The sequence below is a fragment of the Prionailurus viverrinus genome, chromosome E1, assembly GCF_022837055.1.
Source record: "Prionailurus viverrinus isolate Anna chromosome E1, UM_Priviv_1.0, whole genome shotgun sequence".
Taxonomy (NCBI): domain Eukaryota; kingdom Metazoa; phylum Chordata; class Mammalia; order Carnivora; family Felidae; genus Prionailurus; species Prionailurus viverrinus.
In genome coordinates this window covers 10762345-10903973 of record NC_062574.1, presented here as the reverse complement: position 1 = coordinate 10903973, position 141629 = coordinate 10762345, and the positions used below count along the sequence as shown (strand labels likewise).

The window sequence follows — 141629 nt, the reverse complement described above, 5'->3', positions numbered from 1 at the left end:
GTCATTAGCCAAGGGACGCTGGGACCACAGCTCTGGAAGCTAAGAGCGGCCATGTGTGGATTCTCCCCTGGAGGCTCTAGAAGGAGCCAGCCTACCCTTGCCTTGACGTTAGCCCAGCGAGACTGGTTTTGGACTTCTGGCCTCCAAAACTATACAGAATAACTGTGTGTTGTTAAAGCCACTAGAGCTTGTGATAACTTGGTACAGAAGCCGTAGGAGACAAATACACCCATCACCCTCGGGGCTTATCCAGCAGGGACGAGAGACAGAAATGGCAGCTTGAGGGGCACCTGGGTGGTTCAGTCAATTAAGCATCCGACTTTGGCTCAGGTCATGGGCTCAGGTCATGATCTCATGGTTCATGAGTTCGAGCCCCACGTCGGGCTCTGTGCTGACAGCTGGAGCCTGGAGCCTGCTTCGGATTCTGTGCCTCCCTCTCTCTCGGCCCCTCCCTGCTTACGCTCTCTCTCTCTTTCAAAAAGAAATAAAAAATTTTTAAATAGTTAAAAAAAAAAAGAGAAAGAAATGGCAGCTTGCGACCTAGAGAGGAAGACAGAGAAATTGATCACGACCCCCCCCCCCGCCCCGTTCCAGGTCTAGATCTGGGTCAGGGGGTCGGGGAAGTGCAGTTTCAGTGAAAGTCGGAGTCCTGTAATTATAGACTGGACTATACCATTAACACCCCAAGGAGGGAGGATGGGGACCTTCTTATTTTCAGATATTGACTGAGACATCTGAAGGGTCTCCCTGAGTTTTCATCCTGGGCAGGGAGGGTAACCACTTGTCAGGAAAAGTTCAACAAGACAGTGGAGAGAAAGGCTCACGCTGTTTTCTGGGGCTCGTTCCCTTAAGAACTGTTCCTTGAGCCTCTACTCTGTGCCGAGCTCCACGTAAGGTTTTGTGCATTTTCTCCCATGAGATGGAGAAAAAAAAAGTCAAAACAAAACAGATCTCTGCCTTCAGACATAGACATCCGGCACAAGGGGTGCCACAGACCTGCCTTCCCATAAAGCCGTTGAAAACCAGTAAACAGAACCGAAAAAATACTGAACGCTTCTGGAAATGGTCCAAAGGGTGAACAGAAAATGAAAAGCCGTGCAAGAACATTTAGGAAGATTTGGTAAGATAGGTGAGGGTCTGTGGTATTGGAACCAAGAACACTCCCTCCCTCCACCCTCCTTCCGGCTCAATGAGGTGCAGACTCGATTCTGGACCACTTCAGCCAACAGCACAGGCTCCCCCTCCCCCAGACCAAGAGAACCGAGACCCCCTTCCCCCACCAACAACACAGGCACCCTCTCTCCCCAGACCAACAGCACAGGGGTCTCCTTCCCCCAGACCAACAACACAAGACCCCTCCCTGTGGTGACAAGCCGGTGGAAGCCGGCTGCAAGGGTGGTGAAAGAATTCACCCAAGGTAGAGGTGCCTGGGTGGCTCAGTAAGTTAAGCGTCCGACTTCAGCTCACATCACAATCTCCCGGTGCATGAGTTCGAGCCCCGCGTCGGGCTCTGTGCTGACAGCTCGGAGCCTGGAGCCTGCTTCAGGTTCTGTGTCTCCTCCTCTCTCTGCCCCTTCCCTGCTCATGCTCTGTCTCTGTCACTCGATAATAAATAGACAGTAAAAAAAAAAAAATAAAAAAACAAAAAGAATTCACCCAAGGTAGAACAAAGGAGATGGGTGGTTTATTGAATACACCGCAAGAGAGCAGCAGGCAGTGAATACGCTGCAAGAGGGCAGGACAGTGAAGGAGAGACTGGATGCGCACCAAAAGGTTACGATGACAAAGAAAAAGGTTAACCCCAAAAGGGGTGACGATTATATTGTGAGAGCAGGACGTCAAGGTGGGGAACAGCTCCAGGAAAGTGATGATGTCTGGCCAAGGAAATTCAGAGGGGTCACCCTGAAAGAAAAGGTCGAGAATGAAGTCTTGCAATTGGGAAGGAGAGGTCCTGAGCGTTTGGGGAGGAAAGTAGGGAGTTTTTCTAAGATAATATAATCGAATGCTTGAATGGGAGAGAATGGGGACCGGGTATGGGCCAGATTCATGGGTCTCTAGGCCTCAGGGTGTGTACCCCCTGAGTCTCATTGGAACAGTGCTTAGATCTCCAATGGCTCACAGCTGGACTTGGCGGGAGGTCTCCTCATGTGGGGCAGGAGGAGTCTTGATTCTGGAAAGATGGCTTCTGGGGGAGCCGTGAAGGGTTACCACTGTTGGAGTGGTGGGGAGAACTTGATAGGACCCAGTTCAGACAGGTTCACATGGCTTTTTGTTCTGCGAAAGAGCCTTGAGGTATACCCAATCCCCGGATGTAAGTTTGGGATGTTGTTTCCTGAGAAAGAGGGGCCAGATTTTGGACTGTACTGGTTTGGGTGGTCATTAATGGTGGAGATAGTTTGCCCTCGGGGTATAACATAATGTGTGAGAGGGGCGCCTGGGTGGCTCAGTCGGTTAAGCGTCCGACTTCAGCTCAGGTCACGATCTCGCGGTCCGTGGGTTCGAGCCCCGCGTCGGGTTCTGGGCTGATGGCTCAGAGCCTGGAGCCTGCTTCCGATTCTGTGTCTCCCTCTCTCTCTGCCCCTCCCCCATTCATGCTCTGTCTCTCTCGGTCTCAAAAATAAAAAAATAAAAGGTTAAAAAAAAATTTAAAAATAAATAAATAAAAATAATATAATGTGTGAGAGAGTGGCTTTCAGGGCCTAATATAAGATTTGTGTGGAGGAAAGATCTCCCATAAAGAACCTCGAAGGTCCTGAGATGGGTTGTGGGATTTTGGGGTGATACATGACCTTAATCTTGGCTAAAAAAAACAAACAAACCAATTTTGTTTCTATCTGAGACAAATCAGACACTGGAAAGGAAATGTGGACCCTAATGGTCCCTGCATCCCTGTTCACTCCCTCACGGATGGGCATGGCATTTTGTGGAGAAACAGAAGTCAGGTCCTGAGGCTCATAATTAGTGCCAGACGGGTTTGGGATGTAAGAGAGGGGGCCTTGGGAGGGTGCAGGCAGGGTAGTGGCAATGGCAGGGGCCCCTAAGGCACTAATAGGATCCAGGGGAGCCTCTGGACCTTCAGGGGGAGGGGAAAAATGACCAGGTGGAATAAAAGAGGGGTAATCTAGAATGTCCACGGGGTTAGAAGGGCCACGAGACCCAGAAAGTCACCTTCTACAGTTTTTCTGGGGGCCGGGATTGGGGACAAATCTTGCACATCTGAGACTTCTGACCATTTGGAGGAGTTCTGGCAAAAGAGGTCAAGCGGGCAAACAGTATTCTAAGAAAGAGCTCTGTGAGGGGCCTTACCTCTTGATCTGGGCCAGTTTTCCCCGAGGCCAGGAAACATTACATAAAGAGAGGAGACATCTTCTCCTCAGGCCTTGAGGTCAAATTCCTTCCAGTTTGTTTTTTTTTTTTAATTTTTTTTTTCAACGTTTATTTATTTTTGGGGGGACAGAGAGAGACAGAGCAGGAACGGGGGAGGGGCAGAGAGAGAGGGAGACACAGAATCGGAAACAGGCTCCAGGCTCCGAGCCATCAGCACAGAGCCCGACGCGGGGCTCGAACTCACGGACCGCGAGATCGTGACCTGGCTGAAGTCGGACGCTAAACCGACTGCGCCACCCAGGCGCCCCAAATTCCTTCCAGTTTTTAAGAACACAGCCCAAGGGGGAGTCCGAAGGAATAGAAAGGGTTTGTCCCATGGTGGAAAAGGCCGGTCACCAATTCCCAAAGGGGCCTCCCACCTAGGAGAGGGTCACGGCAAACAGCCATAGCAGTCCCTACGGGGTCACTGTGGGTGCCAGCTTTCCATTGCGCCCAAGCCTGTTGCCTAAAAGTGTCCCCTACACCCTTCCCACTCAAACCAACAACACACCGCCCCTCTTCCCCCAGACCAGTAACACAGGGCCCCTCTCGCCCTAGCTCCTACTAAGAGGGCCTTCTTTACTAAGAGGGCCTTCTTCCTGGGAGGCGCAGGAGGTCAGCATTTCTCGAGTTGCTCCAGCCACCTAAGTGCATGACCACAGTTGAGAGGTGGCCGCCCCCTTCTGCCCAGCCTCCGTGCCCGGAACAGAGCCAGTGCTTTGAGCACAGTGTACTGGGAACCCTGGGGCCCTCTTACTCTGGCCTGGACTCACGAGGTGGTGATGGCACACCAGGAGGGGCAAGCGGAAGGGACCTCGGGCTGATCCCTCCCTAGCTCCTCACCAGGGCTCAGCTCCTAAAGCAGGAGTGTTATTCAGAGAGAAGCTTGCCTGGTCCCCACCCCCGCCTCCAGAACCCTGGCTCAGAGGTTTGCCTGGGGCTAGAAACTGGCCATAAAACAGCTCCTACTCTCTTCCCGAAGGAACTGACCTCATTTATAGCAGAGAGCGAAGAAGTTCAGACCTAAAGGTGTTCTCAAGGATAGTGGAGGTTCTGGGGCACCCGGGTGGCTCAGTCGTTTAAGCGTCCGACTTCGGCTTAGGTCATGATCTCACAGTGTGTGAGTTTGAGCCCCGCATTGGGGCAGCTCAGAGCCTGGAGCCTGTTTTGGATTCTGTCTCCTTCTCTCTCTCTCTGCCCTCCCTCCCTTGCTCACACGTTCTCTCTCAAAAATAAATATTTAAAAAAAATTTTTAAATTATGAACTATACAGTATTCCTTCAAAGGAGACAGAGTTGATGGGATTCTTACTGTTCTAGGATTCTTTCATAGAACAATGTATGCCCCAGGGTATTGTTGAAAACAATAGAAAAATCAGTTGGAAATTAGGGCAGTTTAACAGCTGGGTGTGGTCAGGAATGTGAGACCTGCCCAAACCACTGTCATCCTAGGGTGGCTAGGAGCATTCCCTGCATTCCCTGTGCCTCCCTGAAAAGAATATCAGAGCCTTAACCCTGTGAGGAGGAAAGAGACTTCACCAAAATTGTCCTGTCACTGAGCAAATAAGAAAATAACAACAATGATGAAACAAAACAAAAAACCAAGAAAGCATGACCATACACAGGGAAAAAAAAAAAAACAAACAGGCAACACAAACTGCCTGTGAGAGAGACCAGATGTTAGATTGACCAGAAAGACTTTAAAGTAGTCCTTTTAAACATGTTTACGGAACTCAAGGAAACCATGATCAAGGAAGTGAAAGAAAGGCATGATGTCACGTCTCATCAAATAGAATAATCGCAAAGAGACTGAAATGGTGAAAAGAACCAAAGGGAAGTGACAGAGGTGGAAAGTACAATAACTAAAACGAAAACTTCACTAGAAGGTCCTATTTTTTTTTTCTTCTCAAATTTTTATTTAAATTCTAGTTAGTTAACATACAGTGTGATACTGCTTTCAGGGGTAGAATGCAGTGATTCATCACTTAGCACAACACCCAGCGCTCATCCCAACAAGTGCCTCCCTTAAGACCCACCCCCCATTGAGCCCCTTCCCCCACCCACCTCCCTCCACCAACCCTCAGTTTGTTCTCTATTGTTAAGAGTCTCTTATGGTTTATTTCCCCGTCTTTTCCCTCCCTCCCCTATGTTCATCTGCTTTGTTTCTTAAGTTCCACACATGAGTGAAATCATACGATGTTTGTCTTTCTCTGACTTATTTCACTTCGCATAATACATTCTAGTTCCATCCACAACGTTGCAAATGGCAAGATTTCATTCTTTTTGATGGCTGGGTAATATTCCAGTGCGTGTGTGCGTGTGTGTGTGTGTGTGTGTGTGTGTTATATACACACACATAACATCTTCTTTATCCATTTATCACTCAATGGACATTTGGGCTCTTTCCATACTTTGCCTATTGTTGATAGGCTGCCATAAACATTGGGGGTACATGTACTCCTTAGAATTTGTATTTTTGTATCCTTTGGGTAAATACCCAGTAGTGCAATTTGCTGGATTTTAGGGTAGTCCTCTTTTTAACTTTTTGAAGAACCTCCATACTGTTTTTTTTTTTTTCCAAAGTGACTGCACGAGTTTGCATTCCCACCAACAGTTCAAGAGGGTTCTCCTTTCTCCGCACCCTTGCCAAAAAAATTCGCGTTCAAAGAAACAAGGGCAGAAATCTTCCCAAATATATTGAAAAACAGTAACCTATACATCCAGGAAGCTCAACAAACTCCAAGCAAAATACATACAAATAAAACCACAAATAGACATTATATGGCACAAATGCTAAAAGTCAGAGGCCGGGGAGAAAATCTTGAAAGCAACAAGAAAAATCCAAGTTCTTACTCACAAGAGAACCGAACAGATATTAGCACCTAACTTCTCCGCAAAAACCAGAGTACAAAAGGCAGTGAGATAACATCCTAGAAGCAGGCAAAGAAACAGCTGTCGACCAAGAATCCTGTCTCTAGCAAAGCTATCTTTTCAAAAATGAGGGTGAAATAAAGATCTTCCCAGGAAACAGAGGGGAGAGAACGTGTTGTTGGCAGACCCACTCTAGAAGAAATACTAAAGGAAGAGAGGTCAACGTGGCAGAGAAGTAGGGGGGCCCAAAGTTCCCTCATCTCTCAAACACAGCAGTATTGAGGCCAGAAGATTTGGAATTCCAGGAATCCGGGCTACAGAGTGACAGAGGCATCTCCAGGGGCCCCCGGGGACAGCTTGGCGGGCCATGGGTGCGTGATTGCAAATTGGGAGAGATAAAATGGGGGGCATAGGGAGGGAGGGGAGGGATCCCCTTCTGTGGAGAGACAAAAGGAAGAGAAAGAGAGGCTGTGGAATTGCGGGATTGTATTTGGCCACGAGAAAAACCTCTGTGGACCCCAGACAGGGAAATGGAAAAAACGGAAGGAGATCCTGTTTCTAACTTGCAAACAGCCTTGGGAGTGATGATCCGGGATTGCAGGACTTCCTCCGGACTGGGGCCTGCCACCCTGTGCATGCTCCTGGTGGGGAAGGGAGCCAGCCCCAGGCTCTGGAGGGAGCTCAGAGGTGCAGTCGGAGAGAGCAGTCCCCTCCCTTGAGTGCCGTGGGAAGAAGGTATACAGCCACTCCAAGGACAAAAGAACCCACAGGCACCTGCCAGCCAGAGGCCCTTTGTCAGCTGGGCACAGTGGCACTACTCGGGAACTGGGGCACAGAGCTGGATCCTTTAAGACATCAGAGGTCAACGTGGTGGAGAGCGAGCGCCCGGGGGCTCAGGAGACTGTGGAGCAGGACAAACGGCCTGAGCAGAGTGGTCTGGGACATCCGCTTGGGGGGAGGAGAAACTGGGGTGTCACCATTTTTCTTTTCATCACCAACATGGTGGGGCTCCAAGGAACTGGACGGTGGGCTCATGGTAGAGGCGGGACCCACTTACACCAAACCCCGCCCCTCGGTGCCCGGTAACTTCCTATCTATCGGAGTGAAATTGACACTGACCAGACCAGACAGCCCCTCCACCAGCTTCCAGACCAGCACAGCCACCTGTTCCAAGTCACCGTCGGATATTGTCCAGCAACTTTGCATTTCCTGATTTGATTCTTGGTCAATTCTTATTATATATTTTTTTTTCCTTTTTTTTTTTTCTATATTTCTTTTCTTTCTCTTATTTCTTCCCTTCTCTATGCTGGTTGTTGGTTTGTTTAAGCAGATATTTTTAATCTATTTTTTGACACCCTTTCGGTATCTCCTTCTTCTTTATTTCCTCCTCTCTCTCTGGATTAAACCGTATAGTTTCTCTGACTCTCAGCCTAGTCAGTTTTTTTTTTTTCTTTTCTTTTTCCCTGCCCCTATTATTTCTCTCTTTTTTTTTTTTTAAATTTTTTTTTCAACGTTTATTTATTTTTGGGACAGAGAGAGACAGAGCATGAACGGGGGAGGGGCAGAGAGAGAGGGAGACACAGAATCGGAAACAGGCTCCAGGCTCTGAGCCATCAGCCCAGAGCCCGACGCGGGGCTCGAACTCACGGACCGCGAGATCGTGACCTGGCTGAAGTCGGACGCTTAACCGACTGCGCCACCCAGGCGCCCCTATTATTTCTCTTTGTATGGGATGAGGCTTCTTCCACCCCCACCACCCTCTTTGAACTTTTTTCCAGGGTTACTTCAACGAACAAATCAAAGCACACCTGGTGGAAGGTTCAAGCCACCACTACGAGTAGGGAGATAAAGCAGCCAGAGTCACGACAGAGAGCACGCAACATACTCCAAAAACACCTCCTGAAGGGCCAGACCCTAGACAGCATAGGACCCTTTTTAATAGAGTCATGCTTGCAGGCGCAGGACACCTAACTAACTATAAAAACATGTAAAGGATAGAAAACTAGCCCAAATGATGAAACAGAAGGGTTCTCAAGAGAAATTCCAGGAAGAGATGACAGCTAGAGAATTGCTGGAAATAGCTATAAACAGTATATCTGATCAGGAATTCAGAATAATAGTCATAAGATTAATAGCTGGGCTTGAAGAAAAGCACAGAAGACAGGAAAGAACCTATTGCTGCAGAGATCAAGGAACTAAGAAACAGTCCCGATGAATTAAGAAATGTTGTAAATGAGGTGCAAAATAAGCTAGATGCGGTGACAGCAAGGATGGGGGAAGCAGAGGGGAGAATCGCTGAAATAGAAAATAAAATTATGGAAAATAATGAAGCCCAGAAAAAGAGAGATAAGAAAATACTAGACCATGAGGGGAGAATTAGAGAACTAAGTGGTTCAATGAAACATAATTATATCTATATCATAGGAGGTCCAGAAGAAGAAGAAAGACAGAAAGGGGCAGAAGGTTTACTTGAACAAATTACAGCCGAGAACTTCCCTAATCCGGGGAGGGAGGAAGACATCCAAATCCAGGAGGCACAGAGAACTCCCTTCAGAAGCAATAAGACTAGGTCTTCACCATGGCCTATCATAGTGATACGGGCAAAATACAAAGAAAGAATTCTGAAGGCAGCTAGGGACAAATGGACCTTAACCTACAAAGGTCACATAAGGGTAGTTGCAGACCTGTCCCCTGAACGTTGGCAGGCCAGGAGGGAGTGGCGGGAAATATTCAATGTGCTGAAGAGGAAAAATATGCAGCCAAGAATCCTTTATCCAGCAAGGCTGTCATCGAGAATAGGAGAGGTAAAGTCTTTCCCAGACAAACAAAAACTGAAGGGGTTCATGATCTGAACCAGGCTGAACCAGCCCTGCAGGAGATCCGAAGGGGGACTCTACAAAGGCCCACAGACATCACCGCAAACATGAAACCTACAGATAACACGATGACACTAAATCCGTATGTTTCAATAATCACTCTGACGGTAAATGGACTAAATGCTCCAATCAAAAGATATAGGGTATCAGAATGAATTAAAAAAAAAGAAATCAAGACCCATCTATATGCTGTCTATAAGATACTCATTTTAGACCTGAGGACACCTTCAGATTGAAAGTGAGGGGATGGAGAACTATCTATCATGCTACTGGAAGTCAAAAGAAAAGCTGGAGTAGCCATACTTATATCAGACAACCTAGATTTTAAACTAAAGACTGTAACAAGAGATGAAGAAGGGCATTATACCATAATTAGGGATCTACCCATCACGAAGAGCTAACAATTGTAAAAATTTATGCCCCCAACTGGAGAGCACCCAAATATATAAATTAATTAATTACAAACATAAGCAATCTTATTGATAATAATACAGTAATTATAGGCGACTTTAATACTCCACTTACAACAACGGACAGATCGTCTAGGCGGAAAGTCAACAAATAATGGCCTTGAATGATACATCGGACCAGATGGACTTGACAGATATATTTGGAACTTTTCATTCAAAAGCAGCAGAATACACATTCTTCTCAAGTGCACATGGAACATTCTCCACAATAGATCACATACTGGGTCACAAAACAGCCCTCAATAAATAAAAGAAGATCATACCATGCTTATTTTCAGATTGCAACGCTATGAAACTTGAAATCAACCACAAGAAAAAATTTGGAAAGCCTCCAAATGCATGGAGGTTAAAGAACATCCTACTAAAGAAGGAATGGGTCAATCAGGTAATTAAAGAAAAAAATGTAAAAGTATATGGAAGCAAATGAAAATGGAAACACGACAGTCCAAACCCTTTGGGATGCAACAAAGGGAGTCCTAAGAGGAAAATGCATTGCAATCCAGGCCTAGCTCAAAAAAACAAGAAAAATCCCAAATACAAAACCTAACCTCACCCTAAAGGAACTAGAAGCAGAGCAGCAAAGAAACCCCAAAGCCAGCAGAAGAAGAGAAATAATAAAGATTAGGGCAGAAATAAATAATGTATGATCCAAAAACAAATAAACAAACAAACAGTAGAACAGATGAATGAATGAATCTAAGAGCTGGTTTTTTGAAAAAATAAACAAAATCGATAAACCCATCGCCAGACTTCTCAAAAAGAGAGAGGACCAAAATAGATAAAATCATGAAGGAAAGAGGAGAGATCAGAACCAACACCACAGAAATACAAACAGTTATTACAGAATACTATGGAAAATTATATGCCAACAAACTGGACAACCTGAAAAAAAAAAATGGACAAATTCCTAGACACCCACACACTATCAAAACTCAAACAGGAAGAGATAGAAAATTTGAACAGACCCATAACTAGCAAAGAAATTGAACCGGCTATCAAAAATCTCCCAACAAATAAGAGTCCTGGGCCAGGTGTCTTCCCAGGGAAATTATACCAGACATTTTTTTTCTTAATTTTTTTTTAACGTTTATTTATTTTTGAGACAGAGAGAGACGGAGCATGAACGGGGGAGGGGCAGAGAGAGAGGGAGACACAGAATCGGAAGCAGGCTCCAGGCTCTGAGCCATCAGCCCAGAGCCTGACGCGGGGCTCGAACTCACGGACCGCGAGATCGTGACCTGAGCTGAAGTCGGACGCTTAACCGACTGAGCCACCCAGGCGCCCCTATACCAGACATTTAAAGCAGAGTTAATGCCTATTCTTCTCAACCTGTTCCAAAAAGTAGAAATGGAAGGAAAGCTTCCAGACTCAATCTATAAAACCAGCATTACCTTGATTCCCAAATCAGACAGAGACCCCACTAAGAAGGAGGCTTACAGGCCAATATCCCTGATGAACACGTATGCAGAAATTCTCAGCAAGATACTAGCAAATCGAATTTAACAGTATATTAAAAGAATTATTCACCATGATCAAGTGGGATTCATTCCTGGGCTGCAGGGCTGGTTCAATATTCACAAATCAATCAGTGTGATACATCACTTAATAGAAAAAAGGGTAAGAACCATACGATCCTGTCAATAGATGCAGAAAAAAGCATTTGACAAAATACAGCATCATTTCTTAACAAAAACCCTTAAGAAAGTCAGGATAGAAGACACATACCTTAGCATCATAAAAGCCATGTATGAGAGGCCCACAGCTAACGTCATCCTCAACGTGGAAGAAACTGAGAGCTGCCCCCTGAGATCAGGAACACGAGAGGGATGTCCACTCTCACCACTGTTGTTTAACATAGTGTCAGAAGTCCTAGCTTCCGCAAGCAGACAACAAAATGACATAGAAGGCATCTAAATTGGCAAAGAAGTAGTCAAACTTTCACTTTTTGCACAAGACATGATGCTCTACATGGAAAATCTGAAAGACTCCACCCAGAAGCCACTAGAGCTGATACATGAATTCAGCAAAGTTGCAGGGTATAAAACCAATGTACAGAAATCGGTTGCATTTCTATGCACCAATAATGAAACAACAGAAAGAGAAATCCAGAAACTGATCCCAAGTACAAATGCACCAAGAATCATAAACTACCTATGAATAAACCTAACCAAAGATGTAAAAGATTTGTAGGCTGAAAACTATAGAAAACTTACGAAAAAAAATGGAATAAGACACAAAGAACTGGAAAGACGTTCCATGCTCATGGACGGGAAGAACAAATATTGGTAAAATGTTGGTGCTACCCAAAGCCATATACCCATTCGATGCAATCCCAATCAAAATTGCACCAGCATTCTTCTCAGAGCTAGAACAAACAATCCTAAAATTTGTGTGGAACCACAAAAGACCCCAAATAGCCAAAGTAATGTTGAAAAAAAACAAAAAAAACCTAAAGTGATAGACATCACAATCCTGGACTTTAGCCGGTACTATAAAGCTGTAATCATCAAGACAGTATGGTATTGGCTCAAAAACAGACACATAGGCCAATGATATAGAATAGATAACCCAGAACTGGACCCACAAATGTATGGCGAAAGCAGGAAAGAGTATCCAATGGAAAAAAAAAAAGTGTCTTTAACAAATGGTGCTGGGAGAACTGGACAGCAACAAGCCGAAGAGTAAAACCGGACCACTTTCTTACAGCATACACAAAAATAAACTCAAGATGGATGAGAGACCTAAAAGTGAGACAGGAAACCATCAAAACCCTAGAGGAGAAAACAGGCAACAACCTCTCTGACCCTGGCCACAGCAACTTCTCCTTACTTGACATGTCTCCAGAGGCAAGGGAGGCAAAAGCAAAAATGAACTCCTGGGACCTCATCAAGATAAAAAGCTTCTGCACAGCAAAGGAAACAATCAGCAAAACTAAAAGGCAACTGATGGAATGGGAGAAGATATTTGCAAATGACCTATCAGATAACGGGTTAGTATCCGAAATCTATAAAGAACTTACCGAAATCAATACCCTAAAAACAAACAATCCAGTGAAACAAATGGACAGAAGACATGAATAGATACTTTTCCAAAGAAGACATCCAAATGGCCAACAGACACATAAAAAGATGCTCAGCACTGTTCATCATCAGGGAAATACAAATCAAAACCACAATGAGTGGCTGTCAGAGTGGCTAAAATCAACAACTCAGGAAGCAACAGATGTTGGCGAGGATGTGGAGGAACGGGAACCCTCTTGCACTGTTGGTGGGAATGCAAAATTGTACAGCCACTCTGGAAAACAGTGTGGAGGTTCCTGTTTCATAGGGACATGTGCTGATTCATAGGGACACATGTACCCCAATGTTTATAGCAGCACTATCAACAATAGCCAATTACAGAAAGAGCCCAAATGTCCTCCAACTGATGAATGGGTATAGAAGATATGGTTTAGGGGCGCCTGGGTGGCTCAGTCGGTTAAGCGTCCGACTTCAGCCAGGTCACGATCTCGCGGTCCGTGAGTTCGAGCCCCGCGTCGGGCTCTGGAGCCTGGAGCCTGTTTCCGATTCTGTGTCTCCCTCTCTCTCTGCCCCTCCCCCGTTCATGCTCTGTCTCTCTCTGTCCCAAAAATAAAAAAATAAAAATAAAATAAAATAAAACATTGGAATGAGCACTGGGTGTTGTATGTAAGCAATGAATCATGGGAATCTACTCCTGAAGCCAAGAGCATGCTGGGTACACTGTATGTTAGCTAACTTGACAATAAATTGTACTAAAAGAAAGAAAGAAAGAAAGAAAAATATTAAAGGAAGCTCTTCAGGCTGAAAGCAAGTGACTCCAAATGATAATCTGAGCCCACAAAACAAACAAAAAGGCAACTATGTAATTAGCAAAGAAAATAGAAGTGGATTTCTCCTACTTCTAACTGATTTATAAAGCAATTTTAAAAAGTAATGTGCATACAATGTATAGTTGGGGCTGTAACACGTAAAAATGTAATATGTGCAATATATTTGTCAATGACAGCACAAAGGAAGTTGGTAGGAGCAAAACTGTGTTGGGCTAAGGAAATAACTATAGACGGTAAGGTGATAATTATAACAATGTATTATTGGGTTTGTAACAGTAATGGATGTAATATAACAACATACACAGTAATACCGCAAGAAGGGGGGAGAATAGAGCCATATAGGAGTATCATTTCTATATATATTACTGGAATTAAGCTAATATAAATCAGAAGCTTATTCAGATGAGTTAAGTTGTATGTGGTAATCCTAGAGTCACTGCTAAAATACTAAAAAAAAAAGGGGGGGGGAATAATTAAAGGAATTACAATTCCACATTAGAAAATGTTCTCTTGGGGCGCCTGGGTGGCTCAGTCGGTTGAGCGTCCGACTTCGGCTCAGGTCATGATCTCGCGGTCCGTGGGTTCGAGCCCCGCGTCTGGCTCTGTGCCGACAGCTCAGAGCCTGGAGCCTGTTTCGGATTCTGTGTCTCCCTCTTTCTCTGACCCTCCCCTGTTCATGCTCTCTCTCTCTCTTCTCAAAAATAAATAAACGTTAAAAAAAATTAAAAACAAAAAAAGAAAATATTCTCTTAATGCAAAAGAAAGCCATAAAGGAGGAATACAGGAACAAAAAAGGCATGAAATATAGAAAACAACAAGTTACATGGCAGACATAAATCCAATTATGTCAGTAATAACATTAAATATAAATGGATTAAATAAGGCGGAGATTGTCATACGGGATTAAGAAACAAGATCAAACTGCATGCTGTCTATGCGGCGCCTGGGTGACTCCGTCGGTTGAGCGTCCGACTTCAGCTCAGGTCATGATCTCACAGTTTGTGAGTTCGAGCTCCGAGCTGTCAGCACAGAGCCCGACGCGGGGCTCAAACTCACGGACCGCGAGATCATGACCTGAGCCGAAGTCGGCTGCTTAACCGACTGAGCCACCCAGGCACTCCAAGAGGGACGTTTTTTAAAAAAAGAAGCTCTATGCCCAATGTGGGGCTTGAACTCATGACCCCAAGATCAAGACTCACATACTCTACTGACTAAGCCAGCCAGGCTCTCCAAAGAGGGACATTTTCATAATGATAAAAGGATCTATCCATTAGGAATGTATAACAATTTGAAACAATAGTTACCAAGTAGCACATCACCAAAATACATGAAAGAAAACTGACCAAAATGAAGGGGAATATAGAAAATGAAAAAAATATTTGGAGACTTCAATAACCCATTTTCAAAAAGAATGAAACAATTAGACCACAAGTCAACTAAGAAATAGAAGACTTGGGGCGCCTGGGTGGCTCAGTCGGTTGAGCGACCGACTTCGGCTCAGGTCATGATCTCACAGTCTGGGAGTTCGAGCCCCGCGTCGGGCTTTGTGCTGACAGCTCAGAGCCAGGAGCCTGCTTCAGATTCTGTGTCTCCCTCTCTCTTTCTTCCTCCCCCACTCATGCTCTGTCTCTATCTCAGAAATAAATAAACACTAAAAAAAGAAAAAAAATTAAAAAAAAAAAGAAATAGAAGACTTGAATAAAACTATAAACTAACAAAATTTAACAGACATCTGTGGAACCCTCCACCAACATCAGCAGAATACACATTCTACTTAAGTGCACATAGAAATTTTTCCAGGATAAACCACATGCTAGGCCATAAAATAAACCATAACAAGCTTAAAAGGATAAAAACAATATAAAGTGGAATTTTAGAAAATGTTTTTAGGGGCGCCTGGGTGGCTCAGTGGGTTGAGCGTCCGACTTCGGCTCAGGTCAATCATGACAGGACACAAACAGGACGAATCACAGTTTGTGGGTTTGAGCCCCGCATCGGGCTCTGTGCTGACAGCTCGGAACCTGGAGCCTGTTTCGGATTCTGTGTCTCCCTCTCTCTGACCCTCCCTCATTCATGCTCTGTCTCTCTCTGTTTCTCAAAAATAAATAAATGTAAATCAAAAAATTTTAAGAAAATGTTTTCAATGCTTCTTTCTTTTTGAGAGAGAAAGAGACAGAGTGCAAACAGGGGAGGGGGCAGAGAGAGAGACACAGAACCTGAAGTAGGCTCCAGGCTCTGAGCTGTCAGCACAGAACCCAACGTGGGAGTCGAACTCACGAACCGGGAGATCATGACCTGAGCCAAAGTCGGACGTTCAACTGAATGAGCCACCCAGGTGCCCCACAAAGTGGAATTAAATAAGAACTCAATAGCAGAAAATATTAGAAAAGTCACAAATATGAGGAAAGTTAACAACACATCCTAAATAATCAATGGGTCATAGAAGAAGTCAAGAGAGAAATCATAAAATACTTTGAGGTGAATGAAATGAAGAAATGTGATACCAAAATTTACACTAAAAATAGTGCTTAAAGGAAAACTTAGAGCTACAAATGCTTATAGTAGGAAAGAAAGATATGGAGCACCTGGGTGGCTCAGTTGGTTAGGCGTCCAACTCTTAATTTCTGTTCGGGTCATGATCTCATGGTTCATGGCTTTGAGCCCTGCATTAGGTTCCGCACTGACAAGTGCTGAGCCTGCTTGGGATTCTCTCTCCCCCTCCCCCTCTCTCTACCCGTCCTCTGCTTGCACTCTCTCTCTCAAAAATAAATGGGTGAACTTTAAAAAAAGAAACAGAAAGAGGGGCGCTTGGGTGGCTCCGTTGGTTTAGCATGCGACTTTGGCTCAGGTCATGATTGTAAGGTTCATGGGTTTGAGTCCCACATCGGGCTCTGTGCTGACAGCTCAGAGCCGGGGGCCTGCTTTGGATTCTGTGTCTCCCTCTCTCTCTGCCCCTCCCTCGCTGGCGCTCTGTCTCTCTCTCAAAAATAAATAAGCAAGTTTTTAAAAAACATTAAAAAATAACACAATTTTTAAAAAAGAGAAAGAAAGCTCTCAAATCAATAACTAGCCTTCCACCTAAGACACTGGAAAAAGAGGTCAGGGCACCTGGGTGCCTCATTTGGTTAAGCATCTGACTCTTAATTTTGGCTCAGGTCATGATTCTATGGTTCATAAGATCAAGCCTTGCTTTGGGCTCTGGGCTGACAGCATGGAGCCTGCTTGGGATTCTCTCTCCCTCTGTCTATGCCCCTCCCCCATTCACATGAGCACACTCTCTCAAAAATAAAATAAATAAAATAAATAAAAAACAAAAAGACACTGGAGGGGTACCTGGGTGACTCAGTTTGTTGAGTGTCTGATTTTTGGCTCAGGTCATAACCTTGGGGTTTGTGGGTTCGAGCCCCATATCAGGCTCTGTGCTGACAGCTCAGAGCCTGGAGCCTGCTTCAAATTCTGTCTGTCTCTCTCTCTCTCTCTCTCTCTCTCTCTCTCTCTGCCCCTCCCCTGATTGCACTCTGTCTCTCTCTCACCCACACAAAAAATAAATGAATAAAAATAGAATAAAATAAATAATAAAAGACCCTGGAAAAAGAAGAGCAAACTAAACTTAAAACATCAGTAGAAGCAAGCAAATAATAAAGATTGGAAAAGAAATTAAAGAAGTAGGAAACAGAAAAAATAAAGAAAATAATTGAAACAAAAAGCTAGTTATTTAAAAATATCAACAAAATTGACAAACATTTAGCTAGGTCAAACCAAGAAAAAAGAAAAGACTCAAATTACCAGAATCAGAAATGAAGAATGGGGGGGGGGGGGGGGAGGGGGGGTTATTACTACTTACTGTACAGAAATAAAAAGGAATATGAAGGAATATATGAACAATTGTCCACCACCAAGTTAGATAACTTAGATGAAATGGAACAATTCCTGGAAAGGCATGAACTACCCAACTGAATCAATGGAAAATAGACAATCTGAGAGATCCATAATAAATGAAGTGTTTCGAGTAGTAGTAAGTAAAGAAAAAAACTATCCACAAAGAAATGTCCAGGCTTAGATGGCTTCATCGCTGAACTCTATCAAATATTTAAGGAAGAATTAATACCAATTCTTCACAAACTCTTCCAAAAAATAGAAGAGGGAGCAACACAACACTCCTATGAGGTCAGTATTAACCTGATACCAAAACCAAAGCCACCAAAGAAAACTACAGACCAATATCTCTTATGAATATGGATGCAAATCCTGAACAAAATACTAGCACACCAAATCCAAAAATACACTACAAGAGTGATATGCCATGACCAAGTGGGATTAGCACAGGAATGCAAGGCTGGCTCAACACCCAGAATCAATTAATGTAGTACACCATACAAATAGAACAAAAAACAAAATCACAGGTCATTTCAATAGACTTAGAAAAAAAAAATTGACAAAATCCAACACTCCTTTTGATAAGAACACGTAACAAACTAGGAATACAAGAGAGTTTCCTCAACATGATAAAAGGTATCTATGAAAAACCCACAGCTAACATCGTATTTAATGGTGAAAGACTGACTGCTTTCCCCCTAAATCAGTAACAAAAGTGTTCACACTCACTACTTCTGTTCAACATTGTACTGGAGGGACTAGCCATTGTAATTGAGTAAGAAAAAGAAGCTAGAAAAACAAGAATAAGCAAAACCCAAAACTAGTAGAAGGAAGGAAACAATAAAGATTAGAGCAGAAATAAACAAAATAGAAACTAAAAACAAAACAAACAACAAAAAAAGCCAATAGTACAGATCAATGAGGGGCACCTGGGTGGCTGGTTGGTTAAGCATCCAACTCTTTTTTTTTTTTTTTTTTAAATTTCTTTTTTTTCAACATTTATTTATTTTTTGGGACAGAGAGAGACAGAGCATGAACGGGGGAGGGGCAGAGAGAGAGGGAGACACAGAATGGGAAGCAGGCTCCAGGCTCCGAGCCATCAGCCCAGAGCCCGACGCGGGGCTCGAACTCACGGACCGCGAGATCGTGACCTGGCTGAAGTCGGACGCTTAACCGACTGCGCCACCCAGGCGCCCCTAAGCGTCCAACTCTTGATTTCAGCTCAGGTCATGATCTCGCAGTTTGTGGGATTGAGCCCCACAGTTGGGCTCTGTGCTGACATCACTGAGCCTGCTTGGGACTCTCTCTCCCTCTCTCTCAGTCCCTCCCCAACTCACACACACACACTCTCTTTCTCTCTCTCTCTCTCTCAAAATAAATAAACTTTAAAAAAGAACAGATAAATGAAACTAGGTCTTTGAAAAGATCAACAAAGTTAATAAACATTTAGCCAGACTTATCAGACAGAGAGAGAGAGAGAGAGAGAGAGAGAGACAGGACCCAAATCAGAAATGAAAGAGGAGAAATAACAGCCAACACTACAGAAATATAAAGGATTGTAAGAGAATATTATGAAAAATAAACTGGACAATGTAGAAGAAATGGATAAATTTCTAGAAACATATAATCTCCCAGAACTGAATAAGGAAGAAATGGAAAATTTGAACAGATTGACTACCAGCAATGAAATTGGACCTGTAATCAAAAAAATTCCCAAAAAACAGAAGTACAGGACCAGAGGGCTTCACAGGTGAATTCTACCAAACATTTAAAGAAAGGGGCACCTGGGTGGCTCAGTGGGTTAAGTGTCCAACTTCAGCTCAGGTCATGATCTCGCAGTTCGTGGGTTCGAGCCCCATGTGGGGCTCTGTGCTGACAGCTCAGAACCTGAAGCCTGCTTCGGATTCTGTGTCTCCCTCTCTCTCTGCCCCTTCCCCACTCATGCTCTCTCTCTCTCTCTCTCAAAAATACATAAACATTTAATAATAATAATAATACAATAAACATTAAATAATGTTTAAAAATAAAAATAAACATTAAAAAACAAAAAACAGTGCAGTACTAAAATAGAACAAAGATCAATGGGACAGAGTAGAAAGCCCAGAAATAAACCCACAATTATGTGGTCAGTTAATCTTTAACAAAGGAGGCAAAAATATGCAATGGGAAAAAGTCTCTGCAATAATGGTGCTGGGAAAACTGGCCAGCGACATGCAAAAGAATGAAACTGGGCCACTTTCTTACACCATACATAAAAAATAAACTCAAAATGGATTAAAGACCTGAATGTGAGACCTGAACCCATAAAAATCCTAGAAGAGAGCACAGCCAGTAATCTCTCTGTCATCAACCATAGCGATGTTTTTCTAGATATGTCTCCTGAGGGAAGGGGGAAAAAAGGAAACATGAACTACATCAAAATAAAAAAACTTCTGCCCAACAAAGGAAATAATCAACAAAACTAAAAGGCAATCTACCGAATGGGAGAAGATATTTGCCAGTGACATATCTGATAAAGGATTAGTATCCCAAATACATAAAGAACTTATACAACTCAACACCCAAAACACAAATAATTCAATTAAAAACGGGCAGAAGACGTGAACAGACTATTTCTCCAAAGACACAGAAATGGCCAACCGACCCATGAAAATATGCTCAATATCACTCATCATCAGGGAATTGCAATTGAAACCACAATAAGATAACACTCCGCAGCTGTCCAAATGGCCAAAATCAAAAACGCAAGAAGCAACAAATGTTGGTGAGGATGTGGAGACAATGGAACCCTCATGCACTGTTGGTGTGAATGCAAACGGGTGCAGCCACTTGGAAGACAGTCTGGAGGCTTCTCGAAAAATTAAGAACAGAGGGGCACCTGGGTGTGGCTCAGTTGGTTAAGTGTTCAACTCTTGATTTTGGCTCAGGTAATGAGATCTGAGATTATGTTTGTGAGATTGAGTCCTGCCTGGGGCTCTGTGCTTACATCAGGAGCCTGCTTGGGATTCTCTCTCTCTCCCTCTCTCTCTCTGACCCTCCCCTGCTTGTGCTCTCTATCTCAAAATAAATAAATAAACATTAAAAACAATAGAAAAAAAGGGGTGTGCAGGTGTGTGTGCGAGGTGGTATGTAAGAATTCTTTTACTTTCTGCTCAATTTTCTTGTAACACTGAAACTGCCCCTGCAACATGTACCAATTAATTTTAAGCACACACACACACACACACACACACACACACACAGGCAAGCAAGTCCCTGGCTGTCCACAGGAAAAAATAGCATGGATTATGATCTCATAATCATAGCTTTCCATCTATCCTATCATCCTGTAGAGACATGAGGAGGTTGTGCAGAGAGAATTCTGAAATTATATTCATGAAAGAGAAAATCCCACTTATGATGATGATTTATTGCCTATTTTCTTCATACTTTCAAAACTGCTTGGATTCGTTTCTGTTGAGCATACATTTTATTTATTTATTTATTTATTTATTTGAGAGAGAGAGAGAGAGAGAGAGAGAGAACGAGCAGGGGAGGGGCAGAGAGAGGGAGAATCTCAAGCAGGTTCTGCCATCAGTGTGGAGCCTGACACGGGGCTCGAACTCACAAACCATGAGATCGTGACCTGAGCTGAAATCAAGACTCTGGCGTTTAACCGACTGAGCCACCCAGGCCCTCCAAGCATATATTCTTTTAATAAAACCAACCAGAGGGGGCGCCTGAGTAGCTCAGTTGGTTAAGTATCCAACTTCAAAACTTCTGTCTCCCATTCTCTCTGCCCCTCCCCAGCTCATGCTCTCTCTCTCTCTCTCTCAACTAAATAAATACTAAAAAACAAACAAACAACAAACAAAAAAAAACAAATAAAACAAACTATCACCCTTTATGCGGCGCCTGGCTGGCTCAGTCAGTAAATTATGCAACTCTTAAATCTGGGGGTCGGGAGGGGCAGAGGGAGAGGGATGGAGAGCATCTTAAGCAGGCTCCACGACCAGGACAGAGCTGACAACAGGCTGATGACCCTGGGATCATGACCTGAGCCAAAATCAAGAGTCAGACACTTAACCAACTGAGACAAGCAGGCACACACACCCCCCTCCCACCAGCATGTGCCTCTTGATCTCAGGGTCATGAGTTTGAGCCCTATCTTGGGCATGGGGCCTAGTTAATATAAATACATAAAGAAGTTGCTCCCTTGGGGAAAACAACAACAACAACTATCACAATTTAAAGATAAAAAAAAAAAAATTCATGAACGAAGGGGACATTTCTTGCATACCTGAGTGTATAGGCAAGGGATCATATATTTATGTTTGCGGTGAAAAAAAGGCGGCAAAGCTTTTATACCAAGATGATAGGATAATAGATAGCTTTTTTTTTTTCAACGTTTATTTATTTTTGGGACAGAGAGAGACAGAGCATGAACGGGGGAGGGGCAAAGAGAGAGGGAGACACAGAATCGGAAACAGGCTCCAGGCTCCGAGCCATCAGCCCAGAGCCCGACGCGGGGCTCGAACCCACGGACCGCGAGATCGTGACCTGGCTGAAGTCGGACGCTTAACCGACTGCGCCACCCAGGCGCCCCTAGATAGCTTTTTTAAAGTGCATTTTTTGGGGCTCCTGGGTGGCTCAGTTGGTTGAGCACTGGCTTCAACTCAGGTTACAATCTCACGGTCCGTGAGTTCGAGCCCCCTGTCGGGCTCTGTGCCGACAGCTCAGAGCCTGGAGCCTGTTTCGGATTCTGTGTCTCCCTCTCTCTCTGACCCTCCCCCATTCATGCTCTGTCTCTCTCTGTCTCAAAAATAAATAAACGTTAAAAAAAATTTTTAAAAAAAGTGCATTTTTTTTCTGCAATTTTTATTCTTAAAAAAATTTAAAGTTTATTTATTTACTTATTTATTTACAGAGACAGCACAAGTTGGGGAGGGGCGGGGTGAGGAGAGAATCTCAAGTAGGTTCCACACTGTCAGCGCAGAGCCTGATGCAGGGATCGAACTCACTAACCGTGAGATCATGACCTGAGCCAAAATCAAGAGTGGGGAGCTTAACTGACTGAGCCACCCAGGCACCCCCCGCCAAACCTCTCAATTTTTAATCACGCCATTTCTGTGCTCACAAGCTTCCCCCATCATGCACAGGGAAATAAAAATGCCTTAAATTCTTCCAGCCTATTAAGTGGCCCACAGCCCTTGTGGGAGGTCCACAGTTCCCATGTGAAAGTCAGGTTCATGTCCTAGGTACGTTATATTCCCATTATTTAATCCTTACAGTAACCCATTTTACTGGGGGGGGCGGGGGGGAGAGGAGGGGATAGATAGCCCAAGAATTGGAGGGACACCGGTTTGCACCTCGGTCACAGGGGCGCAGGGAAATAGGTTCTTTCCAGGGCCCCATGGTTTATCCACATCCCGAGGCCCACGCCTGCAGGCAGCCAGCCCCTCAGCAGAGGGCCGCCTCTGCCCCCTTGCGGCATCTCTCGGAACTACAGGTGGTCTTCCTGTCTGAGAGGCGAGGGCTCAGTGAGCGGAGGAGGGTGGGGGCTGAGCTGGAAAGAAGAGACTCCTCAGGGCCCAGGCCACACAGACACAGAACCCAAGGGAAGGACTGACCCTACCCACTTTCCGCTTCCCGCAGATGCAGAGACGGAGGCAGAGGGATGTGCCTAGGCCCAGGCTGCACGCGGAGCGAGGCCTGGAACCCCGTCTCCAGAACCCTGCTTCCCTGACGACCACCAGACCCGGGGGCTCCCAGACAGGGGCCTGAGCCAGGGGAGGCCTACAACCTTCCTCAACCTTCCTCTCTCTTCCTCTCGCCCCCCTGAACTATTACTGTAATTGAACTTAATCTTATTCTACAAGGACATCTTTTATTTTTTTAATTTGATTTTTCTTAATGTCTATTTGTTTTTGAAGAAGAGAGAGACAGAGTGCAGTGCAAGCGGGGGAGGGGCAGAGAGAGAGGGAGACACAGAATCCGAAGCAGGCTCCAGGCTGTGAGCGGTCAGCCCCGAGCCTGACGCGGGGCTCGAACCCACGAAGTGTGCGATCGTGACCTGAGCTGAAGTCGGATGCTTCACCCAGCGCCCCTACAAGGACATCTTTTAAAACGTCAGTAAATGTCTTTAAAGGGAGAACTTGTCTATTGCTACTCTTAAGTGGAACACGAGGGTCACTTTATACATAATAACAATGAAACTATGATAAAAACGACAATGTTATTAACCACTTTATACATAATAACAATGAAACTATGATGAAAACGAGACAATGTTATTACCCGCTACTTGATACTGTTTCTCACAAAAGCCGAGTGTGGCTCGTTCTTTGCTCAAAGGGAAGATTAGTCAAGTATCAGAGAAGGGATTTTCAAACACATTTTACCTTCCAACCCAGGAGACAAGTATAAAGATGAAACAAAAATTTCACGAAGTAATACCCTTATTGTTCTGATATTTTATATTCTGTTTGGTGCAATCTATCTTGTTTAATTTTTTTTTAATGCTCAAAGGCAGGTAGATAAATGAGTATAAAAACTATTGGTGGCGGGGCGCCTGGGTGGCTCAGTCGGTTAAGCGTCTGACTTCGGCTCAGGTCATGATCTCACAGTCTGTGGGTTCGAGCCCCGCGTGGGGCTCTGTGCTGACAGCTCAGAGCCTGGAGCCTCTTCAGATTGTGTTTTTTCTCACTCTCTGCCCCTTCCCCACTCACACTCTGTCTCTCAAAAATAAATAAACGTTAAAAAAATTTTTTTTTTTTAACTGTTGGTGGGGATTGAAGCTGAATGATGGGGGCTTCATGCTTCCTACTGTGCGTGCTCGAAGTTGCAAATTAAAAAGATTAAACATGTCGGGGCGCCTGGGTGGCTCAGTCGGTTAAGCGTCCGACTTCAGCTCAGGTCACGATCTCGCGGTCCGTGAGTTCGAGCCCTGCGTCAGGCTCTGGGCTGATGGCTCATAGCCTGGAGCCTGCTTCGGATTCTGTGTCTCCCTCTCTCTCTGCCCCTTCCCCATTCATGCTCTGTCTCTCTCTGTCTCAAAAATAAATAAAACGTTAAATAAATAAATAAATAAATATCTAAAAAAAAAAAAAAAGATTAAACATGTAAACACTAGGGGCACCTGGGTGGCTCAGTTGGTTAAGCGTCTGGCTGTGGTTCATGTCATGATCTCACAGTTCGTGGGTTGGAGCCCTGCATGGGATCCTGTCTCCCTCTGTCAGCACAGGGCCTGCTTCAGATCCTGTCTCCTTCGCTGCCCCTCCCCTGCTCATGCCCTCCCTCTCCCTCTCTCTTAAAAAAAAAAAAAAATCTTTTTTAAAGAATTTAAACACTATTGGTTTGTATCCACTACTCTGATTGTATAACTAAGGGGTCACAACCCATAATCGGAAAACCTTTGAGAACATTTAAAATCTCCCTAACACCATGCAGAAATCTCACCTGCACATAACAGACTGAAAGAAAATTAAGAAGGAAATGCTTTCCCACTGCAGCTGATTATCTCCCAAGATGACACCACCAATTTTTCCTCCCCATACACATGTGTCATTCCCACATCAAGGAGGAAAGCCTGTGTCCTCTCCCCTTGAATCTGGGCTAGCCCAGACCAATGGAATGCACTAGAAGTAATGCCCTGGGACTTCTGAGTCAAGACCTCAAGAGAACTAAGAGCTTCTGGCTCCTTCCCCTTGGAATGCCCCTTCTTGGAATGAGCCATCACGTTGTGGGGAAACCCAATAAGAAAGATCCCTGTGGCGGGCTACTGCTGTGGCTTCTAACAGCCCCAGGCAGCACCAGCTATCAGCTCTGACGCACCTGAACGGGTGGCCAGATAAAACACAGGACACGCAGAGAAGGGTGATTTTCAGATAGACAATGTAGCCATTCTTTAGTATAAGTATGTCTCAAATATTGCATGGGATATACTTATTCTAAAAAAAATCATTCATTATTAACCGGTAGGTCAAATTGAACCGGGAGTCCTGTATTTCATGAGCTGAAGTCACAACCCGACACCTCAAGGACCCTGGGATGGGAGGGGGGGGCTTTCTCTAGCTGCAGGGGAATGCTCCGCCCAGGTGAAAGGCAAAGGGGCAAAGTTCAACCAGTCAGGGCAGGTGCTACCCTTCCCAATTGTCCTTGAGGGGGCAATTCTGAGATGTGCTCTACCCATTTCTTGAGGCTCCCAGTGGCCCTGAGAAGCAGCTGCCAGCAGCAGGACCCTATTCCTTCCCTGCTCTCCTCCTGTCTGCAACGTCACTTCCCCTCCCCCGTGTCTGCTGGTGCTCCCGAGGGTCACCCCCCAAAGACCGCTTGCACCCAAATTCTTGTCTCAGGGTTGGTTTTAGGAGAACTTAAACTGAGACAGTAAGAAGTCCGTAAAGGTTAACCCCAGAGAAGGACTGACCCTACCCACCCTGGCCTATAATCATAATAGCTCTGATGATTCAGCCATATTTTCTCTCGCAGTGGAGGAACATCAGAGGGGACAGCTATCATTTATTGCACACTTACTGGATACACGCTCCAGGTGTGCTGCCTCACCAAATAGCCCTCTGAGGTGTCATTGAGTTGACTTTACAGATGGGGAAACGGAGGCACGGAGCAGCCAAGTGATCACTCAACGCCTCACTGCTGGTAAGCGATTCCAGAAAGCTTTCCCTGCGCCCACCCCAGGCTTGGTCAGGCTCCTCTCGGCTCCATGGTGCCCAGGCTGCTTCCGTTTCAGAAGGTGGGTTCCCCCTCTGCTGAGTCCCAGCACTGCCCAGCTGGGGGCTGGCCTGAGGACGGGCATACATGAGGGATAGAGCAAACACTCAGTCGTGTGGCTGGACGAGTGGATGGCTGAGTGAGAGGCGCCGTCCTGCCCAGGCCTGGGATGGCCGTGGCCAGCTCAGAAATCTACAAATCTGCGTTCATTGGGCACCTACTGTCTGCACAGCACTGCTCTAATGAAGGAGACTGACGGACTCCCTGCACTCACAGGGCTATCTTCTCATGGGACAGACAGACAAATAACATGGTAAGTCAGATGTGGAGCTTGGCACGTACTAGTAAATTTCTCTAGAGCAAAGTCAAGCAGGGAGAGGAGATAAGAAGGGAAGGGTATGATCTTAAATAGGGCAAGGAGGGAAGGCTTCATCTCATCTGCTCTGTCCTCCTCTGCCTTCTGTCTTCTGTCTCAAGGCTAATTTGAACAGAAACCTGAAGGGCGTAAGGGGGCCCTATGGAGATCTGGGGGAAGAGCATTCCAGGCAAAGGATACAGCAGGTACAAAGGCCCTGAGGTAGGAGCGTGCCTGGGGGGTTGAGGAGCAGTGAGGAAGCCAGTGGGGCTGGAGCGGGGTGAGGGAGAGAGGGTGGGAGGTCACAGGGAGGCAGGACAGGGGCATATTCACTGAGCAGCCAAAACAGCCGAAGCCACTGTCTCCTCATCTGCCAGGCCATCCAAGGCACTGGCAGGGGTCGCACGCTTTTTTCTTTTTTTTAAACGTTTTCTTTATTTAAGTAATCTCTACACCCCACATGGGGCTCAAACTCTTGACCCTGAGGTCAAGAGTCACGCCCTCCTCTGACTGAGCCAGCCAGGCGCACCAGTCACACGCTTCTGTAAAATCTGCCAAAGTAAATTAAATGCCTTTTCTGAAACCCTATGTGTTAAAAAAAAAAAAAAGCCAATTTAAACATTTTCCAAGAAACATAGGTCAGTTATTGAGAGTGTCACTCCATTCATAACGTTCAGTTAATTTACTGTATTTAATTCATTTTATCCTCTTAGGAAATTTCTTTTCTTTTCTTTTTTAAGAGAGAGAAAGAATGTGTGAGTGGGGGAGGGGCAGAGGTGGAGAGAGAGAATCTTTTATTTTTATTTTTATTTTTTTACATTTATTTATTTTTGAGAAACAGAGTGAGACAAAGGATGAGCGGGGGAGGGGCAGAGAGAGAGGGAGACACAGAATCCGAAGCGGACTCCAGGCTCCGAGCCGTCAGCCCAGAGCCCGATGCGGGGCTCGAACCCACGAACTGCGAGATCGTGACCCGAGCCGAAGTCGGACGCTCAACCGACTGACCCACTCAGGTGCCCCGAGAGAGAATCTTAAGCAGGCTCCACACTTAGCACAGAGCCCAACATGGGGCTCAATCCCACGACGGTGAGCTCATGACCTGAGCTGAAATCAAGGGTCAGATGCTCAACTGACTGAGCCACCCAGGCGCCCCTGGAGATTGTTCTACTGAAGTATAATATACATAATATATGTACAGAAAAGGACACACATCGTAAGCGTGGGGCTCAATGCATTTCCACAGAGAGGCCAACACCAGATCAAAAACCAGAATATGACCGGCTCCCTGACGCCCCTCAGGGGTGACCACTTATCCTGCCTTCTCACAACACAGAAGCATTTGTTTGTCTGGTTTTGAACTTCACATGAGTGGGTGTCACTCTCAGTGGTAGAGGCCGCCGTTCACCTTCTGCCCTCTGTTGACCGTGACAGGCACTGCGGCCGTTTCCAGCACGGAGCTGTGATGAACAGCATCGCGAGCACTCTAGAACCTATCTCTTGGTGCTTGGTAACAGGCTTGCATGTTTCTGTTGGTGCTGATGCAGGGGAACTGCTGACTCTCAGGGTGGCCACGTGTCCTGCTTTATCAGTCACCGCCAAGCTGTTTTCCAAAGGGCTCGTGCCCGACCAGGCAAGCAATACCCATCACCAGCCTCCTCCATTCTAACTCCCCCTTCATCCCAGATTCTCCCATTTTGCGCTTGTAAGGTTCTGTTCTTTTTGCCAAGGAGGGCCTCCTACGTTTTGAAAACTTCAGTCCTCCCCCAAACCTCGCTCTGCCCCGAGGGTGTGGCTTTGTAGACCACGGGAAGGTTCTGAGTGAGCCGGGAGCCCAGCGAGGGCCCTGAGCACAGGAGGGATGGGGTCTGAGTTAGGTGGGGGGAATCCGACTGGGGGCACGGGTGGTGAGGGAGGCCCTGCGCTAGTCCAGGTGAACAGCGTCGGGACCTGGAGGAAGGTGGGGGCTGTGGGTCAGATGCCGGGTACATTCCGGAGGGAGCCAACGGGATTTGCTGGGGGATCAGACCCAAGGATTGAGGGAACGAGAGATGTCTTGCCCTGAGAAGTTGGCAGGATGAAGTGTTATAGAGAAGGAGAAGACAGAAGGTGGAATGGACCTGGGGGAAAGTTGGTTTTCCGACGTTGAATTCACGCATCTGGCGTTGAGGGGTGAGGGCAGGTCTGAGGACAGCATCGGAATTGTCAGGGCTTGGCTGGTGTTTAGAGTCTCTGGATGGAAGCCATCCTGGGAGTTAGTGTAGACAGGAAAAACAAGGCCCAGGATGTGCCCAGGGGTGGTCCAACATTTCCAGAGAGAGGAGGAGAGCCCGGAGAAGTGGGTGGAGAGACCGCCGTGCAGAAAGCCAGCACGCTGCACACCCACGCCACCCCACCCCAGCCTGGTGGCCGGCCACTGATGGCTTCACCCGTGAGGCCACCCCCGGCATCGCTCCCGAAGCATCACCTCCTCTGTGCTCGGTCCGCCTCCCAGATCGCTTCTGATGAGCTTTACTCACCTGTAATACAGCTGACGTTATGCTCTGTATTTGTCTATTGCCTGTCCCCTCCGTGTCTGCTTCCTGAGGCCGTGACTCTACTCAGCCTTGTCACTGCTGTATTCCCAGTTCAGTATCTAGAGCAACACAGTAGATACTCAGGAAATCGTTGGGGAATACATTTTGCAGGAGGGGGAAACAGAGGTTACATGGAGAAGGCAGGACAGGGATTTGGGCAAGGTTGGTGGCCCCAAGGCCGAGATCCCCTTGTCGCTCTCCCCCCGCCCCCCGACTTCTGGCCTCGATTGGTCTTCTGGACGCACGACCTTGGACCGGAGCCCGGGACAGGGCTGGGCTCCAGGCGGTCTGAGACTGCGGCGCGATCTGGGAGCCGCCGGTAGAGGGCGCTGCCGACGCGCCGAGGGAGGAGCCGGGCCGGTTTAACCCAATTGAGGAAAAGGGAGCAGAGGGTCTGCACGGTGGGTGCGGGTGGGGCGCGATAGGGAGACGGAGGCCAGAGAGAGGCTATGCGAGTCTCTTCCTAGGGACCTTTACCAGCCTGGGGAGGGAAGCAGAATGAGGACAGCCTTCCCAGGAGATGAGTTTTTAACTCTATCCTGAAAAATAGTGGGGGGTGGAGTTTGAGAAGGGCAAGGGGGGGGGGGGGTGCTGGTGGGGAGGGGAGGTCAAGTACATATTAAGTACAACTTGGGTGTGCGGCAGCGGGCCCCGTAGGGGGCAGACACCCCGGACTACTTCACTGAGTGGCCAGGACCCCGGGGCTGCCTCTCCCCAGGCCTCAGGCTCATCATCTGTAGAATGGGGTTCCACTGTATGGTCTGAGGCCGCTTCCGGGTCCTGGGGCCAAGATCAGCAGGAAGGATTAGCTCCTAGGGGCCCACTCCCAGCAAACTGTCCCTCCTGGTTCCTACTGCAAGTTTCCAGGGAAAACGTTGGCGATAATAATAATGACTCTGTGTGTGTGTGTGTGTGTGTGTGTGTGTGTGTGTTTCCCTATTCCGGGAACTTTTCTTTTTTCTTCTTTTAAAGTTCATTCATTTATTTAGAGAAAGTGTGGGGAGGGGAGGGGCAGAGAAAGAATCCCAAGCAGGCTCTGCACTGTCAGCGCAGAGCCTGATGGGGGAGCTCGAACCCACGAACCTCTAGATCTCGTCCTGAGCCCGAAGCCAGACGCTTCACTGACTGAGCCCCCCAGGCGCCCCCAGGAACCTTTCTAAGTGATGTATATATTTATGAGATCAGTTAATCCCCCAGCAATACCATGAGCAAGGAAAAACTTCCAATTCCCTTTTACAAAGGAAGAAAGAGACTCAGAGAGGGAAGGGACTTGTCCAAAGCCACACAGCGGGGAATGAGCAGTTTGGCTCCAGAGCCTCTGGGTCCCTAAGGTCACTTGAGCGAGGACAGAGACCCCAAACCTCAGCCCCTCTCTGAGCACAGAGATATATGTGGCTCTGGAGGTCTCCCCACAAGGAGAGGCCCCCTTCAGTCTGGGGATGGCCAAACCACAGAGCTTAGCCGGACGGGGCTGGGGGTGCAGGGGGGCAGTCGGCCCTGGGCTGGGGGGATGGTGCCTGGCTGGCTGATGCTGGCATTGGAGCAGCAGCTGGAGGGTAAAATCCCAACTGCACCACTCTCTGCTGTGTGATTCCAGACAAGTCACTTAGCGGCCCTGTGCCTCAGTTTCCCTTTCTGTAAATGGAGAATAAGAAAAGCGTCTCCTTTTTAGAAGACTGTGGTGAGGATAAAACAACACAGGGGCAGCGTTTGCCTACTATTGTTCCATGGGCTCTCCTTGGGTAACTCTGTCTCTCCTGGTTCTGGAAACTCGCCTCACGTTCAGCAGAGTGGCCAAGACTAAGTGACATCATAAGCCTCTCACTGGTCCTCCGGGGTTGATGTTATTATTAGTGCCAGTCTGTGGAGGAGGAAAGGGAGGCTCAGAGAGGGTTGGGGCTTGCTCTGCAGGTGAAGGAGTGAAGAACGTGTCTTCGATGGATGGGAGGTGTCCTCTGAGTTACACGGTTAGATGTTACAAATGACAAAAAAAAAAAAAGGAGGGGGAAAAAAAAAAAAAAGACCGAGCACAGAACCACGTGTGACTCGAAGTCACGTTTGACTTAGAAGGGGAGTGGGAGAGGGGCACCTGCCTGGCTCAGTCTGTTGAGTGGCCAACTCTTGATTTTGGCTCAGGTCATGATCCCAGGGTTATGGAGCGTGATTAGAATTCTCTCTCTCTCTCCCTCTGCCCCTCTCCCCGACTCATGCGTGCTGTTTCTCTCTCCCTCTCTAAAATTAAAAAAAAATAAATAAATAAGGGTCACCTGGGCGGCTCAGTCGGTTAAGCGTCCGACTTCAGCTCAGGTCATGATCTCACAGTTCGTGGGTTTGAGCCCCACGTGGGGCTCTGTTACGACAGTGCAGAGCCTGCCTGGAATTCTCTTTCTCACTCTCTCTGCCCCTTCCCTGCCTCGTGCTTTCTCTTTCTCTCAAAACAAACAAATATAAATAAAAGAAAATTAAATTAAAAATTACATAAGTGGATTTGCCTATATGTGCACAAAACAGCTCTAAAGTTTTTAACAATGGACTGATTACATTATTTATCCCTAGGGAGGGGAACTGGGTCCTCGGGTCTGAGGTCAAAAGGAAATTTTTTGCTGCACATGTATACAATATCTAAAAGGGATACTTTGTGTGTTAACTCCCTGAACTGAGGGCAGGGAGTGGGAAATAGATACATTTATTCGGAGGTTCACACTCCAACACCAACAAGGGCCAGGCAAGAAAGGTCGATGAGTGAAACAGTCAATTTAAGGAAGTGGTGAGTGAAATAGGAAACAAAGGCAAATGAAACATTAAATCTCCCGGGGCGCCCGGGTGGCTCAGTGGGTTGAATGTCCGAATCTTTCCCAGGGTGGCGGGATTGAGCCCCGTGTCGGGCTGTGTGCTGAATATGGAGACTGCTTAAGATTCTGTAGACCTCTTCCTTGCTCTCTCTCTCTCTCTCAAAATAAATAAATGAATAGATAAAATTAAAAATTAAATTTCCTTACAACTTACAGCCCGTTGACATGTCCCTGAGACAGGCAGAGTGACCTCCCTCCGGGAGCTCAGCTGCCTGGATGATGACACGCTGCTCAGGGCAAAAGACAATCTTAGCCCGACCCCCCAGGGTCCTGTAAGTCTACTTTAACATAAACAAATTCCTTTGGAAACTTCCTTTATCTCTAACCACCCCCAAGATACATGTGGGCAACCGTACTCCACACTTCCGCCCCCCCCCCCCATATACATCTGAGGGATCTCATGACTGAGCTGTTACTAAACGGTAATGAATGGCTTTTTCCTAGCATCGGCTAGCCCCTCAAGGTCCTAGCAAACTTGCTTCCAGAATATCTTAGAGACGTCCATTATCCCTAACACCCTCTCAACCTGAAGGTATATAATCAGTCACCTGTCACAAACCCGGTGCAGCTCTTTCTGCCCACGGGTCCTATCCCTATGCTTTAATAAAGCCACCTTTTTAAGAAAAAAAATTTTTTTAAACCTGGATTCATTTTTGAGAGACACAGCCTGAGTGGGGGAGGGGCAGAGAAAGAGGGAGACACAGAATCCGAATCAGGCTCCAGGCTCTGAGCTGTCAGCACAGAGCCCGACATGGGGCGGCTTAACCAACTGAGTCACTCAGGCGCCCCCATCAAGCTGCCTTTGGGCACCGAAGATGTCTCGAGAATTCTTTCCTGGCCATCAGCTCCGAACCCCAACACTTCAAACCCCCTCAGTGGGGACTGAGGCAAACTGAGTCATGTTCTACCCAAAGGGGCAGCCTTACTCAGTGTCAGCAGGTTGCTGCCTTACGGAAGGGCAGGCCCAGAGTCGTCCAAGGAGAAACGGAAATGGGGTGGCCGGTGGGTGAGGGAGGAGGTCAAGGTGACTACAGGGAGCACGGCCTGGGAGTGGCAGAGCTAGAGAGAGGTGGGACGGAAGGAGTGGTAGACACGTCCGCTGACCAACCTATCTGCCATTCCTAATCCCCCTCTCCACTGCTGCCTTCCACCTTAGATAGAAGAGACAAATGACTCGCTTTCCAAGTCTCCTTTGCAACTGGGAGCGGTTATGTGACACAGTTCAGGCCAATTCATCTAAGGAGTCTCGTTGAGGGTGGAGGTGAGTTCTTCATGATAAAAGGGACAAATGCTTTCAATTAACCCTGAACTTAACCATTCTTCTGCCTTCCCATCTTAAATGTGAATGCAGATGAAATGCCGGGAGCAGCAGCAGCTATCTTGTAAACAAGAGGGAAAACTCAAGTGAATTGCAAACAGGCCCTTGACATCACTGGCCTGATAAAGCCGTACCAGCCAGAGCTGGTCTCCAAGCTCACTGTGCTAGGGGGAAATTAACTCCTCTTTGTCTAAGCCATTGTGATCTGTTTGGTATTTTTGTAGTCAAACATTCTGAACTTTACAGAAGATGGGTATTTGATGGAATTCAGAAGATGAGGGAAAACAGGAGCTGGACAGGAGTCAGTGGAAAGTTAAGGATCCAGGGCAGAGAATTTTTGTTGGAAGGTAGGGGACGTCTGAGGATGTTTCTGTCATAATAACCAACATTTATTGAGCACACATGATGTGTGGGGCACAGGGATCTTCACGGATCAACTTATTTGTCCCCACAATCTTCTGAGCCAGGACTGGCTTTGTCCCCCCTATGATGGGAGACTCTGGCCCAGAGATGCAAAGCAACTTGTCCAAAGGTCCTGTAGCTACTAGGCAGTGCAGGCAGGATGGGAACTCAAGCGGATGGAGTCCCCGCAAAAATGGAATCTTTGAGTCCTCAGTCAGTGGAGCGAATGAAGAAGCATGTGCCCCTCTTAGGGCCTCAGTCTCTCACTGTGTGAAATGGGGCTGATTGTCTCACCGCAGTGATGGGGCACCAGGAGCCTGTCATCTGTGGGTGGCCCCTGTGAGGGCTGAGGCAAGGCGTGGGTGCTGAGATGTGCCAGCAGGGTGAACTGGTCTCTGCGGGGCCAGCAGGCCAGGGGTGGTGGGGGCGGGGGGGGGCGCTGCCTGGTGCTTGGGGTCAGTCATGTGACACCTCCCCTTCCCGCTCCATCTCTGTGTCCCTATGCCCTGCCAGGAATCCTGCCAGGACCAGGGGCTACCTGCAGGGACAGAAGGAGTTTGTGGATGATGGCAGCTGGGGGCAGGGGACCTGGAGGGAGCAGCTGAAATGCTGGAGGCTCTGTGACCCCGCTGGCCCTCTCTGTGCCTCGATTTCCTCCTCTGTAAAATGGGGCTTGAATAGCACCTCCGCCGCCTACTGAGACGGTTCACAGAGACGACCGCAAAGCCACAGCGAGGTGCGGGGACGCGCGGGCCTCAGGGTGGCCGCTGGGGAGGTGTGTGCGGGCCCCGCGGTGTGTGGGTCCCTCCTAGGCCGACCTCACTCCGGTCAGCCCCACTTCCCGCCCCAAGCATTTCCGGCGGGCTGGTCTCAGGAAATACCAGACCGCCCCCCCCCCCCCCCCCCCCCCCGCGGTCCCCATGGGCCTCACGTCACCCGCCGGCCGGCGAGGGAGCTGCCCTCCAGCTCCTCACCCGCCCCTCCTCCACCTCCTTCCGGCAGCCAGCGGGCCTTTGCTCACATCTCCATCCCCCCCGGGGAGTGCCAGCCCTCTTGGGCCGGACCTTCGAGACTCGCCGGCAGCCACCAGAGCCTTCCAGATGGTCTGCACCTCCTCCTTCCTCTTCCTCCAACTCTTTACTCCCGCTGGGAGAAGGCAGGTTGAGGGCAGGGCTGGGGCGGGGCTGCGGCCCTGGGAACTGGACTGTTGCACCCGGGGGGCATGGCTGCTGTGATGGGGGGGGGGGGGAGTTGGGGACATTCTGGAAACCCAGAAGAGGAATCAGAGAAGCAATCGGGGAAGGCTGCCTGAAGAAGGTGACGTTTACGTCTGGACTGGAAGAGCAAGGCGTTAACCAAGGACAAGTGTTTCAGACAGTAATTCATTTAGTCAACAAGCCTTTACTGAGCACCTACTTGGTGCCGGTCCCAGTGCGAGGCCCTGGGATTCGGGCAGGAGGCAAGATAGGTTTGCGTGCCCTCGAATATTGCAGCGGGGGAGTCAGAGGAGGAGGCAAACTGACAAATGGGGCGCAGAGCTACTGAGGAAGAGACATGAGGGGAGGTGAAAGGGGCCTTGTGCTAGTCTGAGGTGGGCAGGTGGGCAGAAAGGCTTCCCTTCCCTGGGGAAAGGGCATTGGAATGACTGTGGAACAGTCCAATGCCCTGAGCAAGGCTTACTTAAGCAAAGACGGGGTGGGGGGGGCGGTTTCCGGATGGGGAGGCAGCAAATGCAAGGCTGGAAGTTGGGAGGACGTGGGAGACCCTGCTGCTGGAGCTGAGACCTCCAGGTGGCACGATATTCACAGGCCAACGAGGCCAGTGAGTCAGGCCAGTGAAGGGACTCGCCCAGGGTCACAAGGGTTAGAGCTGGGATTTGAGACTGGAGTTCAGGGACAGGAACTGCTAACCACAGGGGGGTTTCCTGGCTCCTGGAAGCCGACCCAATGCTGCAAACCCCTCCAGGAACAGCAGCCAGCCTCCCCTGCCAGGCACGGCCACCACCGAGGGCTGGCACTGAGGGAGGGGGCGGCCAGCTCTTGGTAGGAGACACTGCCCTGGGACAGGCGGTAGCAGAAATCACCGTGGGATGCTGGAGGCTGTGGTGGCCATGATGTGGTTTCTCCAGGGCCCCTGTGGTAACAGCCTGGGCCCTGTGCCTGCCTCCTGTGGCTTCTTCACCCACAGAGTCCTCACTGGGGCCTGTTCTGTTTCCCAGAGCTTGGGCTGGGAGTCCGGAAGGGACCCTCCTCCGTCCCTGGAGACCTCCCTCTCTTTCTCTGCTGGGGGGCCAGAGTGGGCATCCCTGTTTTGTAGAACAGGAAACTTGGGTTCAGAGATGGACAGTGGCTGGTCCCAAGCCACACAGCAGAGGAGCTGCACCAGGAGCCCGCAGCTATCCCTGTCTCCTTTTCCCACGCTCCTCAAGGCGATTCCTGACGGGCGCCTGCGTGGCTCAGCCGGTAAGGCGTCCGACCTCTGCACAGGTCACGCTCTCACGGTTTGTGAGTTCGAGCCCCACATCAGGCTCCACGCTGACTGTGCGGAGCCTGCTTGCGATTCCCTCTCTTCCTTTCTCGCTCTCTCTCTGCCCCTCCCCCACCTGCGCGCACGCTTGCTCTCAAAATAAATAAATATACTTAAAAAAGGAAACTTAAAAAGAAAAATAAAGGCGATTCCCGGGACGTCATCCAAACACGGGACTGGCACTCCAATCCTTGTTCTAGGTGGGTTTCTGGGGGTGCTGAGAGAACACATTCCATCAGTCTTCAAACGTGACCTACCCTGAGCCCAACACCCGTGCTCATAGGACAGGCTCTAAGGGTGTTACCTGTGGCTTCAGTTTGTAGAGGGACTGCATAAGGGCACAGGCTCTGGGTTCAAATACCTCCTGCCACCTGCTAGCTATGCTGCTTCACCTTCTTGTGCCTCAGTTTCCTCGAGGGTGAAATGGGATCGTGATAATGCCTTCCTCATCGGGTTGGTATGAAGTTTCAATGAGATAATATAGGGAAGTGCTTAGGAGAGGGGCTGCTAGGGGGTGTCTGTGTGGGCTTTGCTCTTATTATTAGGCACCTGCTGTATGCTGTGACCCTGCACAAGCCTCACAGCCACAGGTGAGGCAGATAGTTTCACACCCTCCACTTCACAGATGGGAGACAGAGATTTGATGGGAGGTGAAGGTTGCCCAGAGTCTCACAGCTGGTAAGACATGGTGTCAGGATGGAAACCCAGGCCAAGCTGACTCAGACATCCCCAGCCACCCCCCCCCCCCACTCCTGCCAGCAGGGCGGCTGTGACTCAAGTTTGCAGGAAGAGGGGGAGGAGGGTGGGGTAAGGGGTACCGAGGGGAATCCAAGACCTCTGTTTTCTCAGAAATAGAAGTGCTTTTGGTGACGTCTGCATACGGTATGGTTGAGGCGGTCGGGGCTGAGAATGAGCCAGTAAGGGGCCCGGGAGTTCATCAACACAGGCAGCTTGACGGGGTTGTGGGGAAATGTGTGATCTCTTCAGGGGCGGCTGGATTTCAACCTGGGACTCTGAGGCCTGGGCCTGGCCGTGGCTACAACCTGGGCCCAGCCCCTAGCAGTGTAGGAGGCATCAGGCTGGCACGGGAGTCCCCAGTCCTCTCTCTGGCTCTGCCCTAACCTGCTGTGTGACTTCAGGCCCAGGCAAGACCTCTCGGGCTCCTCGAGGGCTAGAAGGGAGGCAAGTGGCTAGGATAAGTGAGCCCCCGGCCACGCTGCGTAGAGGGCTGTGAGTCAGCCGACTCAGAATTTGGAGGGCCCCAAGGTAAAGCCAGAGCCGGGGGCTGGGGAGGTCCTGGACCCCCTGGGCTGGTGGCTGGTGAACAGAGCACCCTCTAGCAATAAGCCGGGCAAGGCAAGGCACACAGCCCACAGTGGAGCTGGTGGCTCATCCTTCTCCAGGGTCTGTGCACCCTGAGTAGCTGGGCCAGCTGTCCTGGGGGTGATAGTTTCCAGCTGGGCCTTGGGCTCCGCCCATCAGGAAGAACCCAGACTCCCAGGAACTGCAGCCTGGATGCGAGGTTGGAGAGCACTTCTCTGGGCCGTGCATCTACCCGTTGACTGAGCAGATCTTTTCTGGGCGCCCACCGCGTGCCAGGCTGTGATCTGGGTTCTGGGGATTCTACCATAAACAAGACGGATACAAAGCCCCGCCGTTGGGAGGGGAAGGAGACAATAAACAAAGAAATCCATGCATAACATGAGTCAAATAGTGATCAAAGCTGTGAAATCCATACCGAGCAGAGCAGAGTGCAGTGGAGAGAGGTGTGGGGGCAGGGGGGAAGAGGGCACCATCACAGTGGCCCGGGAAGACTGATGGAGCATTGGACTGGAGGAAAATGAGGACAGGGCATCTGGATGTCTGGGGGAGGGCATTCCAGGCAGAGGGAACAGCCAGGGACAATGTGGGGGAGGCTCCACGTGCAGAAGAAGGCTTGGGGATGGGGCCGGGCGGGCAGGACCTTTTAGCCATGGGAGGGGCTGTGGATTTGATTCTAAGGGCCCTGCAAAGTCCTTGGAGGGTTTGAAGGAGGTGACAGGGCCTCATTCAGTCTTCCCAGCAACCCTCTGCCAGCAAGGGACGTCGCCCCTGAATTGCAGTGAGGAAGCTGAGCTCTGAGCGCATCCCTGAGCAAGTGTGAGGTCTTTGTCCCAGGCTCCCAAATCCACTGTTTATGCGAGGCAAGGCGCTTGGTGCAATACAAGCCCTTCCCCAGGGGGCCACATTCCGTCAACCTGGGGCTCCCAGACTGGCCTCCACCCCTCAGCAGACAGACATGACGCCTGTGGCCAGCGGCCTGCAGGGGCCAGTCCCAGGCCGCCCTCAAGAAGCTACCAGACCACAGGGGGACAGAAACTAAACGGTCATCATCCAGCGAACAGGTGCTTAGGAGAGTCTGCAGCCAGAGAAGGCCCTGAGCACGGCCTTCAAGGCGGAATGCCTACTGAATCCTAAAATCTTCGGCCAGGTCGGCTTCTAGAAGGGGCCTGAGGGCCGGAGCGGGAGCTCCAGGCAGAGGGAAGAGTGCACGTGGAAGCTCAGAGGCAAGCTTGTGCAGGTCGGCTAAGGGCCCCCAGATGATTGGTGGGTGACAGAGTAGTGCTGACAGATGAGCTGGGAGAGCGCAATCCCTTCCCCGCTCCAGAGCTCAGTTTCCTAATCCATTCAATGGGTGACCACAAGGAAGCGTGGGGCCAGGGATGGGAAGGGGCTCTGGGAGGGCCTCGGGCTGGTTGGGCAGGTCCCGGCCGGCCCACGTGTCCCTCCTGCCTTTGAGTACGTGGGGAGGCTCTGATCCAACAGCCCAGACAGTATGGAGGTACAATTTTGTTCTCATCTTTCTGCTCCGGGCCTCTCAGCCACGCACATTTACAAAAACTAGTAACAATATTGCTTCATGTTCTTAACTTGTATTTCCTTTGGGTTGAAGAAAGGAGTGGGGAGAAGGAAAGAAGGGAGGAGAGAAAGAGGCAGGAAAAAAGAAAGATTTGAAGGGTTTTGTGTTGTTTTTTAATTTTTTTGGCCTTTTTCGGGGCTATCATGGCCCCAACCTTTGCATTCCATCACCTCTTGAGTCACTGGCTTCCTGCCCCCTTTGGTTCCCCTGTCTTGGCTTTTATTTTTTTATTTATTTTATTTTATTTATTTTTTTTTTGTTGTTAAATTTTTTTTTTTTAACATTTATTTATTTTTGAGACAGAGCATGAATGGGGGAGGGGCAGAGAGAGAGGGAGACACAGAATCAGAAGCAGGCTCCAGGCTCTGAGCCATCAGCCCAGAGCCCGACGCGGGGCTCGAACTCACGGACCGCGAGATCGTGACCTGAGCCGAAGTCGGACGCTCAACCGACTGAGCCACCCAGGTGCCCCCTGTCTTGGCTTTTAAACTGCTGTATCTGTACGAGCCTCCCCCACAGCTTGACGGCCCCTGGGACAGTTATGCTTCAGCCCCAGTTTTCAGTAACACACGGTTTGGGCGCAGGAAAGGAAGTCTGTATGGATGAGTGGGGGTGAGTGGGAGTGAGTGGGAGGGGAAGGTGGCAGGGAGAACCTGTCTGGAGATGTGTTCCATGGTCTCAGGATAGACTGGTCCATCCTGATAGTCCAACCTAGTAGCCTTGGCCTAGGGCCCTTCCAGCACGGAGGCCTGCCCTGTTGGCATTCTTCCAGCAACACTGAATTACAAGTTTACGAGTGCCGACTCTGTGCCAGGCCTTAGACTGCAAACTTTCCATCTGCCTGCTGAGTACCGACAAGCAGGTGTTATTCGTGGCCCCTTTTACAGGTAAGAAAGCTCGAGGCTCAGAGAGGAGCAGTGAGTTGTCCGAGATCACCTAGCTGGGAAGCGATGGGGTCTGGATTCAAATCCAGGCCTCTCTGTCCCCAGGACCCCTATTTTCAACCATTGATCTGCCCCCTGTAAGGGGCCAGATTATGGGCATGTCTTTGCAAAGAGAAGAGCATCCAAGTGGAAAAGCTGTAGAAGTTAAGCAATTTCCCCAGCATGGTCACGAGATTTCATTCCTCTCCACTTCTAAAAATTTCTGGATTCTCTCAGGGCTTCAACATTTTCCTCTGTGAAATGGGCCAGTAACCTTGCCTGGCCTCCTCCTCATCTAACGTGAGAGTACTGCGGGCAGGGCCCAGCCAGCCTCATTAGCATGATGGTTCCTTCCTGACTCCCTGGGAAATCAGCCAGGCTTGGGGTTTCTGGGAGCAGCTCTCCAAGGCTTTGCTCAGCCCAACGCACACGCATACACGTTTCCTTGCTGCACGGCACTTTCATAGCTTCTGTAATCTGGGACTCATTGAAAGTAGACCAGGCAGGCATTATCACTGCCCTGTCCATTTTATAGTCCAGAAAACCGCGGCTCAGAAAGGCAGAGCCACATGCCTGAGGTCACACGGCTGCCGAGTCCCTTATACCCAGGTATTCCAAATCCCTGTGGCTTTGCACCCAGCCCTATTACGTGAATTCTTCTGCAGGCTTCTCAGCCTGCCCAGGTCCCTCTGGCCTCCCCTAGAATCCTCCAGGCTGCGGGCTCTCAACTCAAACCCATCTGTCTTTCTTCTGGGGAGGAAGGAAGGGGATCAGGACTCTAAAAATGGAGAGAAAAGCAAGGAGCAGAGTGACAGTCACCCTGGGCACCGTTGCCCTCACGTGGCTCTGGCAGAGGTCTCATGATGGGTGCAACGTGGGGGTGACAAAACCCACATGACAGGTTGGAAAACTTAGGTCCGCAAAAAGGTGAAATGGCTTGATGAATGAAGGAGCTACGATCTGAAGCCTGGCTTGCTGACTCCCAATGTCATGCCCTTGGCATTGGAGGGGGCCGTACCTAGAGAGTCGACCGTCATCTCAGTCTTGATTTGGACTTTTTGCCCGAAACGATTAGCCGATGCTCACAGAAGAGGATGATGCAGGACAGGAGTGATCAAGGGCAGGGCATGGTCCCCAGCGCGATGATGTCATCTATTTCCACCTCTTTGTATCAAAGACAGAAATATTTTAGGAATACAAGCAGCAAATGGCTTGCTATTACACCTAAAATGTGGTTGGGAGGGAACTAGGTGAATAAAACTAAGATTTAGGGGCGCCTGGGTGGCGCAGTCGGTTAAGCGTCCGACTTCAGCCAGGTCACGATCTCGCGGTCCGGGAGTTCGAGCCCCGCGTCGGGCTCTGGGCTGATGGCTCAGAGCCTGGAGCCTGCTTCCGATTCTGTGTCTCCCTCTCTCTCTGCCCCTCCCCCATTCATGCTCTGTCTCTCTCTGTCCCAAAAATAAATAAACGTTGGGAAAAAAAAATTAAAAAAAAAAACAACAACTAAGATTTAAATGCGACTTTAACAAATATTTATTCAGATCTGAATTGATATCAGGAACTAATGGAGAAGTGCTCCGAATAGGGTAAGTATTGCCACAAGAGACTTGCTACATTCCCTTATTAGTGACTTGAATGGAGGCACGGGAGCTGGGGGGGTGGGGGTGGGGACAGCCATTTATTGACCTGGGATAGACAAGGTATCACATAGAGGTCTTTGGTCACGAGCAAAAAAAATGGATCCTGGTTAACTAAAGAAAAAAGTGAAAGGACATTTTATTTATTTATTTCTCCAACGTTTATTTATTTTTGGGACAGAGAGAGACAGAGCACGAACGGGCGAGGGACAGAGAGAGAGGGAGACACAGAATCGGAAACAGGCTCCAGGCTCTGAGCCATCAGCCCAGAGCCCGACGCGGGGCTCGAACTCCCGGACCGCGAGATCGTGACCTGGCTGAAGTCGGACGCTTAACCGACTGCGCCACCCAGGCTCCCCTAAAGGACATTTTAAAAAAAGTGGAAGGAGGGGCCTTTGGGTGGCTCAGTCGGTGAAGCGTGGGACTTTGGCTCAGGTCAGGATCTCCCCATTCTGAGTTTGAGACCCGCCTTGGGTTCTGTGCTGACAGTTCAGAGCCTGGAGCCTGCTTCAGATTCTGTCTCTCTCTCTCTCTCTCTCTGCCCTTCCCCCACTCATGCGCGCGCGCGCGCACTCTCTCTCTCTCTCTCTCTCTCTCAAGAATAAATAAACATTTTAAAAAAAATGGAAGGAAATGGAGTGGCTCAGCGGATCAAAGGCAAGGCTTGGAAAAGCTGCACCTAAAGCAGCTCCAGGATCTCAGAAGTGACAATTGACGGGCATGTTTCTGAGAACGACACTGCTCTAGGGTGGTCCCTGAAGGAAGGACAGACGCTGGGCAGTTAATCCAATGGAGGACCCCTCCCCGTGGCTAGGATGTTGGCTGATATCATCCAAATTCCCAGAGGTATTACCTGCAGCTGACAGGTGGGATCTGCGTGAACAAGAATTTTGCTACGGTTGACTTCAAATCTTACCTTTTTGTAAATTTCTGAAAAATTTTTTACTTTTTTTTTATTTTTAAAATATATTTTTTCAACGTTTATTTATTTTTGGGACAGAGAGAGACAGAGCATGAACGAGGGAGGGGCAGAGAGAGAGGGAGACACAGAATCGGAAACAGGCTCCAGGCTCTGAGCCATCAGCCCAGAGCCCGACGCGGGGCTCGAACTCACGGACCGCGAGATCGTGACCTGGCTGAAGTCGGACGCTTAACCGACTGCGCCACCCAGGTGCCCCAAAAAATTTTTTTACTTTTTGATTTATTTTGAGAAAGAGAGAGAGAGAGGGAGGGAGAGTGGGGTGGGGGTGGGGTGGGTAGGGCGCAGAGAGAGTCCCAAGCAGACTCTGCTCTGTCAGCACAGAGCCCAGAGCGGGTCTCCATCCCACAAACCGTGAGATCACGACCTGAGCTGAAATCAAGAGTCAGATGCTCAACTGACTGAGCCACCCAGCCGTCCCTCAAATGTTACTTTTGGCTTGAGAACCCGATATAGGTTGGGGATACCTGACATCACAGTAACCTATAGACAAGACTCTGGAATTGCTCTTTGAGGGCCTTTATATAAGGAGCTTGGCACAGGAGTGCAAAGACCTATATGACCAAGGACGCACATTGCGTGGAGCATCGTTTCTAGAAACAGAATGCAGGGATAATGTCCTCCATTTGCTGGAGACTGGTTACATACACGAAGCCATCATGAATGAGGCAGTTCTTTTTACGTTTATATGGAAGAATCACCAAGATGTATGCTGTTAGGTGAAAAGAGCCCAATGCAGTGCATAGAGGAAGCTATAAGTGTGGAGGTTGGAGGGTGGTACAGATACATATAAGCCTACAAGTAGCTAGAGAATCCGTATTGGACTAGAACAGTAGTTGCCTCAAAGGAGGGGGACTGTATGTCTGGGGAGACAGCAAATGGGACACTTAGTTTTCACTGCCTAGCCTGATGCGCTGTCTGAAAATTTTCTGTGCATGTTAAAGACAAAACAAAACAAAACTTGTATGTGGCACTTGGCTGGCTCAGTCGTGGACATGTGACTCGTGGTCTTGGGATTGTAAGTTTGAACCTCACATTGGGTGTAGAGATTATTTAAATACAACTTTAAAATATAATAATAGGGGCGCCTGGGTGGCTCAGTCGGTTAAGCGGCCGACTTCGGCTCAGGTCATGATCTCGCGGTCCGTGAGTTCGAGCCCCGCATCGGGCTCTGTGCTGATGGCTCAGAGCCCGGAGCCTGTTTCGGATTCTGTGTCTCCCTCTCTCTCTCTGACCCTCCCTCGTTCATGCTCTGTCTCTCCCTGTCTCAAAAATAAATAAAACGTTAAACAAATAAATAAAAAAAATATAATAATAAATAAACCTGTTTATTTGGACTGATTTATGGAAAAGTTGCAAAATATAGCACAGAGGGTTTCCCTATACCGTTCACTCAGTTTCCCCCAGTTACCATACATTACCATTGTCCATTTGTCAAAACTGAGAAATTAACATTGGTACCATACCAATGTACCAATTGGTACACCAATCTCCCTTTTCTGTACCAGAATTCCATCCAGGACACCATGTTGCATTGAGTTGTCTCGTCTTTTCAGTCTCCCTTAGTTGGTGACAGTTCACTACTAGTCTTTCTTGTGTTTCATGATCTTGACAGTTTTGAAGAGAACTGGTTAGGTATTTGTAAGATTTGTGCACATATATTTTTAGGATTATTTTTAAAGATATTTACTAAATACAAAAAAAATAAGAAGAGAGAGAATCAGAGAAAAAGAAATATGGAAAGAAGGGAAGGGAGAGAGAAAGAATGATTAAATGAAACAAAGGAGAGAACAAGGATCAAAAGACTTTGGGGTTTCTCAAAAGAGAACGTTTCCTGAGACAACAGTGAATGTGGCCTTCAAGAAAACTATAATGATGCTGACCTGACCTAACAGCTCTGATCACCTGGTTCCTGGGCTGGTCTGAACTGGAAATGTTAAGAATCGTCTCTGTGATATTGCTGATGATCATAGAGGCAAAAATCTTCAACAAAATATTAGTAAGTCAAACTCAACAATGCACTGAAAAGATCATACATCATGACCAACTGAGATATATCATTTCAGGGATGCAAGGACGGTTTAATATCCACAAATCAATTACTGTGATACAGCACATCAACAGAACAAAGGATAAGAATCAGGTGAACATCTCCATAGATGAAGAAAAAGCATTTGACAAGATGCAACAGCCATGTATGGTAAAAACTCTCAACAAAGTGAGTATACAGGAAACGTATCTCAACGCAATAAAGGCCATATGTGACAAACCCACAGTAATATCATACTCAATGGTGAAAAGCTGGAAGCTTTCCCTCAAAAATAAGGAATAAGACAAAGATGTCCACCCTCACCATATCTATTCACCATAGTATTAGAAGTCCTAGCCATAGCAATTAGGTAAGAAAAAGAAATAAAAGGCATCCAAATTTGTAGGGAAGTATGGGGTGCCTGGGTGGCTCAGTCAGTTGAGCCTCCGACTTCGGCTCAGGTCACGATCTCTCAGTTCGTGAGTCTGAGCCCCATATCAGGCTTGCTGCCCTTATCGTGGGGCCTGCTTTGGATCTTCTGTCCCCCTTGCTGCTCCCTGTCCCTCCCCCGTGCATTCTCTCTCTCTCTCAAAGATAAAATAAAACATTAAAAATTTTTCAAATTTGTAGGGAAGGAAAACTCACTATTTGCAGAAAACATGGTATTATATATAGAAAACCCTAGAGAGACACCTGAGTGGCTCAGTTGGTTGAGCATCATACTCTTGATTTTGGCTTAGGTCATGATATCACGGTTTGTGAGTCCAAGCCCCATGTCATGCTCTGTGCTGTCAGTGTGGAGCCTGCTTGGGCTTCTCTCTCTCCCTCTCTCTCTGCCCCTCCCCTGCTCACATGCATGCATGTGCTTTCACTCTAAATAAATAAATTAATTAAAAAAAGAAAACTCTAGAGGCTCCACCAAAAAACTATTAGCACTAATAAATGAATCCAGTAAAGTATCAGGATACAAAATTAGTATAGAGAAATCTGTTGTTTTTCTATACATTAATAATGAACTATCAGAAAGAGCAATTAAGAAAATAACTCCATTAACAATTGCATCAAAAGGAATAAAATACCTGGGAATAAGTTTAACCAAGGAGGCAAAAGACCTGTGTTTTGACAACTATAAGACAGTGATAGAAGAAACCAAAGACAAAACAAACAAATGGAAAGATATACTATGCTCATGGATTGGAAGAACTAATATTGTTAAAATGTCCATGCTACCCAAAGCAATCTACGGATTCAATGCAATCCCTATCAAAATACCAATGGCAGTTTTTTCCCATAGGACTATAACAAAAATAAGTCACAGGAATGTAATGTACACCATAGGGAATACAGTCAAGAATCTTGTAATAACTTTGTATGGTGGCAGATGGCAGCTAGACCTACCCTGGTGAACATTTTGTAATGGATAAAGACATTGAATCATGGGTCTTGTATACCTGAAATGAATATAATAGTGTATGTCAATTATAATTCAATTAAAAAAAATTTTTTTTCTCTCTGCTGTGACAAAGAGGGCTCCTAGCAGCTCTAGGCTTCCCGAGTCATTGGTGCCCACAATCTCAGAAGCAGAGAGGGGTACTTTGTTGCTAATTTTAGGTAAAAATCCTGGAGAAAGCAGTTATTGGCTGAGCTTGGGTCACATGCCATCCCCGAACCAATCGTTGTGGCCAGGGAGATGCAGCACTCTCATTGGCCAGCCAGGGATATACCTGCCCCTGGTCTGATAGTGAGGAGGGTTGCTCTCCACACCTGTGCAAGAAAACGTTTAAAAAAATGGACTGGCTTGTTTAGACTCTTCACTATAGGGAAAAAAGCCGAAAGATTAAAAGACAATAAGAAACAGAAATGTTGTGTCATAAGATCAGAAGCTATATTTAAATGGATGCTATGTTTTTATAGTTGCACATAATGCCCTAGGGAGGAAAACTGATGCAGGGTATTGAAACTTGTTTATGAGGTGTGATAAGGGCTTTGGAAGAAAGGCATTGTGTAATCCCAAGCAGAACGGTCAGTTTGTTCGTTGATTCGGTGAATAGTACAAGTATAAAAGCGTGGAGCTATTAAAAATTTAAATATAAACTGGAGGTGGGGTCGGTGACCATTATCGTTAGGAATCAGGGTACTGAGTGATGAAAACCCAAGTCAACCAGCTGAAGGAGGAACAGGTTGTTGCATACCGCCCCAGCACCTGTTCCCCTCCCATAAATTCACCCCCCTCCCCTCCCAGCTCCAGGGATGAGTCCTGATTGGTCTAAGCCAACCACCTCAATTCCTTGCCCCAAGTACCCCACAGCTGGCTCGGGGATGAGCAGGCAATCCAAGTTCTTTCAATCACAGCAAGCCATGGATGGTTGGGAAAAAGAGATATTGTTTGCTTCTGGGTGTTGTGGCTACAGACGTGACACACGGATCTGCTGCAACCAGTTTACGGCAAGTTGAGAAACCAACCAAGGAAAATGATGACATGTCTATGAGGCATATGGCTTATGTCAAAGAAATGGAGCCAGAACCTTGATCATACTGCACCTGAAGCCCTAGCTCTGGAAATTTTAATTAAATGAGCTAATTGATTCCAAATATTATTTAAGCCACTTTGAGTTTGGTTTTCTTTTTTCGTCCTTTTTTCTTGTCTTAAATGTTTGTTTATTTATTTATTTATTTATTTATTTTTAATTAATTTTTTTTAACGTTTATTTATTTTTGAGACAGAGCATGAACGGGGGAGGGTCAGAGAGAGGGAGACACAGAATCTGAAGCAGGCTCCAGGCTCCGAGCTGTCAGCACAGAGCCCGACGCGGGGCTCGAACTCACGGACCGCGAGATCATGACCTGAGCCGAAGTTGGCCGCTTAACCGACTAAGCCACCCAGGCGCCCCAATGTTTATTTATTTTTGAGAGAGAGGGAGAGAAGAGAGTACAAGCAGAGGAGAGGCAGAGAGAGAGGGAGACACAGAATCTAAAGCAGGCTCCAGGCTTGAGCTGTCAGCACAGAGCCGGATGTGGGGCTTGAATCCACAGACCACGAGATCATGACCTGAGCCGAAGTTGGACGCTTAACCGACTGAGCCACCCAGGCGCCCACATCTCTGTGTTACTTTCATTCTCAGGCTGGTTCTCCTACTGTAGAGCTGCTCCAGCCTTACATCCCACTAGCTCAGCACCCTAACGGGAGGAGAAGCTTCCTGTCTCTCAACGGTTTCTGCGAAAATCCTGGGCTTGAGTCTTGGCCCGTTCTGGGTCGTGTGCCCGCTGGGAACAAACCAGGAGAGATGCTCTGATAGGCTTAGCCTTTGTTATACACCCACCCCTGGGGCTGGAGGGAAGGGGCAATCTCTCCCCTCAGCCTATTCAAATTCCTATTTCAAAGAGATCAGCTTGGAAATCAGATAAGCCTCGGGTTTCCAGTATTGTTGCCCTTTTAGCATTGTGATCATGGACGGATAACTGAATCTCATCTATAAAGTGGGAATAAAGATGGTCTCAAACTCAGGGTTGTTATTAAGAGGAAATGAGACCATCCAAGCCAAGCATTGTTGTTATTGTTATTATTACTATTTCCTAACTCTACTACCTCCACTTCCAGGAAGCCTGTCTGATTACTCCCCCCCCCCCCCCCCCCCCCCCGGAGCTAGAAGAAAATTTTCTCCCTGTGAGCTTTCACAGCCCTTTCTCTCATGATTCTCTATGTGCTATTACAGTTTCTGCTCATGTTCATGATTCCTTTCTGCCCTTTTCAACTTCCAGCCCCTAGAGGGGCTACAGTAGGTTCATCACTGTATCTTTTTTTTTTTTAATGTTTATTTATTTTTAAGAGAGAGAGAGAGACAGAGTGTGAGCAGGGGAGGGCCAGAGAGAAAGAGGGGGACACAGAATCTGAAGCAGGCTCCAGGCTCTGAGCTGTCAGCCCAGAGCCCAATGCGGGGCCCGAACTCACGAACCGTGAGATCATGACCCGAGCCGAAGTCGGACGCTCAACTGACTGAGCCACCCAGGTGCCCCCATCACTGTATCTTAATAAGAACCACTGCTAACACCCATCCAGGGCTTGTTAAAAAAACAAAATTCAACCAAGTAAACGTTGAAGATCTCATTGACTTTATTAAATGATTCGTAAGTTGAGCAGCACCCCGTCTAGCAAGGAGAAGGACTGCCTATAAAAAATGGAAACCTTTCATAGGAAGGAAGGTGAGCCAAGGAAGTTGTGAACAAAAGAAAAGAAAGGATTGTTCTAGGCGAGACCACCTTTCCTTAGGGGAAAAACTGGAGGGTCTTATTATACAGATTACTTCATCTTCCTTAGGTGTTGGTAGGGGTGGGTAAGGAGAGGGCCCACCTCATTGGTGCAATCCCATTGAGTGTGATGGATTATTCCCACTTCACAGATCAGGACACTGAGGCCTGGGGGGAACAGTGACATGGCCAAGGTCAAACAGCAAATCAGTGGATAAGAAGTTTGGTGTTTCTGGATCCCCAGCACAGGATTCTTTCTGCTGGACAAATGGTTTTGAATCTAAAGTTCAATCTTTGGTGAAGATCCCTGAGACCTCCTTCTGAACATTTTACTAGGTGATTCTCTTTTCTTTTCTTTTCTTTTTTTTTAATTTTTAAAAAAATTTTAAATTTTTTTAAATTTTATTTTTGACAGAGAGAGAGAGACAGAGCATGAGCAGGAGAGGGGCAGAGAGAGACACACACACAGAATCCGAAACAGGCTCCAGGCTCTAAGCTGTCAGCACAGAGCCCGACGTGGGGCTCGAACTCACAGACTGGGAGATCATGACCTGAGCCGGGGTCAGACCTCAACGCTCAGCGCTCAACGCTCAACGGACTCAGCCACCCAGGCGCCCCTAGGTGATTCTTTTCACTCAGCATGCCCACCTTCCTTAACCCAAGACATTCCTGCCTGCTCTGCACAGCCATCTGTTTGTGCTTCTGAAACACCACTCCGACCAGCCCCAGTCACCGCCTCATTATGCATCTGGAACCAACTTCCAAATCCTAGTGAAAGTGGACTTTACCTCCATTTTGACTTCAAATATTCTAATGGATTAAGTTCTTTCTGGCTTATCTCTTAATTTAGGCAAAAGACCCTTCGGGCAAAGCATCCCCTGAGGAACCAAAACTACCTTAAGGGCTCATCGTGAGGGTGAATTGAGAGAGGGACCATGGAAGAAGGTGCTATATTTCAAAGCAGTGCAGGAAAGAGAAATCACTTGGAGGAATGCAGGAATGTCCCCTCTGACCCTGCACATGGGTGGGGGTTTGGGGCCTCAGGAGGCCCTCCCCCACCCCCCAGCCTGGCTCAATCTCCAACTTACTTTCTGGGCTATACTTAGCTCATCATATATATTTTTTTTAAGTTTGTTTGTTTGTTTGTTTATCTAAATAATCTCTGCACCCAACGTGGCACTCGAACTCAGGACTCCGAGATCAAGAGTTGCAGGCTTCTCTGACTGAGCCAGCCAGGTGCCCCATCGTGATCTTTCTGTCTGTATCAATTTCTCTTTCCAAAACTTGCGTCTCATCTCTGTGGCGACACGCTAGTTGGGTGGGGAAGGGAATGGGTCCCATGTGCAGAAAAATTGGCCTGGATGACCAAGCCCTGGCATCTCTCCAAACCTCAGATTCTTGTCTGTAAAATGTGGACAGTAAGACCGCTCACCTTGTGAGGCTCTGGTGAGGTTTTAGGCCAGTGCTGTTCAGCGTGGTAGCATCCAGCCACATGTGGCTGTTTAAATTGCTTAATTAAAATAAGTAAATAAATTCATTAATTAAAGTTAAATAAGGTCTTAAAAACTCAGCTCCTTGCTCACACTAACTGCATCTCACGTGCTTACACGTGGATGGCACAGTTAGAGAACATTTCGATCATTGCAGAAAGTTCTCTTGGGCAGCACTGGTTCAGACAATCTATCTAACGCACTCCAGCCTGCACTGAGCACCCGCGGTGTATTGGCATAATTCATCTGAGGTTGCAAATCCTAGTGAAAGTGAACTTTACCTCCATTTTGACCTCAAATATTCTAATGGATTAAGTTCTTTGAGGGCAGGGGCCATGATTCACGTAAAGCTCTGCTCTCCCAGAAGGCCCAGGAAGGCCCCCCGCCAAGCGTGAGCTGCAGTTTAAGGGGAGTGTTGAACTGGTTGAGGACCCTCTCCAGGAGGGGGAGTGGGCCAAGTTCAAAACAGGGAGCTCAGGTTCCTGCCACGAGGTTTAATTCACTCTCCTGGTGCAGAAGGGACACTGAGCAGTGGGAGGGGGCTGCAAACCATGGGGAGGAGTTTCTAGCATCTAGAATTACCAGTGTCGGGACTTTTCAAAGGAAAAATGACCGGGTGAGTTTACCAATGTGTTAGTTTCTCTCTCCGACTTCCTCGTTGCTCTCCTGTCCTCTCCCTCCCCTCTCTCCCTCCCCTATCTTTTCTTTCCTTCCTTCTCTTTCAGTCTCTCTTTTCCCCTTTTCCTTTCACTCTTCTATTTTCCCTGAGAAGGGAAGTCTAGATCCCAGCTTGTAAGAACAGAAGGGATGTCTTTATCCACCCGGTTTCTTCACAGGGAGGAGGAATATAAGGCTCAAAGAAGTGCAGTGACTTTTGCCTAAGGTATCTTAGGACAGCAGAATGGGACCCTGAGAACGGAGCTTGGCATAGTGTTGATGTCACCTGGGCCTCCTGGGAACAGGGATGGTGCTGTCCACAACCCAGCAAACCCTGAACCATACCCCATACTCGGCGGTGAGGGGTTTCTGCTCACCCCACCCTGTCTGGAGTAGGTTAATGCCCTGAGGTCCCTGGAACCTCTGCAGGGTCTGCCTCTTCTCCAGCTTCGTCTTTGTTTCCCTTTGTTTGAGCCTTGCACAGAGCTTGGCACATAGCAGGTGCCTCACGGGCACTGGTTGAACCACATGGAAGGAGCGGTTCGGGCTGCTCTTTTGAGAGTTCCAGGCCGTGTGAGGGGGTGAGTCTGTGAATTCCTCACGTGAGGATGACGGTGAGCCAAGGGATCCACCTTCTAGATCCCTTTGGCAGTCTAGCCAAGGCGATGCACCCCTTTCTCGGAATGATTTTTGAGTGTGTTTTATTGAAGTATTAACACACATACGGAAAAGTGCACACGTCTAACGTGTACGTCGGTAAATTTCCACAAAGTGAACGCACTTGTGACCCTAGCACCAAGCTCAAGAAACCGAAAGTGACCGGTGCCCCAGTAGCCCCTGGCGCCCTCCAGGCTCCACCTCCTGAGAGAAGCCCCTATAGGAACAATGTTTTCAAGTGCATACTGCGAGGGACAGAAGGGAATTTCACGTCCGATGAGGGCTCGGGGTGCGTGCCTGAGGCTGGTGAGATGCTTGTGGAGTATGGGGTGTGGGGGGACTGGGTGGGGGGGGGGGATCTCAGGGAAGGTTGCCGAACGCGTGGGTTCGGGTATGAGTTCGCCAGGGCTTGTAGGCGGTTGGGGGGGTCGTCGAGACGCGTGTGTGGGACTTGGGGGAGGTCTGGGGGATTCGGGCGTAAGCCCCGGGCGCTGCAGGAGGGCCGGGCGTTCCGCTAGGGGTCGCGGGTCTGTCGGGGGAGGGGGGGAGGTCGCGGAGGCGGGGCCTCGGGGCGGGGGCGGGGCCTCGGGGCGGGGCCGGCGGGCGCGCGCACGCAGCCGGCGCGCCCCCTCCCGGCCGCCATGTTGGCTGGTGTGTGGGTGTCAAACGGAGCTGGACGCGGCGGCGGCTGCGGCGGCGGCTCCGCGGGCTCCGGTCGCTCCCGCCTCCTCAGCGCTGGCGGCGGCCGCAGCCGCGCACCCGGGCGGGCTCGGAGGAGCGGAGGTGAGCGGGGCCCACGCGCCTCGGGGGGCGGGAGCGGGGCCCCAGGGCGCGGACCCTCCCCTCCCTAGGGCGCGGACGCCCTCGCAGAGCGGCTCCCCTCCAGCCCGCCCCCCAGAGCATGCACCCCAGCTGCCCCAGCTGGGTCCCTGCCTCGGGTGGGACCCTTTTCTTTCCAGCCAGGCCCGTCCCCACGGGCTGGGGCATGGCCCCCCTCCCCACCTGGATCCCTCTTTCCGCTGCAAAGACCCCCCCCCCCCACCCCGTTTCCCTATCGGGGAGCTTTTGCTTTTATATTCTCTGAGTCTGAGGCTCCTCTTACTCCCACCCCAGATCTAGGAGCCCTCTCCGGGCCCCCATCCTCTTGCCTTTCGGCTTGGAACCACCCCGCCCCTCCTCCCCAGATCACTTTCCTCCCCACCTCGGGCCAGGCACCCCTTTCCTCCCTCCCGCCCCCGTGCACAGCCCAGCCCCCGTTTCCTCCAGGAATCGGGGGGGGGGTCCCCGCTGTCCGGGATCCCATCCCGTCGCCCCTCTCCTTCGGGCTGGAGCGGGGCCCCTTTCCCTCCCCAGGGACCAGGTTCTCCCTCCCCACCCCCGACCCCCACAGCACAGCGGGGACGGGGGCGGCAGAGCCGGGCTCCAGCTGCCTTTTGTTCCGCGTGGGATGGCAGAGACCCCGCCCGGCGGTCCCGTTCGGCTGATCCGGGTGGGTTTATGGGTGCGTGGGGGCCGGCCTCTTCAAGGAGACCCTCTCTCTGCCCGTGGGGCGGCTCCCCCTGAGCAGAGCGTGTTGGGAGAGGCTGGCCCTTCCTAGAGGAGTCTGTGCCAACAGGTTTTTGTTTGCGACCTGAAGTTGGCCCAGTGGCTTTGCGGGGGGGCGGGGGAGAGTGGGGACAGCTTGTTGTCCCCTGAAACCCCAGAAGGGGCCCGTGAAAGCCCATTCCTCCGCCCTGGGACATCGGCCGGGGGTCCCTTCGCTGTTTCGTCCTGGGGATGCATCTGAAATCTGTGCTTTAAGAGAGGACGGGGCCTGACCATCATTGGGGTTCAGATGGGGGAAACTGAGGTCCAGAGATGTACTGATTTGCTCAAGGTCATGCACTGGTACCGTGTCACCGCCAGAACTAGAAGGTTGGTCTCCGGGGCTTGCTTTCCGGGACATTTTAGATTTTTTTTTTTTTTTTTTTAGAGAGACGTTCAGGATATTATCCTCCTCCCCCTCCCCCTTTTATTTATTTATTTATTTATTTTTTTTTTTTTCAACGTTTATTTATTTTTGGGACAGAGAGAGACAGAGCATGAACGGGGGAGGGGCAGAGAGAGAGGGAGACACAGAATCGGAAACAGGCTCCAGGCTCCGAGCCATCAGCCCGGAGCCCGACGCGGGGCTTGAACTCCCGGACCGCGAGATCGTGACCTGAGCTGAAGTCGGCCGCTTAACCGACGGCGCCACCCAGGCGCCCCTCCCCCTTTTATTTTTAACATTCACACAAGATAACAGGCACGAAAAGATGTGAAGTATGAGTTCTTGCTTTCCACCTCCAGAAAATGCCCTGTGAAAGAAGAGATTGCAACAGGAGGTTAAAGGGATAGAAAAAGGTGAATTTTAATTACTCTCCCCCCCCACCCCAATTACGTAAGATAATGAAGATTTGGCCGAAAACACGTGCATCTTGTAGCCCTAGATACCAGATGATAGGTGCTGGCAATGTCAGATACTGAACCCTGCACAGCAGTGATTGAGTTTGCACTGATAATTAAGTTTTCGTCTGTATTTAAATGAACATCAGGAGGGACTACACAGTTTGTTTCCAAATTGTTCTTGTGCCAATGAGTGTATTTGGGGTAAGTGATGGTGTTGGGGAAGCCATCAAGATCTGATCTTTTATGTATCTGCATTTTCCCTTTCATATTTTAAAGCTTACTAGTTTCTTTAGTTCTCATATTCGGTTAGTCATGTTACCCGTCGCACTGGGCTTTTCTTTTGTAAGCGCTGAATGAGATACCGGCTAGTAGAGTTGGGTAAAGTGCAAATTGTTGTGAGACATGATTCACGATTGTTTCCCCGCAAGGTCCTGGAACAGGAGCAAGTTTGGATTGTCCTGTGGGATGTACTGATCTCTCCTGGTTTCCACAGGCTTTTTGCCTCCTTGAACCTTGAGTTTGGCAGATGGGGAGTTCGGTGGAGAACTCTTCTCCCAGCAAGATGTGCTGTACCAAACACCCGTGGTGCATGTGAAGAAATGTAAAACTTTCAAATGAGGATACCTCGTTTGGTATATGCAGCCTTGGAAATGACCCATCCCTTGTAAAAAAGCCTTTGCAGAAATACAGTGGATGCCTCTTAATGTAACTGCCTTCCATGATAAGGTGTGGATTGCCTGAGACTTGGGATTCTGGTAGGAATCCTACGAGAGTAGATGCGTTTTTGGGGCTTTGATTTGTTTTAATGGCTGGGCTCTTGCTGAACTTAAAGAGTGGGCTTTTTATTCATTTCTTTTTGAAGATTTTATTAGGAAGAGGGCAACTTCCAGTTCTTTGTGGACTAAAGTGCCAAGAAATTTTCATGCAGGAATTGTCCTTTTCATCCTCTTGGGAAGCGCATTAAAGTTGTTAAAGCTTCTTGGCAGTTGGTCTTACTGTTGTTCCCCAGAACCTTCCTGTCAGAGTGATGGGGCCCGGATGACTGCGGTGGTTGTCGCTTTATGGCATGAGTACCTGGTGACCCTGAGCCTAGGAGAAATGACAGGGCTTGCATTTGGGGAACTTGAGGTTGGGGAGGATATGAGGAATTTTCTAGTTCTACTCCCCTGTTTGTCTGCTGGGCTTTCTATTCATGTGTTCAGTGTAAACAGACCTCTTCTGTCAGGCCTTTGCCGGCCACCTCCACCAGTGTTTGGGTCCCTCAAACCCTTCTCTTCAAGCCTCACCACCCCAAACAGCCTTTCGGGGCACTTAGTCACGTTGGCTCAGTATCGGGCTTTTGCGGCGCTGTGACATCTTTGAGGCCAGCGACCGCCCTCCCAGTCTTTGCTTACTTCTCCAGTACCCAGCTCAGGCTCTGACACATGGTAGGTGCTCAGAACAGGTCTAGGATGTGAATAACTCCTGGGGGCAGAGGAACGAAGTTTGATTGGTCCCCTGCTACAGGCTCCACTATTTCGCCTTGCTCTTGCAAAAACCACTACTGTCGGTCCCGCAGTCATCTGTCATATGGGTGTGTCACGTCACATGGCACATGGGCGTCTTCAGCCACACGCGTGTTATCCCCCACCTGCAGTTGTGAGAACTGAGACCCAGGTGCTGAAGTCATGTGCTCAAGGCCACACAGCCACTAAGTGATGGGGCTGGGATTCCAGCCGGTTTGTTGGGGTTCCAAAATACTCTTATGCCTTTTGCCTCACTGGAGAAACCAAGTCTCAGAGAGACGAAGAGACTTGTATGAAGCCCTCCTGCAAGTTGGCAAGGGACTGAGTGATGTCATTAAGGTCGTCGAGGGTGGGAGAGAGCACATTTTGTTTGGCCTTGTGAAACGACTATGGCCATCGGTTGAGTTTTTGAACATTGACAAGCTTTCTGATAACTTCGTCGATGGTATTTTCCTTGGTCTGAAGGGGTCTAAAAATAGAAACTTGGGAAAACAGATACAGTGAAATAAGTGTACGTGCCGTTGAGTGAGTGTATCCCGTCCATCTATGGACTTGTTTGGTTCCATCTATTTTTACTGTCAGATGGTTAAGTTTTTCATGTCTTGAAATGCAAAGTTGTTTCAGCAGACTTTGTTTTTTTTTTTTTTTTTTAATGTCATTTCATTTTGTCTTCACATCGACCTATGACACAGGGATCACCACCCATCTGTGAGTGGAAAAATGGAGGCCCAGAGATGTTAGGTAACCTGTGAGGAATTCGCACAGCCAGCAGCCAAACCAGGGTCTGTGTGATTCCCAAACCTGGGTACCTCCTCCTTCACCAGCTCCTGTATAAAGCCCCTCAGTGTTACGTGTGCTCGTTTAATTTATTATATAGGATAAGCCTGTGATCTGAAAGTCACCACCGAGTTTCTGTAGAAAGTTGGAAATTGTGAATGAGATTTCTTTTTCCCTGACCTTAGGATCAATGAAACCACTGTTAGTTGAATGGCAAGAGTTTAATGAACCAATTGAACTGACGGCGCTAGATTTAGGGTTAGATTAAAAAAAAAGAAAGAAAGAAAGAAAGAAAGAAAGAAAGAAAGAAAGAAAGAGGCTTGCCTCCTTTGAACCAGATCTGCAACATTGTTAAAATGTTCCGTGTCCATGCATTGGATTCTTTGTGGTGACTCATTCCCAGCATCCCCAGGTACTGGAACCTGCTTTGTGCCCGGGCACAGAAAAGCCTTCCTGTGGGTGTCAAGGCTGCATTCTCAAGCGTTCTGGAGACAGAACAGGTAACTTCTCTTTCTGTTCAAAGCAGTGCCAGGAAGTGGGTGCACAGAGGGCTGTGCAGAGGACTCCCCCCCCCTCCGCCTTCCCTTCGTGGCAACCCCGCTGATAAATGGAGCAGGGAGAAGCAGGCTCGTCCTGAGGGATGGCCGACCATCTAGGGCTGATGCATGATGTGGGTTTAAAAGCATCTATAATTAATCAGTTCTGAGTGCACGCTCCATCCTTCCTCTTTCCCACCCCTCTTAAGCTAATGTCATCGTCGCATCCTGGTGGCTCGGTAGCTGAGAGCACCACATGGTCCAGACGGTTTGGCTACAAAGTCCGTGTGAGAAATAGCTGTGGAATCAGACGTGGGTACAAATTGGTCTCCTGGCTGGGTGGCGTTGAGCACTGTACTCACGGAGCTTCATCTTCTGCATCTCTGAAGTGGGGCTAATAGTAACCATCTTGCAGAACAGACCAATGCTTCTTAGACTCCAAGCGTGCTTTGGAATCACCCCGTGGCCCATTAGACAGGTTGCCGGGCTCCGCCCCAGAGTGTCTGATTCAGTAGGTCTGAGGTGAGGCCTGAGACGGTGCATTTTCAGCCAGTTTCCAGGTGTTCCTGATGCGCCTGGTCCAGGAACCAGGTTCGGGAACCCTGGCCCAGAGGACCGAATAGGAAGGCGTGTGAAGGTGTCAGCACTGGGCGACTGTGCTGAGGGCGCTCATACTCAACAGTGGTTTTCTGCCTCTGAAATGCTTCTGGATTGTTCGGAAGATGATGGCATGACACTTGGGAAGGGACTTTGGTTTGTCAGATGTTTTCGCTTCGTTCTTATGTGATGATAACTTGGACCGTGGTCACAGGCATCATCACTATGGGAGTTAGTTGGGATGTTTTCCTTAATGAAGGGAATGTAAGACATCAGTGCCCTTCAAAGAGGCGCTAAATCTAGGATTCTGTTAGAAAAGCCGGTTCATCATTCCCACACATCAAACAAGATGTTCACTGTCAAGGCTTTTTAGAAATGCAGCTGAGAAAGGGCAGGGCACCAGACAGACTCCCACGGGGCCATTAGGGATGGCCACTGGTATTAATGGAAGTCACTCCTCCTCCTTCCCCATGGTTCAGATTGATTTAATATTCTTTGGTGTTTAGGGTTTGGGGGGAAAAATTCATTTTCCACCAATAGTAATTATCGTCTTGTCCATCAAAACCAAACATGGTCTGTGTGAGTGTGTGTGTATGAGAGAGAAAGAGAGAGAGAGAGAGAGCGCCCTAATGGTTTTCTAATGTCTCCTGTGTGCCAGGCCCTATGCTACTCCATCTACGTACAATATTTAATTTCATTCTGTTCCTCCAAGGCCTGTCACGATTTCCCTTTTTGCATATGCAAAAACTAAGGCTCAGAGGTTCAGCACCCTGCCCCAGGCCACACAGCCAGTAAGTACCCCACCTAGTTTTTGCTGCCACCTGTGTCAGATTCAAAACCACATTATTTTCACTGCCTCACTCTGTAGCCATGCCAGGTGCTCCCATTGCTTTGCTAAACCCTCGTAGCAACCCTGGGAAGTACACGTTTCACAGATGAGTAGACCAGCTTAGGGGGGGGTCAGGCTGGTTCATGTGTACCCACCCAGCCCCATACCTGTCTGGTTTTGGAGCCTCATGAAGCTGTTTCTGTGGCAAGACCTCACCTCCCTGTCCAGGGCCACAGAAGTAAATTCTAAGACATACATCTGCCTGGATGCTTACAGCGGGGGCCTGGGAGGACCCCAGCTGGGTTGGCTGGGAGGAAGTCTGTGTGGGCTGGTAAAGGTTTTTGTGTTTGCAAAACTGTGTTAAAATAATTGCCCAAATTGCTCTGAGGAAAGGGCTCATTTCTTTTTTACTCTGTAATCCTGAAGCTCTGCACATTGGTTCTGTAAACATGACACATGAGAATTAAGGACTAAAAAAAAAAAAAAAATCCTCTGGTTAATGCTGTTGTTAAAACGTGATCAAGTTCACGCAGAGGAACTTGTTAGTCTTAAACAGTTATGTAAATAAAAATATAAAGTGTCTCCTTCCTCAGTAGGCAATTAACATATGACTTGTAGCAAATGGGTCATTTTTCTGGTCTTAACAGTGTATGTGGAGGTTGGGGTGTGATCACTTTCCCAAGGTTTAAAAATTGCCTGCAGCTCCCAAGCCAAGGAGTGGTAAACAGCTATGTGTCAGTACCTGCCCTGCACTCTTGGGAGGCCCTGGAGGTTTGGACTCAAATTTGTTGTTCTGTAAACGCTTTCAGGCCGAGGTGAATAAATCATCAGAGCTGGAAGTTGGTTCTGCAGAGTCCGCCCCGGGCCCGTCCTTCCTCCCTCCTCAGAAAAGTCATAGCAGTGGAGGAATACTGACAGGCTAAAAAATCACATATTTACTTGAAAGTGACTTCTCCGCGAGTGCCTGGTGATATCCAGTGCTGTCCTGGGGTATAATGACTGTACCTGGGATCCCAACGTTTGGGAAACACATGATGAGGGGAATAACTTTTATGCCACTTCATGAGAGGCAGTTCAGCTGATGCAAAAGCATGAGGATCAAACCGAGGACCATTCTATGACATTAGGGCAGAATATTTGAGGTCACCGTCGACCTGGAAAATCTGCGACATGTGGTCTCTTGTCAAGATGATGCGCGTCGGGGAAATGCTATGTGTCTTGCCACCGATCGAGAAGACAGTTAGTATTTGTGAGACAATAGAAGCTGGTGGTTTGCTAAGCTGTGATTTTGATTCTTTGTTAGGACATCAAGAATGCAGAAAAATCTAGAAGAGTCAGGGAAGATGTCAGGGAGAAGGTAGGATTTGAGGTAGACCTCAAAGGACAGGGACCAGTATCCGGGTATAGAGGACAGATGGGAAGGCCTTTCAGGTCGAGGGAACATCAGGGGGCGAAGCTTGGGGTGGGCCTGGGCTGGGGCCTGTGTGTGGGGTGTGCGTGGCACCCCGTGTACACAGAAGCAGCTCTGCCCGGGGGATGCTGGGAACAGTGAGGACAGAGGCGGCCCGATGGCCACTGGCTCTGATGGGGCAGCGGCCTTGGGATTTGGTGGTGTGGGCAGTAGGGCGCTCAAGTGTTTGGGGTGGGGCCCTCTGGCAGGGCCTGACCCGGCAGATCGGTGAGACGAGATAGGTCACAGTTCCAGCAACAGCATGAGGGTGCGCGTCAGAGTGAAGGGAGGTCCTGGGGTCTGGTTCTGTTTGGGGAGAGGCAGGTGCCCCAGGGGCCTCCGTGCTGGCTGGGGAGAGTGGATGTGACACCCTGAGAGCCTGCAGTTTTTACCCTTGGCTGCACCTGCAGGTCACATGGCCTGGAAAGCTTTTTAAAAATGCCTGTGATGGGGCCCCACCCCAGACCATGGAGGAAAAGCCAGTCGTTTTTTTTTTTTTTTTTTTTTTTTAGAAGTACCCCAGATGATGTTCATGGTTTGTGTGGGCCAGCAAGATGAACTGTGTGCTCAGGGGAGCCTCTGGGCATGTCAGGGATTAGAAGGTGGGAGCCAATTGGAGCACGAGGAGAGCAAGAAGCCTTTGCAGTGATGAGATATGAGGTGCTGGGCTCTGAGCTACTGTAGAGTAACCGAGGAACCAGCTTGAGGAAAGAGGGAGGGGGCAGCACGTAAGGTGGAATCGTGCCAGGGAGAGATCACCCCCCCCCCCCCCCCCCCCCCGGGTTGCTGAGGTTTGCCTTTGAGCTACTTTGCAAAAGGGGGCTGGCCCAGCAGAGAGTGTAAACTGGGTGAGGGCCGGAGAAGAGATTGTGCCCCACCTGTTTGGCAATGTTCCTCCCCCCTGATTTTCAACCAGGAGTATGGAGCAGGCACGGCGGGTTCTTATCTGGCTGTTCAAGCCTACGAGCCAGATTCCTTCCTACACCCCTGATTGTAATGACTGCAGCAAACACCGCTTGTAAAACTTAAAACTACATTTGTTCACAGAAGTTCCATTAAAGGTAGTTGTAATTTAGAGTGCCTAACTGAGGTAGATTTGCTTTTAGTGGAAGTTGTCTGGAAGAGAGGTTTTACCTGGTGCATTTCATGCATATCACGACATCATAATTTATTATATTTTCAGAAAGAAATTAGTTTGCGGTCGAATTAATTCTGTAATGTTTATTGAGCACATATGTACTGTGCTCCATAAGTTGGGAATACACGGATGGAGAGGTGTAAGTTCCTGGGCTCACATAGCTTATGGTGCACAGAGAGTGGCTCCTGACGGAAGGATAAGTGATGGCAGCCTGGGAGGGAGGGTAAGAAGTGGTGTCAGATACCGAGAGTGAGGCTGAAGGCTTCAGGGGAAAGGGTAGGGAGGTAGAGTCTTGCAGGGAAAGGGGGAGCTCTGGGGGACGCAGAGGAGAGGCCTCCGGGCCAGAGAACAGGGCCGGGCCAAGGGCTGAAGGTGAAGGTGTGAGCTCGGTGTGAGCTTGAGCTGAGCGAGGGTGTGGAGGAGGAAGGGCCGGACGTGAGGCGGAACAGGCGGACTGCTTAGCGCGCTCTGAGTCGGGACGTGGCTTTCACACAGTCTTTTGGTGGCGAGTGGGCAGCACCCTGGGTCCTCCACGCTGCCTCTGATTGGAGCAGCTCTGCTCTGCTCTGCACGTGGGAAACTAAAAAGAGCTCATTTGAAAAGTGTTCCTCTGCTGTTTCAAAAAAAAAAAAAACAAAGTGATCTCATTGCTGTAGGTGCAGGGGAGTCACTGACAGCAAGAGAGCGCCCTGTGGGTGGCCGGGAGAGAGGGCCTGGAGGCTTCCCCAGGGAGCTGAGAAGCCCTCACTTCTTTCTTTCTGCAGGAGAAGGCGGGGCTGAGAGGGGTTCTCACCTCTTCCACCCTCTGCTCTAGGCCACTCTCCCAGGTCCCAGGGTGAGGTCTGGGCCATGTGCCGCGCTATGGCTAACAGGTCCTTTGGGAATGGAGCTCTTTACGGTCAAATAGCTCTGTTTTTGTCTTTTTCTCTTCTGTCAATAAGCTGTGTGCCCAAATGGGGCTTGAACTCATGACTCTAGGAGCAAGAGTTGCATGTTCTACCGACGGAGCCAGCTGGGTGCCCCAAGCAGCTGTATTTTCCAGAAATCCCTGGAGAATTTTATGACCAGGTCATAAAGGTAAGGGACCTAGCAGTTCACCCTGGGATGCATGTCCGAGAGATCACGTGCCAGGCTCCTGTGCTGGGTACCTAGGAGGTGGCCCAGCCCTCAACTCTTCTTAGAGTAGACTAGACAAGAGTGGTCCACAGGCCGCATGCGGCCCACAGATAGATGTATTTTGTCTGGGCTGTGCTGGGCCTTTTTAAGGAATTAAAGTTGGTTGCCCTATTAGTTTCCTCTGGCTGCTGTAACAAATGACCACAAATGCAGTGGCTTAAAACAACAGTTGTGTAGGTTAGAATTCTAACACGGGTCTCAGTGGGCTAAAATCATGGTGTAGCCAGGGCAGTGCTCCTTCCTGGAGGCCTTAGGAGGAGATCTGTTTCCTCGTGTTTTCCGGCTTCTGGAGGCTGCCCTCATCCCTTGATTTGTGGCCCCTCCTGTCTTCAAAGCCAGCCACAGTTAGGCTGTGTCTTTATGCCGCATCATTCTGACAGGGACTTTTCTGCGTCCCGCTGCCACTTTTAAGGAACCTTGCCATTACAGGGGTAATTCAGGAGCTTCCCTATTTTGAGGTCAGCTGTTCAGAAACCTTAATCTCATCTGCTACCTTAATTCCCCTTTGCCGTGTAACTGGGACTAGGATGTGGACATCTCTGGGAAGCCATTATTCTGTCTACCGCAGTTGCCAACATGAAAATCAGGAGATCTTGCATAGCAATCCGGACTTGCAGCTTCATTGACAAATCAGAACACTTGGCAGCCGGGGGCCTGCACTGTTGCCTGGCAACAGTGGGTCAGTGCCAGTGTCGGCGCCATCTCTGGATGGGGCTTCGTGTGCCAGTTCTCTGCAGCCCCCACCCCTCCCGTGACGCCTGCTCACTTCCCTTCGTGGCCTGGGCCCTGCTCTGGAGACCCAGGACCCTACACAGTTCGTCACGGCAGTGTCTCCTGTTCAGGGTGGTGGGGCTTGCCAACCTCCCTGTTCGATGCCCTCCTCCTTGCCCTCACGCTCCACCCTCTCTGCTTAGACACTTGTCTCCCACCCTCCTCTCCACTCCCCCCTCTCCCTGACCCAGGCCTCTACATTCCAGAGCATCTCTGATGCTATTTTAGGTGGGCGTTATTTGAACGATAACTCCTTGCCTCCTGTCCTCTCCTTTCCTGGCACCCAACACCGGTACATTCTGGTGCCTTCCGTTTGATATCTTGCATCGGCATTTGTGAGAAGCAAGTCTTTACGATGCACCTTGAGAGTAGTGTCCATCAGAAGTCAGGATCACACAGCAGACATTTAGCTGAGCCTCTACTCTATGCCGTGTGCTTTCCTACCTACTGGGAATTCAGTGGGAAGCGAGGTATGGATGCTGGCCTTGCCTCCCACCTCCATGTGGTTCTCCAAGAGGGAGGAGGAGAAGCAAGCGGACAGGTGATTGCGATTTTAACCACCTGTTGCATCTAGGGAGCGCCTGGCAGCCTCCTGCTTCCCTGGGGCTGGGAGGCGAGCTCCGTTTGCAGTGGTAGGGGGTCCCCTGGCTCTGTTAAAGGCAGTTCAGTGAAAGGTTTCCTTGTTTCCAGAACCTCGCTGAATTTGGGGGAGGCATCTCGAGGCCTACGTGATGTGTTGGTTTACAGTGTGAAGGACCAGGTCAGAGGACTCTGTGTCGCTGCCTGGCGGTCTCACCTGGGGCTCTGGTTCTTTTCTGAGGAGCCCCTTGTGTGGCCTCTTGTGGACGGGCCTCCACAGTGACCCTGAACTGTAGGACTCAGGTGGAGGACACTGGGCAGAGCCCCCAGAACTTGACAGCTTAAGGGCATCTGGTTCTTTTGCCTGTGTGGAGCATTATCTGGCATATTAAGGGTATTGGGGAACTTGCTTGAAAACAAAGTAAAACTTTTCATTATGGGGAATTTCAAACATAGAAAAATAGACTAGTTCAGTGAACTCCCAGCACTGAGCTTCAGGAGTGTTTTTTCCTTTTTTAAAGTTTATTTATTTTTGAGAGAGAGAGAGAGAGACAGAGCGAGCACGAGCAGGGGAGGGGCAGAGAGAGAGGGAGACACAGAATCCAGAGCAGGCTCCAGGCTCTGAGCTCTCAGAGCCTGGACGCGGGGCTCAAACTCATGAATTGTGAGATCATGACTTGAGCCAAAGTTGGACGCTTAACTGATTGAGCCACCCAGGCGCCCCGCTTCAGCAGTTTTAATCTAGGATCCTTCCCCCTACCCCTCTTCGATTCTTTCTTTCCTTTTTTTTTTTCCCCCCTCTTCGATTATTTCAAAGCAAATCCCAGACTTCATTGATCAGTGCTTCAGTATGTATCACTAGCAGATACAGACTCTTAGGAAACTTGTTTTTGTAATCTTTTTTTTTTTAATCTTTGTTTTTGAGAGAGAGTGCGCATGCGTGTGTGCAAGCAGGGAAGGGGCAGAGAGAGGGAGATACAGAATCTGAAGCAGGCTCCAGGCTCCAAGCTGTCAGCACAGGGCTCAAACTCACGAACCGCAAGATCATGATCTGAGCTGAAGTTGGATGCTTAACTGACTGAGCCATCCAGATGCCCCTGGAAGCTTGCTTTTAAGTGGAGACTAAACACCAGGCATCCTAATTTTGATTTCGTGTGCTCTGGAGTCGAAGCTGACTTTCTGTACTTGTGGGTGATAATCTTTATACAAAATCTTGATGTGGGTTGAACTTTATTAGCACAACGAGAATTTTGCTATTAATTTTTTTAATTGCAAAATACATGTAACACAAAATTTACCATGGTAACCATTTCAAAGTGTTAAGAATTCAGTGGCATTAAGGGGCGCCTGGGTGGCTTAGTCGGTTAAGTGTTTGGCTTCAGCTCAGGTCATGATCCCACGGTCTGTGGGTTCGAGCCCCGCGTTGGGCTCTGTGCTGACAGCTCAGGAGCCTGGAGCCTGCTTCAGATTCGGTGTCTCCCTCTCTCTCTGCCCCTCCCCAACTCATCTCTGTCTCTTTCTCTCTCAAAAATAAACATTAAAAAAATTAAAAAAAAAAATTCAGTGGCATTAAGTATATTTACACCGGGGCATGTGGATGGCTCAGTTAGTTGAGCGTCCGACTCTTGATTTTAGCTCAGGTCCTGATCCCAGGGTCATGAGATCGAGCCCATGTCAGCTCTGTACTGGGCGTGGACCCTGCTTAAGATTCTCCCTCTCCCTCCGCTCCCCCTGCCTGTCTCTCTCAAAAAAAGTATATATACACTGTTGTGCAATCATCACCACAATGTAGTTACAGACTTTTTTCATCACCCCAGAAGGAAACCTGTACCCGTTAAGCAGTTATTCCCTATCCCTCCCATCCCCAGCCCCTGAAAACCACTAATCTGCTTTCTCTCTCTAGGGTGCTCGGCCTGTGCTGGGCATTTCATAGGCATGGAGTCATACGGGTGTGATCCTCTGTGTCTGGCTTCTTTCACGGAGTATAGTGTTTTCCAGGTTCAGCCCTGGAGTCACGCGTGTCATTCCTTTTTATGGCTAAATAATATTCCATCGTGTGGACAGACCACAGTTTGTCTATCTGTTCATCTGTTGATGGACATTTGGGTTGTTTCCACCTTTGGCAATTGTGAGTGGTTGCTACTTTAACTTGTCCGCGCTTACTTTGAAATGGGTGATGTGATGCATGGATCAAAAAGAAAATGTCATAAAGGGGTGGGTGGGGGTGGCTACTTCCATAATCCGTTGATTTTTAACCCATTTAAGAAGAACTTATTGGGGCGCCTGGGTGGCTCAGTCGGTTAAGCATCCGACTTCGGCTCAGGTCATGATCTCACAGTCTGTGGGTTCAAGCCCCGCATCGGGCTCTGTGCTGACAGCTCAGAGCCTGGAGCCTGCTTCCAATTCTGTGTCTCCCTCTCTCTCTGTCCCTCCCCTGCTCATGCTCTGTCTCTGTTGCAAAAATAAATAAAATAAAATTAAAAATTAAAAAAAAAAAAAGAACTTATTACTGAAGTACATCATATGTAACGGAAAAGCATACTCCACGTCAGGGACTCAGGCCTGTTGCTTTTTTTCGGTGGCCATGAGGCCTGCTTAGGAGGCTGCCATCTGAGAGACACCCTCCTCTTCTTAGACCTGAGAGACCACAGCTATGGGTCTGAGGGTGGGCAGTGGCCTTTTTTTTTTTTTTTTTTAGCATTGGCATTGAGGGAAATGCTTGACTTTGACTCCAGAGTTATAGGAGCAGACTTGGTGTTTTCATGAGTCATTGCCTTTATTTCTATGCCTCAGTAAACAGTGTCTGCCCTTGTGTTGTCAGGTGCTGGAGGTCAGGGGGTTAGGTTAGATATGTTGTCATCAGTGTGCAAAGTGAAGTGGGTTTGGTAACATGTTTTATATGTAGACATTGATTTCTGTTGGATTTTATTTCTAGCAAGGAGTTAGCGAACAGGCTTGAATAAGTCAACTGCTGACTCGTGGGGTGCCTGTCGCAGGGGCTGCCTTGTGGGGCGAGATGCTCTCTCGCATCATGCTGTGTGTCCTCTTTTGGAGGGTCCAGAGAGGTGTTCATCTCAGGTCCCAGGACAAGGAAGAACTCTTCTGTGAATTAGCTCTATTTCTGTCTTGTGGGCAGCGTGAATCATCTTTGCCTTGGCCATCTGGAAGCTCAGCGCGAAGTCGATCATTTGGGCCCACTCTAGTGTGGCCTGCACTTGGGGTTCTAACCTTGCTTTTTGGCCCAGCCTTTTGTTTTGTTTTGTTTTGTTTTCTTTTCTTTTTTCCTTCTCTTTCCCTGTTGCTTGAGTTTCTTTGTTTACTTGCTTTTCATTGTTATGTGGGTTTCTCTAAGCCAGTGATTCTCAACTGGGCTCAATGTAGTTTGTCAGGATAACCTGGGGAGCTTCTTTTTTTTTTTTAATGCCGATGCTTGGGACACCTGGGTGGCTCCATCGGTTAAGCCTCTGACTCTGGCTCAGGTCATGATCTCACCGTCTGTGCGTTCGAGCCCGCATTGGGCCCTATGTTGACAGCTCAGAGCCTGGAGCCTGTTTCAGAGTCTGTGTCTCTTCTCTCTGCCCATCCCCTGCTCACTTGCTCTCTCTCTCTGTCTCTCTCTCTCTCTCTCTCTCTCTCTCTCTCTCAAAAAAAAAAAAAAATATATTAAAAAAAAATGTTTTAAATGCCGATGTTGGGTCCCCACCACCTTCTGTTTTAATCGTTTAGGCAAAGTGGCCTGAGCCTAAGTATGTTCCAAAGTTCCCCAGATATTCACCTGTGTGGCCAGGGTTGGGAGCTGCTGTTTTAGGCCATTTCACATGTGTTTAGCAAACAAGACAGGGATAAACAGAAGAAAAGGATGGAGTCTGGGAGGACAGCTGACCCTGAAGTATGGTGGTTTAAGCTCAGAGGAGCCAAGTAAAAGGGATTATGTAGCTTCCAGTGTTTTTCCTGCCAGTGGAACCAGTGGGAAAGCTCTGAGGGGATCCTCTCTGTGGCCAGAACTGCAGAAGGCTTAACTCCTGGGACCAGGGTTGGGGGGGGGGGGGGGGGGGAGTGGCTGGGATTTTGCTCTGAACATCTCAAGCCTGCTTAGTGGTAGTACAGCTTTGTAACCAGGTCTTCTGGCCCATTCAGGACCCACGTCCCGTACTTGGGACCTAGTTTGTGCTTTAATTCCATTTGTTATAAAAAGTAATCATAGAGAAGACCCAGTGTATGAAGAGAAACTTTCAAACATGGTCTTTGCAACTAATCCGATTCCTCCTGCACTTTGAAAAAGCACTGTCTCTGCCTTTTTTTTTTTTTTTTTTTAATTTACTTATTTTGGCGAGAGCACAAGCAGGGAAGGGGCAGAGAGAGGGGGACAGAGGATCTGAAGTGGGTTCTATGCTCACAGCAATGAGCCCGATTCCAGACTCAAACTCATGAATCGTGAGATTATGACCTGAACCAAAGTCAAAAGCTCAACCAACTGAGCCCCCCAGGTGCCCCTAGCACTTTCCCTGCTTTAAAGAGAAACAAGAAATTAGGAAAGAAAAGACATTCTTTATTGATTAAAAAAACTATATTTTATTGGTAGAAGAAAATGGTAAATAGCACAAGAAATCACTGTAATCTGAATGCAAGGTGTCGGATAGATGTTAACCTTTGAAGAAAGAGAAACAGATGATTATCGAAACAAAACCAAACCCATTATTTCTTCCTTCATCCCACCCCATCATTGCTTTTATTTACTTCTTTCACATTTTAACAAAAATCTTGTTAGCTCTTTTTCTCTTCTGATTATGTTTAAGTCCACTCTACCAAAATAGGTTATCTGCAGTATGGTGTTTCCAGGCTGATTTTCTTTTTGCGCTAAGTCTCAGAGAATGGTGAGGGTGCCTGTTTGAACGGTCATCAGAGAAAATTTGGAAAGTTCACCTAAGTAGGAAGAACCAAACTTGAACTTGACCTATAGCCTTGCCCCTGTAGTCACTGTTAATAGTTTGGTTTGTTTTCTCTAAGTTGTTTGTTCGTTGAGTACCCAGGGGTCCTTGTGTTGTGTGTGACCATTGCCAGGATGGTCCAGAGCTTTCCCTTGAACAGCCACAGTGGGAAGAGGTCAGTGCCCCCTGCAGTTCGTCCCCTCCTCCCTTGCTGGGGGTGGCTCCGGTCTTCAGCCTCCAGAGGCTCTGGGAGGGCACTCAGGAACTCTCTGCTTTGCCGGATTGCTAAGGGCTTATTAACCAGTTGGATGTGGGTGAGGGAGGGGGGACCCTGACTGTGGAAGCTGTTGGTACTGGTGCGGAGATGGGAAGTGTAGAGGGGGAACCGGTCTAGGGGGAGGAGGGCTTCAGGGCCGGACGGTGGAGCCAAAGACTGACAGAGGCTTCCAGAGAGGGGCAGGCTGGCCCCTTGGGCAAAGTTACCTACTGGTCTCTGGGCCTCAGTTTCCCCCTCAATGGTATAAACGAGAGAGTGGGACTAAGCGATACCCAAGTCCGTCCTGACTCCCAAATGCTTTCTTCCATCCTCAGTAAGAGCGGCAGTCAGGCTGGCAGTTGTTTTTGTCTTCTGAATGTGTCTTTTCCCTTTGGTGAGCTGCTGATGAGGTGTCGGTGATGTGGGTGTCGGCATGTTCTTACTGCAGTTTATTGCCTCTTCTCAGAAGTCCCTGTCGGAGGAGGAAACAGGCCAGTTCCTTAGGAAATGTGTGTGCCTGGGGCTCAGCAGCTCACTTCTGATCCAACCCGGAGAGCTGGTCCAGGTTGTAGGTCAACTGGCTCGCTTCAGGGGCACCCATGACATGTCCACGTGCGGTCATTTCCTTCTGGGGCCCTCAGCATTGCTGCCGCACGGGGACAGGCAGAGGGGTCATTTGTGGGTCCCTGTGAGTGGGTGTCCCACGCCGGGGACAGGTCCCCGCTTCTCTGTCCAGCGGTGTTAGGCACGCCTGGCTGGTTACTGAGCCAACCCCAGTGACAAGCTGTTAGCTTTCCCACAAGACTGCACATCCCAGGAGGAGAGCAGATCCTGATGGGTGCCGCGTTCCGCCCAGAGCCTGGTGGTGGCGGATGGCTTAGTATATATAGACTTGTCACTTTGAGGTTTTCATTTGTGTGCTACATCACACTACCAGCTGGTGGATATTTAAGAAGTCTTTTTGACAGAAATTTAAAAGCTATTATGGAGCCCCCCCCCCCCCCCCCAGTTTAGAAGAAGGAAATCCATTTAAAACTCAGAAAGGGGAAACAATGTTGTCTTCTTTAAGAGAGGAAAAAAAAAAAAACCCTCATTCTGTAACGTACCGGCTTCTGAATCAAGACTCAGAAATGAGATTAAAAAAACAAACAAACTGCCCTGTGATCTGTGCTGACAACACTGAGACTGCTTGGGATTCTCTCTCCGCCCCGCCCCCCCCCCCCCCCCCCTGCCCTCCCCTGCTCATGCTTGATCGCTCACTCTCTCAAACAAATAAACATTAAAAAAAAAAAAACTGTCCTGTGAGGCTCATGGAAATCGAATTTGGAATTGGTCAGCCTAAAGTTTGTCTCCTTTCAGTAGGTAATGTGGAAATACGGTTTTGCTGTTGTTGTTGAACATGAGCACAGTACCTCGTTGACTTGACATGTTTTGAGCACTGAGTCACTTCAGAGGGAAAGTTCCAGACAAGGATCACATCCCTTTGAGGGCCAACAGCCTGTCCTTCTCACTTGGCACTTCTTTTCGCCCTCTTCACACTTGCCCTGTTCCCCGGCTGGCTGCTGGCTGGGTGGTGAGGAGGGCTGCCTTCTGATCGAAAGACCCAGGCTACCTGCTGGGAGCTTTCGGTCTCTGATGGGTCTTGAGGAGGCTGAGACTCCCCTCCCCCCCGGAACGGAACGCCTGGAGGAAGAGTCCGTGTTCTCTGTTGCTGGCATCCAGGGCCCATCCCTGTTTGGCCTGCGCGCTCTCTTCTGGCCTCCTTCTCACTGCTGTCCCCTCCCCACTGGCCCGGCTGGGTCCTGAGCCCGTCATTTTGCTTGGAATGCACTCTGCCTGCCGCTCAGCCACCTTGACCTTCCCCTTGCCCGCTCCACCGCTGGCCCGTACCCCTTGGGCTTCCATAGTAGGGTGTCGGCTGTCTGTGTTTCCCTGCTTCCCATGGGCTGTGTCGTGTGAGCTCTTTGCAGACAGGGTTTGCGTCTGACTCACCTGCGTCCCCCAGCACTCTGCTGCCACCTGACCAGGGGCAGGTGTTGAGGACACACTTGCTGCACAAGTGGGGGCTCGTAGCCTCTTGTTCCTCCCTTCCTTGCCCCTGCCCCTGGTGGTCAGAGAGGCACCTGCTCAGGGCCATGCAGGGGTGGGGTGGGGGTGAGGGGCAGGAGGTGAGAGTAGCAGGGTGGCAGGGTGGGTAGGGGCGCGTGGACCTGTGGGCAGCGCAGGGGAGGGTGCAGGTTGGAACGGGGTATGGACAGCTGGGAAAGGCCACCACAGGCCATTTGCGGCCTGCCAGGTGTGAAACCTGAGGAGCCTGGCCGAGACGATGCAGACTGTCTTCTAGTCCTTGCCCTTCAGCTGTGGAGGTGGAGGTGGAGGTGGAGGTGGGCTCTAACAGGTCGACAGGCTGAAGGACACCGGGCTGGGCGGAGGCTTACGCCTGGCTGCTCATGGCACCGGCACGTTGGCCAAGGGCTTGGATATTTTTTTAAAAAATTTTTTAATGTTTATTTTTGAGACAGAGAGAGCACAAGCAGGGTAGGGGCAGAGAGACAGAGGGAGGCACAGAATCTGAAACAGGCTCCAGGCTCTGAGCTGTCAGCACAGAGCCCGACGCGGGGCTCGAACCCACAAACCATGAGGTCATAACCTGAGCTGATAACCAAGCTGAGCCACCCAGGCACCTCCCCCGTTCATGCTGTGTCTCTCTCTGTCTCAAAAATAAATAAACGTTAAAAAAAAAAAATTAAAAAAAAATAAAAAAATCCCATCCCCTAAACAAAGGCATTCGGGTTGTTTCCAGCATACCTCGCCTGCATCCAGTAGTCTTATCTGTGCATCTTTCCCGCGTGTGCAGGGGGCCCTGAGGGTAGCGTCCCCCAGGGACACCGGTGGGTCAGAGGGCAAACACATTTGCAATGTGGGTAGATTTTGCTAAATTGCCCTCTGCAGGGGTTGTTCCGATTTGTACTTCCATCCAGCAGGTATGAGTGCCTGGTTCCCCACAGCCTTGCCGAGAGAAGGCGTAGTCAGATGTTTGGATTTTTGCCAACCTGACAGGTGTAAAAGGCATCTCAGTGTAACCTTCAGTTTGCATTTTTCTGAAGTGTGAGCCGATCGTGTCATATGTTTAAGGACTACTTACTTATTTAAGAATACTTATTTATTGTTGGGAGAGTGCGTGTGGGGGGGTGGTAAGGAAAGGCGGACAGAGGATCCAAAGCGGGCTCTGTGCTGACAGCAGTGAGCCCGATGTGGGGCTTGAACTCACGAAACATGAGATCATGACTTGAGCTGAAGTCGGATGCTCGACTGACTAAGCTACCCAGGTGTCCCGGGACCATTTATATTTTTGTGTGGATGGTTCTTTTCTCATTTTTTTTCTTGGGTTATTGGTTGTTTATTTCTCAATCACTGTGAGCTCTTTATGTTTTGGGGAGTTTAGTTCCTTAAGTTAGGAGTTGTAAAAATTTCTCAGGCTAGGAATTGTTTCTATCTAGCCAGATTCTTTTTTTTTTTTTTTTTTTTAATTTTTTTTTCAACATTTATTTATTTTGGGGACAGAGAGAGACAGAGCATGAACGGGGGAGGGGCAGAGAGAGAGGGAGGGAGACACAGAGTCGGAAACAGGCTCCAGGCTCCGAGCCATCAGCCCAGAGCCTGATGCGGGGCTCGAACTCACGGACCGCGAGATCGTGACCTGGCTGAAGTCGGACGCTTAACCCACTGCGCCACCCAGGCGCCCCCTAGCCAGATTCTTTAAGTACCTCCCTCCCACCCCCATCTCCTGTATTTAAAGATTCAGACTGTGGCCTTGGGACAGAGTCTGGTCTCTATTGGGACAGAACCACAGCCTTGGCTTCCTTCCAGGATTTTAAATTAATTGACCACAGACACGTTTTGAGTCTGCACGGGGGTGGGCTACGTGGTGTGGTGAAAACAACCAGCCCCTCATGTTTCTGTGGCCCGACACAGCAGAGACTTCTCTCTCTCCTCGTGCCGCGTGTCCAGTGTGTGCGGTCATCGGCGTCATTCACGGGCCCAGGCTGATGGAGGCACCTTTTTTTGTTGTTGTTGGTGGTGGTGGTGGTTATTAATGGCTTTATCGATTCACAATTTGTGCACCACGCAATAAAGTTCACTTGTTTGAGATACACGGTTCAGTAGTTTTTAGTATATTTACAGTTGTGCAACAATCAGCATAATCTTAGCATTTCATCACTCCCCCAAACACCTCATTCTCATACCCGTTAAGCAGTCCCCCCACGCCACCCCCGACCCCAGCCTCCCTTTACCTTCTGGCAACTGTCAGTCTACTTTCTGTCCTCTGGATTTGCCTGTTCTGGACATATAAACGGAGTTACGTATACAGTAGATAGCCTTTTGTGCCTGGCTCCTTTCTTTAAGCATGCGGTTCTTTTCTTTTTTATTTTCTTTATTATTTTTTAATAAAAAAATACATATGTTTTCAGGAATAGAATTGTGATTCATCACTTACATACAACCCCCAGTGCTCATCCCAACCAGCATCCTCCTTAATGCCCCTCGCGCCACTAGCCCTTCCTCCACCCAGCACCCCGCCAGCAACCCTCCGTTTGTTGTCTGTATTTGAGAGTCTCTTATGATTGCTCTCCCTCTGTTTTGGTATTATTTTTGCTTCCATCCCCTTATGTTCATCTGTTTTATATCTTATTCCACATATGAGTGAAGTCCTATGATGTTTGTCTTTCTCTGACTAATTTCGCTTAGCACAATACACTGTAGTTCCATCCACATTGTTGCAAATGGCAGGATTTCATTCTTTTTGATTGCCGAGTAATACTCCATTCTATATATATACCATGTCTTCTTTATCCAGTCATCCATCAGTGGACATTTGGGCTCTTTCCATCCTTTGGCTATTGTCGATAGCGCTGCTATAAACATCGGGGTGCCTGTGTCCCTTAGAATCAGCATTTTTGTATCCTTTGGATAAATACCTAGCAGTGCAATTGCTGGGTTGTAGGGTAGTTCTATTTTTAATTTTTTGAGGAACCTCCATCCATACTGTTTTCCAGAGTGGCTGCACCAGTTTGCATTCCCACCAGCAGTGCAAAAGAGATCCTCTCTCTCCGCATCCTCGCCAACATCTGTTGTTGCCTGAGTTATTAATGTTAGCCATTCTGACAGGTGTGAGGTGGTATCTCAGTGTGGTTTTGATTTGTATTTCCCTGATGATGAGTGATGTTGAGCATTTTTTCACGTGTCTGTTGGCCATCTGGATGTCTTCTTTGGAAAAGTGTCTATTCATGTCTTCTGCCCATATCTTCACTGGCTTATTTGTTTTTTGGGTGCTGAGTTTGGTAAGTTCTTTATAGATTTCGGATACTAACCCTTTCTCTGGTATGTCACTTGCAAATATCTTGTCCCATTCCATCAGTTGCCTTTTAGTTTTGCTGATTGTTTCCTTTGCTGTGCAGAAGCTTTTTATCTTGATGAGGTCCCAGGAGTTCATTTTTGCTTTTGCCTCCCTTGCCTCTGGAGACATGTCAAGTAAGGAGAAGTTGCTGTGGCCAGGGTCAGAGAGGTTGTTGCCTGCTTTCTCCTCTGGAATTTTGTTGCCTTCCTGTCTTACGTTTAGGTCTCTCATCCATTTTGAGTTTATTTTTGTGTGTGGTGTAAGAAAGTGGTCCAGGTTCATTCTTCTGCACGTTGCTGTCCAGTTTTCCCAACATCATTTGCTGAAGGGACTGTCTTTGTTCCATTGAATATTCTTTCCTGCTTTGTCAAAGATTAGTTGCCCGTATGTCTGTGGGTCCATTTCTGGATAGTTTGTTTGTTTGTTTGTTTCCATGATCTATGTGTCTGTTTTTGTGCCAGTACCGTACTGTCTTGATGATTACAGCTTTGTGATAAGCTTGAAATCCAGGATTGCGATGCCTCCAGCTTTGGTTTTCTTTCTCAGGATCGCTTTGGCAATTTGGGGTCTTTTCTGGTTCCATACACATTTTAGGATTGTTTGTTCTAGCTCTGTGAAGAATGCTGGTGTTGTTTGAATAGGGATGGCTTTTTCAGAGTATTTTCAAAGTTCATCACGTTGTAGCGTGTATCTGTACTTCATTCCTTTTTAAGGCTGAATAATATTCCGTTCTGCACCACATTTTATTTACCCGGTCATCTGTTGATGGGCAAAGCTGTTTTCACCTTTTGGCTATTGTAAGCAATGCCGCTGTTAACACTGGTGCACAGATTTGCGTGTGGACGTATTTTCCTGTCTCCGGTAGATAGGCAAGCTCTGTGTCGACCCAGGCCGCCACCATCACCACCACCTTGGGAAGGGAGTTTAGAGAATTACACACTGGCTTTTAAAGTGTTTGATGGAAAAAACGACACATTTCACTTCTAGCAGATTTTATTGGCCGGGGCCATGACTGACCTGGGGACATGCAGTTCCCGGAAGGACGTGAACTGGGAGTCCTTGGTGAATGTAACTGATTTCTACAGAGAAGAGAAACGGGCATTCGTGGGACCCAGGAGAGCGAGTCCGTGTGGACAGGCCAGTCTGGGAAGCGTTCAGTAGTAAGGTGGGGAGTCCCAGGGTAGAAACTACCTGGAACTGAATAAATGGGGCAGCCTTGAAAGCCGGTCGGTGAGAAGACCTCGGATCTTTCAAGCGGCAGCTTTAGAAGTGGGTGATGGTATCGGAGAGGAGCAAGGCGGTGTCGTGCAAGTAACCTTGAATTGGCCGAGGTTTGGGACCGGGCTCGCCCAAGTTTTCACAGCAGGTGTTGTGGCTCCGTGCAGGGGACGCAGACCTCACCCCACTCATGCTCGGTGTCACCCACCTCTTGCTTCTTACCCGTAAAATGCCGCCCTTGCAGAATTCTGGCACACAGTAGGCACTGAGTAAGGTACAGCTGTCACCCTGATGCATTTGGCTCGCTGCAGCCAAGCCTGCGGTCACCAAGTGGCCATCCCCAGGCCTGCGGTTCATGTTTTCCTTGCGAAGCATACACGTGCCTCTTCTCGGGGCCTGGTTATCCCCAGGGTGGCCGAAAGAGGAGGAGGTCGGTGGTATTGACGTGGCCGATGAATATTCCAAGGCGAGTAAACAGTTCTTCCTCAGCCTCTGGCGCAACAGATTTCTCAACTCTGAGCCCCAGAGAAACTGGGCAGATCTGTGTGCGCCCTCAGTCCTACACCCTTGTATTATTTTTCTAAACAAAGCAGGACAATGGCAATGTAAACATTGTTTGAACAAAAGCATTTGGCTAATGGAGATAAAACCAAGAGGAAAATAACAATTTTAATTTCTTTTTGGCTTTTGTGTTTTGACATTTGCCAGCATACTTTAATCTTTTAAGAATTAAAAAAATTACACGGTTTGCAGACTGCTGTTTGTTTCTGCTTGTTAAATTTAGTGTGAAATTGCCTCAGAAATCCCCCCCATGTCAGCTCGGTCTTGTTTTCCTCTTTTGGGTTGGGGTGGGGGGGTGGGGAGGTGAGGGGCCAGTGGCCTGCAAAGCGTGTGGGCGAGCATGGAAACTGGTAGAAGCAAAAGCTTTCACCTCCGTTCTCACAGCTTGTGCGCGTCCATTGTCTTGTGGTGCCTGGCAGGCCGTCGCGTCCACTTTCCAGATGAGAAGACGGAGGTTCAGGGACGTGCCTGAACACTGGGGGGGGCGGGGGGGGGGGGAGGAGAGGCAGCCATCTTTCCACTCTGTCGGGCTGTCATTTCTAACCCCCCACAAACAGTACCGAGAGGTCGCGTTTTACATTCTGTCAGAGCATCTGGAGGTTTGGTTGGGGCGCAGAGAGGAGCTCAGAGACGTTGCGGGGGGAGCGTGGGAGCAGGTGGGGCCGGACTCGGGGCCTGTGGAGTCATTCATTCCCGCGGCAGATGTGTGCCAGGCGCCGTGCCAGGCCCTGTGAGGCGGGCGGCAGTGTGGAGACAGTCGGGGCCTCTGTCCCCCCGAGAGCTGCAGTCCAGAGGTCGTGGGAGGAAGGGAGGAGAGCGGAGGGAGAGCCGGAAGCCCAGGCAGGCGGCAGGTGGCGGATCCTCCAGCAGAAGGGGAGGGAATTGGGGGTGATTTGGATTCGGTTTTATCCTGAAACCGGGGAGGAGGTAGTCGCCCCGGAGGTGCGGGCCACGGTGCCACAGGTCTGGGAAGTGGCCTCCCCCGCGAGGATGTCTGAGCCACTCGTCGGTGTCATGAGAAGGCATGCTGCTCACGGCACCCACGGGCAGGCTTCTTGCCGTGTCCTCTGGACTCTTCTCTGTCCCGGTTCGTTAGCATCACTCCCTGGCCTCTCCCCTCGCCTGCGCCGGATGGTTCTCCGGGGTCTCCGGCCCCCCTCCTGGCACTTCTTGGACTTGGCCCGGTGACTCCTAGCCTCCGTCCCTGTTCTCCCCTGGTCGTCTCACCGCTCCCCCCAGAGGAACGTGTGGACCCTGGTGCCCCTCCCCAGCCCTCCGTGCCCGCTTTGCCGTCACCTCCAGCTACGTTTGTTTGTTTGAAGGCAAACTACGGGTTCGGCCTCTTTCCTTCTCCTGAGACCTGCACACTCTTCCCACCTCTGTGTTCTGTGAAGGGCGCCTCTGTCCTCCTGGCTACCGCCACTCCACCTGTCGCACCCCGCGCTGACCTTCAGCTGTCGGGGGTTCGTTCCTGCTCCGCGTTTATGTCCGAGGCCTCCCGCCTTTCTGCTCCCCTGCTGCCCCCGCATTCGGGCCTCAGTTCTTCTCATCGCCCCTCGCGTGGGTTCTAAGTGGTCTTCCTGTCTTCCTCGTCCTCCCTCCTCCCCACCCTGGCCCTCTCACCCTGTGCTGCTTGGTCAGGATTCCAGAAATACTGTTGTGACAGCGTCATTGCCCTGCTCCCAAACAAAACAAAAACCAAGCTCTGTAGCTTTGCTCCAGCAGTATTTCCTAAGATAATTTTGAGTGGTACGCAGTCGAATGTTAAATTTTAATAGTTCTTTATCTTAAAAATGCCCTAGTACTTTGGCAGTTGAAAAAGCTCAACACTGAGTTACCCATGAGCTGGCGATTCCACTCTTCAGTGTAGACCCAGGAGAGCTGAAGGCGTATGTCCGTGCAGACACTCGTACGCAAATGTTCACAGCGGCACTATTATTCATCGGCCAAAATAAGGGGGAAACAACCCAGATGTCCTCCAACGAAGTAGGTAGATAAAGAGGTAGTATCTCCATACAATGGAAAATTCCTCAGCCCTGAAAAGGAACGAAGTCCTGATTTATACTGCACCGTGGATCAGTGTTTAAGATGTGTTAGGTAAAAGAAAGAAGACACGAACGGCCAGAGGTTGGATGATTCTGTTCATATGATATGTCTGGGAAAGGCAAATCCAGCAAGACGGAACGTGGACAGGGGCGGGGGTGGGGAGCGGGAAGGGGCTCGGGTGGGGACTAACAGATGCACGGCCCCTTCTTGGGATGACCCTAGCACAACACTGTGGAATATACTAAACGGGAAGTGTGATTTGTGCACTGAAAAATGGTGAATTTTATGCTCTATGAATTCTGTCTCAAAAACAAAACAAACAGGGGCGCCTGGGGGGCTCCGTCGGTGAAGCATCCGACTTCGGCTCAGGTCATGATCTCACGGTTCGTGGGTTCGAGCCCCGCGTCGGGCTCTGTGCTGACAGCCTGGAGCCCGCTTCGGATTCTGTGTCTCTCCCTCTCTCTGCCCCTCCCCTGCTCACGCTCTGTCTCTCTCTGTCTCAAAAATAAATAAAAACATTAAAAAAATTAAAAAAAAAAACAAACAGGCCCCCCACTTCCCAAATGTCACAGCAGTGATGCCTGATTTCGTGTATGTTGTTACTTAGAGTGGGTATTTGAATTTAAAAGGAAATGGATTTAAAGAAACACAGTAAGCGAACAATAGTGCCACTTAGAGGGACAACTAAATCAGGCTGTTCCTAAGACAGCACCTGGCGCGTAGCAAGCGCTCTGTAAGTGTCAGCCACTAGCATTATCATTTTGGGGAGGAAATGGCAAAATCTTGCAAGTGAGTAACCACGCAAGTCCAGATTTCGTAGTGTGCTGAGTGGGGCCCGGGCAGCACAGTCTCTCCCCGCCGGCCCCCTGGAGACCCCACTCCCTCACCCCTCGCTGTCTCTGTGCTCTGCCTGAACGAACACTTGCTCGTGCCCCTCATTCTTCAACAGCATTGCCTCAGATGCACTCGGCATCCTACAGCCTGTCCTGATCTTCCTGTGAGCTGCCCCGGGGCCAGCAGCTTGTAATCTGCTCTGTGGTCCCCCAGCGCAGACCAGAAGCCGCGTCTTGTGCCTCCCGAAACCCTCGTGCCTGTTGGAGCCGTTCTTTTCACACTGAGCGAGTGAAGAGGAATTGCTGAACCTGGTATCGACTAAAGCATTAATACGTCTGCTCTGTAATGATAAAACGATGTCATTAAAGGACAGCAAAAGTGTTTTCAAAATCCGTGGAGAGCTTTTGCACACCCTGAAAATAAGCAGTTCTACTCTTAGGAACGTACTCTGGAAACATCCTGCCCCTGTGTCCTGGGAGCCGTGCGTGCACAGACCAGAATTATTCATGATGGCAAAAGTTTGGAGATAGTTTAAGTGTCCATTGGCAGGAGAGTGTGTATAGATTGTTACATGCGAACATAAAGCAGGTGGGCCACAGCTAGCCTTATGGCGCGACGTGGATGCACCTCAGGAACATAGATGGTGTGAAATGACAGAAGCAACTCGTGGAAGACCACACATTATTTGGTTTTACGGCACTGATGGTAAAATAATTTTCTGCTTTAAACAGCGAGGGACGGGGCTCCGGGGTGGCTCCGTCGGTTAAGCATCTGACTTTGGCTCAGGTCACCATCTCGCATTCGTGGGGACCAGCTCTGCATCGGGCTCTGTGCTGACAGCTCAGAGCCTGGAGCCTGCTTCAGATTCTGTGTGTCCCTCTCTCTCTCTGCCCCTCCCCTGCTCGTGCTTTCTCTCTCTCTCTCTCTTTCTCCTGTCTCTCTCTCCCTCTCTCTCTCTCTCTCAAATAAACATTAAAAACAAAAAATCAAGGTACTGAAGAATCCAGAACCCGAGCTGTTTGCCTGGGGCAGAGGAAGTAGGGAGGGGAAGGGCACTGTGGTCGTGCCCTAGGCCTTGAGACCGTGGGGGATCACAGGGGTCCCTTTTGTTTGTGCCTCACATGTGGTTTGCACTTAATTCTTTTATGTGCATCCAATAACACATAATAAAAACTTAAGCAAACAGAGGAACAGCAAGAAGACGTTAGGGCCAGCTCACGTCTTTTCTGGGGCAGAGACTCTGACATTTAAGAGTTAGAAGGAACATTTCCTCCTGACATATCCATGAAAGGAATAATACAAGGGGGCGCCTGGGTGGCTCAGTAGGTTAAGCGTCTGACTTCAGCTCAGGTAATGATCTCAGGGTTTGTGAGTTCGAGCCCCACCTTGGGCTCTCTGCCGTCAGCACGGAGTCCTTTTAGGATTCTCTGTCTTCCTCTCTCTCTGCCCCTCCCCTGCTAGTACTCTCTCTCTCTCTCTCAAGTAAAGAAACATTAAAAAAAAAAAAAAGAAAGAAAGAAAGGAATAATGCAGACTTCTTGATGTAACTGAATTAGTGGAAGATCTGGTTATAGCCAAAGAGACATCATTTCTTAAGGATGTGAGTTCTGAAGAACACATTTAAAAAAATCGTTTTGGAGTCTGTGGTATTTCAGACTTCTGTCCTGACTGATTTCATTGTATTGCCAGTCTGTAGAACCTTACACATTTCAAGGGGAAGCTTTCTTTGAAGCGCATCTTTAAAACCTTTTTCCTTTGTGGGCTACGCTGGTAGGAGCTGGGAATGCCAGGGTCTGATCCTGGTACAGCATTAAATTGCTCTGGGCCTTGGTGTCTGCACGTAGGTGAGTCCTCAGGCCCTTCCGGCTCCAGCATCTTTGCCCCTGCTCACGTGGCTTGGTGAGCTGGCTGGGGACGGGACCGCCACCCGGTGGCCAGCTGCACAGGGGTAGGAAAACAGTTTCTCCTCCACCATTTTCTGGCCTCTCAAACACAGAGGCAAGAGGCGCCTTTCCGGGCTGCAGCGTCAGCAGGGACAAATTCATGGTTCTCGTGACTTTGAGCCCTGGATGGGACTGAAGCCAGAAGGAATACATACAAAGTACAGAACAGGACCAGAGGCCAGAGGTCTGGGATCAAATCCTGGTCCTAACCCCTGCTGGCAGTGCGGCCTGGGCTGGTTCCTGAACCTGTCTGTGCCTTAGCTTCCTCCTCTGTAAAAGGAGTTTAATAATTATAGCTCCCTCTAGGACTGTTACGGAGATTTAATAAAGAAACACGTGTGTTCTCAGAACATGCCTGGCATATAGTTGGGGCTCAATTAATATTTGCCAGTTTCTATTAAAGAGCGTCTTCTCTTTCTCCTGCTGTTCTAAGGCTATTCTATCACAGTTACTAGTAACGAAGAATTAGCACACGGAGACCTTTCTTGGAAATGCCAGCCACAGAGAAAAGCCGGAGCCGGTGACCCTGTTTACCAGGTTGCTGTGTGGTCAGGAAATGGGCGCTTGTGGACCAACAGACTGGTAGACGATAGCCACCCAGCACGGTTTTCACGGAGAAGCTCCCGTGGGCTTTTGTCTCCTGCTTTGGAAGTTCTTTTTTTTTTTTTTTTTCAACGTTTATTTATTTTTGGGACAGAGAGAGATAGAGCATGAACGGGGGAGGGGCAGAGAGAGAGGGAGACACAGAATCGGAAACAGGCTCCAGGCTCTGAGCCATCAGCCCAGAGCCCGACGCGGGGCTCGAACTCACGGACCGCGAGATCGTGACCTGGCTGAAGTCGGACGCTTAACCGACTGCGCCACCCAGGCGCCCCTGGAAGTTCTTTTTGAGTCGCCCTCGGGGACGTGCCGAGTAACATCCTTACCGATGTCCTCCCCTTGGTGGTGCCGGGACGAGGACGCAGATATTTGGACACCTGTTATTTGCCAGTGTCTCTCCAGGCACCTCGATAAGAAATCCCCGTGTTGGCCCTCACATGCGGCCTGACGCTGGCCGGCTTTGCTCCCGAGCCTAGGCTGTCGGGGGCATCGAATGGTCTCTGTTCTGCGTGGGGTCCGGGCCCTGACGACTCTCCGCTCCTGTGGTGGCGCTCGTGAAGCTGGGGGCCTGGCAGTCCTGTCCTCGGGCAGTTCATCCCTGGGCAGTCAGTACGGCAGCCGCTTAACTCCCGTGACGGTGAGCTGAGCGGAAAGGGAGACGGCGTTAACGCTGCTGGTCTCTAGATAGACGGGACTGTGAGAACTTTAAACACGGTCTTACTTGTCGCCCCTGTGTTCGCTCAGCGCTCACTGTGCGCCGGGCTCTGCTCGGAGTGCTCAGAGTGCACCACTCTGCCTGTGGTGAACACAGGCAGGACCTGCTCTCACAGAGGTCAGGGGCGGGGGGCGGGGTGGGGGGGTGGAGGGGGCACAGGGGAGAAACAGGTTCACAAGCGAGAAAACGCCGTGCAGAGCGGGGCTTTGCTGAGCATTCAAGGTGGTGACGTGGCAGGGTGACTGGTGGGTCTGAGGAGGCGATATTTAAACTGGGATAAAAATGACCAGAAAGGCCATCCAAGTGACAGTCGTGGGAAGAACGGCAGGCAGACGAGGCAACAGGTGGGTAGAGGGGCTGGGGCCTGTTTGTGGCACATGGGCTTCTCTGAAGTGACAGTGAGCAGACTGTCCCAGTAATAGGACAGTGATTGGAGAAGAGGATGCAGCACATGGTGACACAGAGTTAACCTTCGAGTCCTGTCCTTCCTCAGGGCAGCCCCGGGCCCTGATTTCAGAGAATCTGGCCTATCCTTTCTTTCCGATTGCCCGTTTGCCGAGGTGAGCCTGTCCTCTGGTCTCTGGGGCCCTGGCTTGATCCCCACCCCCACCCCCACCCCCACCCCCGGCCGGCTGCCTGGGGTGGGGGATGGGGACCCAGGCCCAGCCTTGAGGGTCAGTGGACATCAGCCATCACTCCCTGACAGTCCGCGGAAGTAACTCCCCAGCCGCCCATGGAAATTGGCCTCGTTCCTTCACAGCCGCTGCGAGGGGAGGCCCGACTCCTGGAGCTGCTGCTTTAAGGGCAGAGAGAGGTGAGCAAACCAGTTGTTTTCCTCCTGGCTTTGGGTTTGCTCTTACAAGTGTGGAAATACGTGTTCCTTTCCTGCAGGGTTCCTCTTGGCAAGCATCTCGAGCTCCGTTTGAGAAAAGTGGTAGCTCTCTGCTGTGCCCGAAACCAGGTCTGTGGGGTCCTGGCCCAGGGGGCCCATAGTTCACCCTCACGCCGCTCCCGCTCTCTCGCGCTGGCTCCTCGGGAGACGGCGACGGCCCGGGACTTCGTGCCATCACAGCGGCCAGCCAGGGCTAAATTAAGCACAAAATCATGGGAATTCTAAATTTTCCCATGCAGCTCTGCATTTTTTTCAGATGTCTCAAGCTGGAAAATTGTACTGATCAAAGTATAATCCATAGCTGGTCCTGCCCCATGGGGGTGGGATGGGTGTGTGGAGCCATCAGATGCCCCCATGCCGTGGTTCCCAGTCTCTGGGTGGCATTGCAGCCAGTTATTTGTGGGTATTTCTAGTAGCACAGTCACAGTGTGTTAGAAATAGAGACTCTCTGGCCCAGGGGTCACACACAAGCTGCCTTCCTTGGAGGAGGGAAGGGTTCTGAGGGCTATTCATGCCTCCAAAGGCCCAAAGGAAGCCATACCGTTTTGCCCACCATTGAGCCCCACAGGCCGACAGAAGCATCTGCCACTAGGCTCGTAGCCAGAGTTCTCACCTCACAGTCAGTGACCTGTGGCTGAGCTGGTCAGGGCTCCCCGTGACAACCACGGAGGTGGCAGGGAATTGAGCCATTTGTCAGAAAGAGGGTCTTGGGAATTGAAGGGTTTAGGGAGAGCATCTGGTCTACGCCATCATTTAAAAAATTTTTTTTTAATATTTATTTATTTTTCAGAGAGAGAGACAGAGAGAGAGAGAGACAGCGTGAGCAGGGGAGGGGCAGAGAGAGAGGGAGACACAGAATCGGAAGCAGGCTCCAGGCTCCGAGCTGTCAGCACACCGCCTGACGCAGGACTCGAACCCGCGAACCGTGAGATCATGAAGTCAGACGCTCAACCGATTGAGCCGCCCAGGCGCCCCTTGGTGTGATTTTTTAAGAATGCTGTCAATGATTGGTCATTTGCAAAACGACTTTGAAGAGTAGAAGAGAGGTGGGGAGCATTAAAGAGTTCTTTTCTCTTTTAAAATGGCATATTTATGCCTTGCCCTGGTCCAGTTGTCAAGATTTTGATCCTTGACCCTCCCGGTGAGAGAGCCACAGCTCAACATACCCCGTCTCCTAAATCGGGGAGTGAAACTAAGTGGCTGTGTCCGATGGCCAGAGTGTAGCCAGAATGGCCAGAGCAGCTCTGACCCTGGCTCACGTGATCTTTAAAAATGACCGCATTTCAACACCCATATCATCTGCACCCACAGGCTGCTCTTCTCAGAGACTAAGTGGTCGGGGCACGCTGGCAAAGAGAAAGAGAATTCCTCATGGGTGTTTTCAGTACTTTAGAAAACTTTAGAACAGGTAAAGCCATAGAAAGCTATCTGACTTGCTTCAGTGACTGTCAGATCCTGGCAGAGGCCGCACAGGATGTTCTCCGGTGGAGGACTGGCTGCCTGGTGGGAGGAGGGGCAGTGCCCAGCATTGGGGCGGGAGTCCTTCATTTCCACCTGGTGGTAGGTTAGCTGACACCCCCATGGGGCTCTTCCTCCCCTAGAAGTGAGAGCGGAGAGGTGCGTGGGCAGTTTAACCTGACCTGCTTTATCATTTAGAAGTCAAGTCAAAAATGTTTGTTTTTGGGGCACCTGGGTGATTCGGTTGGGTAAGTATCTGACTCTTGGTTTTGGCTCAGGTCACGATCTCACGGTTGGTGAGTTCGAGCCCCGCATCGGGCTCTGCACTGGCATTGTGGAGCCTGCTTGGGATTCTCTCTCTCCCTCTCCTCTGCCCCGCCCCTGCTGTGTTCTCAATCTCTCTCTCTCTCTCTCTCTCAGAATAAATAAACATGAAAAAAATTTTTTTTCATGTTTATAATAATCCTCCTTTTTGGATGGTGATATAAAATTTGATTTCTCCATTCAGTGAAGAGAACACTTCTTTTTTGGCTGAATCTCACCATTTTTCTGGTGAACGTAAAGGGTGTTTCTCCCCCCACCCCCTTTTCCTTTCTCCCCTGTGCATGAGCAGTAGTCATTAGGCTCTGAGTTATTGCTAGCTTGGCTGATGCAGGGTCATAATAGTCCTTTCTCTTTAGGGTGAAATGATTACTGTGGAAAAGAATGTGGCACTGTCCATATTGTCCTAACTGGACCGTTGTCTTCTGGAAAGCCGGCTCAGTTTGGTCATGTGAGCCGTAGTCTCAGCCACCCCCTGACTGAGCCTCCTTGTGATGGTCGTGGTACCCTTTTCCCCAGTAGGAAGGTGGAGATGTTTCCTCACTCGTGGATTGCACGCAGAGGAGAATTAAAGCCAACTAGTCAAGGCTTGCAATGTGTTTCACAAACTTTTGGTGTCTATGAGTGTCATGCGGTGACACCAGGGCACTCACTCCAGGATACTCAGAAATCACCCCGGGAGCTTGGCCAGGGTGTCGCCTCCCCTCGGCGCTGCCCCCAGTTATTGTGTGTCTGGAGCTTTTTGACCAGTCTCCGCAGGGGCTTCTGGAAGACGGCCGACGGCGGGCCACACTGGTGTGCCACGGCAGGAACGGTGGCCGTACCCCCTTCCCCAGCTCTCCCTGTCCTCTGCCTCGAGAACAAAGTGCACGTGAAGCCACAGGAGGCTGCCACACACAGATAGTCTGAGCCCTCATCTGAGATGATGGTTTTCGGATCAGTTCACTCAGCCGTGTCTGTCGACCGAGACTGGGTCATCACAATCGGCGTTGGTTGACCTGCGGCTGTTAGGTTTTGGGGAGCAGGGGGAGACCCTTGGGGCTATTCCCTCATAGCTGGTCTTGCCCCCTGATGATGATCCCTGGTCCCTGCGAAGCCACTGCCAAGGTCTTCTTAGGGATGTGGCGGGGACCTTGGTGGGCAGGGCGTGTGTCTTCTCGGAGCCCGGCCGGCCACGCCCGCCTCCGTGACGCAGCAACGCAAGAGCGGCCCAGGGACCTCCGGGCTCTGACCGCGGACCCACCCGGACTGCTCTGGGTAGCGGAGAGAGCCTCTTCTTTCTTTCTTTCTTTCTTTCTTTCTTTCTTTCTTTCAGCGACTGGGAACGCTAGGTTTGGAAGGAATTTCCCCACCCAGTTGCACAAGCCCTTGGAGCACATTTTTATGGAATTCTTCTTGCCTCCAGGGGCACCGCTCTGGCCTCGGAATGTTTGTTTGTTTATTTAGTCTTGTTCTTTGGCTATTCCAGTCTCCGGTGCCTCTTGGATTCTGGTTGTGTTTTCAAGAACGCCACGGTTTGTCTTGCCCAGCTTGTCCCCGGCGAGCGTGACCGTCGGGCTCTCTTACTTTGCCGTCACTCTGGAAGAGACCTTGACTGGTGGCCGCCTGCGTTTTGAGGAGTGACGAGCCTCTCCGGGAGGGACGCGGCTCCTCAGCCCGCCTGAGGTCGTGGGTCAGATGTGCCTGGGGAGAGTCTGGTTGGTGTCCCCGCACGTCTACTTGAAGCCCCGTGGGGGAGTCGGGGTGGGGGGCACTCACTGTGCGTCTGGTGTTTGCCCGTTGCCGGCTTTCCTGCTCTCAGGGCGCTCCTCGCGCTGGGCTCGCTGTTACAGGTGACGGCACACGTTGCTGTAGGTTACAGGTGACCACGCAGGCACCTGCGTGGAGGAGAGATGGCTTCAAGCACAGGTGGACCCAGAGGCTCCACCCGTGTTGTCTTGCTGCCCTCCCTCCCTCCCTTTGCTCTTTGCTTTCTTCACTGTCCCTTTAGGTTTAGGGAACCCCGGCCCTGTGGTGGCTTCCGGCAGCTCATCCACCTTCTGGTTTCCTAGCACTTTAGAGCCACCCAGAAGGGCTCCGGACAGCCCAGTCTGGATGGCCCACCTGCCGTGATGCAGCCACTGTGGTTGGGGGCCTGTGGCGCTCTGTCGGGCAGAGCCTGGGCTGGACCTGCTCCTGGCCGCTTCCCCCTTGGAAGACCCAGGATCTTTCTAAGACAAGAGGAAGTGGATGTTGCATCAGCAGAAACAGTAGATTCCATTTCCAGGACAGAAGCGAAAGAGATCTCTGGCTTAAAGAATCTCCTCCGATACTGGGGCCTAACTGTAGAAAAATGAGTGTCCCCTTCTATACTGGGTAGACTGCTGGCTTTTGATGGGGGGGGGGGGGGTTCTCCAGAACTCTCAAAGGCCTTTGGGAAGGCCTGACAGAGATGCGCATTGCCCACGATGAGACTTCCCCAGGGCGGCTGAAATGTTCAGTTTCTTTGCCGTTTGTTGGAGTTGATCAACTCAGTGAGGTTTACCTCTTGTGCACCAGAAGCCTTGATTCTTAATAAAACAAATTAGTACATTTTCAAAATAGGCTAGTCAGGGCTGGGGCCGGAGTGGGGAGGTGTGGTGGGAGCCCCGCCCCGTGTCATCTCATCCAGGGTAACAAATGGACATCCTTCGGCTCCTGGTCAGCTGTTCTGTAGATGCAGAAAAATTCGTTTGCTTTTTTTTTTTTTTTAAGTTTATTTATTTATTTTGATAGAGAGGGAGAGAGAACGAGCAGGGGAGGGGCAGAGAGAGAGGGGGAGAGAGAGAATCCCAAGCAGGCTCCCTGTTGTCAGCACAGAGCCCAATGTGGGGCTCGATCCCACGAACCGTGAGATCAGGATCTGAACCCAAATCAAGAGTTGGATGCTCAACCGACTGAAACACCCAGGCGCCCTAAAAATTTGTTTACTTTGAATAGAAATCTCAACTTGGCTCCATTCAGAAAATATTGAAAGTCCTAACAGAGTTGTACAAACTTTACCACTTATAATGCAATAGTTTAAGTCGTGTCTGATAACAGAACTCGATTTCTGAAGCTCTTTCTGATTACTGATTTTTTTAAATGGTTATTTACATTTGAGAGAGAGAGAGAAAGATAGACAGAGAGGACAAGTGGGGGAGAGACAGACAAGGATACAGAATCCAAATCAGGCTCCAGGCTCTGAGCTGTCAGCACAGAGCCTGAGGCGGGGCTCAACCTAAGCCATGATGGCATGACTGAGTCACCCAGGTGCCCCATCTAATTACTGATATTCTGATGGCATTTGTCCCTTGAGTTGTTGGTATGTAATTTATGGAAATAAGCCCTCCCCCCTTTTTGCCATCTTGGTCTAAACCTTTAACAAAGTTTATTTTTCCTTCTTGTTTTGACAATCCCCATCGCCTCCTACCTCCTGCCTTCCCCCTATCTGAGCTCAAGCTCCTTAATAAATGGGGGTATATGAACTGACCACGGCTTCCTAGGCTTGATTGAGGAGTCCCACGAGGTCACAGATTATCCTGTACTAGTTAGTTCAGGCTCAGCGAGCTGGAAACGGAAGAAAACTAGCAGATGAAGAGGGAAGGTTTGGAAGGTGGACCATGCGTACTGTTCAAAAAAGCAAGAACAAAACAAAACTTAGGTTCTGGAAACACTGCAGGGTATATATTTGAAGATGCGCTGTGTTCGGGGCCTGTTTTGGGGAGGGAGTGCCTGGCAGATGTTTGCCTGGAGAGGAGATGTTTAGGTGTTGACTGTCCAATCCTGAGGTTCAGGGGGAGAAGTTTTGGAATGGGGAGAGTGAGGTCTGAGGTCCACATGGACAAGTGCGGTAGGGCCCCCCAGGTCCCCGTCCCCAGTTGGGGCCTCCTGGGAGATCCGGGGCTGTGGTCCTGCAGCCCACTCGAGTGTCGCTGGCTTCTCTCACGGCAGGAATTGGAAGGGTCGGTCTACAGAGTCTCTGGTGAGGCGTGCCACCCGGCTGGCCTTGAACATGGTTTCTTGGAGGCACCTCTGGTGTCCTTTCTCCTATCAGGAATTTTGTATCCCCAGGTCTCCTGAGTCTCACCGCGTGCCCATCCTGAAAGCACCTCTTATCTACGGCTTTACAAAAAAGGCAGGCAGCCATTCAAATTATATGGGCTTTCTATATTTCTCTGACTGTAAGAAATGTTTTATTAGCTTTGCCCTTCTTAGAGCCTAAATATTTCAAAGAGACTGCTAACAGATGTCTTTGCAAGTTGAGCCTATTAGAGAAAAAACCCTGCCTTGGTCTGCAGCCCCGGTTTCTCAGCTCCTTTCCCAGCCTCTGTCTGGCAGGGCAGGAACACTCCCCGCCCTTGATCGGAGGAAGTGCAGCCTTTTCTTTGCCACCAAAGGCCTAGGAGGCTTGGTGGGTGCCCTGGCCAGGCCTCCTGGCCTCTCCTTGGCCTCTCCCTAGGAGGACACTGGGTCCAAGGTGGCTGGACTAGAAGAAGGGAGCAGAGCCGGGGCGTCATTTCTTCCTCAGGAAATTGTTTTTGTTTTGTTTCTCGTTATGTTTCCAACCATTTGAGGCCTTCTTACCAAGACCATTTGCTCTCATGCTTAATCAAAGCTGCTTCCTGACCTGGAGGAAGGTGGCCGAGGACCTCTTCAGCAGCGGATTCCTACGCCTCCTGCCTCCCTGACAGTGGGAAGGTCGTACCTGCCGCGCACCAGATGGAGTGACAAACGGGAGGGGCCCGGTGGTCCCTGGCACGTCGCCGGGCCCCTGGGCGTTAAGTCCAGCTGAATGTTACTACTGATTTTGACGAGTGTTTGTACTTTAAGCTGAGGGATGCTCATTAAAAATCAAAGTGTTCCTTTTTGCTTTTGAGGCCTGCCCCATCCCTGGCAGCAGTGAATGTTGCTGTGAATGAAAAAGCCTAACTAAATCAAATGTGCAGGTCACCGTGAAAATTTTTATCCCTGGTCCTTTGACAGGCTTTAGAGGATTTATGAGAGCTGGCCAGATCCGTGGAGAGGCAGAATATGCCTGCCTTCTGCTGAAGCCCCGTTCTGTGGCTTCAGATGGGGACAGAATTCTTGGCATATCTGAGGCTGGAGGGAAGGCCTTGTTAGCCATAGAAGATGTATCGGTTGTCACCAGGATAAAGTTTTATGAGCTGTCCCTTATTTGTACGGTTACATGTGATCAGTGATCATTGTGTTTCCTGTGGTTCTTCCCTTCCCCTCACCCCTACCGCATCTCTTATTTGTTTATTTATTTTTTTGATGTGCCCATTGCCCACGTGAGGCTTTAGATGAGGAAGGTGAGGGCCATCCGTTGTTTCTCTGGCAGAAGCAGCACAACAGCTGCAGCAACTCGTCGGGAGGATGGTGGGGAGGACGGGGAGGACGGGCCACTGCAGGAGGAGGGGGCAGGGAGCAGGTCCCGGCCGCACCAGGCTGCTTTGGTGGAGGTGACCTTGGTTAGCTGACCCCATGACTTCAGGTCCTCGGGTTCCTCACCTACCTTACCTGGAGGCTCTTCATGAGCATTCAGTGAGCTAGAGCCTGGCCCAAGGCTGCCTTGGCTGCTTCACAGCCGGAAGAGCCTGAAATGAGCCCGGTAGGTGGTAACGGGGGGTGGGCAGGGGGAGGGCACTTGTTTCGTGTCCGGGCTCCAGCTGTGCCGCTCTGTCTTTGGCAGTCCCTGGGGTCCACTGGACCTCAGTTTCCTCATTTTACCGATGAGGAGTAACTTACGTTATCGCTTCCTCCCACCCTCTCAGGTGTCCTCAGCTTTGAAGACACACTGGGAGTTCTTTCTCGCGGAAATTCCTTCTGCCTGCCTGCCTTTGCAGCCCCCAGCAGCCAGCTGAGTTGGTCGTTCTGGCTTTGCGTCCTCAGATCCTCTGTGCTCACCTCCAACCCCTGCCAGACTGGCCTTCCAGAGGAGAGGGACACTTTTTAATCTGTTCTGTAAATTTATTCAACAGTATCTATATCCACGTCAGGCACAGTGTGGGAAGCTGGGGGGTTGTTGATGAAAAGACCACACTCGCTGACCAAAGCCCATTGTCAGAGATGTGGGCCTCACTCTAGCCCAGTAGATGTTTCTTCTCTGGAGAGGGGGGACACGTGTGTCCATGCCACAGGGCTGGGTGGACCCGTTAATGTGTAACCTTGGGCCTCAGTTCTGTCCTCTGTGAAATGGGGGGATTGGGCTAGAACCAGGTTGTATCAGCTCAGGCCAGATGCTGGAGACTCTGAAAGTCCACTGGAGGGTCCTGACTGTGCTTTAGAAGAGTAGTTGGAAACCTTGATAAGAAGTCAGGAGAAAAGCGGTGCTCACAGAAAATTCCCCGGAATTTAGAAGCCCGCTCGACCAAAGCCAAATGCTGAGTGATTTTTAAAGGCATAGATAGCACCTGACCGACTCAGCACAGTGTGTGACTCTTGATCTCAGGGTTGTGAGTTTGAGCCCCACATTGGGTATAGAGATTACTTTAAAAAAAGGCATAGAGGGGTGCCTGGGTGGCACAGTCGGTTAAGCGTCCGACTTCAGCCAGGTCACGGTCTCGCGGTCCGTGAGTTCGAGCCCCGCGTCAAGCTCTGGGCGGATGGCTCGGAGCCTGGAGCCTGTTTCCCATTCTGTGTCTCCCTCTCTCTCTGCCCCTCCCCCGTTCGTGCTCTGTCTCTCTCTGTCCCAAAAATAAATAAAAACGTTGAAAAAAAAAAAAGGCATAGATAGACATTTTGGGGGGGGGGGGTAACATATACCTGAAACAAGTCTTTTCTTGCTCCCATAGGTAATTTAAAATTTGTCAGGACCAACTTCTCCCAGCATTATGACTGTTCTCTTCTTTCGCCAGTGAAAATACAACCCACAGAAGAGCCATGCCAGTGGAAATGTTTTGAAAATAGAACAACTGTTACAATGTTTACTTCCTGTCTTCCCAAGGCTTAAACTTGAGTTTAGGTTGTATTCATTATTAACTTGTAGTATTGATCTTGTCGCAATTTTTTTTTAAAGGTGGCTCTGTCCCCTCCTAGGGAGGCTGGAGTATGTCCACACCTCCCGCAACCCTCCTGACTGCCCCCCCCCCCCCCCCCCCCCCGCGCCACCAGACCTCAGTACCTGCCCTTTCCAGAAAAGGCCACAGCCCCCTACTCTCTCCGAGGCGTGCGTGCTACAGTGAGCGTGTTTTCTTTCTTCCTCCAGGTCATGGCTTCTGGCTTCTCGGACCTGAGGCTCCAGCGGAGGACATGACTCTCAGGGATCCTACTCCAGATCTGTTGCGGAGACTGAACCTTCGCAGGGCACGAACTCGCCCAGGACAGGAGAATCTCTCTCTCTGAAGGGCTCTACGATTGTCGCCAAGAAAAGTAACAATGGCGACTTCGTCTATCAGACGGCAAATGAAAAACATCGTGAACAATTACTCGGAAGCGGAGATAAAGGTCCGGGAAGCCACCTCCAATGACCCGTGGGGCCCGTCCAGCTCCCTGATGACGGAGATCGCGGACCTGACCTACAACGTGGTGGCCTTCTCCGAGATCATGAGCATGGTGTGGAAGCGGCTCAACGACCACGGCAAGAACTGGCGGCACGTGTACAAGGCGCTGACGCTGCTGGACTACCTCATCAAGACGGGCTCCGAGCGGGTGGCCCAGCAGTGCCGCGAGAACATCTTCGCCATCCAGACCCTGAAGGACTTCCAGTACGTGGACCGCGATGGCAAGGACCAGGGCATCAACGTGCGCGAGAAGTCAAAGCAGCTGGTGGCCCTGCTCAAGGACGAGGAGCGGCTGAAGGCCGAGAGGGCCCAGGCTCTCAAAACCAAAGAGCGCATGGCCCAGGTCGCCACCGGCATGGGGAGCAACCAGATCACCTTCGGCCGCGGCTCCAGCCAGCCCAACCTCTCCACCAGCTACTCGGAGCAGGAGTACGGCAAGGCGGGGGGCTCGCCCGCCTCCTACCATGGCTGTGAGTAGTGGAGGCGCCCCCCACCCCTTGCCAGCGCGCTGGGCCTCAGGTGGGGTGGGCGCCCTGGGGCTGAGCGAGAGCTTGTATCTGTCCTTCGTTCTCAGCTCCCTGCAGCCTGCGCAGCACCGCCGGTGGTCTGCACCGGGCCACGGCGACACGGGGGCTTGGTCCCTTGGCTGCTCTGCCTCCGGGGTCTCAAGACCCTCTGCTGCTCCGTGGTGTGATTCGGTACATCCGGGCAGGGCCAGCCGGCCCTCGGGGAGACGGTCTGCCCCTTTCCCCCACAGGGAAGGGCCGGAGTGAAGCGACTGGCCTGCCCCACAGACGGTGGGAAGTTGACTGTGTTTGGTAGGTAGGAGGAAACGAACGTTCTTTCTCGATGATAATCTCGTTTCTCTAATCTCATTAAATGTTTGTCTAACCACTGGGCTGCGGGTCTCCCGACCGGCTCAGCGTGTTAGTCTACCTCAGCGTCCCAGGGGAGAGAGATGGGCTGTCTCTGTCTCCCTTAAAGAGGGAGGGAGAAGGCAGAGGCCTCTGCAGGTGCCAGCGTGAGCAAGGCCCCTCTTTGGACATGTGGGCGAGAGCTCTTGGTGATTTGCTTTTGCATGGCTGGGTCTGTGCTGGGTGGGGCTGCTCTGTTTTCTCGTTTTGCATGTCGGATTATGCTGGGCCTTTGCCCAACATTCGGACGAGATTTCAGGGAACAGAAGTGGAGTTCAGGGCCTGACGGAAGCTGGTCTCTGTGAGCCACATTGGCATCCTGGGCATTCACTAAAAGTGGCCCCGGGAACAGGCACCCTGCTGCTTTCCCTGATGCTGTGTCAAGACAGGTGGCCCTGGTGGCCTGTGGGGACGCAGAACTTGTATCTTATGGCTGTAAAAACAAAAGTGCATGCCCCTACACAGCCTTTCGTTTTGGTATCGGTAACACTGTCAGCATAACACCAGCCTTTTTTATTTCTTACACATTTTTTTTAATGTTTATTTTTCAACGAGAGAGAGACAGAGAGACAGAGAGAGAGGCAGAGACAGAGACAGATCACCAGTGGGGGAGGGGCAGGGAGAGAGGGAGACACAGAATCCAAAGCAGGCTCCAGGCTCCGAGCCGTCAGCACAGAGCCCGATGCAGGGCTCGAACCCACAAACCTTGAGATCATGACCTGAGCTGAAGTTGGACACTTAACCAACTGAGCCACCCAGCCACCCCATTTTTTTCTTTTTTTTTTTTTTTAAAGGAAATTGTTTGTAGCCTGACAAACGCCTGTCGGTCTCTGTGTGGTCATTGGTTCTGCTGGCCGACCACCTACTAACGGCTCCCGCCTGCAGGTGTCAGTTTGACGTTGTCCTGCCACCAGCAGCATTTTGAGAAATGTGTCAAATGGGAGATTTGTGTCCCAAAGCCAGACTTCCTGGACTTCCCTAGGAATTCCAAATTATGACCGAGCTTGGAGAGGTTAGCATTTTCCTTGTCCCTGTTTCTAGTCGTGGCTGTTTCCCTCTCAGTATGAACTGCTCTGCTGAAGCCTAGGTTGTGACCCTCGTGAGACCGCACGAGAAGGAAAGCGACCTGCGTCTCCAGAAGTCTCCGTCTGGGCCAGGTTCATCACCAAGGTGGTGACGATTGCCCTTTAAAGGGAGAGCTCGTTTGTTGCTCTCAAGGAGCCGCCCCAGCCCCCAAAAGTGCCCGCTGTGGGTTGAGCTGGTCTCAGGCTGCCTCGGCTTCCTGCCTGGGAAGTGGACGCGCCTGTGCTCTGCAGCCACTGGGAGCCGCCCTTCTCGCGACGTGCCTGTTGCGGTCATTTCTGTCCAGAAGCCAGAGGATCCGAAGCGAGAGCTAGAATAGCATCCCGTCCATCAACAGCTTGTGGGACGTTCCCCGTGCGGGAGCCGGGGGTTCGGGTCGGGCACCGGTGGCAGGCCCGCCGGCCTTCTGCTGGCCTGCCGGATGCTGTCACGGCCCCAGCTCTGACGCTTTCCGGTTCCCTCAGACCTTGAGCTCGAGCTGCATGTTCAGGGTCAGAATGTGGTCAGCGGGCTGTCCGCCGCCCCCGAGCGCCACGGGCCCCGGCCCCGGCCCGCACCGTGCCGCTCCCACTCCCTCTAACGGCGTGTCTCTCTCTGTGTGTGTGTGTGTGTGTCCCTGCCCGACAGCGCCCGAGGCCTCGCTGTGCCCCCAGCACCGCGCAGGGGCCCCGCTGGGTCAGAGCGAGGAGCTGCAGCCGCTGAGCCAGCGCCACCCCTTCCTGCCGCACCTGGGGCTGGCCTCCCGCCCAAATGGCGACTGGTCCCAGCCCTGCCTCACTTGTGACCGCGCAGCCCGAGGTGGGACGGCGGTTTGCTTTTCTCCTTCCTGGAAACGCTGGGCGGCTTGCTGGGGGTGTGCTTGTTGTGTGTCAGTACAGCCAACTCTCTCCCTGTCTCCTCCCCGGCCTCTCGGTCCACCCTCCCGCGGACCCAGGGCCCCCTTTTTCCTGTCTCCCTGAGAGCCCCCCTCGCACCACCACGTGTCACTCGCCAGAAGTCCTGTTGCGATTTGGGTGAGGCATGGGGTGACTGTCCGTGCTTTCCCGGTGTCCCCACGCCCTGAAAATTTGGACGGGGCCCCGCTGTCTGCCAGACCCAGGTGTGGTGGGGGCCAGACACCCTTTGGCTTGTTGAGCCAGAAGGGTGCGGCTTAGACCTCACAGTGGTGGGCAGACCCGAGGGCCTCGGTGGACGCTCGTTGGAAGCCATCAGCCTTGATGCAGTGATATGTGCCTTGGTGAGGACAAAATGGGATTGTTTCTGCTTCTCAATTAACTGCTGCCCTTCCAGAAATCCCCATTACCGTGGTAAACAGAGAGTTAGCTGTACTGTCGATTCTAGGTCACAGTGTTTGAAGATACCTAATTCAATGGGTAACTAAACGCGGGGCTTCTCTTTTGACTAATTAACAATGTGTCCCGGTCAGAGGCTGCAACTATTGCAGGTTAAACCGAAAGCAGATTTTTTCTGTTGCCTCCAAGAAAACGTTCTCAGTCTGATCAGCCTTCGGCCCGAGTGCCCCGCCCCCGCCGCCCGCCCCCCACACACAGAGAAGAGAGCTATTCTCGCCTGTTCTTACTAGAAGGGGCACCAACGGAGAGCCTCTGTGTGACCTCCCCGATAAGGTGGCCCGCCTTTATTCAGCCCTGGAAACAGTTACTGTTCATTCATGCCTCATCAATATTACAGCTTGTTTGACTCGGGTATTTGTGTGGTCACTAGATTTAGCTCTGGGATAGTTTCCTTTGTGCTCCTGTCTTCCCCTAACAGCGTGTGCAGGATTTTGTGAGGAGGACCGGCTTTGCACCCTGCAGGATGAAAAGGTCAAAAGTGTGTTTTGAAGGATCATCCAAAGGCCCTTGGGTTGCACACCGTTTCTTCCGCCAGATCTTTGGCGGCCGTTCCTACAGGTTCCCAGTGTTCCCCCCAGGACTCCGGGGTCCCCCTTTGTTTTTCCCGGATTTCATTCAGTAACCGGGAAGGTGTGTTTGGAGTCTTGTACCAGCTCTCCTCCTGGTGGCAGGTTGGCTCTGCTGGGACATGTGCATATTAAAATTAGGCCGCCCTGCTGCCCACCTCTCCCGCTGTGGTCCGGACCACACCCTGCGCCACCAGGCCAGTCTTGTCCCCTCTGGTTCCTTCCGCCTGGGCACCTCCCCTGCACGCACACATCTGGCAGGTTGCTCGAGGTGCCCGGTCCATGTGGATTTCTCTTCTCCTGCAGCTCTGGTAGAAATTGGGGGTCAAAATGAGTAGGTCTTTTTGGCAGCTTCTCGTGTCCCAGAAGAGTTTGGGGCAAACAAGTGTCACACGGTGCCACGTTCCGTCCTTCAACTGGTTAGTGTGTGCGTCCCTCTCCGTATCTCACACGCTGCCCATCCTTAGGCTGCTGGAGAGCAGGACCCCCGCCCGCGACGACTTTCTGCCCGTTCTTAGCACCTAACAGTGTTCAGTGCAAGGTAAGTGCTTCACGTACGCACGTCGGTGGGTTTGCTTTGAACACGCCGGCTTGGAATCCGGCAGTGGAGGAGTCAGACGGACACCGGCCGTTCGGGAAGTGGTCTCCTGAAATGCAGGCCGTGATCCTGGAGGAGACGTGTGGGCGGGGCACACTTAGGACCCCAGACCCTGCAGAGGAGGCCCTGTGGGCACGGGTGCAGACTCAGTGTGGGGCAGGGGAGGCAGACGGCTGAGAAAGCCCCTTCGTGGGAGAGCACGCACTGCGGGGAGGCTTTCACTGCTGGGTGGCTGTTCTGACCCACAGTAATCATGCCGGTGTTTGAGGAGACCGTCCTTCCACGAGCCGTACCCACCCGATCCTCTCTGTGCCTCCTTCCTCCCTTTTGCCTCCCGCATACATCGGCAGGTCTGACCTTGGAAACCTCTCAAATTCTGTCCTTCCTCTCTAGTTCCATGACCTCAATTCAGTGTCTGCTTTCTCACTGGTTTCCTTGCGGTTAGCCGCCCTCCCCCCCCACTCTTGTCCACCTTCCATCTTGAGAAATGAGACCCTGACCCTGGGTCTTGGGAGAGATCCTCTAGATTCCAGGGTCCAGGCCAGAGCCTTTGACACGGCAGACAACTCCCCTGGGGGTCCTCGGCTGCCCTCTGTCAGCCTAGGTGTGCGGATGTCCACCTGGAGGTGGCACTCCAGGTTGTCTCTGCGAAGCCTGCCCCAGCTGCCCTCTGGCTCCCACATTCCCTCCTTCACTCACCAAGTATCGAGTTCCTGTCGTGTGCCCAAGCGCAAAGCAGAGCCCTCCGCCCCTACTCAGGGGAGGAGAGACAATAAACGTAAGACACCATACAGGATATTATGTGGTGAGTGCTTTGGAGAACGGCAGAAAAAAACCAAACAAGCATGAGCATGCCCAGCCAAGCCTGAGGAGTGGGGAGGGTGGTCTGCAAGTGTTAAGGAGGGTGTCAGGATAAGCCTAATTGAGAAAGTGATGTTGGAGCGAAGGTCAAAGGGGGATGAGGAGTGCTCGCGTGAAGGCTCGGAAGCGGCGGTGCAAATGCCCTCAGGTGGAGTGTGCTGGGGGGCGGGGAGGGGGTTGTTTGCAGACCCGAAGGGCCAGTGGGGCTAGAGCTGAGTGAGGCCGAGTGGCGGGTGAGGCCCACCCCGAGGCTGGCGAAGGTGGAGGGCCCTTCTCAAACTGCCTCTGGCAGGGAGCAGTTCCTTCAATTCCGGATCTGTCTCAGACCGATACTTTTGTATCAGCCTGTGGATGTTGTAGCTATCTCAGATTGCCCTAAAGGTTTCTAGCCACTTTCTCTCACCGGGCTTGCTCCTCTGGCTCTGTCCGAAACCAGAAACCACGGTCCTTATCCAGGTGGAGGGTGACAGGCTGTGGAGGCCTGGGGATGTCTTACAGGAGAGCCAGCAGGCTTGCTGGAGGACTGGACGCAGCGGGGGGGGGGGGGGGGGGGGGGGCATGGGGAGAGGAGTTGAGGACTGCCGGCGGAGCAGCCCGGGGCTGGGGGGGGGGGGGGGGGATGCCGCTGCCATCATCTGGTCGCCGTGAGGGTGGCTGGGAGCCGCGCGGCTGGGAGCAGAGGTGGGGTTATGCTCTGGCCGTGGCGAAATGTCTACTAGACATGCAGGTGGAGGTGTGGAGAAGGTCTGAGAAGTCGAGGGCTTGGGGGAGAATTCTGGGCTGGCAATGGCTTCAGCTCTTTGGCCTCACCTGGCATTCATGTTTCCTTCACACTTGTGTCATCCCTGGTGCCCCGCTGCCCTTCCCGCCCAAGACTAGGCCCTGGGCTGGCGCGCGTTGGCCGTGTATGTGATTTTGGCACGTAGCTGGTGCTCGGGACTGCCGTGTGCAGGGGAGGCTGTGGGGCCCAGGGGAGCCTTTCCAGGCTGAGAGGTTGGGGTTTGCCAGAGAGCACCCAGACAGGGCAGCTGGCTTGGGCGGAGCAGGGGTGAGCCAACTGCCTGTTGTTACCCTCCCTCACCACCCCCCCCCCCCCCCCCCCCGCTCTGTCCACCCTCCACCCTTCAGCAGGCAGTGGAGAAACTGCAGAAGTTCTTGGGGTGGTGGGAAACCACATGAAAGGTGGCATGGCGGGGTGGGGGGGGCGGCTGGGGGAATCGCCCCGTGAGTCCGGGTGGAGACGTGAATCGAATGTAAGACTGCCACTGTCCTCCAGCATGCACACCCAAACTCAGGGCAGGACCTGCCACCTCCCTCATCTGTCCTGTGGATGGAGGCGGGTGAGGGAAGGAAGGAACGCCCAGCCCGTACACCCCCAGAGCCTGGGCCACACTTGCTGTGGCATCATCCTGTGTTTGGTACCTTGCATTTCTGGGTGCGAGGCCAACCACTAGCATTCCCATTTTTTTTTCCCTTTTCTTTTCTTTTCTTTTCTTTTCTTTTCTTTCTTTTCTTATTAATTTTATTTTTTTTTTTTTAATTTTTTTTTTTTCAACGTTTATTTATTTTTGGGACAGAGAGAGACAGAGCATGAACGGGGGAGGGGCAGAGAGAGAGGGAGACACAGAATCGGAAACAGGCTCCAGGCTCCGAGCCATCAGCCCAGAGCCTGACGCGGGGCTCGAACTCACGGACCGTGAGATCGTGACCTGGCTGAAGTCGGACGCTTAACCGACTGCGCCACCCAGGTGCCCCTCTTTTCTTATTAATTTTAAAGTAAATCTCTTTTGAAAGAGAGAGCATGCACACAAGCTGGGGAGGGGCAGAAAGAGAGGGAGAGAATCCCAAGCAGGCTCACGAACCGTGAGATCATGACCTGAGCTGAAATCAGCAGTCGGGACACTTAACCAACGGAGCCACCCAGGCCCATCCAGCGTTCCGGTCCTTAGACAAAGGAAGGAAGAAGGAAGGAAGACGTAGAAATGCTTGTTGCCCTCTGATTCCCTCCGATGCATCAGAACCAGAGTGGGCAGTTCTGTGTTCGCACATGCCACCTGGGGCCAGGTCTCGGGCTGACCCGGTGGGTCCACTGTCTTGGTGACCCCTTGGACGCTTGGGCTGGTGGAGCAGCCCCCCTGCGATGTGGCTGGGCTCTGCTCCCAGGAGAGCTTCGGGGCTTGCCTCAGGCCAGCCCTTCTTTTGGGCTGGGAGCTCCTCACGCAGGGCTGCGCCCCCCAGACCCTGTGGACAGCGACTCACCAAGTGATTACCAGAGATTATGAGCATTCCATTTATTTGCTCTGCTTCGGCCTAGAAAGGATTGGAGTTGGCTTACAAAACACATTCGATACCAGAGGATTAAATAGGGGCAAAAGGAAAATAAAATAAGGCCAGAGTCACACATAAGTGCTGGAGACGGATCCAAAATTGGCTTTGAACTTCTCAGCCGCCAGCACCAAAGAGGGCGATTTCCCTTTAGTTTCTGGACAAGAGTCTGGGATCCGGATGACGTCCAGGGAGGCCAGGTACCCACCGTGCAGCGGGGGGAGCGGGGCCTGAGAGCAGCCTGCACAGGCCTTCACGGGGAGCACTTGATCCTGACTGCATCCCCACGGCCGGACCACCCGAGCCTGTCCTGAGCCCTACCCCGCTGGCCTGATGCAAATCCGGGGGAGCTTGAGGTGTCCCCGGGACTGGAGGGTCGGTGTGGTTATCTCCCTCCACGGTGCTCAGCCATTCTTAAGCCCATTAGGGAGAATCTGAAAGCATGCGTGTTTGGGAGGAGCCCAGGGGCACGGGCCTTCCCAGAACTCTCCAGGGAAGCTGGTTCTCCACAGCAGGGAGCCTCAGGGGTGAACCAGAGCCCCTGTGGCCCCTGCCCTGCCAGCCAGGCTATGGGAGCCGAGCGGGAGCAGGTAAACACGTGCATGCACACAAGAGGACATTTTAATAAGGGTTAGGCATCTGAGAAAGGGAGGAGTCCTACACAGGTCTGTTTTTGAAAACTTGAAGATGTGCGAATATATAATCATAATACGCTATTGTGTTTTAAAAGCTACAAACCCAGCCCGCATGTCCCTCAGAAGCCCTCGTGGGGTGTGGACTTGGAAGGAGCCTGGGTCAGCCCAGGCCCCCTGAGAGGGTGGGAGGGGGAGGGGAGCTCTGAGGTACAGGACTGAGCGGTGCTGCCCAGGCACGGAGTGGGGGGGACGTGCAAGGGCCTAGAGGCGTTTGCTGGCTGCCAGCCAGGTAATTCCCCAGTGTCGGGGAGGCCAGGGGCAGCCACCCGGTGAAGAAAGTTCCCGGCCCTCAGGGGTCCCGGCCCTCAGGGGTCCCAGCCCTCAGCGGCAGAGTGTTTTTCAAGAGGGATGGACTAGGAATCTGGTGGGAGATGGGATCCATGGGACTTCCCTTTTGCTGGGGCGAATATGTCCTGTAAGTCACGGGACCCCTGATCTTAGGCAGGCAGGCAGGCAGGAAGCCCCACGGCAGAGGCCGGTGCCAGGCTGGCAGCCTTAGCGTGCTCTGGAGTTAATCCCTTCAGGTGGAGGTAGAATCTCAGAGGAGGCTGGTCAGTAACGGGGGCGGCCGTGTTGCTGACACACGACCCTGGAGATGTTGCTTCTTGCCACAGGGGCTGGGTCCCAAGTGGGTCTGAATGTGCCGGGTGAGGCTGTCCCCCGAGTGGGCCGTTGCGAGAGACAGCCGCCAGGTGAACTTCCCACCCGTCTGCTTTCCCCGAGACTGGTCCATCTGCGGCTTCGACCTGCCTGAGGAGGTGGGCGGGTGCTCCTCAGTAAGGACGCCGAGATGGCCTGAGCGGAACCCACTGTGTCATGAGTGCTAAAGCTGGGATTCCACCGAGTAGACGAACGAACGTACAGCTGCACTTGTTACAACCCTAAGATCGTATGGCTCCTCCATGTAATGCTTTTTTCTTTCGTGGTTTAAAAAAAAGTGGGTTTTTTTTTTAACATTTATTTATTTTTGAGAGACAGGGAGAGACACAGCATGAGCTGGGGAGGGGCAGAGAGACAGGGAGACACAGAATCCGAAGCAGGCTCCAGGCTCCGAGCTGTCAGCACAGAGCCCGACGTGGGGCTCGAACCCACGAACCACGAGATCATGACATGAGCCGAAGTCAGACGCTCAACCTACTGAACCACCCAGGTGTCCCTCTTTTATGGTTTAAAAAATTTTTTTTTCATATTTATTTTTGAGAGAGAGACAGAGCGTGAGCAGGGGACGGGCAGAGAGAGAGGGAGACACAGAGTCTGAAGCAGGCTCCAGGCCCTGAGCTGTCAGCACAGAGCCTGACGTGGGGCACAAACCCACAAGCCATGAGATCAGGACCCGAGCCGAAGTTGGACGTCCAACCAACTGAGCCACCCAGGTGCCCCCTTCTATTATGGCTTTTAAAAGCAGGGGTACCTATTTCGACTGTTACGTAACGGGGACCCAGATTTTAAGGAGTTCCTGTGATTGTCAGAGAGTCTAACATTGAAACACAGCCATCCGAGTTGCTGATTGGGGATTATCAGCTAAGGATCAGTGTTGTTTTGTGCCATAGAACGTTGAATTATGAATACAAAATTTGTATCTGTCCGTTTGTCTTTTAAAAAAATGTTTTTTTTAATTTATTTATTTGGAGAGAGAGACAGACAGGCAGCAGGAGCAGGAGAGGGACCGAGAGAGAGGAAGAGAGAATCGCAAGCTGGCTCCACACTGTCAGCACAGATCCCGACGCAGGGCTTAAATCCACAAAACTGTGAGATCATGACCTGAGCCAGAACCAAGAGTCAGGTGCTTACCCGACTGGGCCATCCAGGCACCCCTCTGTTTGTCTTTTTTTTTTTTTTTAATTTTTTTTTCAACGTTTATTTATTTTTGGGACAGAGAGAGACAGAACATGAACAGGGGAGGGGCAGAGAGAGAGGGAGACACAGAATCGGAAGCAGGCTGCAGGCTCTGAGCCATCAGCCCAGAGCCTGACGCGGGGCTCGAACTCACGGACCGCGAGATCGTGACCTGGCTGAAGTCGGACGCTTAACCGACTGCGCCACCCAGGCGCCCCCCTCTGTTTGTCTTTAAAGCAGACTTTGTAGTATAGGTAAACAGCGTTGTTTATAAGCTCATAGTAAGTGGAGTATGAAACAGGGACAAGGAGCTTTAAGTCAAGGTCGACAACAGTTACACAGCTGTGACAGTGCCTGGGTCATGGCTGCCCAGTTCCATAGTGGCTGGCTTCAAATGGTCCACTTCAAGAGGGCATTTAAAACGTACTTAAGTAAAAATAAGAAGGAAGGTCTAAAGATAGTTTTTGGGTTTTTTTTTGGTATGGCAAAAGAGACTGTATGATTTACTTATAACCCCCTGTATATCATGTTCCTCTCTTTTATTGTGTTCACAGTACTTTTTACTACTTGAGTTATCATTTATTTCATTCTCTTTCTGTCTCCCTGCACTAAAACACACTCCAAGAGCAGAAGCCTGGTCTGTGCTCAGTGCACAGTGCCTGACCCGGGGGAAGGCGTTCAGTAAACACTTACTGAATGAACAGATGCTAAATAAACCTTAATCTGTCTTCCTCCCTTCCTCCCTCCCTCCCTTCCTTCCTTTCTCTTTCTTTCCTCCCTTCCTCTTTTCTTTTCTTTTCTTTTCTTTTCTTTTCTTTTCTTTTCTTTCCTTCCTTCCATCGTTCGTTCCTTCCTTCCTACCTTCCTTCTATCCATCCTTCCATCCATCCATCCATCCATCCATCCGTCCATCCATCCTTTCTTGGTATTTCTGTGTTATGCTCATCTCTCTTGGTGTTCTGCCCCAGGCATAAGCATTAGTCTCTTGGAAATATATTTTAGACGCTATTCCAGAAATAAAGAGACACTTTACATATCTGTGCAGTTTCTTGGTGCTTTAAGGTTGAGTTTAGCAACGGTGTAATTCATAGATGCTGGGTTTTGTCTATTAATAAAAAGCTGTTCCTCGTCTTGCTGGCTGCCTTTTTTTTTTTTTTTTTTTTTTTTTTTTCCCTCTAAGCCACTTGCCCTCAGGCCGGCTGCCGAGAAACTTTTAAATGTTCCAAAACATCCCAAAGCCTGGGCTGCACGTCTGACCAGTGAAGTCAGAACCTCTGGGCCGGGCCCAGGCTTCACAGCGTGCGCCCGGGGCCGGGCACTGCGCCTCCAGTGGTCCATTCCGGGTCAGCTTTTGTTCAGCAGAAGCCTTCTGTTCTCCCCTCTCTCCAGCCGATGCCCAGTAGCGGTGCCCTTTCAGAAAGTTACAGTCGGCAGGCAGAACTTTCAGCAGCTGGAAATTGATGGTGCCGATTGAATTAGTCTCCTCCTGCCGACAGCTTAGTCCAGCTGTGGGGAATAACCTGCACCCTTCAGACCAGCTCCCTGGTGGCCCACTTCTCCAGTACGAACTGGTAAGCCCAGGGTGGACCCGAGCTGAGGACCTGCGGCCATTTCATTATAAAAGTAACACGTGTCCATTCGTGTTCGTGTAGAAAGTGCAACACGAAGAAGACAAATATCCCCTAATCTTATTAGAGAAAGACACAGCCTTCCTTTACACGTTGGTACATTTCCTTTCGGACTTTTTTCTAAACATTTTTGTTCCAGGAGTGCATACATGGTAAATGCAAGTTTGTGTCTCTGGGTTTTGTCTCATAACATTGTAACAGAAGCGCTGTCTCCCTTCCTCCCACCCTGTGAACAGTCTACCAGCTGCGCTCAACATTCCGCTGGGTGGAGCTTCCTCGCTCGTCCTCCCTCGCTCGTCCCGCCCGATGCTGGACCTGCGTTAACTCTCCTGGCTAACGCCAGACAGCCCGGCCATTTTCAGTGCCAGGGTCCCACTCCCTGGACCGTGAGCACAGGAGGCTCCGAGCCCCCCGGTTGTGCGGTTTTGTTACGACCATCTTCCTGTGGGCAAAGCAAACAGGTTCCTAATCGGGAAAGGAATTGCAGGCCAGATCAAGACCCACATCCCCCAAAGGCGGCTGTACCGACATCTGGACCGCAGGTCTGAAGACCGACCGCTCCGCGAAAACAGAACAAATCTAGCATTTTGTGTTCTGCAGATAATAGCCCAGTATACAAGCGTCATTCATAACCACATGACATTTGCAGAACACAGTTTTCAAAACATTAAGTTTGTTCGCTTCCTCATTTCGTAAGTCCCGTGGGCCAGGGCCGGCGCTGAGTGGTGAGGGGCCCATAGCAGCCGAAGCCTTGTCCCTCGTGGGCTTCCGGTGTAGGAGAGGCAGACACATCTATGGGGCACCTACTATAGGGCCCGGAAGGGGCCTGGGCAGGCGGTTTCAGAGCTTCGTGGCCATCTAGCTGTTCCAATGCTGTGTGTGGTGTGACGGGGCGAGCTAGCGGGGTGGGGGTGGGGCTGTCAGCGCAGGCCTCAGGGATCCCTGTGCAGTGGCTACAGAGGGCTGCCCTTCAGCTGACTCCTTAGGCTGCATTCCCATGAGAAATAATAGTTAAGCAGTCTGATCTTTTCACCTAACTTTCTATGTGCATTTTCCATGTCGCCACAAAGTTACTCTTAGTTTCTTTCTTTCTTTCTTTCTTTCTTTCTTTCTTTCTTTCTTCCTTTTTCTTTCTTTCTTTCTTTTTCTTTCTTTCTTTCTTTCTTTCTTTCTTTCTTTCATTTATTTATTTTGAGAAAGAGGGAGCAAGTAGGAGAGGCAGAGAGAGAGAGAGAGGGAGAGAATCCCAAGTGCGGAGCCTGATTTGGGACTCCAACTCCTGAACCTTGAGATCATGACCTGTGACTGCCGCTAGTTTTAAAGGTGAAACCTTGGGTAGGTTACTTCACTCTGGCCAACATAAGTCTTTTAATTGGTAAACTAGGGATAAGGGTAGTCTCTCCTGGATTATGGCGTAAATTACGTGTGCTAATATATGCTGTGCACATACGGCCTTACACAAAGGAGGCATGGCATAAGTGGATTGTTATGATCAGAGTTGTTTTCAGCTTGTCATCAGTGTAAATAATGCTGTGGTAAAACTTCTTTGTGCAGAAGGCTTGCTTTTCAAAGGATTCCTTAGGTTCAGTGTAGCCTTCGGTGTGGAGTTCCCAGAAGTGGCATTAATGGAGAAGCGTGTGAACATCATTCTGTCTCCGGAAACATTGCAGATGCTTTCCAAACAGGTTGTGTCCCCTTGCCGGGCCCCCAGCTGTGGAGACAGTGCTCGGTTGATAGCCGCGGAGCCCAAAGGGGGTACTATGATTTTTTTTAAAGATTGTTACTAATAGATGGAAGTTATTATCAGAATAGTCATTTTATGTGTTTGTTCTAAACATTTATTTATTTTTAATGTCTGTTTATTTTGGGAACAAGTGCGTGCAAGTGGGGGAGGGGCAGAGAGAGGGAAGAGAATCCCAGGCAGGCTCCACACTGTCAGCACAGGGCCTGAAACGGGGCTCGAGCTCACGAACCGTGCTGTCACGACCTGAGCTGAAATCACGGGTTGGATGCTCAGCCGACTGAGCCACCCACGCGCCCCCAGAATACTCATTTTAGAAGTGAGTTTCCAGTTTCTAAGTATTACTCTAAGAAACTGCTATAGGCATTTAACTTCTTTATTTGAATTCAAACTTATGATTGAATTTTAAACGACATTCCATTTTCGCTGAAGTTCATGCCTCACCCTGGGCCTGCTCACAAGTTTGGGTGTCAGCGTTCACTCATCTCCACGGGGCCAGATGGGCTGCCGAGCCCCGGCCCCTCCCTCCCGAGGTCCTGCCTGGAGAGCTGTGGGCACCTCCCGTGCCCCACCCGGAGAGCGACTTTCACCGGGGACAAAGCCGGGGACGCCGCGGCAGGAACGATGGGGGCCCCTGGGAAAACAGTAATGAGAAAACGTTGCTTAATGCTGTGGATGAGCCCTCCCTACAACACCTCACAAGCCGGTGATCTTGAAATGGAGAAGGTTTCACCTGTGGCCCAAAGAGAACAGCATAGACTTGCTCTTTTTTTCCACGCAGAGGATGGGCTCTGAATCGTGCAGACAAACAAAAGGACTGCCTTTTGTCTCTGCTCTACACCCCCCCCCCCCCAGTCTCCAGCCCTTCGGGGGAGGACCGGAACCACTGTTCTGGCTCTGCCCCCTTCCTCCCTGGGCTTCGGCTTCCCTATCCCTGTCCCAAACTGAGGCGGGCAGCACCAGTGGCTCAGGCTGGTGGTAAGGAGCAAATGACGTGGGAACTGAACTTGAAAATGAGCCAACAGGTGTTTGAACTCCTGCTCTGTGCCTGTCAGGAAGCCGCCGTGGCCCCTGCCGCCGTGGAGTCTTCGGCCAGATCAGTTCGAGGAGATGGCCCGACTGCACACAGGTCAGCGGTGCCGCGTGCATAAGCACTGATTACAAAGGGGCAGACGAAAGCCACGAGGTGCCCTGCTCTAGGCGCCAGGGCTGGCGGGAATCAGGCCAGCAAGGACGCCTGCCCCGAGGAGCATCCTACTGGCCTGATCGAGGAAGACGTGCTTGAGAAGGTGCCGCTGGAGCTGACACTTTGGCTGAGGGGGTCTCTCTTTCCCCCTTGCGGAACAGCGGGATGGGCACAAAAACAGGGAGGAGCTGAAGGGTTCTAGGAACTGAGTGGAGGCTGGCAAGCTGGGGTGCCTGGGAGGAGATGGGCTCGTGAGCAGCCCTGGGGAGTGAAGAGTCTGTCCTGGAGCTGGGAGGCGGTGCTTCCTTGCCTGCAGGACGAGGATGCCCATGTCGCTGTGTGCAGGGAGGCGGTGGGAAGACGCTGAGCTGTGCATGGGTAAAGCGTTGACCCGGTGGCTTCCCACAGCTGCTGCAAGCAAGCGCCCCAACCCAGGCAGCTTAGAACAACGGAAAGGGGTCGTCTCTCCTTCAGGAGGCCCCAGGTCCAAAATCAAGGTATCGCCAGGCCCACACTCCGTCTGAAACCTGTAGGGGAGAGTCCTTCCTTGCTTCTTCCTAGCTTCTGGTGGTGGCCGGCAGCTGAAGCGCTCCAGTCCCTGTCCCCTCTCGTCCTACGTGGCCTCCCCTCCTGTGTCTGTGCCTGGGGCTCTTCCCCTTGGTCTTGTCAGGACACCGGCCATGTTGGATTTAGTGCCCACCCTGCTTCAGCATGACCTCGTCTTCCCTAATTACATCTGCAGTGACCCTGTTTCCAAATAAGCTCATGATCTGAGGTGCTGGTGGTCAGGACGTCCCCGTGTCTTCTTGAGGGACCCAGTTCTGCCCACAGCACCCTGGCAGAAGAAGGCACTCTGAGTGCCGATCGCAAGCACTGCTTCGGATGCAAGGTGTCAGCCAGGCTGGCCAGGGCCACAGATTCTCTCCTGTGGCCTCAGGCTGGATGGTCCGGGAGCCTCTTCAAGTATAATAGAATCTCAGTTGAGTGAATACTGAATCCAGCCACGTCTTAACCTCTGGCAAAGCTGCCACTATTGCTCCCAGGGACCAGCCACACTGCATCATGGCTCCACTTAGATGCCAAAGCCCCTCTAAGGACCCCAAGAACCACCTTGGCTCTTCCATCATGGCCCTTTGGACACCCTCTGCCTTCACCAGCCTCACACCCAGTGAGTGAAGCTCCCACTTACCCTCTGTCTGACCTCCTTCCACCACCCAGGCCTCTGCTCCAGCATCTCAGAAAGGCCTTCCCTGACCTCTGAACACACAGAGCAAGCTCTCCTCTGCCTGGGATTCCCCCGCCCCCTGCTCCCTCCCTTCCTTCCTTTCTTTCAAAAATAAGCTTCCTGCCTGTTGCAGAGCCACGGGAGCCCGATGCTGGGCTTGAACTCACAACCCTGAGATCAAGACCTGAGCTAAGATCAAGAGTGGGACGCTTAACCGATGGCGCCCCACCCTGCCTTCTTTATTCCTTACTGGCACACAAGCTCCGGGAGATCGGGGACTTTGCTCATACCTGGAGGGGTGCAGGGCATGGTAGACATTGAGTGTAAAGTCAGAGTCCCGGAGCCCCTTCAGGGTGCTGGAGGGAGCATGGCATTCGGCCCTGAGGTGTGGCTTTGAGTTCTGGTGTCCGTGAACAAACCATTTAGCCTCTCTGGGCCCCAGCTACCTCCTCTGTGGAAACAGTGATAACCAAGAACAAGGCCTTAAGGATCACACTTTGTCTTTCTCACTGGCTGGGTGACCTCTCAGCCTCCGCCCGGGTCCGCGAGTTGGACTGAGGCTTCGCTGAGATACTAGTAAGAATCACACGAGCACCGCACGCCAGGCCCTGGTCTCAGCATCTCAGCGCTTTTCACAGATGAGCTCACTGAATTCTCACAACTACTCTAGGAGGCAGGGGCTCTGTCTCCGTTTTGCAGATGAGAAACAGGGGCCCAGAGGGTTAGCGACCTAGGCCAAAGGTCACCTGCTGAGAAGTGGCAGGCAGAGCCCAGATCGGAGCCCCGCCCTCCACGCTGGGCTGCGTTTCATGTGGAAAACACTCGGCCCAGGTGAGGCGCACACCTCAGGAATGGATGTGCTTCCCTGCGCGTAAATGCCAGAAAAGCACACCCACGCACATCCACGCGGAGTAGGCATGAAACGTTTCTCTGGGTGGAATCACAAGAAAATGTCAACAGCTGTTTCCTCTGAGGAGAGGAATGGGGGCAGGATGAGAGGCGTGGCTCCCACTTCCTTTTATGATGAACTGTTTAAAAATAGTCACAGGCATCATCACATTCCACCCGTAAATATTCTGTACGCGTCTGTTCCTGAAGAGTGAGCCACGGCGCCCTGGCCGCACCTCCCGAAAACAGCAGCACCCGTACCACCCACACTCAGCTTTTGTCACTTGCGCCCAGAGTGTCTTGCAGCTGATGTGTCTAAACTGAGACCATCCCAGGACCGTGTGTTGCATCTGATTGTCCTGTCCCTTCTGTCTGTCTGTCTGATCGCAGCAGATTTCCCTTTTTTCCCTAACCTGAATACGCCAAGAGCCTGGGCCACTTGTCCCCTAGAGCACTCCTTAGGTCTGGGTCTGTCCCTGCACTGCATTAGGCGGTGTTTGGCTCAGTCCTCGCCCTGTCGTTCTGTGAACTGGGAATCAATTTCAAGTCTAGATTGGAATCCAATCCAAGATTTTGCCCGAACTGTCACGGGAGGTGGGTGATGTCATGTGACAGGCAGAGGGTGCCCACAGCATGGCGGGTGTGTGTGTGGGGCGCTATGGCTTATCCCTGTGTCACGAAGTCACAGCCTCCCCCCCACCCCACACTTTGCCCTGAGAGTGACCTGACTGTGGTACTTGGTGCCCTTCTCATCTTGTACTTTAAAAAAAAAAATTTTTTTTTATGTCTTAATTACTTTTGACAGAGAGGGAGTGGGGGAGGGGCAGAGAGAGAGGGAGACACAGAATCTGAAGCAGGTTCCGGGCTCTGAGCTATCAGCACGGAGCCCGGCGCGGGGCTTGAACTCACGAGCCGTGAGATCATGGCCCGAGCCGAAGTCGGGTGATTACTGACTGAGCCACCCAGGTGTCCCCCCCAACCCCTTTTTTCCTTTTTTCTGGCTTTTCCAACCATGTATCTATATTTTTTTCTCTTTTAATGTTGCCTGGGGTAATCTGAACTTATTTTCTCATAATTCATCTCATTTGACCTAAAGTAATGTTTCTTGCTCTTCCCTGTGAGGAGATGAGAGGAAGACCCTGGGGGGGGGGGGGTCTTCTGTGGGGAACAGGTTTAGAAGCCTCAGCTCAGGCCAGGCTACTGAGTGGGGGTGGCCTCGGTTTCATTGCTGATTCAGGAAGTGGCCCGTGGACCACAGGAAGTGGAAGTGGACCACAGGAAGATGTCACCACATTGAGAAAGATCCAGTAAGCACTTGCCTGCAGTTCAGTGATGAGGGAGGAACTTCACTGGTCTGGGGCACCGGTCACTGGAGGGTGGAAGCTGGAAGGCTGTTCCCTAGCTCCTCCCTCAAAGGACCATGGCCCCAGTCCTGCTCCCCGGGAAGCCTGGGAGGGACCAGGGTCCAACGGGATACCCACTTACGGCTTCCGTGTGAGTGCCAGGCAGCTCCAGCCCCTAGGGAGTCTGGTGGCCTTGGGGTGAAGCAGAGAGCAGTGACCTGGGGGCCGGGCGCATTCTCACGGGAGAGCCAGCTGTGTGTTGGGCGCTCCTGACCCTTCCCACAAGCCCCACTGGCCTGCATCTCACAGATGTGGATACAGAAGCCCAGAGAGGTCAGGCCGTTGGCACGTGGCCTCACTGCCAGTTGGTGGTGGGGACAGGATTTTGAACCCTGGTTTCCCTGCCAACTAACAGGCACGGGATTATAACGGTGGGGGCGGTGCTCAGACCCAGATGGGGTCTTCTCGGGCCCCTGAGGCCTGGTGCCCTTCCATTCTTCCCGGGTGGTCCGACGTGCCTTGTGTTGCCCAGCATCAATGGGCGACACGTGGAGACAGGCCGTCCCCTTGCGTGAGGCTCACGTACCAGAGGGTTTTACCAGAAGTCACGCTGGTTGCCACGCAGAGCTGTTTTCCTGGTAAGGTCGTGTCCCACAGTGGCTTCCCTTTCATCGATGTGATTGCAGGCGTGCTCAAGTACTTTCTAGGAAAATCGTGACACGGCCTGAGAAGTGATTTCCTGTTTTCCTATTACCTGGACTGCTTCGGTTTCTGCTTTCAAAATTGTCCGAGGCCGGCCAGCCAAAGCCTCTGTGTCAGAAACTCTGCCAGCCTTTGCTTTAGGGGAGCACATTTGGGAACCCAGATCCTTCCTGAAGCCCAGGGCGTGGGCACCCACACTCGGCCTGGTGCCCCCGGAGCCGTGGGGGGTGGGGAGTGACTGCCAGAGACTCGTCCGCCTGCAGTGGGAGGTGTTTCTTGGTCTTCCTCTTAGCCTGTATCTTGAAGGAAAAGTTGGCTTTATAGGCTTCCTCTTCAGCCTTTCCCCTTGGCTTTCTCAGCCGGCATAATAGGCCCGAGAGGATAAAGTCGAGGCCTAGCTGTGTTTATAATTCTTGGCCCCAGCGAGCGAGGACTTTGAACTCTTCCAGGTGGGACCCGGGAGCAGGGCCATGATGCTGCGCCCTTGATGCTCCATCAGTGGTCAGCCTCCACTAACGGCCCCTGTTCGTCCCTCCAGAAGGTGGCGGGCTGAGAAAGCGTCTCTCGGGCACTTGCGTTTTCCAGGGGTCTCTGGGAACCGCGGACCTCCAGAGCCGCCGAGCAGGGCCAGGCTCAGGTGGTCAGGAGGGTCCGTCCGGGCTCATCTCACAAGCACATCTGTGTTCACTGTCACGTGCGCGGGTACAAGAGGCCCTTTGTGGGGCAGGGATGCTGTCACTAAGGCAGAATGTCTCCGTTGGAATCCTCCCTCACAGCCGAGGCCGCTGTGTGCAGCTCAGCTGATACTCGGGGCTGGCGGCTGTGAATTCTGCCATCTGCAGAACTGAGAGCTGTACATCCGTTCATAAAAACCACAGCGTTTAGGGGAATACCCTTTGTCTTTAATTTCCACATTGATGTGGTAAGCCATTTCCCTATGTGCCGGCTATGTGTTATTCTAACAGTCAGTCATGGTAGGCACTCACATGTACATTTGCATTGGAAGCCAGTCAGGCCTTGCAGATGTGCTGAAAGGCTCAGAGGACAAGGGAGGCTTCATTTCTCTCGAAGGTCCCTGTTCAGGGCCCCGTCCCATTCGTCCCTGGCCGGGCTGACTCAGGCGCTGTGGCCGTGCGGCCAAGTAGCAGCCTTCCCTGCCGGGACGGGGCTCATTTTTCAGAGCGCTTAGCGCTTTTTTGGGGTGTGGGGTGGGATACAGGTCTTCTCTATTGACTCCCCATTTCCATTTGGTAGTGAATGAAGGCCATGGAGTGTGCTGTGTTTGTTGTAAACAGAGTTCTGCGAAGCAAGCTTCAGAGATTCCCGGAAAGAGGCTGGGAACAGGCAGTCTTGAGTGGTTAAGCATGGGAGAGCCACACACATTCAGTCGAGCAGAATCTTCCAGACCCGTTCCCCAAAACCGTGCGGCTTCGTTTGTATCCAGCAGTCTGGATGGTGACATCTTTGCTTCTAGAGTACAGGAAAGCCCAAACCTGAGCCCTGTTATTGGCATAGGTGAGGTTTGGGAACAAAAGCACCACCACCATAAAAAAAAAAATATATGCTTTTATTTGGTATATTATTAATCAGATTATTAAGATGGCCTGGACGTTCCATTTTATTACCATCTAGCTTCATTTTTAAAACAAACACTTTGGAAAATGCAACTGTGATTTACTAGGCTGGGATTCAACCTGATTTGTTTCTTTTTCCTTTTATTTCTTTATTTTTTGTTGGGGGGGCGGCGGTTCTTCTGGTTGACAGTAAATTGTAGCAGACACACTGCTTCACGACACAGAATTGTTCCAAATGAACCCTTACTGCCGCGTGTTTTGTGCGCTTTTAAAAAATTGCGTGACAGAGCATTGCCTTTTGCAGTCTCCTGCCCTTGCAACCTTGCCTGGTTCTTCTGTGATCACATCCGTGACTCTGTGTCTAGCCCTCTTCTTCCTATTTTATTCATGGTGGCCAGAGCCGAGCCAACTAGAAACCTCATCTGTCAGGAATCATTCCTGACCTTTTACTTTCTCCCAAAGAGGCAGGTCCTAAGGAGCAAGTTTACACTGGGGTTTTAGGCAGAAGCAGCGTTGGGTGCGTGGGCCCTGATGGTGGGGCTTGCTGGAACGGACATAATGAAAAAAGGAAGAAAACTGATACACGATTAGAGCATTTTCAAACAGCTACCCGTCCGCCATGAGACTGAATTCTCCATCTGTCCATCTGTCCATCTGTGCATGCTTCCACGCATCCATCTATCCAGTGGGTGTTTGCCAGGTGCTCTGCCAACCTTTGAGGATGGATGTGCTGGTGAGAAGACAGGCCTGGACCCTCTTCAAGGAGCGTACCTTCTGGCATAATCCACCAAACTGCAGACTAGAGAGGAGTGCTGACCCAGCCCCAGGCGGGAGGGCAGTCCGGGAGGACCAGGGCAGGGGAGCCGAGCGCCGAGAACTGAGGACTTGCCGAGGACATGCCAGGAGGGCGTGCATGGCACGCACAAAGGCCCAGAGGGAGGATGGAGTGTGGTTCCAGACCTTTCAGGCAGTGGGGCTCGGCTTTGAGGGTTTCGGAGAAGCTGTGGACCTTCTCTTGAGGCAGAGGCAGAGGCGGGCACGTGCACCCAAGCTTTATGCCCTGTTTCTGGAGAACCCTACACTCCCCGATGCACAGAACGTCTGATGGCCGTGTCGTTTTCCATACGGGGAGGCCCAGCCTGGTTTAAGTGTGTGAATGCGTGAAGACTCCTTTCCTGGAGGCTCACTGCATCCGCTAGGAGTCCACATCCCATCCCTTCAGTAAGAACTGTCTTTCCAGGAGCTGCTTTCAAGTGTTTACGCTAGCTAACTGCTGACAGCAAAAATGGGTTTTTCCCGAGTCGGTGCTCCGTTTTACTTAGAAAACACAATTTTTCAGGGTTGCTGCAGAAACATTTGGCTTCATTTCCCATGGTCTTTACCCCCATGAGATGCACAGTGAGATTCTTCAATGTTGAGGAGTCTCAAGTGAAGTGCTTGGTCCACAGATAGCCCTGTGCTTGTTTGAGTGACAGTCTTTGATCCAGCTTTTCAAGAACAATACTTTTGATCTTCTCAAAACCAACCAACCAACAAACAAGCAGACAACTTAGTTTCTCTCTCTGAAGGAGGGCAGCCTGGAAGCGAAGACTGAGGTTCTAATCCTGGCGAGGCCTGACCATGGGGCTGGCGCCTGAAGGCCTCTTTCCTTGACTGGGGCCACGTGGCTCCTGTAATTGAGAGTCCGTGTTTGATGTTACTCGATTCTAACCTTGCAATAGTCACAACCCTTCCGTGCACGGCCCGACCCTGCGGGTGTGAGGTGGGGACGGGGTGTGGTTCGACCCGGTAGCTGTTGATCGTGAGCCTGCCCCTTGCCTGTAGTGACTCTGCCTTTCCCCTGCAGCCACCTCCCCGAGGGTGTCCTCTGAGCTGGAGCAGGCCCGGCCCCAGACAAGTGGAGAAGAAGAGCTGCAGCTACAGCTGGCACTTGCCATGAGCAGAGAGGTAGCGGAGCAGGTGGGTGCCTGGACGGGGGCGGGCTGCGCGGTGGGGGCGGGGTCCGGGCGGGGCGCGGAGCAGGCCCTGCCCTCGGTGTTTCTCGGGTGTGTTTCCTGAGATGGGGCTTCGAGGTGCCAGGACCGTGTTCTTGCCACCCACCGTCTCCTGTCAGGAAGGGGGCCTGTGCTGTTCCAGGTAGGGAAGCCTCTTGTTGCCAAGGGATGGAGTGGTCGGAAGTGCGCCCCAGAAACACTTTGGCCCACACGGCAAGTGTCATGGCCTCTGGGCGTCCACAGCCCCTCAGCGAAAGGCCTGTGGGTGCGCAGTGGGGCTTAGCCCCTTGGGAGGGAGGTTTGGTGAGATGGATCGAAAGCATCTGAGCGCCGAAAAGGCGAGAAGAGCTGCAGGTAATAGAATGCTCATTGCGTTTAGATGACGGAAGTGTGTGTAGTTTTAATTTTTTTCAGTTCCTGTTTTTCTCTAATAATCATGCATTACTTTAACACGGAGAAGGAGGGAAAGACGTGATGGAAATGACCTTTCAAAGCTGCCATCCCGTGGGCCCCAGTGATGAGGTCCGTCCCTGCTGACCTTGGGTTAGGGAGGGTAGAGTGAGTCAGGTAGCGCGAGGCTCCGTCTCGCCCAGAGGTGACGTGTAGGGACAGATATTAGGGAGTGCGACGGGAGTGCAGCGGTGGCTGTCACAGCCTGACTTGTGTCGCTGTAACTGGAAACCTAAAGTCCAGCAGTAGTGGACAGCTTTGCTCGGTCCCTCTATTCACAGCAGGAAAAACACAGCCATTAAATCTGTCCCTGTGGATGCCTGGCTCTGTCACTGACAGCCCGGGAAGAAGGTGTAGGAATACAGGGACAGATGGACAGTGGGAGCCCATTTTAGTAAATAACTCATCTCTGTGATTTATCACATTTAATATAAATGAAATATAACATTTTTTTTTATTTCATTATTATGGAAAAGCCTAGGACAACCCAGTCTTTTGCATAGGGTGACTTCACCTTAAATAAATACAAATGAAGGGCGCCTGGGTAGCTCAGTCGGTTAAGCGTCCGCCTTTGGCTCAGGTCATGATCTCATGGTTTGTGGTTCAAGCCGTGCATTGGGCTCTGTGCTGGACCCTGCTTCGGATCCTGGAGCTCAGAGCCTAGAGCCTACTTCAGATTCTGTGTCTCCCTCTCTCTCTGCACAACCCCCCCCCCCACTCTCTCAAAAATAAACATTAAAAAAATTTTTTTAAATAAAAAAATAAATATAAATTAAATACAGGTGACCTTTGAGCAACACAGGTTTGGACTGTGCTGGTCCACTTATGTGTGGATTCTTTTCAATAAATACTGTAAAGATACTGCCTCTTATTTTCTTAATAACATTTTATTTTCTCTAGCTGTATTATAGTAACACAGCATATGATACATATACAGAATATGCATTACGTGACTATGTTCCAGTCAACAGTTGGCTATTAGTAGTTAAAATTTTTTTAAGTTTACTTTTTTTTGAGAGAGAGCGTGAGTAGAGTAGTTAAATTTTTGAGGAGTCAGATATATGTGTTGATTTTTGACTGTGCAGGGGCGGGGGTTGGTGCCCCTAATGCGCGTATTGTTGGAGGCTCAGCTGTAAAATGAATCATTTCTGTTTGAAATCATAGAAATAAACATACAGCCATTTTCTGTAAGCATGTGCTGTGTGAGGTGCAATGATACGTGATTTTCATCCTCTTTTCTAATTCCTTTCTGGGCTGTCAGACTTTTGTATTTTATATGGAGGCGTGTTGCTTCTGTAATTACAATTATAAAGCCATTTTCATTTTGAGAAAAAGTGTTCCCTTTCCCTCACTTGGCTGTGCCTGCGCCCGTCTCCCTGCTGGGACCCCAAAATCAGGGAAGCCACACGAAGTAGGTGGGGCGGAGCCCTGTGGGCTATACCTTCGGGATAGAAGACTGTGTTTCACGAGTCATTTTCCAATCTTCCTTTGAAATAATGCGTACTCCAGTTTTGCGCATCCTGTTCCTGGCCAGCGCTGCTTTGTTCTCTACCGTGATGTTATTACAGTCACGGTCAGCTCCAAGTCCCATTGTCCTCTACAGGAAGAGCGCCTCCGGCGGGGTGATGACCTCAGATTACAGATGGCCCTAGAAGAGAGCCGAAGAGACACAGTTAAAGTTCCCAAAAAGAAAGAGGTAAGCGCTTCACGGGGAAGGTAAACGTTTGAGACGGTCCCGTAGTCGCTGGGGGAATGTCCCAAACCTAGCGTGCAGAGTGTACCCTGCCTTCTCAGAAGGTGCTCTTTTCTCCCTTGGCTCAACAAATACTCCTCGGGCCCGTGCTGAGCATGAGTGAGCCAAGGACGTACTAGAAAACACATCCGCCCCAGACATTACTCCCAAGGCTCTTCTGAGACCAGCCCCAGAGGAGACGGGCATGGGCGAGGGGCTTCTGTTGACCAGGGCCTCCCTTTCGTCCCGTGTAAACGAGCACGGTAACAGCCAGGCGGTCTTGGCGGCCGTTACATAAGCCAAGCGTCAAGTGCTTTGGAACAAATTCCTGGCACAGGGTAAGCCCTCACTAGCGCCGGTCTCCACTGCCGTCATCAGCCTTACTCTGCGCCAGGCTGCCTGCTAGGAGCCTAAGGTGACTAGGACGCGGGTCTGCTCCCGTCAGGCTCATCCAGTCAGAAGACACAGGGCCAGCGGTTCCAGTGATCTCCTGTGGTACAGCACCACGGGGTCCCTGGCGGTAGCTGGGGGGCGGGGGGGGGGGCATCCGAGCGGGTGGGTGGGGCCGCCCCCCAGGAAGGAGGGTCCTGGATGATGGCTGGCAGCTGGGGGCAGCACTGTGGATTGGTGGGGACAGCGTTCGGGAGGGAGGCTGCAGCCTGGGCAAAAGCTTGAGTCCTTCTGGAAAACCCTGAGGGCCTTTGAAGGTGGGCGGGGCATTGAGCACAAAGTATATAGCTTGGTGTGGGTGGAGCCTGGGCTGCACTGGGACTTGGTTTTGTGAGGAGGTGGGCAGCTCAGTTTCCTCCTGGCACCTCCCAGAGGGCTTCTCTTCCTAGGAGGCAGACAGTATTTATGGTTAACACGTGGATATTTGCTGTAACTGTAGCCAAGTAAAACCTGTCCCCTTCTCTTTGTCTCAAAGCATGGCTCCCACCCACAGCAGACCACTCTGTTGGATTTAATGGATGCCCTCCCCAGCTCGGGCCCTGCTGCCCAGAAAGCAGAGCCTTGGGGCCGGTCAGCCTCAGCCAACCAGACGAACCCCTGGGGCGGGCCGGCAGCCCCAGCCAGCTCTTCAGACCCCTGGCCATCGTTCGGTAAATACCTGCCCCCTTCGTCTCCTGTGCCTTCCTGTTGGATGTGTGAAGGGCCATAGGGCACAGCTTCTTGCTCTCCCCGCCCTTCTGGAGGTGGGAGTGAGGCAGGCCTTTGGTGGCGGGTTGGGGCTTCTCCAGTCCCCAACCATAATGTCCAATAAAGTCCTCCTGAGGACTGCAACACAGGGCTTTCTGTTTTGAATGGTTTTCTGCTTTGGTTGAGGGAAAGCTGACTTCCTCTTTGCTTCCCACATGCAGTAGAAATGGCTGGTCCCCTTTCTGGGACGTGTGTCAACTCTCTGAGCCTCAGAATTGCACCCAGCACCCCAGGTTAAGAAACTAATACACAGCTGGAAATTATGATGTGCTTGCTGTGGTTGCTAATGAAAAGAGGATGTGTTTGCTGTAATTCTTCCTACCTGTTACATAAAGCAACAGTCAGTTTACTAGGCTAAGTGAATATTTTAAAGTTCTTTTTAATGCCAAATGTCGGAGAATCTGTGGTCGGAGATTTGAAACACGAGTGTGGCACAGATGCTTTAATCTGGGGAGAAATCTTGGGCCTGTGGGTTTCCTGATGGCTGGACACAGGGCCTGGCCTACCTGAAGCCTTTGTAATGGCTTCCAACCCAGCCTGCTGCTCTGGGAGGTTCCCCCCACCCGGTGCTCTGAGCCCTGCCGGCCATGGCTGATCTGTCTGGGAACTTTCGGTGGTAGGTTTTGTGGCAACTTGTGTGTGTCTCTTTGGGGTCCCTGTTTCCCCCAACCGGAACCATCTTTTGTGTTCAGCTCGGTTCCCTGGACGTTTGCCAAAGTGTACCGAACGCCAGGCTCTTTCCTGCTACTCAGGGACCCAGATGCAAACAGGTAGTGGTCTTGCCTTCAAGGTCCTGAGCAGGTGTGGGCAAGACGGGAGTTCCAGCATGGCAGAGGTCCACCAGCTGGGGGGCTGGGACTTGGTGGTGGGTCTTTAAGAGCATCCTGGGACAGGGCTTAGCTCAGGAGTCTGGCAGGCATGAGACAGGTATCTCGGAGGAACCTTCAGGGAAGGACAGGAGGTGGCCAGGCTGTGAAGAGGCAAGGGTCTGCCTAGCAGAAGGCGTGGCTTTTGAGAGGCCGAGAGCTAGCAGTGGTGTAGTGGGTGCAGGTACAGGCAGCGGGGAGCAAGGGCATGGGGTCGGGGCCCTCAGGGCCTGGCAGCCTTGTCCAGAAGGCAGTATCAGCCCCAGATATCCTTTGGCAAGGCCGTTGGCCTCAGGGACCCGGGCAGGTCCCCACATTTCCTTTGGCAGGAGCCCTCTGGGCCTTGGGGCAAACTGCAGGCCAAATGGCCTACAGGATCTCGGTCACTGAAAGCCAGGACCACGGTTGCCAGGAGCTTGGCAGTTCTCATGGCCCATGGCCTGCGTGCTGCGCCCCCGGGGAGCTTGTGGGCTAAAGTGTTACTGAGCATACACAGGGATGGCGAAGGCAGCTCTCCTGGAAATGCCCACTTGGGCCCCTTCCAGACAGTGGCTTTGACTTTATTTTTAAATTTGAGAAATAGTTCCTCTGTAATGTGATGGCCACCTTGAGTTATGGGTAGGATGTTCTTCAGGAAACACTATCAATCCCTTTTGGAGTTGCGTAATGGATCATTAAACAGACAGGACATTTTCTAGTGCCCAGAAAAGAAAACCGGCACGCTACGAGCCCGGCGCGTTTAACAAGATTGAATTCTGCTGAGTCTGTGGCTGATGGGGAGTGGTTGGGGTGGGGCTTGGGGGTTGGGAGGGAGACTACTTCTGTCTACTTTTTTTTTTTGCTCTTTGACTTACTAGGGGTATGTGTCACCAGGTCAGGAGACACAGAATTTATGAATTTTCAATGAACGAGTTTGCCCCTCCCTTCCTTTGGCTGGGGGATAGCCCTGTGCCCTGGAGCTGGGTGTCTTGATCGAGCCAGGGACTTGACCTCATAGGGTGTTTTAAAGTGGGCACTCCAGCAGTTGTTAGCCATTCACGGTGTGGTGCCACCATCACTACTAATCCCAGGACATTTCCATCACCCCGGAAAGTGACCCCATTCCCATTAAGCAGTCACCCTCCGTGACCCCTCCCTCCAGCCCCTGGCAACCACCAGTCTACTGCGTTCTGTCTCTGGATCTTCCTGTTCTGGATATTTCTTACGTGTAATGGAATCAAACAGCGTGTGGCCTTTGTGACTGCTTCGTGTCACTCAGTGTGATGTTTTCAGAGTTCATCGCTGTAGTAGTGGCACGTGTCCTCACTCCGTTCCTTATAACGGCTGAAGAACATTCCATTTACAGTTCCACCGCATTTTGTTTAATCACTTAGCACTTGATGGACACTTGGGTTTCCACTTTTTTGGCTACTAGAATCCAGTTTTTTAAAGAGAAGATGGAAACCTAAATTTTTGAAATCTGTTCATTTTTGTTCATTTCTGAGAGAGCGTGCAAGCGGGGACGGGCAGAGGGGGACAGAGGGTCTGAAGCAGGTTCCACACTACTGGCAGCTGCGGGGCTCAAACTCAAAAACCACGAGATCACAACCTGAGCCGAAGTTGGACGCCGAACCGACTGAGCCACCCAGTCACCCTGAAATCTGTTAATTTTTAAATGTTGACAAGGAATTTAAAATTTTTTTTTTTTTAACATTTATTTATTTTTGAGACACAGAGAGACAGAGCATGAACAGGGGAGGAGCAGAGAGAGAGGGAGGCACAGAATCTGAAACAGGCTCCAGGCTCTGAGCCGTCGGCACAGAGCCCGACGCGGGGCTCGAACTCACGGACCGCGAGATCACGACCTGAGCCGAAGTCGGACGCTTAACCGACCGAGCCACCCAGGCGTCCCGACAAGGAATTTTAAAGTGAGAACATGGTTGGGGCTGATCAGATATATCTGCAGGTGGCCAGTGTGGTCTGCGGACTGCTAGTCGGCCATTTTCTTGCCCTTCGCCCAACCCAGGACCCTGTCCTTGGTTCTGACGCACTTGGCATTTTAACCAGTGACTTGGGGAGAAAAGGGGACATCAAAGCCCAGAGAGGCTCCTCATTCCTCTGGTGTCACACGGCAAGTTAGGGGCAGGTTCAGTGCATGTGGCATCTAATCCTTTCCTGGAATTGCCATGCCATCTTGGGCTGCTGCAGAAGCCTTCTGTGGCCGTGCGTGTCCTGGAAAAGTCACCTCAGACCGTAGCGTGGAGATAACCAGTGTTAGAATGTTAGCTTATCTGCTTCCTGTTTTTTTCTGGCTCTTATGTTTTTACATAGGTGAGGCCATGTTGTATATCCGGACTTATAAATGTATATAGGTAGTATTTCCATCTGCACTGTGTGGTGTTTCCAGGCATCAGGAGAAACTGCCCTGCACGGCTCCCATGGGACAGTGCAGGGCTGTGGCACCGTGACACAGCCCCCGGCTGTCTCCGGAGGTGGGTTTTGCAGCTCTGAAGCTCCGCTTCCAACAGCCCTGCAGGAGATGGCCTCACACCAGCTCCTCCATGCACTGGAGCATGGATACAGCCCCTCTCTGCTTCCCTCTTCCGAGAGCCGCTCCAGAGCAAGACATGGTGTCAGACTTGCCGATTAGCCTCAAGCAGAATCCGCTAGTGTGTGTTTTCTGGGCCACCCCATTGCCCGGAAACACATTCATAAATTTGAAAGATGTAGAGAGTTCCTACCCAAGCGCTGGTAGTCGCCCCCGCCCCCCGATGAAAGGAGCACTGTTTCGTAGCAAGCCCTGCCATTCCCGGTTCTCTCCAAGCAGCACTGGGGGCGGCTTGGCCAAGCGGCCTTGGGAGGAAATGCTGAGGGCTGAGAGGAGGGCGGTCGGAGCCCGCCGGGTCAGCGGGGCACTTCCTCCTCTGTTCCAGACACACAAAGCAGCCACCTGGGATGAGAAGGGCAGACAGCCTGGTGATTCAGAAGGCCTTGGCTGGCTCAGGCCCGCTCACTGCCCGGGCCAGGACAGAGGCCGTCTTCCGCCCCAGTGGCAGCAGGTGGTGCTGCTGGTTTCCTGACGATCCCCGCCACTCAGTTCTGTGACCCCCACAATGTGACTGCCCCCCACCCCGCCCCCCTGCACATGAATATTCCTATGCGAGGCCTCGGATGAGCCAGGCCGGCAGGGGAGGGGCCCAGGGACACTTGCTCCCTATGAATGGGCCCACAGAGCAGGAGGCGGAAGCCGCTTGATCTTTCTGCCCCGAGTTCCATCTTCCTTTGCTCTCATTCACTCGCGCTTTCAACAAGCATTTATTTATTGGGTTTGTGGTGTGGCCCGGGCCCCGTCGACTACACGGAGGACAGAGCACAGAGGAGCCTTGCAGCGAATCCACTGTCCATTCATGGAGGAGGAAGACGGAGCGCCGGTCCCCAGGGGCCGCGCTGTCAGCATGTGTAAAGGGGGGGTCTGCCCCACCAGGCTAGCTTCTGTGGGCTGTCGGCACCCATGGGAAAGCAGAGGGCACGTTTTCTGTCCCCCAGGTAGGTTTGAGGAAAGCGAGGTGCCACCGCGTGTAGCCTCCTGTGACTCCAAAAGTCAGCACGGTGCCTGGTACACACATAGGTCCCCAAGCGCCACTCGCAGACTGGAAAGCCAGGAGCCCGCCATGGCTAAGCGGCGCATCCGTGGTCATCTGGATGACTGGCCAGGGATTGAACCGAGGGCGTCTTTCATCCCACGGCCAAAGCTCTCTAGGCTGTGACCGTGCTTTGTCTGCATGCATGGCGGTGCGGGGCAGGGAGCTCTTTCTGGACCGGAGCTTGTGGATTTTCAGCATCGTGCGTGCTGGGTCTTAAAGTTCTTGGCCGTGCTGTTTCACCGTCTTCTAAAGGGGACGCAGGGCACGTGGCTCTCGAACAACGTTAGGGTAGAGTTGCACAGCAGCGGGGGGGGGGGGGGGGGGGGGGGCGTGTGGCAAGCCTTGCCTGTGAGCCCAGGATGATGGGGCTCAGCGTGGTGCCAGCTCACGGAGAGGGCGCGCGGTGTATATAGCCTCACGTTACCGTGTTCGTGCAAAAGGAGCTCCTCCGGAGACATTGAAGCACTTTGTTTTCACTCTTACCGTTGCCCATTTATCAGTTTGAGGGAAAACTGGTGTTTCGACCCTCGTTGCCCGAGCTAGGGTCTGGATGGAGGAGCAAAGCCTGATTTTGCACCTGCGTGGCAGGTGTGCAGTTGCCGAGGGGCTTGCCCGTGTGAGGCCAGGAGGGGAAGGCCCGGGGCCCAGGGCTGGAGGGGTGGCGGAGCACCCCAAGAGTTGTCTGTTTGTGGGGGCCGCCTGGGTTCCCGTGAATGCCTGATCCTTCCTTTTTACGTTGTGTCCAGTTGTCCGCCTCACAAACTCCTGTGTATTCTTGGATACGCGGCTCACATATGCTGCGTGGAAAGGTGTCACCTGTCCACAGCACTGCCTGCCCCGATCCCGTGGTCACTGATTGCCTGTGCCACCCATGCTGGTTGCAGTAGGTGTGCTCTTGTTTCTTCTCAGAGGCGGGACCTGGACCCGGGCCTGGTGAATGCTGACCAAATGTGCTCAGAGCGAGGTGACTTCAAGGAGCACCTGTGTGTGGGAGGCGAGGCTCGTCCCCGCCCGGCGTTTGTCCATTCAGGCTGTGTGTCTGGCTGGTGCTCAGATGGTGGGCTTCTGCTTCCGAGAAGGCTTGGCCAGGCACCTGAGTGCTGCAGGAGTTCGGTGGCTCTCACACATCCTGGCTGCCTATTCTAGTCACTTCTAAGCTTCTAAGAATCCAGATGCCCAGGCGCTCCCAAGAGTCTGTGCATGTGAAGGGAAGAGGCAGTGTTAGTATTTTACTCACATCCCTCAAGAGACTCCTAAGGACACCACCACCTGGAAACCACGTCTCTGGTGGCCCCTGAGCCGCACAGCCGATGAAGTCTTGCCAAATCTAAGGCGTTTGAAAACTCTGCGCAGCGCGTCAGAGCTTAGGGGCAGCTCTTATCTGTGTGTGTTTCTAACACCCCGAATTGTCCAGAAGTGGTCACTGAACTCCAGTGTTCAAAGATGCCTCACCGGAGGGAGTTAGTGTGGAAACTGCCAAGTCCCTTCCGGCCCCGGAGTTCTGTAGCTCCCTTGGTCCTTCGCCGCTTACCTCCAACCCCCAATTAGTTGTCGAGCGTCTTTTGTGTGTGAGGCTCAGTTCTGAGCGTGGGGCAGGAGCGGCGTGGGCCAGGTAGACCCGGCCACTGTTCTGTGGAACACGCGCTCCAGCTGGGGAGACGCATTGTCACGTGAGCTAGCGCAGGGGTGAGTTCCTTGTGAGGGGTGAGGGGCTGGGCTTAGAGTGGGTGGCTGAGGGATGAGGTGTTGTGGAGGCTGCAGGGTAGGGGTCGGGCCTTCTCAGCAAGCACCTCCCACCCCTCCAGACACACAGCGGCGGGAGATGACCTTGCAGACAGCTCCGGTAGAGATGGGTGGCTCTGTCTTCACACCAGCTGGACACCGTGGCTCAGACATTATCACCAAGACCCAGACTTCTTTGCGCAGCCCGAGCCTGTGGGCCCTTCCCCTCTGGCCTCCGGCCTCAGAAGCCCCAGGTCCTGCCACCTTGGGGACTACCTCATGTTCTCAGTCCACAGCCCAAGGGATAGGGAGGATTTCTCTGTAGCTCCTCTACCATCCAGGGGTTTGGGAGTGGGGGGCTTGGGACCGGGGTACTTTGCAGGTTCACGTCAGCTGGTGGAAACCCTCCCCGGTTGCCACAGCAAGGTCAGTCTGTCTCGGACTGGGACTGGGAGTAAGCGGGGGGGTAATTCTCCCAAGGAAGTCAGGGTATCCTTCAGAGAAACAGGGCACGAGTGCTGGAAAGTGGCCAGGGGTCTCCTGATGGAGGCGAGCGGCTGGAACGGGCAGCAGCTCTCACACACAGTGCCCGAGGTGGTCAGGTCTGCAGGGGCAGGAGCGTGAGCCTCCCGGTCCGTGTCCTCCTGGCGCAGGCGAGCTGGGGGGTGTAGACCGGTCTCCTGACGAGCTCGTTCAGGTCTCGTGGTTGCTGGCGAGCAAGGGGAGGCTGAAGAAAGGGTGTCAAGATTCCCGTGCTCTGGGGCTCCTGGGTGGCTCAGTCCATTAAGTGTCCGACTTTGACTCAGGTCATGATCTCACGGTTTGTGAGTTCGAGCCCCATATCGGGCTCTGTGCCGACAGCTCAGAGCCTGGAGCCTGCTTCGGATTCTGTGTCTCCTTCTCTCTCTGCCCCTCCCCTACTCACGTTGTGTCTCTCTTTCTCTCAAAAATAAATAAACATTAAAAAGTTAAAAAAAAAAAAAAAAGATTCCCGTGCTCACAGGGAGCCGGAGCAGTCTGTCAGTCTCTCCCTGACACTTTCTACCACATGGCTCCCTCTAGTCAAGGTGGAGAACCAAGGCCCCGTGAGGTGCTGTGTTGGTGACAGAGCAAGGACCCATCCCCACTGTGATCCCAGCCAGGACCAGGGTCCTGCTAAGCGCCTCGTCACGTTTGGCAGAAGTGGGACTGGGGAGAGCTGTCACAGTCACAGGGAGGTGGCTCTGTGTGTGCTTCTGGGAAGACCTGGAAGGAAAGGTCAGAGCAGCTTCTGGAGGCAGGTGGGTGTTTCTGGAGGCCTCTGGAGGGTGTGGGTTTGGGGAAAGCAGCAGGAGAGGTCCCAGGTCCACACAGGAGTTGGCAGGCTCGGGTGTCCAAGCGGTGGTGGGAGTGAACCTTGCAGGTCCATCTGCCTTGGCCCGTGCCCAGCCCTGCACGCTGCTGCTGGGGCTGTTAAGAGGGGCCTGCGTGGGAATGGGGCCCAGGGAGGCGAGTCCTCTGGAGGCCTGGGGGACATTCCCTGGCCTTCTCTGACACTGGCAGTCACCACCCTTCCTGCTGCCCTCTCTGAGCCTCAGAGCTCAGCCAGATTGTCACAGGAGCCACCCGCACACCTGCAGGGGGGAGGAGTGTGACGGGGGTCACAGCCCAGGGAGACTCTTAGGCAAAGGAGTAGTTATGGTGCTAAACGATAGGTGCTCTAAAGGAAAGCTAAGTGATTCCAGAGGAGTTAGGGCAAGCGGGGAGGGGAGAGGCGGAGGGACTCGAAGGCCCAGAGGCAGCAGGCGGCGGTTTACGTGCCCTATTGTGTGTCTGGGGAGGCCGGGGAGGTCAGTGTGGCTGGGGACGCACAGGCAGAATGAGGAAATCTAACACACATCTCTTTGGAGTTCCAGAAGAGTTTATGCTTGAAAAGATCATGAGTGATGGTTTTTAAGTTTGTGGCAAGGTGCTACTTCTCAGATCCAGGAAGCCTAGTGAGTCGTAAGCAGCATAAAATAAAAGAAATCCCCACCTGGGCACATTGGCAGGAGACTGGAGAACATCACAGGAAGGGAACATCTTTTAGTTTTTATTTTAATGTTTCATTATTTATTTTTGAGAGGGAGACAGAGAGAAAGAACACCGGTGGTGGAGGGCAGAGAGTGGGGGAGAGAGAATCCCAAGCAGGCTCCCCACTCAGTATGGAGTCCGACATGGGGCTCAAACCCCCGAACCGTGAGCTCATGACCTGAGCCGAAATCGAGAGTCGGACATTCAACTGACTGAGCCGCCCGGGCGCCCCTAAGGAAGAGAACGTCTTAAATAAACCCAAGGGAGCATTTGCACCGCTGAAAAGAGACGGCAGTCAAGCGGACGGCTGACTTCTCAACGAGGATGGCCGTTGCTGGCAAGCAGTGGAATAAGGCCTTGGGCGCGCTGGAAGAAACACCATCAGCCTTGAATTCCCTTCCTGGGGAAACCTCTTTCTTGCAAGAATGACGGTAAAATACATTTTGAGACACCAGCGAAACATCTGTTACCCTCTGGAATTCTGGATTCATTGAAGGTATTCCTTAGGAGCAAAGGTGAAATAGTGACATTTGCCGGCAGCAGAAACGTCCCAGCTTCCCATCGTGACTTGGTCTTTCTGGTGATTCTGGCTCCAGCCAGGAGCCCTCCAAGGAACCCGGCCAGAGTCACCTCCGCTGAGCAAGAGATGCTCCCAGTGCTGTGGTCACTTAAGAGATCCCGAGGGTTTCAGGAATTCGGGACCAGGAGCCGAGGGTGCAGAGACCAATATGTATATTTCATATCATTTCACAAAAAGCAGTAACAATGTAACAGGATTTAAGCCTGCGGATTTGTTGTTCTCGGTGACAGGAGCACACGCATTATTTTCAGTCCCCTGCAGAATACTTAGCAAAGACTTGATCCTGTGCTAGTCAAAAAAAAAAAAAAAAAAAGGCCAGCCTCAGCACATTTCTGGAAACCGGGATCACCTAGAACACACGTTCTGACTACAGCATCCTCAGCAACAAAAGGAAGACTAGAGAAACTCCATATGCTTGACATTTGAAAAACTCCTGAATTCTTGAGTCAAAGAAGAAATTCTAATGAGAATCAAAACACTTAAAACCAACTAGTAAGGTAAATATTTTTATCCCAGAATCTGTGGGGCCACTAAAGCAATAGTGAGGGGGGTGGGGAACTGGTAGCTCTCACTGTTTACAGAATAACGTGGCACCGAAAGTGGAAGAAATGGAAGTAAGGATAAGAACAGAAATGAGTGCATTAGGAAACAAACACACGGGACAGTCATCGCTGACTGAAAAGAGCAACAAATAAAACAGATCTCTGGCAAGAATAATTTTTAAAAAAAAGGAGGAGGGGCGCCTGGGTGGCTCAGTCGCTTAAGCGTCTGACTCTTGATTTCGGCTCAGGTCATGATCTGTGGTTTGTGGGTTCAAGCCCCACACTGGACTCTATGCTGACAATGCGGACCTGCTTGGGATTCCCATTCTCTCTCTCTCTCTCTCTCTCTCTCTGAGACCCTCCCTTGCTCAAGCTCACTCTCTCTAAAGAAATAAACTTAGGGGCGCCTGGGTGGCGCAGTTGGTTGAGCGTCCGACTTCAGCCAGGTCACGATCTCGCGCTCCGTGAGTTCGAGCCCCGCGTCGGGCTCTGGGCTGACGGCTCGGAGCCTGGAGCCTGTTTCCGATTCTGTGTCTCCCTCTCTCTCTGCCCCTCCCCCGTTCATGCTCTGTCTCTCTCTGTCCCAAAAATAAATAAAAAACGTTGAAAAAAAAATTTTAGAAAAAAAGAAATAGGGGCGCCTGGGTGGCGCAGTCGGTTAAGCGTCCGACTTCAGCCAGGTCACGATCTTGCGGTCCGTGAGTTCGAGCCCCGCGTCGGGCTCTGGGCTGATGGCTCAGAGCCTGGAGCCTGTTTCCGATTCTGTGTCTCCTTCTCTCTCTGCCCCTCCCCTGTTCATGCTCTGTCTCTCTCTGTCCCAAAAATAAATAAACGTTGAAAAAAAAAATTAAAAAAAAAAAAAAAAAAAAAAGAAAAAAAGAAATAAACTTAAAAAAAATTTTTTTTTTTTAAATGAGGAGAGACACAGATGGTATTAGGAATGAAACAGGGGGCCATAACTGCCCACACTGCCAAGGTTTCACACGGAGTAAGAGGCTGTTTGGTCAGCTCTGTGCTTTCAATCTGAAAACTTAAAGTGGATACGTTTAGAAGGAAAACTTAGCAGAGCTGACCGGAGATCAGTAGGAAATCCGTAAATAGGGGTAGTGCTATATCATCATTAAAGGCGTTGAGTCAGGACTTAAAAATCCTCCCCACCCCACAATCCACCCGGAGGGCCTTACTGGCAGATTGTAACACCACTCTGGAAACAATTCCACCTTTATACAAACTCCTTCAGAGGGTAGGAAAATAGGGAGTATCCTGCTACTTTATGAGACTAGCATAACCTTAGCATCAAAAGCAGACAGGACATACAGTGTGAGAACAGACCTGTCAGGCCACTCCCGCTCAGGAATACAGATGCAAAAAGCAGATAATTGCGAAACCAACATGAAAAATATAAAAAATGATAGAGTACATCAGGAGAAAGTTTGCAGGGACCCCGTCCTTAGAAAACGTGTAGATAGCTGTACCATATCACAGACGAGAAGGGAAAGATCATGCTATCACCTTAATAGAGAGAAACTGATAAAATTCATCAGCCATTCACTGTGAAAGTCTTAGCAAACTTGGAATAATGAGGAGCTTCCAGAGCCTGATTAAGGGCTTCTAGAAGGAAAGAAACCTATAAATGGGAAGTGCTACCATTTAATGTAAAACGTTGAAAATTGATCCTGTAAGAGCAAGACAGGGACACTGGCTGTCCACACTCGTGCTTTACGTTGACGCTGGTGGTCCCAACCAGCACAGTGAGGCGGGAAAAGGAAAGAAAAAGGGTAAAGGCTGGGAGGAATTAGGCCATCGTCACTTGCAAGGGATGTGCACACAGAATAAAAAGGAAATGTGTACATAGAAAAAAAAGGCCTTTGAGGTGTAGGGAAGGCTTTCCTAGTCATCACAAAAAGCACAAATTACAAAAGAAAATACTGATAGGTTTCTCCCCATTAAACTTCAGAACATCTCTGTTCATCAAAAGATACCCTAAAGGGGCGCCTGGGTGGCTCAGTCGGCTGAGTGTCCGACTTCTGCTCAGGACACGATCTCACGGTCCATGAGTTCGAGCCCCGCGTCAGGCTCTGTGCTGACAGCTCGGAGCCTGGAGCCTGCTTCAGAATTCTGTGTCTTGCTCTCTCTCTGCCCCTCCCGTGCTCATTCTCTGCCTCTCTCTCTGTCAAAAATAAATAAACATTTAAAATTTAAAAAAAAAAAAAAAAGATACCTTAAGGAGAGTGAAAAGAAAAGCCACAAATTGGGAGGTAACATTAATGGAACATTATGAACATTAATGCAGGGAACATTAATGAGATCATGGGGCAGTTCCCAGAGCACCAGGACTTGCACCCACACAGCATAAGGCATGACTGTGGAGGCCACACGGGCATCACTCGGTGAAGGGGAAGGAGCTTCGACCGAGGGCCTCACACGTATGAGCACACTTGGGGATGAGAACCAAAGCAAAACCTAGCCAGTGCCTTCAGCGGACCAATCACATGTGGGCACCCCCCGCCCCGCCACGGAGTGGAATATTATACAACCATAAAAAGGAACGCGTTTCCACTGCACGTCAACGCAGGTGAAATCTCCCAAATAAAATGTGGCGTGCGTGAATAGAGCAGGCCGTAGAGGATGTGTACATTTATATATAGGTAAGAAAGTAGGCACAGCTGATCGATAGGTTGTGTAAAGCTGCTATGGGGTAGAGGGGGAAGTCGAAGGAAGGGCTAACACAAAACATTAGGTGCACTCTCTTTTAGTCTTTTGAAAACTGGTTGTGACCCACTAAGTTGATTTGCCACTGATGGTTTGAAAACATTTTATTGCCTAGGTACATAGGCATTTGCTTCTGATTCCTTTTCACATACACCTCTGTTTTATTCACCCTCTGTCAAAAGCAGAAACCACTCAAAGCAAGTGGGGACAGGATGCTGCCAGGGCCTGTGGCTGGAGCAGCAGATGGGCAGGGCTCGTTCCTTGGAGGAAGCCTGTGGACTCCGGGGAGACGGGCTCGAACTTAGCTCGGGAGGCTCCTCGCGAGACCGTGTATGGCGGGGACTTTGGAAAGGTTCGCGGTTTCCTGTCTGGTCCCTTCCCAGCAGGCCAGGCCCAGTGCACTCCCCGGGGTGGGCACCCCCGATGGCTGTCGGCCCTGGCCTTCAGCTCGTCCAGCTTTGCTGGCGTGGGACAGCACCCTTTGGGTGACTGCCTGTCTTGACATGGGGCCCGGCGTCCTCTCCTTTCTCTCCCCGGCCGCCCAGTGCTCTCCGAGGACGTATCTGAGCCTACCCTGCCTTTCCACAGGTGCCAAGCCAGCTGCCCCCGTCGACCCGTGGGGAGTGCCCACCGGAGCCAGCATACCCTCCGTCTCCAAGGGCTCGGACCCCTGGGCAGCCCCACAGCAGCAGGCCTCCAGTGCTGGGAAAACGGCCGACGCCTGGGCCGCAGCCTCGGCCACCAAGCCTGTTTCGGCCACTGGTGAGACCTCCCTCTGCCCGGGCTCCGAGGGCCCCTTTGGGCCCCATGCCTTCCCCTCTTCTGGCTCCGTGGTGTGGGATCTGTGGGTTGGCCTGCACTTGCTGCTGCTACCCTGTCACCTGCAGCCTTTGTCCCCAGTCTCCCGATGCCACAAGCCCACCGTGAAGGGTGAGCTCACAGGTCTTCTGGGCACCGTGCCTCTGTCCAGAGGGAGCTTCCTGGGGGGGTCTGGGCAGGCTACCCTCTGGGCGCTCCTTCCAGGAGCTTCCTACAGGCTCTATCCAAGTCTCGAAACCTAGCTCCGAAGTACCTCCACCCACCTTAGCGCCTCCGTCGGTTTGGGGTTGGGGCAGGCGGGAGCAGTCGCAGGCAGGCGCCCCCACACCGTGTCCTGGGAGGCCAGGATCCTCAGCCTGGCCCCCTCCCAGAGCACCGGGTGACCCTGAGCCCCGTGCGATGGGGCAGACATCTCCTCTCCTGCTGCCAGCACACCCCTGGGCTGTAGACTGGACGGCAGAATCACGGGGTCATGTTGATGTGCCCACAGTCACCGGCCTCTTATGTTCACCCAGGGGCCTTTGATCTCTTCAGTAATTTGAATGGTACAATTAAAGATGACTTTTCTGAATTTGACAACCTCCGAACTTCAAAAAAAACAGGTATGTGAAAGATGGTAGTCGTTTCCGTAACGTCTGTGCCTTTGACCAGCCCAGTTGTTGCAGAAATAATCGGCTTTCAAGACCTATCAACTTCCTGCATTTTGTTGTGTTTTGGTCTCGGGAGCTGTAAGTGGCCGATGGCAGGAATTCACACATTGGCAGTGAAAAGTCATGCGGTTGGGTTTTTCTTTCACCCCGTCCTGGTGTCCTGGTGTCGGGCCTGGGTTTCCTGTCTCATTCACCTCTCTGCCTCGGCCCCGCCCCCAAACCCCAGAGGCTGCCTGCACGAGCCCCAGCCCAGCATGGGCCCCCGCTGCCCAGCCTGAGCCGCTCTGACCGTCTACTTTCCTCCCGAGTCCCCACTCCCCAAACTGCCCCTTCTGCAGACAGCCCGAGCTCTGGGCCTGGACACGGTGTCTCTGCCCGACTTCATCACCCCCGTTGTGGCTGTCAGAGGCCCAGGCCCAGTGCCCCCGGGGCTGGCGGGGCATCAGGGTAGGTAGGGTACAGAGAGACCAGACCAGGGGGAGGGGGCCGAGGCCAGAGGCCAGGGACAGAGCCAGGCTGTCTCTGTCCGTCTCTGGCCACACCTCCCAGCTACCTAGAGCAACTTCTCTCCTTTCTCTTTCCTTTCTCAGCTTCTCCCCATGCCCTCCCCATTCTCCATTTGCCCCCCACCCCCACCCCCTTCCTCCCTCCCACCTCCTCCCACCCCTTCCCCCAGCTACAGCTACAGGCCTGGCTGGCCCTGGTCTAAGGTACGAGCAGCCTGGTGCCCCGGCTCACCCCTCGGGCCCCCTCTCAGCTCAGGGGACCAGAGGCCACTTAGAACGTGCTGCTTCTTGGGGTCTTTCTTTCGCTGCATTAAAAAAACAAAATGCCATGCGTGTCCTCTGCGGGCCAACTTACAACCTAACTGTCCTGGCCCACCCACGCGTGCCTCAGCGAGAAGGCGGCGTGGCTTCTTGGTGTGGACATCCTTCCGTGGACTTGCAAAATAGGTACCCCCAATTCTAGAGCTGCTTCCACTGCAGAAAATTTGGGAAAGTTTGTGGAAGGAAATGAAAATCATCTGTAATCCTTCCACCCACCCCAGCCGCTGTGTATGTTTTCTGAGCTCTGTGTATACGGTCTTTTTTGTTCAGCTCATACTGTCAGATGGAGTTGGGTCCGTCCTCCCCCCTCTCCTCCTTTACAAAAGAACAACAGATTGAAAAATGGAAAAATTTTTCTCAGGACATAAAAGAAAAAGACTTCAGCAACTATTCCATAGCTGTGTAATATCTCCTTGCGTTGCTCAGCGGTAATTTATTTGATCTGTAACTTTTGGGAGGACATTTTAGGTTGATTCCAGGTTTCGCTCGAGTAAATAATGCTGCTGTGAACAGCCTGGTGCTTACATCCCTGTTCACATTTCGCATTATTTCCCAAGACTGGATTCCTAGAAATGGGATTACCGAGTGGAGAGTATGACCATTTTTAAGAACCTTTAACCCCACTGCCGCGTTGCATCTTGGCCAAGCACACTGCGTTCCCACCAGCCTGTCTCAGTACACCCTCTGTTGGCTGAATTTTTGAAAATAATTTGCTTTCTTCTCCATCAAGAAATTCACGTTCATTGTAGAAAATGGACAGTGAACACACACCAACAAATAAGCTGCTCGTGCCTAGCCAGCAACCTGAAGGAGCACCCCGGTATTTTGGGGGGGGAATCATGCTGTCTGCGTTGTCTTGTCACCTGCTTGTCTTCACGTAACGTTGTGATACGGCTCTTCCCTCATCATCGCGTCTTCTGTCCCTGCGCTCTGGGTTTGGTTACGTGAACCGGGGGTCCTGGGAGCTGCCCCTGTGGCCGACTGTCCCCGGTCGGGTCTGTTGGAAACAGCCCTGCACCGAACATCCCGTCTTCTGCGTGGCCACGCGGGGTGCCCCCCGGAATGCCTGTGTCTCGCTTGGGACTCTCCTGGGGTTGGCGTCTCGGGGCCCCACCCTCCGCTCTCACCGTGCCCGCGTGTGTCCCTATCTTGCAGCTGAGGCGGTGGCCTCTCCACCGTCCCAAAACAACGGAACTACAAGCCCTGACCCCTTTGAGTCTCAGCCCCTGACCGCCGCCTCGAGCAAGCCCAGCAGCTCCCGGAAAACCCCCGAGTCCTTCCTGGGCCCCAACGCGGCCCTGGTGAACCTGGACTCGCTGGTGACCAGGCCAGCCCCGCCGGCCCAGTCCCTCAACCCGTTCCTGGCACCAGGTATGCGCACCTCCCGGCCCCCCCCCTTCCTGAGAACGGGTTTGGGGCAGGCCTCGGGCCCTGACCTCTCCTCCACCCCTCGGGGGGCGCTTCCTGTCAGAGGCACAGCCGAAATTGCTGGGCTTCAGCGGGCAGGGGTGTGAATGCCGGTGTGCAGTGGTGGGGTGGGGGCTGGAAGACAGCCCCTCTCCTCAGGTAGACCGAGACCCCTGAGCGGAAGCTGTCCCTGACGTGGTGCCCTTGGCCAGGGAGACCCTCCGGCAAGCACCGCCTCCTGGCCGGGCGAGGGCAGTGGTGGGGTGAGGAGGGGCTGGAGTTTGCTGCCCAGCTTTCCACTCTCTGGGGGCCACTTTCCAGGGACCCACGGACCCTCACTTCAGCCCCGCGAGGGGCTGGATTCTGCCTTTCCAGGGCTCGGAACCCCACCTTCCCATCCCTGTGTGCGTCCTCCCTGCCGGCAGGCTCCTTCTAAAGGCCCGCTCTCCACCCTCAAAGGCTCCGTGTGGACAAGCCCCCAGCCCTTGCTTTAGCGTCCAGGACTGCTGTGGCCAGCCTGGCCTTGCCTTCTCTGCCCCTGCGCTCACACCCTCAGCTGCCCCGAGCCCCTCTGCTTTCCCTGCCCGGAGCACCCTCTCTCCAGTGGGCGATCACAGTCCTCCTCGGCACCCAGCCCAGATAACCCTCTCCCTCCGGGGACCGAAGCCCCCGAGATTTCCCAGCAAGGCCTCGGGAGCCCCAGGGGCCGGGATGTTATCACATTCAGGGCGTTCAGTCTGAAGCCCACCGCAAGATAGATCTGAAGCCCTGGGCCGCGGCTCCTCATAGAACCCTGCAGAAAAGAGGGACCCCAGGACTTAGAAGAGTTGAGGGTGGGGACCCTGGGGCAGAAGTGGGGTGTGTGGAGGGCCTGGTCCTGCCCAACCCTGTGATGGGCAAGGACGTGGTTGCTCCTTGCTCCCTGTGCAGGATGAGAACCCAGTGTCTAAGCCAGGCTGGCCTCCTCCCCCCCCCCGCAGTGGCCCCCCTCCCCCCGGTGGCCCGCCATCCCTCCCCCCACCACTCACCCGGCGCCCCGCCATCCCTCCTCAGGGGGCTTCTGCTACCTCTAAGGTGGCCCTGCTCCAGCAGGGCTGATCTGCAGGGTTACCAGGGGCTGGTGCGGGGACGCTGGCTGTGCCCTCAGCAGGGCGTGGGGTGGAGAACGGGCAGGGCAGCGTCTCCTGGTGGTGACCTGTGGGGGTGCCCTCAGCAGGCAGCCTTTGTGCTCTGGGGCTGGGCTGCTTTGGAGACTCAGTGCTGGCAGCTCTCGCGTTTTTGGCAGAGTATCAGCAGACATTTTTGCTGAAAGCTGGGGAAAGGTTTTATGACGTATGATAAATTCTGGACATGCTGGGTAAGACATGGCTGCATCCACTTCTTGACTGCGGGGCTTCTCAGAGCCTTTATCATGCCAGCCCTCGGGTCCCAGGGCCCAGCCTGGAGACTGCCACTCTCCAGCAGCAGTTCCCAGCTCCCCCTCTGCCCTCCTCATTCCCGGACCCCGGTGGTCACGGAGTGTGGCACGCGGAATACGGGAGCAGTGCCAGCTGTTCGTCGTGAGGGAGCCCCACGAGCTGGGCACGTTGCTGGCACTGCCCCATTCAGGCTTTGGGACTCTGGGTGAGTCCCTTGGCCTCTCACAGCCTCGGTCTCCTCACGCGGACACTGGAGACCCAGCCGGCAGATGCGTGTGCGCGTGCAGAATAGCGTGTGCGAAACAGCGGGCGCCGGGAAGGGCGGTTCCCAGAGGGGTGGACTGCGGAGTGCACGTGCTCCCGGTGGCCGCCAGCTTCCGGCCCTTGGACCTGGGGATGGATGTTGTCCTGACGAGGGCCGCTGTCCCTCCTGCTCTCTCCTCAGGTGCAGCCGCAGCCTCGGCCCCTGTCAACCCCTTCCAGGTGAACCAGCCCCAGCCGCTGACGCTGAACCAGCTGCGGGGGAGCCCAGTCCTGGGGACCAGCACGTCCTTTGGGCCGAGCCCGGGGGTGGAGCCCATGGCTGTGGCCTCCATGACCTCCACAGCCCCGCACCCAGTTCTGGGGGGCAGCGGTTCCTCCCTGACGCCACTGGGCCCCGCCACGATGAACATGGGGGGCAGTGTGGGCATCCCCCCGTCGGCAGCTCAGGCCGCCGGCACAACCAACCCTTTCCTCCTCTAGTGCCCGGGCCTGGGACCCACCACAGAGCGAATGCCCAGAGCACCTGTGCCTGAGGACGCCCAGCAGGGACTCGATTGCAGAAGGGGGTGGGGGGTGGGTGTTAGGGCTTTCCACTTCCGGCTTCCTGATAAAAGGGTTGCCTCTACGGCCCCGATCCTCAGACTCGAGCGGCGGCCGGCCTGCTAGACGTCAGACCCGGCATGTGGGTCTCCGCGCCTTCTGAGGCCGCCGCTCGCCCGTCCCTGGCCTGTAGCCCGACCCTGCCCTGTCGCCTCCCCGCATCCCCCCCACCCCCCACCCCGAGCGTGAGGTCCCGGCTCCTGTGGAGATTGGCCAGCTCTCTGGGGCCTTGGACGAGGGGGCGGGAGTTGTCCGGGTCGCCCTTGCCCTGAACCTCAGCCCGAGGGCCTCTGGGACGCTGCCTGGCCCGGGCCTTGGGACAGCCACCGTGTCTTTGCCCCTGACCTCCAGCCCTAGCAGGACCCAGGCAGTCCCAGGTGTGGACGGAATGAAGCACCAGCTCCATGAGACGCTCACCTTTTGGGGACGTGGTTGTGGATATTTTATTTTCCTTTGACTCGTGTGTGAGTTCAAAGTAACCGCCACCACCGTGGAACAACTCGAATTAAATCCACTAGAGCAAGCTTTAAACTAATCTGAGCATAACCCCGCCACGTGGCTCTATGCTTGTATACGTTTGCACATATTTTGTTTAGTACAGTTTCATATTTGAGTTTGCAGAATTATCTAATAGTCTTTTTTTGGCTAATATTTTTATAACGTGGTTCTTATTTAACTGTCTAGTTTTGATAGAATTTACCAGGTCTGGCTCAATTAAGATATTGGCACGTGTCATGTTAGTGGTTTACATCCTCTTATTTATGGTTTTAACTCTAAGAAAATTTAAATAGGAAGAGACAAAAAAAAAATGCCTTATGGAAAAACTAAAGCAGATTCTTTATAGGGAAAAATATGGGAATTTGATTACACATAAAAGATGATGTTTATTTAAAAAAAACAAAACCTACAACAGCAACAACGACAACATCCCAGCCTCCAGTTGCCTTTTCCTTTCTTTTCACTCCCTTTTTTTGGTGACTTCCCAAACTGATTGATGTGTAGCCTTTTGGGCTAGATCCTGAGAGAGGCTATTTTTCTTACCAATACACCACCGTCGAGAAAGTTAAAGAAAAAAAAAAAAATCCAACGTATGAATGTGACTCACCAGTTTGTATCGGCTAATTCCCTTTTGTAACGGAAGGCACGCGCAGATCGACAAGGACTTCCGTTTGCAGTGGAAATCTGAAACGGAAGCGGCGTCTTGAACCTTGTGTCTGTGATCTCCTCTGTCTTAATCCGCACTCAGGGTGAAGATGGGGACGGCGTGGAGATGGCGGGTGTCTGGGGGTGCCCGTGGCTCCCTGGGGACAGCCTCCGGGCCCAGAGGGGTGAGGGACCAGGGCTGGCCCTGACCCACCCGGCTGCGAACCCCAGACACACACATTGCAGACTTAAAAATAATCATCTCTTATTTTGGAGAGGAGGGGGAATAAAAAAAGTCCTTCTCACACAATAGATTTTTAACAAACGTGCACTAATCTCACCCCCCCCCACCCCCTGCTTCCCCCCGCCCCCCCCACCACTGTAAGAAAAGTATGAAGTCATGAAATAAAGACCAGAAAGGATGCGCTTCTCCCCAGGGAAGGGACCCCACCCCCCACCCCCCAATCCCGCGTCTGGTCAGCCTGCCTGGCGGGCGTTCCAGTCTTCCTTTCCGCCCTGGACTTTTTGACCCCGACCCCAAGGGCAGCGGACCCCGCCCCCGGCCATCCTCCGCCCCTCGCTGGTTCCAGGAGGAGATGTGACCCTGAGCACCGCCCTGAGAGCCGTAAGATGCCTGGTGGCGAGCGGGCGGAGTCAGAATTGCCTTCTCAGGCCACTGCTGTTTGCTATTTTTACAAGCTCACCGTGCTGCTCCGAGAGGCCGTCCTCCGGCCCCAGGAGCCACCGCCAGAGCTCCTAACCGGCCACACCTCGGCCAGAGCCGGAGGCCTGGGGCTGGACCACGGGCCCCGGCGACGTCTGGCCTCTTCCGACCTGGGGAAGGGGCCTCTGCAGGCCGCTTCCCCAGGGAGGTGCTTTCACTCGTATGGTGCGAGCCCGGACCCCGTCACAGGCCAGCAGACCAAACCTGACTACTTGGCCAGTGATTCTTGGTCACAGTCAAGACCCCTTCCTGACGTGACTTTGAGGCCCCAACATGGTAGCCACTGGGCCACCGAGGCCCCAGGAGACCCCCGTCCCTCCCCGCCTCCCGGCCCAGGCCCGTCCCAGGCGCCTCGTCCCTGTTGCCTGCTGCACTGATCATGAAGCCACCGGCCGCTGCCACACGTGTAACACACAGGCCATCACGCCCCCTCCTGATGGGCACCGTGGTAGGGGTGTCACCCAGCCCTTTTCTCAGTCCCAGGGGCCGGTGGCTGGTTTTGAACTTGTGTTGACTATTGATACTTATTTACTGTACAAATATAATTTATCATTTGTATCATGATGCGGTTTCTGGCTGTGTCCTTCCCTCACCCCCATCTGCACGTCAGTCCCGCCACGCAGGAGAGGGGTGGCGGGCACGCAGCTTCCCTCCCGTGAGGGCCCCTCGCCCCAAGCTCTGCCCCAGGGCAGCCCTGCACACGCACCTCTCCGCCGAAGACCTGGCCTGACGTCCGCTCCGGGAGCAGGACTCAGCAGGGACCCTGGGGAGGGTTTGCCTGAGTCCGGAGCAGCTGGGAGCGCCCCTCTGCCAGGGTGCCCTGGGTTACGCTGCGTCGAAAGCCACCTGTCCGTGGCATGACAACCCGCTTGCTTCTTAGAGTCCGGTGCCTGGTCGGTGGGGCGGCTCTCCAAGCAGTGATCGGGGACCCCAGCTGCTCCTTCTCGTGACACCGCCACCCTCGACACACGTGGCCCTGAGGTCTGCGGGGAAGGCAGTGAGCGAGCAGAGCGAGGAGTGTGAGGTTTCATGAGGGCCAAGTCTGGCGGTGGCTTCTCCCCGAACCCTCGCCAGCACCGGCCCCAGGGCTCCAGCTAGGAGCAGGGAAAGGGGGAAATGCAGGCTTCCTTTGTGCCCTGGGGGATGGGATGTGAGTTGGGTTAACACGGCTGGTCTCTGTGTCACAGCAGGGCTTGTGGCCACCAAATGCAGATTTCATTCTTCGGCACATAGAGTGTGCCCCTACCCCCGAGGGCGGCATCCTAGGGTCGCACACAGAACCACCAGAGAGCGTCTGTGGGGGTAATTTGTTACACAGCAGTAGAGAACAAGCACACACAGAATTCTGCCCTATTTCCTTGCTGTCCTACCCTCATACTGTTCCGACTTCCTGCAGCCCCTGTTGAGGTCATTTGGGATAACGGGAGGAGCGTCACCCCTTAAACCAGATACTTCCCGGGAGGCTGTTACTTGTCCTGATGAGAAGTTTTACTAGGACTTTAGTGTCCCAACCAGTTTTGTTTCTTCCCTCTTCCCGTCTGTTTCTTATCTGTTCCCCCAAGTCCCATCGGCTTCTAGAAACCAATTCCTTTTCCAACCTCTCCATGCCCCCAAAGTTCTGGATTCTCCGTTTCTGTCATTCAGCTTTCCTGAGCTCACCGCTTCACTGTGCTAGCTTTCCAAGTGCAAGGGTCGCTCAAGGGAGGTTTTAAATGGGTCGGGCCTATAAGTGGTGAACATCTTTCAAACCCACGTTTCTTTGGCCAGAACAACTCACAGGGACCCACCTGTGTACCACGGGGCCCTGGGAAAACGCAGTCTTCTTGTGAGCCCAGGAGAAAAAGGAGATGTTCTAGTGAGCACACAGCTTTCTCATGGTGGAGGACAGAGGGAACAGCGAGGGGTGACCTCGGGGCCATCCCCTTTGACTGTTCTTTGTGTGGATGGTCACAGATCTCCACCCTGCTTCCCCAGTTCCCAGGCACAGAATACCCTCAGCCTCTGAAGTTTCTAGCATTCTCCTGCCCTGACTGGGAAGAGGCACGAGGCAGCTTTCTGAGGAGATGGTCACATTCTACACCTTGACAAGGAGGTTGAAGGGTACGCATTGGTCGAAACTCAGCGCGTGCGTGAGAATTAAGATTTCTGCATTTCATTTCACGAAAATGTCCCCTCAAAAGAAATGGCACCTGAAAAACAAGTACCGAACCCTAGTTAAGGAGAGGCGTGCTGACATGTTGCAGAAGGAGGTGCAGTGATGTCTGAGGTCTATTTTGCACTAAAACTTGGACGGATGGAAGGGGGGAGGCGAACGCAAGGGTGGGGAGATGGTGACAGGAGTCTGGGCGGCTAATATGCAGCCGGCCATTCACTGGGACATTCCAGCTTTTTCCATGCTTAAACATGTTAATAAGAAAATGTTGATAAATTAAAAAAACTGCAAAATGGAGGCACCTGGGTGGCTCAGTCGGTTGAGCGTCCGACTTCAGCTCAGGTCACGATCTCACGGCTCGTGAGTTCGAGCCCCGCGTCGGGCTCTGTGCTGACAGCTCGGAGCCTGGAGCCTGCTTCGGATTCTGTGTCTCCGTCTCTCTCTGTCCCTCCCCTGCTCATGCTCTCTCTCTCTCAAAAATAAACACTAATAAAATTTTTTTAACTGCAAAATGGAAGAGGACGAGAGGAGGGTGAAGCATGCTACGTCATCGGTGCTGGCACGCTGGGCCTGATGGGAGGGGTTCGGCCCCTCAGAGCTGCAGGAGGGTGAGGAGGAGAGAGGAGAGGCATGTGGAGGGCCCAGGTTTCGCTGGGTGCAGCTATTCGCAAGCCAAGAGCCGCTTGGAGCTCAAACTCACAAATCCCAAGATGAAGAGTCCCATGCTCTTCTGACTGAGCCACCCAGGCACCGTCTTGGATCATTTCCTTCTCCTCATGAGCCCTGCAGTGGAGGGTGAGGGCTCCTGGAGGTTGGAAGAGGGACAAAGACGTGGAGGAGTTTTCTCTGAGATGCCAGCAGAGCTGGCTGGGGACAGTGGGGTCCGCCTGCAGCTGGGAGGCAGCCCTGGCCGCGGACCGAGCCTGGCAGTCCTGGCCTGGCCTCTGTGACCATGCCCTGGCCCCGCAGCACCATGCGGGCCCAGGGCTAGCTTTCGTAGGGCCCAGGATGGCCGGATGAGGACATGGGAGGGCACACGGGCACAGCAGTTGAGGGCATCGGATGAATGTGCCTGTAATGACAACTGACTTTTTTTTTTTTTTTTTCCTTTAACTTACATCCAAATCAGTTCGCATCTAGCGCAACATGATTTCGGGAGTAGATTCCTTAGCGCCCCTCCCCCATTGAGCCCATCCCCCCTCCCACCACCCCTCCTGTAACCCTCTGTTTGTTCTCCATATTTATGAGTCTCTTCTGTTTTGTCCCCCTTCCTGTTTTTGTATTATTTTTGCTTCCCTTCCCTTATGTTCATCTGTTTTGTCTCTTAAAGTCCTCGTATGAGTGAAGTCATACGATATTTGTCTTTCTCTGACTCATTTCACTTAGCATAATACCCTCCAGTTCCACCCACGTAGTTGCAAATGGCAAGATTTCATTCTTTTTGATTGCCGAGTAATACTCCATTGTAAACATAGACCACATCTTCTTTATCCATTCATCCATCGATGGACATTTGGGCTCTTTCCATACTTTGCCTATTGTTGATAGTGCTGCTAGAAACATGGGGGTGCATGTGTCCCTTCAAAACAGCACATCTGTATCCCGTGGAGAAATGCCTAGAAGTG

At 51.4% G+C, this 141629-nt stretch overlaps 1 protein-coding gene across 4 annotated transcripts; it reads left to right on the top strand.

Annotated features, from left to right (window-relative positions):
- Positions 1-51821: 51821 nt before the first annotated feature.
- EPN2 (epsin 2) lies at positions 51822-138416 on the top strand. 4 transcript variants are annotated; one of them, XM_047832099.1, is made up of 11 exons: positions 52195-52339; positions 91719-92483; positions 94638-94808; positions 95700-95702; positions 114377-114489; positions 116578-116670; positions 117632-117806; positions 130589-130762; positions 131335-131421; positions 133452-133667; positions 135567-138416. In XM_047832099.1, the coding sequence occupies exons 2-11, from the start codon at positions 91889-91891 to the stop codon at positions 135863-135865; spliced, it is 1926 nt and encodes a 641-aa protein (XP_047688055.1). In that variant the 5' UTR covers positions 52195-52339; positions 91719-91888; the 3' UTR covers positions 135866-138416. The 4 variants fall into 4 exon arrangements, with proteins under 4 accessions (XP_047688054.1, XP_047688055.1, XP_047688052.1 ...); XM_047832098.1 differs by lacking the exons at positions 52195-52339; positions 94638-94808; positions 95700-95702 and adding an exon at positions 51822-51845; XM_047832096.1 differs by lacking the exons at positions 94638-94808; positions 95700-95702.
- Positions 138417-141629: the final 3213 nt, after the last annotated feature.

Bases quoted from the DNA above. Each gene is read 5' to 3' on its own strand.
- EPN2 (XM_047832099.1), top strand. From the start codon at position 91,889: ATGGCGACTTCGTCTATCAGACGGCAAATGAAAAACATCGTGAACAAT. The intron at 130,763-131,334 runs GTGAGACCTCCC...ATGTTCACCCAG, and splicing joins CAAGCCTGTTTCGGCCACTG to GGGCCTTTGATCTCTTCAGT. The intron at 131,422-133,451 runs GTATGTGAAAGA...CCTATCTTGCAG, and splicing joins CCGAACTTCAAAAAAAACAG to CTGAGGCGGTGGCCTCTCCA.